The 108876-nt window shown below is 35.7% G+C and overlaps 1 protein-coding gene across 8 annotated transcripts; it reads right to left on the bottom strand.

The window, feature by feature from the left end:
- Positions 1–477: 477 nt before the first annotated feature.
- LOC145683247 (carboxypeptidase inhibitor SmCI-like) lies at positions 478–95192 on the bottom strand. 8 transcript variants are annotated; one of them, XM_081754611.1, is made up of 7 exons: positions 86116–86429; positions 81087–81155; positions 57010–57339; positions 45317–45490; positions 22726–22920; positions 11947–12123; positions 478–606 (listed from the first exon to the last, which is right to left on the bottom strand). In XM_081754611.1, the coding sequence occupies exons 1-7, from the start codon at positions 86171–86173 to the stop codon at positions 602–604; spliced, it is 1008 nt and encodes a 335-aa protein (XP_081610737.1). In that variant the 5' UTR covers positions 86174–86429; the 3' UTR covers positions 478–601. The 8 variants fall into 8 exon arrangements, with proteins under 8 accessions (XP_081610737.1, XP_081610744.1, XP_081610740.1 ...); XM_081754618.1 differs by lacking the exons at positions 478–606; positions 86116–86429 and adding an exon at positions 95008–95192 and having other exon boundaries at positions 11450–12123; positions 57010–57347; positions 81087–81168; XM_081754614.1 differs by lacking the exons at positions 478–606; positions 86116–86429 and adding an exon at positions 95008–95192 and having other exon boundaries at positions 11450–12123; positions 81087–81168.
- Positions 95193–108876: the final 13684 nt, after the last annotated feature.

Genomic DNA, 108876 nt, shown 5'->3' with positions numbered 1-108876 from the left:
AAATGAGATGAAGTCTCTGTGACCACGAGTTTGATAAGTGCATAGTGAACCAGAGAGTGCGAACTCATATCGAGAGAGTGTGAATTTCAATACTTAGAACAGTAGTCAGAGTGGTACTTAGAGTAGTGAGTCTGAGTTCTCATTCAGCATGAGCTCAATGAGCTTAACGTAACTTTAAGCACCAAGAGTCTCATTAGATGGCATGCCAGAGTTCAAGAAACAAGAAGTCTAAGTTAGGTCATATTGAGCTTACTGAAGTCGAACCCGTTAAAGAAAGCGTAATAGCGGACAGGACCAAGAAGGCCTCAGTCACAAAATAGCCGTCTTTGGTTGCTTGTGGCATTCTCTGCGATTCATGATGGTCATTCTTGAAAGATTTACAATCCTGCTCGAGTTTATGACTATATTAAACAGCTATATATCAATCATATAACAGTTAGATTAGTTTGTCATTTGGTAGGAAATAATATAAGTTAATAGTTACGCAACATTTGTCATTTATTATACTATACAAAAATGTAGCTATATAAAATGAAGTCTAATTTGACATTTCTGCTCATGCAAGGTCCATTGTGAATATACGTTTTTCACTGTCCTTTGTTTATTCTGTAAGAAAAAAGAAAAATAATAAATATGAAACATTATAATGAAACTGAATAAGAAAATAAACAGTACTAATAGTTTTAAAAATTTAATATTACATTTGCAAATGAATGAGGTCTTTTAACAATTTATTTGTTTCTTGTTACAAATGGTTTAAATTATGATTTCTTGTTATCTGTATCCAGAGAGACGTAAAGTTATCCACGCTGAATTTCCGAAAACTCATGATACGCATGGTGCATGCTGTCCTACGGGAAATTTTGGTACCAACAGGCATGTTGACTGATAGAAAATTGTATAATATTTATAGCTTTAAACCTAGAGCAAATGTGCAATGATGATAGATATACCAATCATAAACCTTTATTGAGTTGGAAAATATGGAAAATGGTGAATCTCAAACTTCCTGCTTAATTTTCAAGAACTTTTACAAGAACACTATAATTTATTCAAGTAAAACTGATCTTGAAATATACTTTAATTAATTGCTCTATTACCATACTAGCAAGATGACACTATAAGTATTATGGTAAATGATTCATAGTTTAGAATTATCATCAACTATTAAGTATCAAAATCTTTTTAACTAAACTTTGGTCCATATTGTATAGAACCAATTCGGGTTTTATAAGTCAAATTGAACATACATTTATGATTTCAAAATAACATTATCGAACAATATAATCTCCATTTACTTCAGTAACTTCCCACCATTTCTCCAGTAACACCTTATTTTGACGTTATTTAACATCTCTGTGGTTTCTTGTCTAAACTTTTCGTTCTCAAAAGCCTACATTCTGAAACTAACATTATTCAGGGACTTAGGTAGAAACTGTAACAAATGGAGGGTGACTTTCTCAAGCAGCTTATATGGTGGATGGTTTAAAATTTCCCAGCCAAATTCTCTTCATTTGTAATCAGCTGATGAAGATACATGTGGTATTGCACTTCCAGATTTGTAACACAACACCCATTTTCTTCAACAATTACAACTGCTGATACTAAATTACTTCGCATACTCGTATCATTGTTGAAAGACAAGTCAGAATCCATTATTTCCAGTGACAACAAATCGTGATGATAGACTTCATTCTAATCCTGTCAAATGCACAGTACAACTTCCCTGGACGTGACAAACTGCGACTGTGCGGTTTGTCACGTAATATGAATTTCTCTTCGTTTTGATCCGACTTCTCTCGCACATTATTCCCATAGATGTTCTTCCAATCACTCATCATGAAGCTCCTTAGAAATGATTATTTTTTTTAATCAGATCAAATAGCACCGAACGTTGAGATTCTTCTTGTAGCCAACTTTCTTCGAATGGTCATTGGTGATGTTATGATTGATCATTGGCTCACCGCACGAATATCTTTTACATCGAAATAACCAAACCGAAAGTGGCTGAATCACATATTGGCTATTGCTGTCCATAACTTTTTTGTCCATAAATAGCACACATTTCTTCACAGGCTTCAGTGGTTAAGGTGTTTCTTGTAATACATGTGTAAAACGTAGCACTGTTGCCCAAAATTTCTTCACATTGATGCGCATTAGCTTATGTCTAATTATGATATTTATAACTACCAGGGAAGCAAGAAAGTTCGTGCGCTTTTATACTATGAAAGAAAACTGTCAATTACAGGGTTTTAACGGTTTATATATTCGGCAAAATAGCCTGCATTTGCTTCTACAACCTTCTCCCAGCGCTCAACAAGCTTGCAAATGCCAGTTTTGTAGAATATTTGTTCCCGAGACTCAAAAAACTCAGAAACTGCATTTTTGAAGTCTTGTTCAGTCTTGAACTGCCTGCCACGCATAAAGTTGTCCATGGCCAAGAATAAATGGTAATCCGAAGGGGCGACATCTGGGGAGAGGGAGGATGAGGTTGAAGCTCCCAACCAAGTTCTGAGATTACCTGCAGCGTCTGTTTTGCGGGGTGAGGGCGCGCGTTGTCCTGGTGATAGAGCACACCTCTTCTGTTCACTAGTGCTGGCTGTTTCTGGGTCAGTTTGGTGGATACCGTTCTCAGTTGTGATGAGTACACATCTTTCGTAGTTGTCTTATCACGTTCCAAGAATTCGCAGTGCACGATACCGTTAGTGCTCCACCAGACAGAGCAAAACCTTGCGTTCATGGATATTCAGTTTTGCAGACAAAGGCTTCGGATCATGCGGTGATAGCCAATGGTATGACGTTTTTTATTGTCATACATGACCCACTTCTTGTCACAAGTTAGTATACGGTCCAAAATTGGACAGATGTTGTGTCTCGTCAACAAAGATGAACAGATATTCAGTCTTAGAACTTGGCTCGTAGCGGTCAGTTGGTGAGGGACCCACTGACCCAGTTTCCAGGTCTTCCCCAACTGATGCACACTTACCCGAATGGTTTCCCTGCTTACCTCGAATCAGTGAGCAAGTTCCCCACATGTTGGACTAGAATCATGTTCAATAGCGGCCTTCAGGTGGTCCATATCCACTGATTTAGGCCTCCCAGAGCGAGGCTTATCTTGCAAGGTCTCGTTACCAGTTGTAAAGGTCTGGAACCGTTTTTGTTCTGTACGTTTACTTATTACACCCTCTCCAAACGCAACACATATTGTTCTAGCTGCTTCTGCACCATTTGTCCCCAATTTAAACTCGTAAAGCAAACAAGCTCTAAGAACTTCATTTGACACTGACATGATCACGAGCGCTTTTACATATCACACTAACAAATGCGTTGTTGTATTCACCGTGGCTGATGCGTCAATGAATAAGCTTTCCCAAACAGTCAAAACTTTTATGCTACGGCGACAGCAACCAAATGGACGCGGGAGTGGTTGAAAAGCGCACGAACATTCTTCCTTAGCTAGCAGCTTGAACTATTAGCTGTAAATTGAAGTTAGGGCTGGTCTAATGAGAATCATGTATCCTGAGATTCGGCGTACGAACACTGTACCATGCGGGAATGAATGAGTGTGTTTTAGATAACATTGGACAAATAAACATGCTTGAATTTAAAGTGGTAAGTAAATTTCGAGAAAGATCCATAAAGACAAACTCCTATACCGCTATGAAAAATGTTACCATTGCTAAAATTTTACTTTGTCAAAAGAAAGGCTCTGATTATGTATGTATTCTATACGTATCGAAATACTCTTATACAGGACCACAATTTTTTGGGAACAGGTTTGTCACTTTACAATAAGAAAAAAGTTTTGATGGACCTCTGCTCAAAAGTGTTTAAGAATATTTAAGTGCAATGTTTAAGAATGCTCCATGTAACGCCCCATTCCCCAGGGGTCAGAGGTTGATTCAACCAAAGAAAAGAAAATTATACTCACTTCGTCTCGGGCCCAGTTTGGTTGAAACTTAGTACTAGACCATTGGACAGAAGCTGTTCCAACCAGAGGGAAGTAATAATATCCGCAAAGGTAAAACATTACAGGAGCTAAATTGCGTTTCGTTTAAACCTGGTAAGTTCGGAGTTAATTAGTAGTTTGTACATATGGCTTTAGTTGGTTTGGTAGTGTCATTAATGAGCTGGAAATGGGTTAATATAACTTGCATTCAATCGCTGACATGTACTCGATTACTTTCCAGAGTATAAGCGTAATTTTTTTTAGAGTTTTTGCGAAAATTTGAACCCCCCCCCCCCCGGTTTTTCGACTCACCTCAGTAGACATGCTTAAATGGTGTTTTGAATGGAAATTCTTGGCATGATTGTCCAGTATTCATTGAGTTACCTTTATTTATGTGAGTGTGTTTGGTCAAAGCTGAGTGTTTAATGCAATATCTCTCTCACGTCATTATTAGACTCGGAATAAAAGTTGAGTTAGGTAAAATAAAACTGGTCTTCAGAAATGCAATTTTGATTGTTTTTAATAGACAGAATTGATGAGGCAATTAAGAGGGTAAGGACCACGTATTGCACTATAAGGAATTGCATTAAAGAAAAAAGTTTTTGTTTCGCGGACAACATTAAGAGGTAGAGTCCCGAAAACTGCAGAGCCATTGAGAAGTACTCAGAAAAAGACAAAAATATTTTTGTATGTACTTTCTTGCATTTTCATGCATATGAATACACTTAGATGGTTTGTATATCTGTAATTATTAATATTGAGCAATTAAGACATTTTGGCTTGTGTGAAAAATTTTTCTCCGATAAGGTGCGTAATGTTAAGCATTAAATTCTTATATGATTTGTTTGACTAGTAACTTGTTTGCTTTCGCGCGTGATTTCCTTAAATATTGAGATAAAAAAATTAAAATTAAAATCAGAAGAAGAAAAGGAAGAAAGATTAATGACACACTTTTGATCAATTTTTCCTAGGGTCTTTGCTAATTTAACGTGTTACTCTTAGCTTAAATATTTTGTGAGAAATCTATGAATTCGAAGTTTAGTCTGAAAACTACAGGATTTAAAAAATAAAAGAAAAATTTGTGTAATTGCTCTGAAATTTAATTACAGTGTTTGTATTTTTTCTGGATTTTCAATATGTGTTAGTGAATATCTGTTCTTCATACGTTTGAGCAAATATTCACCTCCCTCTTGGAATATCTGTGCATATTCATATGTTCAGATATTTATGGATTATTGTAATAAAATTTGTTATTTGAAATCTGATTCTGAGTTTGTTATTTTTGATATTATTGTTGTTTAACCTTGTCCCAGAGTGAATACTGGACAATCAGAGTCTAATCGCAGGTTAATCAGGTGATCTTGAGGCGCACGGATTCGCCTACCGTCGTCCCTTCTTCGGTGGGGTTGGTTTATATATATATATATATATATATATATATATATATATATATATATATATATATATATATATATATATATATATATTGTTGTTGAATCAACCTCTGACTCCTGGGGAATGGGGCGTTACAATGAGAAAACAGCAAGTCCAATTTAATTTTTATTTTGTTATTTTTCTGGTTACGTCGAACTTAGAAATTTTTCGCTTGTTAGTTATATGTACTGTGGTTCAAAAATTAAATAAAAAATATTTGTAACCTCCACCTCCCGTTAGTAATTGATGGTTGTGTTTTTGTAGTAATATTATTGGAAATTAAAACAGTGTTAATCATTATTGATATTTTAATAAATTTCTAGAATTAAATTTTGAAATTTCGATTGGATTAGTAGTTCTTGATTGGGTTGTTTCCATGTGGTCACTGGTAGCTTGTAGATTTTAGTGGTAATTTGGGGCTCTGCATCCAGTACTTGCAAAGCAATTTTTAGAGAAGTAGGTGAACAATGATTAAGTACTCCCAAATGTCTCCTCTAAAAATGATTGCGCAATTACCGGACGTTTTGACAGATTGATATTAGGATAGTTCACACACTAGTTCCTCAGTGATATCGTGACCCGACTACGGTAGATCCCATGGTAGTGGAGCTTTCAACTTTTAAAATTCACTTATTTCACAAATTTGCCACCATATAACTCCGAAACTATACACTTTTGAGCACAAGTTCATACCATCTTCTTTTCTTATTTTGATTGAGGAATCTTCTCAAAATATTAACACATTTTGTAACACCTTCTATAGCAAATTGTATTCATTGTGGTTTGACATATGCACTGTGACACATGTACATCTTTAAGTACGTAATTCTTGTAATGAAAGCATTTTAATATCATATATCTTTCTACTTCTCGAATTGGTGACTTTCAAATAGGCAGATGTGAAATGAAATGAATGAAATGAAATCCCTTGTTTTACGTCTCACGATTATGCCGGTTAGGCTATAGGAGACGATGATGAGAGATGAGTGAAATGGTGAAATGAAGAAAATGGGAGGAAACGGGAGAACCCCGAGAAAACCCACAAGCACGGTGTTTGTCCACCACATAGTCCACACGGCGTGAGCCCGGGACCCCAAAAACCAGAGGTGAACGCTCTACCACTGGGCCACCGCGCCCCCACGAAATAGGCAGATCTGTTTGCTTTTAGAGCCTATAGCGGACGTAGTATGTCTGCAGTAACTAGACTCAGATTCGCTTGGCTGCTTGATTGGAGTTAATTGGACGTCAGCATTTTGAGGATTAGCTCAGGAGAGTAATGCTCCCGGAAGTGGGAACGAAAAACACAGTTCTGAGTGGTTAGCGTTATCCATTTCTTGCCACATTGCATTCAAATAGCAGAAATCAAACGGTTTCTGCTGTCGGTCTTCGTAGCCAAGTGGGCTAGCGCTATATGCTAGTAACGAATATCGTTTTTGGTGTGAGTTCAAACCTGGGCCAGATTTTCTTTTACATTTTATAACACTTTTTAAATTAAAAAATAAAATAAGAGGAAAATAATACTCAAAAAAGTGATTTACATACTTTCGTGCAGATAATTAGTAGTAGTAGTAGCAACGTGTTAGAAGCTCCGCCGGAACTCATTTTGTTCCACTTGTACTCCATGATATAAATTTTGTGACTAACTTAAAACAGCTATAGCTCCATCGTGGCTAAGCAGTTAGCGTACGCGCCTTTGGCGTGGGAGACCCGGGTTCGACTCCCGGCGGGAGCTCATGTGGTTCGGATTCCACGTTAATCAATAGGTCCACGTCTCATATAGCCCCGCTGCTGCACGGAACGCTAAACCAAAATCAGCTCACCACCTCAAAACAGCTGGCTAGGATAGCGCGTAAAAGAGCTGGATAGAGTAGCGCGCGAGAAAACGTACTTCGTGGAGCATTACTCTCCCTAACGGGTCGTGCATCTTGGCTATTTGTCACCATCAATACGACTAAACTTTAAAAACAAACATATAAAAATATAATAAGAATTTTTACAAAACAGAAACAACTAAGTGAAAAGAAAATAATAAATACTTGAGAATAACATATATATATATATATATATATATATATATATATATATATATATATATATATATATATATATATATATATATATATATATATAACAATAAGTAGGATATATCAATAACTAATAATAATAATAGTAACAATAGAGAAAATATATAACAATACCAATGAATAGTAAAATACAATAAAAATTCAGAAATTACAGTTTGAGGGGAAGAAAACCTCTAAAAGAGATAAAATTGATTGATTGATTAATTGATTGATTGATTGATTGATTGATTGATTGATTGATTGATTGGTTGGTTGGTTGGTTGGTTGGTTGGTTGGTTGGTTGGGGATTAATCAGGACGTCTGCAATGAGGTTATTTGTACCCGTCACGATCTAAACACATGTCATAAATAACATCTAAAAAAAACAATATACCAAAATATAACAAAACACTGCAGCAAGAGAAGTAAAAATCTAAGAGGAGAGATAAAATAATAAATACATGAGAATAAGAAATATATATATAATAATATCAATAAGCATATATTAATAACTAATAATAATAATAATAATAATAATAATAATAATAATAATAATAAAGAAAATATATAACAACAGGAATATTATAAAAAAACAATATAGAACATCATAAATCAACGTTTAAAGCGAACTTTTACAAGTGGGCCAAGTATCGTAAACCCAATATCCATCAGGTTGTCTTCCACCATGTCAGATTTCAAAGAAACTGAAGGTAATTTACCAACCGCTTTTTTTCGAGGAGTGGACCGTATCATTAAGTTGGCCAATATACTGGCGAAATTTTAGGACGTCAATATAAAGTGAACGGCGAAGAACTAGAGCTCGCCGAAGATCAACACTGATCGAAATGCGTGGGATTTTGGTGGGTGCGATCTTGATATCTATTAAGGTTTTACGTCAATGAAATTTAGTACTAAAATTGAAAATAACAGTAAATCTGAATTATTTACGGTTTTAGTAAGTGTTGCTGGTGATAATACTACGTTTCCTTCAGACGCTGAATTGTATGCAAATTACTGCTTGTTTATATCTCTTACCGTTTTTGCCCTATGGCATTAAATGTTGAAACTAGATATGGCGAATTTGAAATACTTCCAATTTTGCTAGAACTTCACTAGAGAAGAAGCCTATTGTTGGAACGCTGAACCGATTTCTAAAAAGAACTTCTTCATATGTTTTACCGCGTTTACTCTACGAAATTTAGTATTGAAACGATATATAAATAGCAAATTTGAACCACATTCGTTTTCGGTATACTGCTTCCGATAGTCTGATTATGTTGTCTTCAGAAGGGGAATAATCTTAAAAGGAAATTGCTTTTCGGTATCTGTTACTATTTTCTTTCCATTGGGATAAACTTTGAACCCAGAAATTGTGATTTTATCCACGCCTGGTTTCAATAGGGAGCTAATATTGAAAGTAAAATCTATTCTTTGGACGCTGGATCGATTGCAGAAAACTGTTTCTAATATCTATTACCATATCTATTTTGATATCTACCAGGAAGAAGAACAAAATATTCAAAACCACTTCTGAATGTCCAATTTGGAAGTCTAAAATTTGGGTAGCACTTGAAGTAATCACACCATTTAAACTGGTTCAAACATAAAGTGTTTGAGAAAGAATATTGTGATTTGGTACTGCTAATGTGTAGAAGTGGTGACAGTCGGCTGATTCAATGTTACTGTGGAAAGTGAGATAGGAGAAGTGTTGGTTAAAGCTGCATTTAATAGAGTAGTTAAAAACATGAGATAGGAGAACGAAACCAGGAAAGTGTAGGTAACTAAAAGGCTAGGGCAAAGGAGGGAAATGCATGAAGTCGAAGAAGATAGATATAAAAGTGTGCTAGAGAAATGTACCAAAGCAGAGAAGGAATGATTTAGGATAATGGAACGAGAAAGAGTAACAGATAAGTAGGTTTAATGGACGAGGGAAAGTGAAATACACAAACTAATAAGCACGTAGAGAATTGGGTGGAAAAAGAAGGGGTAACGAGACTAAGTAGTTGAAGAATGTTTGGCAAATGTTACACATTATAAATAAAACAATGATAGAAAGTAATTATTTACAAGAATGCTATCGTGTAAGAGTTAGTAGATAAAAAAAATAATAAAGCAAGGAAAGAAACGATGTACAGAACGCAGGCAGATAATTAGGGAAGATATTGGATAAGAGGAAAGAAAGCAAGAGAATGTAGTAATGGAGATGGAGGAAATGTTTGGAAGTGCAGTAAGTTTAAACAAAGGCTATAGAACCAGAGAAAAGTTTGCAGATAAATGTTTAGTAAACGAGTTTATTAAATGTTTATTAATACCAAAATAGTAAGTGCGGAAATAGAATCGTCTAGAAAATAGAAAAAAGAGAATGAGGTAGAAATTGAAAGCATAAGAAGCATGGAAGAAGAAAAAAGGAGAAACAAATGGGAGAAATTGCTTTACTGGAGTGAAATCAAAAAAGGAAGTAAACAAACTGGTACAGGAAAGGAAAGAATACAAGGTGAAAGGAAATGAAGAAGAAGAACTCAAAGAGGCAAGTTCGGATACAGCATAAGAAGAGAGAGAGTGTGTGATGAGTAAGATGAAAGCTATGGAAATGTGGTAGAGGAAAAGCAGCAACTCTGGGGAGTAAATAATTTAGGAGGATGAGAACAGAAAACGGTTTGTAGAATAACAAGATTAATTAAAGAAGTTAAGAAAACGATATATAAAAGATACACATGTACGCATGAGTAGCGAAATGGCCAGATAAAGTGATGGGAGAGAATGGAGAAGAAGAAAGCTAGGGAAATAAGCTAGAAGACGAAAGAAGAAATGGATGGCAGGAAATGAAAAAATGAAATATGAAATATATCAGTTTTACGTCCCACATTTATGCGGGTTAGGCTAAAGGCGACGGTGGTTATGAGAAATGAATGAAAATGGCGAAATGAAGAAAGTGGGAGGAAACGGGAGAACCCCGAGAAAACTCACGAGCGCGGTGTTTGTCCACCACAAAGTCCACACGGTGCGAGCTGGGATCGAACCAGGGACCCCAAGCATCGGAGGTGAACATTGTACCACTGAGCCACCGCGGCCTTCGGCAGGAAATGATTTGTGATAAAGGAACCAGAGAAGAGTTGGTAGATAAACATCTTGTATAAATGAAAGATGCGAGTGACTTAGCTGAACGCAATTTGTAAAATTGTTAGTGAAGAAGATAAGGATGAAGTAGTTGTGAGAGCTCAGGAAGTGTGGTAGAAAGAGAAGAGCTATGAGAAAGAGGAAAATATTTAGAATAATGGATCCACAGAAAGGTTTGTAGGAAATTGGGTTTAAAAATGAAGAAAAGGAAACGAAGCAGAGGAATGCAACATGCAATTAAAGTGTGAAGTAAAGACATGTAGGAAATTTTGGGAAGATAAAAGGGTCGACAGAAATGATGTATAAGAATGAAATCTTGAAAGATCTTGCAATGTTCAGGTAGATTTAGAGATTCCCTTGTAGTCTATTTGCAAAACAATCAACGATGCTTGGTACTTGCAATTGCATTTATAAACAATCGGCTTACTGTTTGATTTTCGCTCTGTCCATTTAGTTTATTGATGATTGGGTAGAGGAGACAACTGTATTAGAAACGATAGCATTGTGTAAGAAATGATTAGGTTACTTCAAGAAGTATAGAAGTTAAACTCAACTCTCACAATAAGGTACATTCACCATCGTTGCAGTTATCGTCTCGTATCACAAAGGGAACTATTTATCTGATGGTGCAAGATATTAATGTGTAGCTACAATTTCACCTTTTACGTTTTTCCAAACATCTTGACTTGATCAACACAGAAATCTCAGAAATTTCGACGGAGATATGACCAAGACTTGTAGTTTCTCAAATTGACACTTATGCCCTGAATTGTATATCAACAAATTCTAAAACTGATCTGTATTACATCTCGAAAAAAAACTGATTAGAGCTGTTCACATAATATCTTAGAAATTCAGATGTCTCGACAAGTTGAACACAATGGCATATGATTACCTAATTAAGTTTAATCAGTGTCCAACATTTCACTTCCACAGAACTTACAAATAATGAAATAAAAGAAATCAAAAATTACTTTATTTTACATAGTGCTTTACATATCAACTAATAGAGGTCGCTACTGCAGCACTAGTACATTTTATGAGAAATAATAAAAAACAGCTGTTTACAACTTTCCCCTCAAATTAAAATTCCGTTTTCTGTTAATTAGTGAGTTCTGTGGTAATATAACTTCAGATACATATTGATCTTAATTAATTAGTCATAATCAAGTGCATCAAAGTGCATTGAGTAGATATTTGCATTCGTAAGACAGTATGAAAATTTGTCAGTCATCTCTTCCCTTATATTATATATTCTTTTAAACTTTACTATGATATTTACGACACGAAGTGCTATTTCCAAAACTAAGATGGTTGGTAAATTCTCCGTGAGTTTCCAGTGTAACTATTATATTTAATTTATACAACGGTGTATTCAAATACCAGTATCACATTTGTCCATACAAAACTCTTCACTGTAAAAATTGTTTGAATTCCCAGCACATCCTCCGTACATAAAACTCTCACATTTCTTCTTCGTTGAGTTGTAAAACCATCGGATGTGATTGGCTCGGCAAGCACCAGGATCTGGCTTCTGATTGCAGTACCACGCTGAATCCTCTGAAGAAAGGAGAAACAACAAATATATTTCTCACATGATTCGACTTCAAATTTAACCTCTAATATCATTAGGATATATGTACTATTTAAATAAGAGAAAATGAAACAATGAGGTTTACTGTTCATTACGGTTTAGTAGATATTTGAAAAATATTTTAATTGATATCACAAATTAATACTTAACCGACAATTTCTTCATACATAAGTGGTCTAACACCGGAGAGTAAAGTTGAGCAAGAGAAAATGTAGCAGTTTTTGGTCCAAAGTTATCTTTTAAGGGCCGAATTATTGATCATTTAATGGCAATGAGTGAGTATGATAAAATTTGGGGTTGAAAATGTAGGAAGAAAGAAGAGAATCCATATAAAACCAATAAGTACGGTGTAGTCCAACAGAAAATCATACGTTCTGGGATTGACCCAGAAACCCTCTGTACCAAATATGAGCACACTACTACTGTACTACTATGGCTTCTTCCAGTAATAATTTAGGACAAATATAAAAAGCATACATAATCAGTGTAGAGTAACAAAGATGTACTGTAACAAAAAGCCCAAAGAGTAGGCTCAGTGTATACGCCTTAATAGACTGTTAATACAAGAACAAACTAACATAGAGATAGAGAAGCAGGAGGACTATCCAACACAGAGGTCGCCACTTTATCAATATCTACATTCAGTTTTTAGTGGCAGTGACTAACAAGGTCTGATTCATGAACTGTTACTGCTTAACTTAAACTTGGTGTAACGCTCCTGTCCCCCTGGGCTAGAACCGGAAAGAATTCAGAATAAAAATAAAATATAAATAAATTAATTCTGAGCTGCACCCAGCAATTCCCTAGAAAACGGAACTAGTGTCAAAGGACCTCAACGCTTCTCCAGATTCAAGTTGACTAATACTCTTATCAAACAATCCAATACTCCTCTTAGAAAAAAAACCACAATAAATACATATATTCAAATATAAATGAAATAACAACACAAATTTCAATTTTGGATAACGATTTTTATTATAATAGTAACAAGTTCAGAATAGTGTGTATGCACCAATGCGTTAGAATGACGCATATACACTTTGTAAATCAACAACAACCAATAACTAATAAATGAGTATATCCGCAATTAATAAATTAAATAAAGCTGAACTCTGAATGTAATTATATATATATTATTAATTAAAATATTTGAATAAATGAATTTAATATTTATAAGAAAGACCGATCCTATTCTCTTTTAATATTAAAATTTCGGAATTAATTCCTAATCACAAAAATCTTTTTTTATCCAAAAATTTTATTATCAAGACTATATTCATTGAGTCTAATTCTAAATTGTCAAAAATATTTGTTTTATTTTTAATTAATACTTTCATTGCATTTCAATTAAACTCCAATCTAATTAAATTTCAAAATTGTCAAGTCTGTGCTCTGATTCAATTTTTAATACAACTCCAAAATTCTTCAATATCGAAATAATTTATTCAAAATTAATTTAATAGAAAACACATTTCAAATGCTAATAACATATCACGTCTAATTCTGAAACATGTATTATCAAAATACCTCTTCAATCGAATAATTCTCAATCCAGACAATAATCGGTATATTTCTTTCGGACACCCTATATATAGTAATTCTCAACAACTCAATGCGCATTAACTCACAATATTTCAATAGTTTAATCAATCCCGATTTCATACTCATGACTTAATTGATCTACCAACAGATGACAATAGTCAACCCACCTAGAATATGTCCTAATTCAACGAATACACGATTTCACGAATCGGTTAAACCATTCTGCCCCGTGCGCTCAGCCCACCTCAGCGCAGTGGGATGTGTAACTGACGATAAAATCCGTGACATGTTCGTTTCCTGAAACTGCTTGTCAGATCTAATGGAAAATATATCTTCTTTGTGCAATGTGGTTGAGCAATGGGGAGCAAGGGGAACCTTCCAGAGGAAGTTATCAAAGTAGGGTCATAGTCACTCTCCATGTGTGGTGGAAATAATACGTTCCGAGCATAAAGATATGTTCTATATGTGGTAGAAGTGTGAGAAAATAAATTACTTGAAATTCGTTCCTAGCAGTCACATTAATGCCGACCTTTATTCTCAACAGTTGAAGTTGATGTTATCTGCCCTACGCCTAGAGCATCCTGCTTTTGTAAGTCGAAAGCGCACTCAACTACAACAAAAAAAACGCAATACCACATCCGGCTCAAAATATGCAAAAAAAAAATCAGAAGCTTGATTACATCGAACTGATGCTACAGCCTGTACATAATCTGATCTTGCTCCTTTGGATATGCACTTGTTTCGGTCCATGGTGCTATTCCTGAAAATAAATTACGATGTTCCAGCAGATAAGACTATCGGTAACTGATTTCTTTATATTTAAGGACAAGATGTAACATCAATGCGGAATAAATGATCTGGGAACAAGTAAGTTTGCAGACAATCCAAAAGGAGGAGCTATACCTTGAATATTAACCTACTTTCGTTGTACTGTAACAAATACAGTTACAGGGTGACAATTAATCAACTAAATAAAATTAAACCGTTATAATTTCTGAACGGTTCGTGTGTTGACATCCAAACTGCGTGGCTGATACATGGCATGATGAGAATTCGTATGCGCATGCGCACGCAACGTATTGATGTCGGCCATTTGTGGGGACTGAGAATCTGCATCTCTCCACCCTGAACAGGTGGCGATGTGGTGTGCAATGTCCAGCCATGGAATAATCGGTGCGATATTCCTTGACAGCACGGTGACTACTGCACGATACGTGACGGTTTCGGAAAATGATTTCATACCCATTATCCAAAATGATCCTGATCTCGATAAGATATGTTTCATACAAGACAGAGTCCGAACCTATCGGGCCATGAGAATGTTTGACATCCTGGAGGAGTATTTTGGGAACCGTATTCTGGCTCTGGGGTACCCAGAGGCCACTGGAAGGGGACTTGCTTGGCCACCATATTCCCCAGATCTGAACCTAAGTGACTCATTTTTGTGGATTTATGTTAAGGACAAGGTGTGCAGCAATAACCCCAAACCCATTGCCGAGCTGAAAACTGCCATTCAGATTATAGAAGGTATCGATGTTCCGACACTTCAGCGGGTCATGCAGAATTTTGCTGTTCGTTTGCGCCAGAGATAGCAGACATATCGAATATGTCATAACCTAACTTCGAATTCTGTAGTGCCGTTTAAATGTACAATACAGTTTGTGTACTACGTACAGTGTCACTAATTTCCGTTTTATTTCATGTATTTCATAAACTGTCACCCTGTATGTTGTGTACTAGAATATTGGAGGACTTATGACTCATATAATTTTAAGGAAAGGAAAAAATGGAAAAGAAATTTTGATAATTTTAACCTGATATGTTTAAATTACCAATTATATAGAATGCAAGACCGGAAACATGAATTGAACAAAAAGTAAACTACACCAAAAAAAAGTCATATAAAATAATAATACGCTCTTCACAGTTAACAATATTTACTATCTTTAATATAAGTTAACTAAGTTAACATATATGATATGTTACATATATGGTAACAGACACTATTGTCTATGAAACCTGTGAGATAATTTGTCAGATTAGTGGAGAATTAAGTCAAACTATTGAAGGTGGCGTATTTAATTGGTTTTATATTGAATAAAGTGAAATATTAGTTGAAAATTGAATCACTGATTGGAAAAAGGGAATAAGTGCATCAGAGCTAAGTTTTCAAAAACGCTAAAAAAACCTTCCCGAGGCGTTGTTTGTACTTGTTGCAAAAAGTGTATAATTGATTACTTGTAGCAAAAGAACTAACAAACACTAAGACAAGAAGGAGAATCTTGTATTGCAGCACTGCAATGGGTTAAATAAGCTTAAAAATGGAAAAAATATTCCCTTTTTCCAATCAATTAGAGTTGGACGCAATTGTAATTGTGTGTAGGGCATGTAATGTGCAGTTTATGATAGAAAGCTATGAAAATATACATGCTAAATACAATGTTGTATGTTAATCTTGGATATATATATCCGAACTTCACTATGTTAGGCTTCTAACACTGTTATTCTCACCGTTCGGTTTTTTTTCTTTCTTTTTTTTTTTTTTTTTTTTTGGTAAAGCACGTGTTATTCGTACAGCAAGAAAAGTAATACAATAGACAGCTGAAAAAATACGTAGTAAAATACGTTGTCAAAATAGAATGACTTTACATGACTTTACATAGGGTCCTATCCGTCTGCATCTTCGTCTTCTGCAGTTTCTTGGTCAGTGGTTTTCCATGAACAAATCATCCTACAAAACTTTTTGTATTGGTCAGGTATGCATTTGATGATTTGTGAAGAATCGTTTATCTTTTTCTGATTGATCGGGACTTGCCAATCGTATGCCTTTGACGTTGGCAGTGGAACGTTTGTGACATTACTTTTGAGTAATCGAAAAATATCAGTTCTTACTTCATTGATAAACTTATGAGCTTGCACATAACCTAGAGATTCTGCTTTATAAACAATGTCTCTATTTGCTTACTTGGAATTTCACTGTTTTGTCCACAATGCTACCTGAAGATTTCTTGTAAAACGGTTACCACCAATGTTTAAAATCTAAGATTTCTTCATTGACAACTTCGTAAACCTGAAATGGAGTATCAGTATTTCTTGCATTCGTAATCATGTGGTTATACTGTGCTGGTAAATAAATGCGATTGTGTCGTTTGAGTTCTCGTTTGATTATAACAAAATTTCGGTCACATGGTAAAAACTGTGACCTCTGACAGGCAAATATTGCTGTACAGTGGTAAAGCGTTATGACACGATCAGACTGAAAAGCATTAATGTCGTTGTATGATTCCAGTTTTGGTACTGTATGATCACTACTTGTATCACTGAAAACACGTAAATCTGTAACTGATTGGGCCAAATATTTCTCTATAGATTGTGCAATGCGAAGACAATGCGAAGTATCGTAACGTCAGCAGAGGGCTCTAATGGTTGTCTACATACACACAGTCTCACAGTTGTGGTGGTATCCTATAGTGATTGGAAGAATGAAATAAGAAACGTAGTTATTCCCTTTTTCTAATCAGCGAGATATTTTGTCTTCTACATTGGTCATATAGAGTTGCCCAAACATTCCTATTTTCTACTCAACGATGTAACTATCTCAAAGGAACACATCTGCTATCTCAAGTTAAAATCGCAAAAAATTGTACTTATTCCCTTTTTCCAATCAGTGGTTCAATTACTTTTTCCATTCAATGAGTTTCAATTTTATGATACGAATATCGACGGCGAAAGTGCAAAACCTTGTAACTCATCAAAACCAAACATTTCAGGAGAGCAATAAAAAATTTTGCTCTCAGTTTTTTCTACCTCGAAATACTGTTAAATTCAAGATGATACTTTAAATGATTAATAAAGTAATGGTAATCGATTTTGGAATAGTTTCACTTTTTTATTGCTCATAAATTGAGATACGTGTTTTTGCTCTTTTTCATCTCCCAACTTACGTGGTTTTATACAAAGATAGTAAGAGGATGCCAAATATTAATTTGAGAAGTAAATTCTATAATATTTACTAAATATTTTATTTATTTCCATTATATTTTATCAATATTATACTAATTTATTGCAAATTTAATATAAGCTTCCCGATGATAATATGGTTAGCGTACTCGCCTTCGGCACGGGAGACTCAGGTTCTATTCCCGGTGGGAGTTCATGTGGTTCGGATCTCACGTTAAGCAGGATTCCCCGTATCATTTAAATTCGGTGCTGAAAAGGGACGAATACAATCAATCAATCGACAAATTTAATATATGTAATTTAAATAATATTTTCTACACTTGTTAGTGGTTTAATATTGAAACATATGCATGTTCTACAATGGAATTTCTTGGAACAATGTTAACAGTAAACAGTTACACAAATATGAACTAAATTGGAACAACCATGAAATTGCTCTGGTAACCATATTCAATGAGAAAGATTATCATAAAAAACCCAACATTCTTCAGGAAGCAGAAATTTCAACTCTTGCAAGTCATTATATTTCTGTTCCCGTATCTTCCTTTGTGATTTGTACAAAGGTTCAAGAGGAGGGAAAGGTCCGCTGCTTACCCGTTTGGGCAAAGGTATCAAACCATCACTAAAGTGCAATTTGTAGTGGATTTCTCCTGCTGTTGTATACAGAAGACTACAAATATCATTGACTGTTCGATCACCTGTTTTATATACTGGAGGTATCGATCTGTAATATGTCGTAGCAGAGTGGTCGTGGAAATCATTGTAGCTTAGATACTTATCTCTGTAAGGTTGTTTAGGACTGGATTCTCTGTAAACAGCGACATAGTCTGAGGGTAGATGAATCTCCCTATTTTTCAGTCTCTTTTTGATTGATGCATGGACAGAATCTACTTAAATTTGAGTATGACCTCTATCTAAGTAAATCTGTTCTATTTCTACATTTTTGCTCATAGCAAGCCAAAGCAAAGCATTTGAGAGCAACTCATTTTTGTTTTGATATCCGCAGTTATCACTGTACAGGATGATATTCTTCGTGGAGGGGGTGTGAATCAATATAGCAAGTTAAATGATAGTTTATTATAGACGTAAACACTGCTGCCTCTACTCCACCCTCCCCTTCATGCCAAAGATATCATGATACATCCTTTGAACTTAAAGAAAATATTGTGGTGTTATGGACACAGAGTTTTGTCTTATAATAAACAGCAGTTGCATTCAAAAATGGAGCCAGTCTTACAGCTTGTGCATCCATTTTAAATACAGCTACTTCCGTGGAGTGTTCTACTACATTAATTTTATCTTTATTTTTTTCTTCGCGTGCTTGTTCCTTACGTCTAATGTGTTCATTATACACTTCATCAGACACATTACCAAAATTATGCTTCACACAGATGTCACATTGATGCTTTTAATGTTTGAAAATGGAATTTTTTTTCAAATTCTGCTTTAAATATTGGTAAAGACAAAGTCTTAATATTGTGTTTAGTAAGGCACTGTTATAGTGCAAATATAGATCTAAAAAATTCTTGAAAGTAGGCTCAAGATATTGTTTGTGTGTAGTGGACCTAACGTGCAGGAACTTTTGCAAGTCATTTATATATGAACGCAGAAAAGTTTCCCATCTCGCATACTGCAAGTTACCCTACACCTCCTTGGGCATTCCATCACTTCGTTACTGACATGCATTCCAGTTCCCTTTACCACTGTGCCCACGCTCTGACGCTCCACTCTTTTACCCCTAACGTGTTCAGAAAGATCTTACCGACTTGCAACTTTTCTGAGTTTTTCTTTAAGAAGTACTTTAGGGTATTACTTCGCCGAGAACCTTCTTTCCCTTATTTGGTTGTTACATTATCTATTAATGACGCCACAAAAATTTTTTCTCATGTCCCAAGTCATTGAGTCCCAAAATGTACAGAAAATCTCTTTCCGTTCCTCTTCGCTGAGCATGTTAAATGACGAACTCTAGATTTAGCACATTGCTGAGACGAGCAAATCGGTCCTAGTTTTCTTGCTGGTTGTTCTTCACAAAGCATTAATTTTCTTCCTTCTTTCTTGTATCCTAGGTATGCTTTCCATTCCATCCAGAGACGTTTATTTTTCTCCCTGTCTCTGCGAATATTGTGTGAAGCTCGCTTCTTGGTCTTCTTTGCAATCTCTTCAACATCTCCAATTGTTTCTTCAATATCTTCAAAATCTCCAACATCTTCTGCAACATAAAACGCCATTCCTAGATCAGTAACCTCTATGTTAACAACCTTTCCTAAAACTATGCCGATCGATATCAAATCTTCATCAGTTACAATGGGAATATCGTCAAGGGAAAGGAAGGAAGCTTCCGATTTATGAAAGGAATTGTTCTCAAGAATTGTATTTTTGGTTACATTATTCAGATTACAATTGCCGTATATTTCTTGTAGCGTATCGTTTCCTCTATTTAACACATCTTGCACACTCCGATCTTCTATATAACACTTAGAACTTAGATAAAGTATTAATGCTGCTCTATTAGCAAAGGATTTCTTGCAGTTATCATTTCTTACAGTTATGGTATTGCGATTAACACAACTAAGACTTCACTCGCTGTACGTAGTCAGTGAACGCAAATATGGTAATACTTTGTTTTATTACAGTAAAACATAGCTCTTGTTATGCTTTCCTTTTAGCACGTCAACGCGCGAACTAAAACAGTGTTGCAAAGAACTGTACAGTGCGGACAGATTATCTGTTTAAATTACCGCAAATACACATTGGCAAAACTTCGTATCATTCATAATCATGAATTTACGAAATAAAATAAACGTGGGTAAAAGCTCGTATAATTTTATGAGGTTTTCCCACAAGAAATGACTTATGCGGTTTTGAAAAGTTGGTTTCTCACTTTTCTTATTAGGTTTTAGTTTACAAGCTTTTGCACACACGTAGATTCAGATATTGGGAATTGAATGCATTCAAAATGTAAAATTCCATAAAAAAAATTGAAGACGACATTTTGCACTTTCGTTGTCGATATATATATATATATATATATATATATATATATATATATATATATATATATATATATATATATATATATATATATTCGTTAGTTGGAAATATTAATTTTTTAGATTTGGTTCTTCAAAATATTTTTGAATGAATAAATGATTTTTTCTTCAAAGTAATAGCAAAGGTGTAGAAATAAATCAGTTTAAATTAGAGTTTTTAGGATTACTATACCTACAATGACTTATTTCGTAAACTAAATATATCAAAAACTTATGTACCCCAACTGTAATCTTCGTCCACAATTATGTGCTTATATACCACATCCATGCTGAAAGCAATGGCCAGTTGTTCGTTAAGTAGCGCTGTCGGCTTCAAGGGTTATCCTCTAATGACGGCTATTGGTCATTTTTCAGAAACACAAAATATGGATGCTTTTTAAATCATCTAAACTTTAGGACTTCCTAAACAATGTACAGCTGAATGAGGCTAATAAATGAAATACAATTTTGTGTGTTTATATTATATTCGCTCTGCAATGTACGATCGGCTGTGTGTTCATTCAGAACGTTCATCTCAGAATGTTTCTTTCTAAATATTACTATAGTGTATTCTAGTCGATTACTGATGTTATTATGAGACCAAACCGAGAACAAATTAAATTAAGGTTCTAGATTCTTTTAATATCAGGAATATTTGTATCTAAATTTAGTACACAGGAAGGAAGAGATTTATGAGGCAAAATACTGAGATTAAGGAAATTACCATATTGTGTAGCATTTTGTTTCGTGATCTAGTTTCGGTTCTATCGTCTATCAAGAAGAACAAAAGATTTAAATTATATTCAGTTACTTTTGTAATATTCTTTCTTCGAGATCATCATAAATGACCCTCCTGTTCCTGTCACTATGGAGAAAGATTACAGTATTAAGAAAGCAAATATATCACTTGGTGCTATGAATGCTCACACTGCTTTTCCAATAATATTTTTTTAACTGCTTCTGGACCCTAATAGCAGAAAAAGTAGCTAAAACATGATGGACAGCTGCAATGCATTCCCTATGGTGTAATATACAAATTTACTGAGCATATTTTCCATCGTAGAACCAGCACATTCTGCTACTGTGGTGCAAGAAGTTGCTGGTTCAACAGAAGGTACGCAAGTAAGTGGAGCTAAGTATCTTCTATGTGAATTTTATAGGAATTTTCCAGCTTTGTCTCATATTCTAATTTCGCAAATTATTTCATAACACGTCATTGAGCTGTATGGTTGTGGAATATGGTCGCTTACACTGAGGGAAGAACGCAGACTGAAAGAACTCGAGAATGAAATCCTGAGACTAATATTACGAATCAGAAGGAACGGGAACAGGGAATGGCGGAAATTTCATAACAAAGAACTGCATAATTTATACTGCATATTTACTGCATATTTACCAAACGTTGTTAGAACCATGAAGTCTAGAAAGCTCAGATGGGTAGGTCATGTAGCCAGATTTGAAGAAAATAAGAACGTTTTCAAACTTTTAAGTAGAAATCCAATCGGAAATCGTCCATTAGAAATACCTAAGCGCAGATGGGAGGACAATATTAAAATGGATCTCACAGAAATAGAAATAGAAACTGGATCCAGTTGTTTAAAGAGAGATATGAATAAAGAGCTTTTGTGAATGTGGCATTGACCCTTCGGGTTCCTTAGGCAACAGAGTTAGGTAATTAGTTACTTAGACATAATAATTCACACTCATTAAGCAATACTTCCCTTATCCCACATAAAATAACCATGAGACGTTAACCTAGAAACTTCATTTTTGAATCATTTCTCTAATCCAAGTTTTCAACATTTACTTACGCTGAGTCTAACGCATTTTAGGATTGGAGGAAGTCGAGGTATCTAAACCATTGAATAACCTTTGTACTTTGTTAATTGATAACTTGTACGAGAAAGTATGCTATATCAGAGTATTTTTTTTTAAAAAATAATATCGAAATTAATGCTGGTAATTATTCTAGATGGGACAAAATGTGCTGGTATTAAAATCATGTTAAATCAATTAAATCCTTAGATGTAGTCTAACCTGAGCACATTTGTTGACACTCGAATTCAGTTTCAAAGTTGTTTTCACTAGGGCTGCACTCTGGATCTGGGGAAAATGTTTCACAGGATTTTCTTTCAAAATCGTAATACCAGCGAATCAAATTTTTCTCACCGTTTTGTGGCTGACACTGGTCTTCCATTACTCGCATTGAGCATACCATTGGCATTAGTTCAGCTGCAAAGGAACAAAAAAATTTCAGTCATTACTTTATCAGTACAGTAATTTGAATTTCTTGTTATGTTCTATGCATAGAGAATAGTTTAAAAAAGAGAAGACAGTTTTGGGCGAACATAAAAGTACTTAGACGGTCATACAAAGAAACGGGAAGACTTTTTTTAGAAAGAAACAAAATAGTAATGAAATCAGATAAAAAGCACATATATATATTTCTCAGTTTCACGGACCACGATCTAAGGATTACGGAAGCAACTCTCAAAATCTAGACAAACCGATTCAGTTTGAAAGTATTGAATCAGGAGTTTTGCTTACATTAAGCCGCATGTTTTATGTTTGAGGAAATTACAATTTCGAGGACGAGATCAAACCGGCTTTGTAAACATTCATACGTCGTTGGTTCGGCAGCTTCTACTGCAAACCACTTACAAGGCACATTCGCGAAGTGTCCCCTCCGGATTCGTGCAAAATTGATTTAAATGCATAGTTCTCAGCAGGTCAATGTGTATTGTGCTAATTTTAGCGGCCCATGCTACTAATTTGCATATTCATGGTATGACCGGCCAGGTTCGATTTCCCATGTTCGGGCTGTTAAATTTTATATCCAAAAATGGATTTAGAGGTCAGTAAGAACAAGTACTTAACTCTGCAGGTGGCAGTGGTTAGAACAAAAGTTAAATGGAGCTCTTAATCAAATCATGAACCAAAATGAACTCATGCGGAGGTTGCTTTCGTACTTACCCACCATCCCTGACGCGTCAATCGTTGATGCTTACAGAGTATTTATGAATACCAACACAAAATGCTAAGAATTCCTGTACTGATTTAAGAAACGTGGAAAACCTAACTGAAAACAAAATAGGATAAATTTTACTTGATCAGTAGGTGATTTACATTTCACACTTACGTGTATCCTTCATTAATAAATTTCTATTGTTACATATATTTCAATATATTTTCAGAACCTTCTAGCCCATTTAATATAGAAGAAAAAATAAAAAAGACGAAGAATTAATTTAAAATGGAATTAAATTTTCATTGCCGGCCTATATTAAGATTAGTATTGCACGACCACTTAGCACACGTTAGTTCACTGAACACTTCGCCACTTTACACCTTGATCATAGGGGTTTTGGAAGGGATTTAGAGTAACTCAATAGAAAAGAAATCCTTTTAGTTTTGTCTTCTTATTCCAACGATGAATTTAAAGGCTCCATCCAGGTTACTTCAACTTGAATCTTCTTATTGAATAATTTACGGTGAAATTACTTAATATACGATAAATTGACAGTACGACAAATGAGTTTTTCTTTCTATATATCTTTTGCTATCTTACCATTAATATTGACGTGATTAACTGCAAAGATTGAATTTGCTGGTCAGTGGCGTATTTACGATTTTGCTTCGGGGAGGGCTTTGCTAAGTTTCGGGGGGCGGGCTTTGCCAGAAAATGTGAAACTTCTGCAAGATATTTCATATACTTTACTATAGTAAGTAAGATTTCGGGATGCTTAAGCCCGGAAGCTCCCCCTAAATAAGCCATTGTTGCTGGTTAACCAGACATGTACGCAATAGATTTTCACGATGTGCGTTCACTTGGTTTTAACTAAATTCTATTATTTCCGCATATATTAACTAACTTTCACTATAATATTTACGTCTTGAAACTGCGTTAACTATAGAAAATATTTATATAGTTAATTTCACAGCACCGTGGAAGATGACTGGTTTAATCACAGATTTTCTTTACACCCGAGTTTCATATTTGTTCATTTTTCTGGTGATTGCCTCGAAGTGTCAACCTTTCGCGCCTTCGACACAAAGTGGTCGTCTTCCTACGCCTATTAATGGCAGTGAGTAATATTAAAATATTATTAGAAAACGTTCATTTGTAGATAATATATATACTATTAAGTTTTATACATATTTACCATTTAAATAAAGTAATCAAAATATCAAAAACAATAGAAATAAATGTCGATGACAACAAGTCTTATGAAACTACTTTTTTTAAAAGATCATAGCCACTTCACATCCCTTTGTTTTCTGAGCACGTAAGGCAAGTCATCACGGTAAAGTGTTGCCAACACGTTAAAGAAAAGCACCATTATACAAAGTTTGCGTCAACGTATTGTGCATAGAGCCTTATTCCACTTCCGGTGGGGCTGACTGGAGATTTTAAACAAGTGGAATAGGAGTGAGGGAGGACACACGCTCACAATGGGCCTTCATATATACGAAATTCAATCATACTATTATAACGCTCAGGCACAGAATTGCTTTCAGTTCCTTAGATGGATCTAGATATGAATGTTGGCATATGCAAAACAAATTGGATCAAGTATTGCTTCTCTGACACGTTATCCATCCCGGCTACCATATTGAATTCAACTTTCGGTTTTTCAAATGGAATAGGTGGAAGTGATATAAGAAATTCATCTATAATTTTCTCGGAAATTTATTGGTGTAGTGACTTTTACCGTAACTTGTACGGTATGCAAGGTATTGCATATTAAATGTCAGGCACTTCACGAATATTGAATCAAATACTAAGTTAACAGATCCCCGTGTGTATATATAATCTTTTACGTGATTTATTGTTGAAGAAATGCACTTTGAATAGACACACTGATGTCAATACGGAAATGGTAGATCTTCACCCAAATCTGGTGTTATCTGGATTTACATTAGGCATTTTGACATAATACAATACTTTCTTGTTATAGTATAGCAAGAAATTAATAGTAATCACTCACAGAAATGTAATAAGATTACGACACCAATGTTGTAAAGAGTTTGTTTATACAGCACTTTTCCAGCTAAAATTTGTTTTAATTTGTCAAGATCAGAAACGTCAACTGAAATTACTCTGCAATATCTATTCGCTAAATGCCTGGAGGAATTTAACATGAAATACCTTCCGAACGGTACAAGCTATAGTAAAACTCACTACATCAGTGAATATCCGAGAAAATTGAACATGAATTTGTTGTATCATTTACACCTATTCTCATTTGAAGAATGGAAAGTTGAATCCAATTTGGTGGATCCAAGATGGCGGGCGGTGTGCGTAACGTATGTCAGAGAAGCAGTACTTGATCGAATTTGTTTTACATATGCCTACATTCATGTCAAGTTCCATCTAAAGAAACTAAACACAATTTCGTGTCCAAGCATTATAGTGGTGTATAATTGAATTTCGGATATATATGAAGAAACATAAATATGCCAATTAGCGGTATGGGCCGCTGAAACTACTACGACACATATTGTACCGTGGAGAACTTTGCATTTGAATCAATTTTACACGAAGCCCGAGGGAACAGTTCGTGAATGTACCTTGTTAGGGCAATTATTATTAGTATTAGTTTACCTGATTCTAGTTTCAGTAACGAAGTCCTGGTTTTAAATTAGCGTTTGTTGTCTTGAAATGTGTATTTAGAATATAGAGGTACGTTGAACTTGCAGATTTGACAATGTTTTAAGTGAAGGTGCAGTTTCCGTTTATTGTAAAAATTATCCACTGTAAATTTAGTGTCGAGACTCAGTGAGAACCGATAACATTGAACTGTTATTGCCCCATTTTGGTCCGTGAAAACGAAGGATAAGTGTATTGAGCAAAACTAAACCATTGCAGAATTTAATTTAAGATACAATACACGATATAAATTTTCTTGAAAATTGAATATTTAAATCGCGTCCTTTCCTAGTTCTGCATTCTTGTGACTTTATATTGAGGTCTCTCATTGGTCAATATTATTTGCAGTACGAGCACTTTTTTACCATCTTGTTGGTTTGTTTATACCCGATCCAATATCTTCAAAGTATTTTATCGTTTTTTTATCGTATGTTTCAAAAGGAAATTGCCATGACGTCGTTCACTGAAAGAACATTTCTTCTGTCTCTGTGCAACTTAGAAATTACCATTTGTTCTTATAAAACATTTCTGTGGCGGAAGCACGACACTGACCATTCCAATGACTCGTCATTACAAAACAAAGTTTCCTGTTGCATTATATACAGTTGTGCAGGGCTGTGGACAAGTAGGAAATCTTGCCAAATAAGTTATTCAAATCATATCGTTTTTGATGTAACTTTATATACAGGGTGTTTGAAAAAGAACTCCCTAGTTTTAAGTATAAATTTAATTGGGAAATGAATGAAAACTTACATCAATGAGTACATATCATAAAAGAGAATTCCTTCAAGTTTTGTTTAATGTTGGTAGACTTCAACGTGGGATCCATTTGTGGCCTTGCAGACGTCGAGGCGATATTCCACTTCTTGCCACGTATTCACCAACATTTCAGGTGTAACTTCCCAACCGCCGCGACGATTCTTTCCCGTAAATGACGATTAACTGTTCCACTGACATGAAATGTAGCCTCGTCAGAAAAAAGAATTTAAAAAAAAAATGACATCATCATCAATTCTGTGTAGAAAGTCAGCAGCAAACTCAACTTTCGATTTTATCAGTAGGTTTAATTTCATGTAACAGTTGCCATTCGTAGGCGCACAATTTAAGGCTTTTACGCACAACATCATACTGTACCTTTAGGCGCTCGTAATTGTAGACTACGTCTGTCCAATGACTTCTTCGGACTCCGAACACAAGAAACACCTATCTGTTCAACATCTTCAGAAGTTCTCGGTCTACCTGGTGATTTTGCTTTTAAAACATTACCGGTTTCCTTGAAAGACTTTAGCCAATGGCGGATAGTTTTTGCTGTAGGAGGTTCATCGCCATACTGACGTCTAAGATTACGTTGCACTGTTATAACTGACTCATCTTTCACAAGTCAAATAACTTTTCCCTGTGTAAAATGGCAAAGTTATGCTGTATCTGGGAATTTGTTCAATAAATAAATAAAAAGGAAGAGGCGCGAATTACAAATTTTAAATTATAATTACAATTGTAAATTATACTAATGGCACAATTTGAATGAAAGATTTTATTCTGATATAATATATATATATATATATATATATATATATATATATATATATATGTGTGTGTGTGTGTGTGTGTGTGTGTGTGTGTGTGTGTGTGTGTAGAGAGGAGAGAGAGAGAGAGAGAGAGTGGGAGGTAAGAGATAGAAGTATATACAAAACAAGGCTCCAAAATCAGAAAGTTTCAGGGAGTATACTCCAGCCGGTATCTAAACTAGTACATAAACACGGACAACCTGGTTGATTGATTGGTTGAGTTTTAACTTTGACGTCAGAATCCAGGCTATTTGTTCCCTTCACGATCAACACGACTATTCAAAACACGGACAATCCTACATAACTTTTAAAAATGCATGTATTAAAATATAAGAAAAAATTGCTGCAAAATAGATACAAAAACTAAAGAGAGACAAAATAGTAATTATATAAAAATAACAAACATATAACTATAACAATACTGTAAATGGCAATATATAAAAACAATAAACACTAATAATAGTAACAATAAACTAAACATTTAAAAATATTAATAGTAAAAATGCTATATAAGGTCAGAAATCATCATTTACGGTGCCTTTTCACGTAGACGATTATTGTCTACTCAGTATTCATCAGGTCATCTTCCACCATGTCAGATTTCAAAGGAACTGCAAGTGTCTTACGAACAGGTATTGAGTTTGCTCTTTTTGTGAAAGCCATATTATTGAGCTGGTGTATATACTGGCTAAATTATAAACCAACTATATAGGGTGAGTGACTATAAGCTGGAATTTGTCGAAGAACACAACAGAAAAACACTGTTGGAGTTTGGGGGGTTTCGTTAATAGATGGACCTTGGGTCTGAATTTTTTATTTTTGTAGAAAACAAGATCTGTTTAATGGAAACGTGGAGTGTCTTGGTTGCCACACATTTACAGAAAATAGCTGAAACAGTAGCAAGGGTGCACAAAAAGGGAGGAAATGAAATTTTCCTTTAAGTGACGTTTAGCAACGGAAGCAGATATATTCTCAAGAATAAATATTTCTCGAATAAATTTCTCACTTTGAAAGGCTGGACAGTCTGAGACCAAGCAGACTGATCGAGCGTACAATTGATACAAAAGGGCTTAATCGCTGCACAGAGCTCCACACCAAGATATCGTGGCCGCAATTCGCATAAAGAGCAGTGTTGGTACTTTGAGGGAAATTTCCCTAATCTAGGGAAATTTCGTAGGTGAATTTAGTAAAAAGGGAAAAAGGGAGTTTTTCGATAACACGTGAAGAATCCAGGGAAATTCTCCAGAGACTGATTAACCAATATAAATGCTTAATTTTTCTTTATTCTTCAGAAAGAAATCAGTGCAATAGTAATAGTTTATGTGTCTTCAAAGTAGCATAATTTGCACCCATTATTGGGTAGATGTATTTGTGTGTATTTTTTGATAAAATAGAAATCTTTCAGTTTTAGTCCCACGATTATGTCAATTAGGCTAAACGAGACAGTGATGATTAGAAATGAATGCAATTGTGGAATAAATAAAGTTGGAGGAAATGGGAGAACACCATGAAAACCCACGAACACTGTGTTTGTCCACCACAAAGCCCACTTAGCGCAAACTGAAATCGAACCAGGGATCCCACGCAGCACAGGTGAACGCTCTACCACTGAGCCACCGTGCCTCATGTTAAAAATAACTGAAGAAGAAAAAAACAAATGTGGTTGGAACTTCCTTTAATATAGCTAAATTAATCTTATCACATGTCTTCTGTCCTAGGAATTGGACACTCAATAAACTAGGGAAAATTTTATAAGAAAAGGTAAAATTTTGTGTCAGTCTAGGAAAATTTTCGTAAGGAAACCTGCGAACACCAATTAAGAGTAGCACTCGAATTACATGACGTACAGTTATTAACCGAATTGTTAATATTTGAAACAGCACATGAAACTGAAAATATAGGAATGGACTTTGAGTGCATAATAACCAGCGTCCACGTTGTCAAGAAATGTAGACAAAATGAAAGTAAGAATTAATGACTAAGCAGCAACGAGTTCATCTGACTTCTTACTTTCGAAGCAAGCTGGTGACTCTGATTGATTCTTCTCTTTGGTAGCGTTTACGAGGTCCCAGCATGATATCACACCGCGTGAGGCGTTCAGTAGACGATGGGGTTCTATAAATATACCACATTGACTTGATCCCTAGTCTTCCGTTCCAAGCGCTGCTATCGGCTGAAGGAATTCCACTCGCTTTCTCTCGCTTAGCAGCAGCTGAACCCTTATTGGCTCAACGCGTGGGTGTGTGAGGGTGTTAGTTCGCATTTTTGCCACGGTTCAAGACATTTTGGCAGCACAATACCAACACATGCACTGGTACAATAGTAGTCAATTTGAGTAGCTTCTTTGTTTGCCTCTCGCACCATTTCCACCAATAAGTACTTCCCTAATGTCTTGCAATCTTTAACCTGTGCGGCTTATAGGTAATAATTTTATTCATGAGAAAAGGAGACAAAATCTTAATACAACTTGGACGATTTGTTTCAGCATTGGCACTATCAGCATCTTTAATCACAAGATACCGGCTTACAGGAATTATGATACTTGTCTTTTCCGCACTATACACACCTTGAGAGTTGTTTCTCTCTCACTTGGTTTGAGGTTTTACGAGAAAGTGAGCTCGAAACCAATTTTATAGTTCTAGTACCCATAAACTTTGGTATTAAATATACATTTATAAAGAGAAAACTATGTGAAAGCCGCAATTTTACACAAATGCGCTTGTGTGGAAAACTTACGGTTTTTTCCCAGATTTCAAATATGTACGCCTTCATCATAGGATCAGTGTCGGGCCGGCGTGGTGAAGGGGAATGGGGGTGCAAGAGAACCAATACTGGAGACAGAAATGCATGGCCCCGAAAAAAAATGGAACTAAAAGAAACAACTTGTAGAATAAAAAGGTAGATCCATCAGCCTACAACAGAAACATTTGGGGGATCTTTTTCTTTTTGTTGTGTTTTATTATTATTTACTCTTTTATATTTTAACATTTTTTGTATACTTTCAAACCCTTGGACAACACCAACACTGGACGTTCAAAGTAGACGGAGACATGGGTTCACGTTGACCCCATGAAAAAAATAAACGTCAATGGATTATTCACTTTTAAGACTTCCACCAACCGTTTAGGCCACCAATCTACCCGGTTTTGTTGTGAGCCTCCTCGCTTCTCTCCTCCGTCCCATGGCTCCAGGTCCATGTGTCTTCCAAGTCACAAATCCAATTTCCAAAAGCATCCATAGCAAGGTCGGAGTACAAAGAAAGGAGTACACAAACGAGGCTTGTCTTTACACTTTGCTTGATCGCAGGTTTAATGCCGGGTGATCAGCCCGACACAAGCCCCGAACCTGGAGGAGTAGTGGCTTACTCTAAGCTGAAGGAACTACGCAATGGAGTCGCTAACTCCCGACGGCTAGGGTATAGATAACCATGTATAAAAAACAATAGATAAAACATTCGTTGGGGCCGCGGTGGCTCAGTGGTAGAGCGTTCACCTCTGGTGCTTGGGGTCCCGGCTTCGATCCCAGCCCCCGCCAAATGAACTTTGTAGTGAACAAACACCGTGTGCGTGGGTTTTCTCGGAGTTCTCCCACTTTCTTCATTCCACCATTTCATTCATTACTCATCCTCACCGTCTCCTTTAGTCTAACCGGCGTAACTGTGGGACGTAAAACTCAAAGATATCATTTCATTTTCATTTCAAAACATTCGTTATAAGGACATTAAATTTTCATTAAAGGCAATTTTTCATTAAATAATTAGCTACATACAAGATTTATATTAAAAAGTATTTTAACCACCTGAAACGTCATATATGATTTTCAAGTCCAAATATTATCAAGTTCAAATATTATGTATAAAAAATCGTATTATGAAGTTGTTATTGGTTGTTATTATATTTTGTCATATTAAAATTCGTGTATGTGATAAACATCATTTATGTATTTCTGTGAAATTAATTCTGGATATTAGATAATTTTTGAAAACGAAAATCTTTAATGGACAATTAGAGTGAAAAATTGTGTACCTGATCTCATTATTTTCATTATATGGTTGAGAAACATGATCTCTTATTTTGGGAAGTAACAGAAACGAGAAATAACAGTGAAGAACAAACTTCTGACGCGAATATTTGAACCCAAGTGAGATAGAAATACGAACTTTTAACTGAATACTGAATTGCGCAATTTTCATAATGAAAAAACTGCATATTTATACCGTTATATAAAGGTAACGAAGAAAGTTCTGTAATTTTTCCACCCACACTTTCGAACATCGATATGTCACCTAAACGTAAGTAGTAGGGGCCCCGTTATGCCCGAATGACTCATCCTCACTCTCTTTTATGACCGGGGTCAAAGGTCAATGACCTGGCCCAGGGTCAATGACCTAGGGGTACATAGGACCACCCCCTCTAAATTTTGGCAGGGGTACCATGGCCCACCCCCTAAATTTTGGCAGGGGTACATAGGACCACCCCCCTTAAATTTCGGAAATTGCCAAATCTAAAAATTTGGTATGGTAGCCTAGGACCATGGTATGTACCTCTATCAGTATTGGGTGTCTATGTCGTTCCCTTTCATGGGTAAAAAATTGCCAAAAAGTCAAATTTCGGGGGTTTTGGACCTAATTTATCCCCTTTGATGAGGTGTTATTACCCTATATGGTTATATGGGCGTATACAGGGGTCCATTCCATTTCATAAGACATGGGTATATTAATGCACCCCTTGAAAAATTTGGGAGGGGTACCTTGGCCCACCCCTTAAATTTTTAAAATTGACCAATTTAAACATTGGGTATTATAGTACCGGACCCTAATATGTATTATGATAAATTTGGGTGGTCCACCTCATTCCCTTCTAGGGGTACAAAATTGCCAAAAAATATAAACGTAAGCAATACGTTGTACCACGTGTTTGGTTTTTGGTCGATTTTATCCCCTTTGATGAGGTCCTATTACCTTATATAGTTATATGGTCATGTATAGGGGTCCATTCCCTTTCATAAGACATAGGTACATTTGTGCACCCCTTTAAAAAATTGGGAGGGGTACCTTGGCCCACCCTTTAAATTTTGGAAATTGCCCAATTTCAACATTGGGTATTATAGTATTGGACCCTAACATGTATTATGATAAATTTGGGTGGTCCACCTCGTTCCCTTTTAGGGGTACAAAATTGCCAAAATTTTAGTACAACCACGTGTTTGGTATTTGGTACATTTTACCCCCCCCCCCTTTGATGAGGTCCTATTACCTTATATGGTTATATGGTTATGTATAGGGGTCCATTATCTATCATAAGACATGGGTACATTGGTGCACCCCGGGAGGGGTACCTTGGCCCACCCCTTAAATTTTGGAAATTGCCCAATTTAAACATTTGGTATTATAGTACAGGACCTCAATATGTATCATGATAAATTTGGATGGTCCATATCGTTCCCTTTTAGGGGTACAAAATTGCCAAAATATAAACGTTGTACCACGTGTTTGGTTTTTGGTCCATTTTATCCCCTTTGATGTGATTCTATGATTACAGGGGTCCATTTCCTATCATAAGACATGGGTATATTGCTGCACCGTTCTTAAATTTTGGCAATGGGGGTCCACTGAAATTGTCCAATTGAAGCATAGTACAGGACCTCAATATGTTTCGGTGGTCCTATTTTCAATTTTTTTTTAAAGTACAACCACGTGTTCGGTTACTGACTCAATTTATCCTATTTGATAAGGTATGGACGGGTATCCCCTTTCAATTTGGTAGGACCCTTCGGGTGTAGTACAGTCACGTGATCGATGATTTGGTTTTGATGCGCGACGAGGTCCCTGGTCAATGTTCTCTAGGAAAGATTCTTGGCATTTAAAACTTTTTTTTCAACTTTTCAAACTAAAAAAATGAAAAAAATTGAAACGAAAAAATTTCGAAACAAAAATGTTCAAACAAAAAATTTTAAATAAAAAATTCGAACATTTTTTAAACTTAAATTTCAAACAAAAAGTTTTTTTAGTTTGAAACAAAAAAATTTTAAACAAAAAAATTGGAAACGAAAAATTTCAAAACAAAAATTTCGAACAAAAAAAATTTAAACAAAAAATTTTGCAACAAAAAAATTAAAAATTTTCAAACGAAAATATTTTCAAACAAAATTTTGAAAACAAAAATTTCAAAACAAAAATTTTCAACAAAAAAAACCGAAACGAAACATTTTCAAACAAAAAAATTTGAAACAATAAATTTACAAACAAAAATTTCAAACAAAAAATTTGAAAAAAAATGAAAACAAAAAATTTTTGAAACAATTTTCAAAACAAATTTGAAACGAAAAATTTTTCAAATAGAATTTAAATCAAACAGTGGTCAGCTTTCACGGTTAACCGTTAAACTTTATCCGGTTTTTAACTATTCGATTAACAAATAAACGGTTTTCAACTATTCGATTAACAAATAAACGGTTTTCAACTACTCGATAAACAGATGAACTGTTTCTTTCCTTTTCACACCAGTGAGTGCAGGAATTTACAAACTAAAACAAAAAAAATTGTACTCGCTTTAAATACGCATCATTTTTGAAACAAGGTGTTAGTGTTCATCATGGATACACAGTGGAAACATCCATTTACCTGTATTCTCGCAGGACCTAGTGGGTGTGGAAAAACGTATTTTGTGAAGCGATTACTGTCACATCTCCCAACCATGATCAATGCAAAATTTCGTAAGATATATTGGTATTATTCGGAATGGCAAGACGTGTATGCAACAATGCCTGTTCCAGTAGAATTTCACGAAGGACTTCCACGAATGAAAGATTTTCAGCCTCAAGATGGACCACATTTGATTATTATTGATGACCATATGCGAGAAGTGAATAGTGATATAGTTGATATGTTCACAAAAGGATCACATCATCGAAATATTAGTGTGATTTTTATAACACAAAATGTATTTCATCAAAGTAAAGCAAATAGAAATATGAGTTTAATTGTTCGTATTTGGTGTTGTTTAAAAATCCACGTGACAAGTCACAAATCAAGCATATGAGTTATCAAATCATGCCTGAGCATCCACTGTTTCTACAAGAAAGTTATGCAGACGCAACAAGAAATCCACATGGCTATTTACTGATGGATCTTAAACAAGATACACCCGATGAAATGCGATTTCGTACAAATATTTTTCCCGACGATTTGCATCATTATGTTTACGTACCGACAAAACATGTTTAAATTATTGTGCATGTGGAAAGAATGACTTAGTCTGTCACGATGTCTCCTACAGTGAAACACGCTGATCTGCTACGTGCTCTGCACAAAGCTAAACCAAGATTGCGTAAAGCTATTATTGCCAATGCAGACGCTTCATTAATTCATAGTATTTGTGAATGTTGTTATAATGTCTTAAAAGGCAATGTTCCACTGACAAGTGCGCAGAAGTCAAGATTAAAGCGTTACAAGAACACGCTCCGCTATCTCGTAGACAATACCAAATCATTGGATAAAAAGAAGAAACATTTAGCCGTACAACAAGGAGGATTCTTACCTGCATTACTTGCACCTATTGTAGGAAGTGTGTTATCCAGTATTTTGTTTAAACAATAAACTTCATGGAACATAGCAAGAAGATGGTTTTAGTGCCACCAGAAATGCTTCAACGAATGCATGCATCATCATCCCGTGTGAGTGAAAATCGAGAATCTAATCTCGATCGTGAAATGCAATCTATATTGAATACATCATATCCAAGTGATGAAGAAAAATGGAATCAGTACAATAGAATATTACAGAAATATCTTTATGTGATACGTAAACAAGAAGAACCAATACCACTTACAATTACATCAATGAAACCTAATGGTGACGTCCCGAATGTTGACGATAGCACGAAACATGAAATTTTAGCCGCAATACCACAAATGTGTCGTAAGAAAGCCGAACTACTATTCCGTCGTTTAAAACAAGATGACGCAATTACGTGGGATCATAAAGGAACAGTGTACATCAACGATAATAAACTACATGGATCCAATATTGTAGATTTAATGTGTGATGTGACTCGACCGAGGAAACATTCTAATCCTCAAGGCTGGGAATTGTTTTGCAACTACCTTGCATCGTCAAACACACCTCAAGAATTGATTGGTAATCCACGGAGATTAAACTATATTGTCAAGCATAATAGTACAACAGCATCTGAAGGATCTGCACCACCAAAACCGGCACCTGAATTATTTTCTTCCGGAGAAGAAGAAGAAGAAGAAGATGATGATGATGTTTTAGAAGTCCGACCAAAAAGAAAACGTATCATTCCACAATGGTCAACGTACAAACCATGAACAAAAAGTTGAAATCCATTTATTACAATCCAGCACATCCTGCATCGTTTTCTACTGCAAAGAAATTATGGCAAGCCACAGGAAAATCTATACCTCTAGCCAAAATAAAACTTTGGTTAAACAAAGAACCTACCTACACGTTACATCGTCCTGTACGTCGTCGTTTCCGTAGAGATTTTTATCTTGTCAACAATATTGATGATCAATGGGAATGTGATTTAAATGATTTACAATCACTTCGAAACTATAATGACAATTACCGCTATATTCTTACAGTGATTGATGTGTTTAGTCGGTACGGGTGGGCTGTACCACTAAAATCAAAAAGTGCCGAGGATATAGTGAATGCATTTGAAATGATTTTCCAGGAGAGGAAACCAATTGTACTACGTAGTGATCAAGGAACTGAATTTACCAACAAGACAGTACAAAAGTTTTTCAGGAAACACAACGTGCAACATGTTACAACAAAGGATCCAGATATTAAAGCCAGCATCGCAGAAAGATTTAATCAGACATTGAAACATCGTATGTGGAAATACTTTACCAAATATCAAACATACAATTACATCAAAGTATTGCCTTTACTTGTAAAAGCATACAATGAAAGTCGGCATTCCAGTATTAAAATGGCACCTGCAAACGTTTCTCAGGACAATTTACTGGAGGTGTGGCATAACTTATACGACAAAAAGCTACAACGTTCAAAACAAGATACGGATTTATCTGTTGGTGATACTGTTCGTATAAGTAAAACAAAACGTATCTTTGACAAGGGTTACCTCGAGAACTGGACTTGGGAAATATTCAGAGTAAAAGCCATTGTACCAAGAAACCCACCAGTGTATCGACTAGAGGATTTAAATCATCAACTCATCGATGGTGTTTTCTACAGAGAAGAATTACAACCAGTACCGCTCCCTTCGACGTTCCTCATCGATAAAATATTACGTACAAGAACAAAAGGTCGCAGAAAGGAGTATCTCGTCCAGTGGAAAGGATATCCTTTCTCATTCAATTCGTGGATCCCTGCAACTTCATTGAAGAAGAAGAAGAATGGAACCTGATCAAGATTTTTACGTTACACTTCCCAGTAATAGTTCCATGGATTATTTTCCACAAAATACATTGACTTCATATATTACGAAATTACAAAGACGTGTAGAGTTTCGCCAGAAATGGGATGTGGCAATTGTAGAGATTCATTATCCACATTCTTTGCTGAACATTAACAGTAAAAACAATAAAATATATTACAAATCATCAAGTAGTAATGATCAAGAACCGTGGAAGGTTGTAACGATCCCTGTACGCTATTATAACAATATACGGGATCTTATTCATGCAATTAATATACATCATAAAGAAACCAATTTATTTATATCTCATGACGCAACTAATAATATATGCCTCATAAGACATCCCAAAAAGGAAATCCATACTTCTGTACAAATTTCACCAAGTGTTAGTTTAATGCTTGGATTTGAACCAAAAAGTGATTTAAAAGATATGGAAAAGGGACAATATACACCGGATGTACGATTAGGCTTACCATCACAAATGTACGTCTATTGTGACATTATTGAATCTGTCATTGTTGGAGATACAATGGTACCCTTGCTACGAATTGTCAACATGGATCCTGTGAATCATACTTTTGGAAGTCATGCAGTACAAATCTTTAATCCTGCACATTATGTTCCGGTGGAAAAAATGAATTTTGAGCAAATACAAATCGATATAAGGGATAGCACAGGTCATCGGATGCCATTCACCTTTGGAACGGTGTGTACAAAACTACATTTCCGTCGTCGTCGTCATGACTGATCCGTATTTGCAATACTACCAAAAACAAGCGTTGTCCGGTATCGGCAACGTCTATGTGGGAAGTCCCTATCAAGCAGGACATGGTATTGGAAGTTTCCTTGGTGGCTTATTTCGTTCAGTGTTACCACTTGTGAAGCAAGGAGCTAAAACTGTGGGAAAAGAATTATTAAAATCAGGTGCCAATATGATTAATGATGTTGTGATCTCGAATCAACCGCTAGAAGAATCGTTTCATCAACGGATGCAAGAGGCAAAATCAAATTTACAAGAAAAAGCTAAAAATAAGTTGAAAACTATGCTGGGAAGTGGATATCATAAACGAAAATGGGATGACTGCTCTCAGTTTGAGGTTGACCTTCCAACGATCAACAACACCATCAATCCTACAAAGAGACGTAAATTATCACATAAGAAGAAGAAGAAATCATTGGCATCGTCACCAGATATTTTTGATTAATTCAACGATGGCTTTCTTACATCATCAATCCTGTGAATGTGTAAAAAGTGAATTGGACATTTTTTCAACGTTACCTACGCAAACCAGTGTTCTGGACAATCGTATTATAGGCTACAAATCAATTAGTTCAATAGCTGAAAATTCACCAATAGAATTTGTAGTGAGTGGTAGCAGTGATGAATACATTGATTTGCCACAAACCTTATTATACATCCAAGCACAAATTGTGAAACCAGATGGTTCCTCCTTCACCAATACGGATAAAGCAATTGCACCTGTCAATGATTTTCTAAATGCTATGTTTAGTGAAGTACAAATCTACTTGAACAATAAACTGATTTCATTTCCGTCACATAATCATCCATATCGTTCGTACATGGAAAAACTGCTCAATTATAGTGATGGAGCTAAAAATACACATTTACAAACAGCAATGTGCTTTCAAGATACGGCTGGTCATATGAACGCAACCACAAGTGAGAACAAAGGATTTCAACAACGCTATGAACTGACAAAACAAAGTATGAAATTCGATATGATTGGACATCTTCATTGTGACATTTTTAATCAAGATAAATTTTTAATTCATGGAGTGGAATTACGTGTGAAACTTATTCCTGCAAAACCAAACTTTTGTCTCATGGCCGGTGAAAGTGGTGTCAGTGCAAAAATCAATATTCTAGATGCATCGTTGCAGGTGAAAAAAGTTAGCATCAGCCCTAGTGTTAAATTGGCACACAATAAAATTTTACAATCTACACCGGCAAAGTATCCTCTGACAAGGGTTCAAATGAAATCATTTACCATCCCGAAGGATATACAATCCAAAACTATTGATAACCTGTTTATGGGAACATTGCCAAATCGTATTATTGTAGGATTTACATCGAATGAAGCATCCAGTGGAACTATTACCACCAATCCATTTGAATTTCAACATCTAAACATTAATTTCTTTACACTGTACGTGGATGGAAAAGCTGTACCTTCAAAACCATTGCAACCCAACTTTGAAGAAAATCTCTACATTTCATCGTACCACACATTGTTCTCAGGCTCTGGCATACATTTTACCAATACTGGAAATACAATTTCAAGAGCCGACTACAAGAATGGATATACACTGTTTGTATTTGACCTAACTCCCGATTCTTCTGCTGGAGATTGTCACTATTGGAATTTACAACGACATGGCGCCATCCGATTGGAAGTTCATTTCCAAGAGAAATTAGCAGCACCTGCAAACTGTATTGTGTATGGAGAGTTTTCCTCACTCCTAGAGATCGACCACCAGCGCAACATTATCCTGGACTTTTAAATTACAAGGTACGTATACGTTATGTATCATTTCCATTCACGATGTTGAATACATTACAATTAGCTATTGCTTTAAATGGTAGTCCATTATTCAGAAATCATTTTACCGGGGTATTTGCAAGCGATGAGTTGCCCTCACGGATTTCTCTTCCTCTGGCAATCATTGTAAATACAGATCCATCCACAAAACTAGGAAGCCATTGGATTGCAATTTATATTGATAATCGCGGTGTTGGAGAATATTTTGACAGCTATGGCCTTCCTCCTTATGTACCACAACATGTTGCATTCTTAAAACTTCATTGTATGTACTATAAATATAATAATAGCCAAATGCAAAGTCTTGGTTCATCCGTATGTGGCTATTATGCTTATTTTTATTTGTGCTGTAAAGCCCAAGGAAAATCTCTGCGTGAAATTCAATATTTGTTCACAACAGTACCCACGGTTAATGATCGTAGACTGCTGCAATATACCTTCCAGGTAATTTTATCATATTTATCATTGTAAGTGTATTTGTTTAATCATCATCTATTTCTATACTAATCATCTTTTTCCTCGTTCTTTTTACAGAATTCACAATACGAAGCTTTGCAAACGGGTGCTATGCTGCAAAACATGGAAACAAATCATTACAATCAAGAAGAGGGGGGGCGGTCTAATGAAGAAACCCAGCTCAATATACAAACATTGTCAATAAGAAAGAAAAAGAAGAAATCAAAAAATGAATAAAATACAATTTATGCTTATTTATGTGTTTTTATTGTTCATTCCACATACAACGTTATCAGATTCTCCTAAAGAACTGTGCGATATAAGACGAGAACCCTGGGCAAAGTTTCCGCCTAATTCCTAGAGAATATTGACCAGGGACCTCGTCGCGCATCAAAACCAAATCATCGATCACGTGACTGTACTACACCCGAAGGGTCCTACCAAATTGAAAGGGGATACCCGTCCATACCTTATCAAATAGGATAAATTGAGTCAGTAACCGAACACGTGGTTGTACTTTAAAAAAAAATTGAAAATAGGACCACCGAAACATATTGTGGTCCTGTACTATGCTTCAATTGGACAATTTCAGTGGACCCCCATTGCCAAAATTTAAGAACGGTGCAGCAATATACCCATGTCTTATGATAGGAAATGGACCCCTGTAATCATAGGATCACATCAAAGGGGATAAAATGGACCAAAAACCAAACACGTGGTACAACGTTTATATTTTGGCAATTTTGTACCCCTAAAAGGGAACGATATGGACCATCCAAATTTATCATGATACATATTGAGGACCTGTACTATAATACCAAATGTTTAAATTGGGCAATTTCCAAAATTTAAGGGGTGGGCCAAGGTACCCCTCCCGGGGTGCACCAATGTACCCATGTCTTATGATAGATAATGAACCCCTATACATAACCATATAACCATATAAGGTAATAGGACCTCATCAAAGGGGGGGGGGGTAAAATGTACCAAATACCAAACACGTGGTTGTACTAAAATTTTGGCAATTTTGTACCCCTAAAAGGGAACGAAGTGGACCACCCAAATTTATCATAATACATGTTAGGGTCCAATACTATAATACCCAATGTTGAAATTGGGCAATTTCCAAAAATTAAAGGGTGGGCCAAGGTACCCCTCCCAATTTTTTAAAGGGGTGCACAAATGTACCTATGTCTTATGAAAGGGAATGGACCCCTATACATGACCATATAACTATATAAGGTAATAGGACCTCATCAAAGGGGATAAAATCGACCAAAAACCAAACACGTGGTACAACGTATTGCTTACGTTTATATTTTTTGGCAATTTTGTACCCCTAGAAGGGAATGAGGTGGACCACCCAAATTTATCATAATACATATTAGGGTCCGGTACTATAATACCCAATGTTTAAATTGGTCAATTTTAAAAATTTAAGGGGTGGGCCAAGGTACCCCTCCCAAATTTTTCAAGGGGTACATTAATATACCCATGTCTTATAAAAGGGAATGGACCCCTGTATACGCCCATATAACCATATAGGGTAATAACACCTCATCAAAGGGGATAAATTAGGTCAAAAACCCCCGAAATTTGACTTTTTGGCAATTTTTTACCCATGAAAGGGAACGACATAGACACCCAATACTGATAGAGGTACATACTATGGTCCTAGGCTACCATACCAAATTTTTAGATTTGGCAATTTCCGAAATTTAAGGGGGGTGGTCCTATGTACCTCTGCCAAAATTTAGGGGGTGGGCCATGGTACCCCTGCCAAAATTTAGAGGGGGTGGTCCTATGTACCCCTAGGTCATTGACCCTGGGCCAGGTCATTGACCTTTGACCCCGGTCATAAAAGAGAGTGAGGATGAGTCATTCGGGCATAACGGGGCCCCTACTACTACGTACCAGGAAGATAAAAAATAGACCCCATCAGCATCGATAACCTTCTGGAAGACCATGGATTCCATCGAGGTAAAACTTGCTGGACCGTTAAGTGAAGAAGGTATCAAGTGCATTTCACACCTCTACTAGAGTTCTCAACTGGGGATAGTCCAAGGAACGTAACAGGTGATAATAGGACGGTGCAATGTCCGAGGAGTATGGCACATGCAATGGTATTTCCCATCCAATTCGTAGAATGGTGTCTCGGGTCATCCTAGCTATGTGGGGTTTAGCGTTGACCTGTAACAGGAGGACCTCTTTGTGATCCAGAAGTATTGGCTGCAGTGTTGAACTTAGGAATGTTCAAGAGATGTCTGAGCTCCTCTTACAATATATATGCGCCCCCTAGAATATCTATACACATACATTGAAATATTTACTTTTTTCTGTTTTTTTTTTCAGAAATGAAAGAGTCTTAAAAGCAAAGATATTTTTAAAGAAAATTAATCTATTCTTTTGCTCAAACTAACTGTTCTATAAACCGTGTCCTCGTATAAAGTCGAAGTTAAATAAAAAAAACTTGGAGATTAGATACAGACGCACACAAACGCTTTACACAGTTAGTTAGGGAAAAATGGCAATATGTTTGTTATTGCAACCTCCTAGACAATAGCAAGCCTTGAGTTTTGTCGAGACAGCCTTCTGCTACTCTACTGAAATCTAGAACAGAGCCCGCCTTGTACAAAAATTTTTATTGCCCCTTGTACAAAAGTCTGAATTCAACACTGGCTGGCTCCAGAGTTTTGAGTCTTTCTTGAACATGGCTTAACTGTTGAAAGTACACAGTTATATTGACGCTCTCTGACGAGCTGGTACAAGTTTCCGATGCACGATGCCTCGAACAGTCCACCAAACACACAGAAGGACCTTCTTCTAGTGCAGTGTTGGTTTCGGTTGTTTTGGATCCGGTTCGTGGGGCGCTAACCAATGATGACGGTGGCCTGGAGCTTCGTACAGGACCCACTTCTCATCACATGTCAACACTCTGCCCAGAAACGGATCCTTCCTCAGATGAGACAGCAAAGAAACATAGGTATCGGCTCGCGTTGCTTTCTGGCTTGAAGTCAAATCATTTGGGACACATCGACCCAACTTGCAGTTCTTCCCAAGTTGATGGAGGTGCTGCCGAATTGTTTCTGCACTCATAGTGAATTGTAGTCTCGGTTCCTCACATGTATGGCCACTGTTCACCTTAATTGCCGCCTTAAGATCTTCATTTTGTACATGTGTTGGTCTTCCGGCTCGTAATGCGTCTTTGAGTATCTCGTCACCGTCCTTAAACTTGTTAAACCACCGCTGCACTCTCTGCGTAGTCACGACATCCTCACCAAAGGCACGGCATATCTTCCGCCAGCTGTGTTTGATATAAGTTTGAACTCGTACAGCATACACGCCCTTATGACTCTCTGTGGAGGTCCCATGTTCACTCTGTATATTCACTCTCTCGTTTTCTCTGTTCACTCTGTCCTTACGCAAGTTCACGGTGCAACTGAACTGCCACAACTAGGTACTCTGTTGGATATACTAACGCCTAAAACTGAGCTTTGCCTTATCTTCTTCAGCGTTTAACTCACGGTGTGAAGGCCAATTGAACACAAATCTCCACAAAAAAAAGCGACGGAACCTTTTTGGTTACCTTTAACCGTCATACTATTGTAGAAGTCATTAGGTCTAGTAGAATCGTGCAAGCAAATAATGCAGTTGTGCTAGAAGAAAAGCAAACACTTCAAATTGTTAACTGTGAACTCAATAGGGAATAGAGTATTAGAAAGATCTGGATGCAGATAAGAGAGAAATATTAATATGGATTTCTCAGAAATAGAAACACAAAATAGAAACTGGATTCAGAAGGCAAAACTAGTAAGTAATTGGAAAATATTTTTGAATGTGGAAATGAGACTTTGGGATCAATATCCCAAAGAAGAGTAATGAAAGTTTATGGTCTTAAGTCCAATGGTTAGAACCTAGGAGCTAAATGAGACATGGTTACTATAATGAATCAAAATTGCGGTAAGTACAAAGTGAGAGAAAACGATAAAACATGTGAAAAACCTAAGCACACAGTTCTGTGCAGCTAGAGCAACTTGGTCTTGTAGATCATACAGTTCCTTTTTATAAGTTTTAGATCCCACACTAATGCCAGCTAGGCTAAAGGAGACGGTGATGATGAGAATGTATGAAATGGTGTAATGAAGAAAGTGGGAGGAAACGAGATAACCCCGAGAAAACCGACGCACGCTGTATTTCTCCACCACAACGATCACTTGGCGCAAGCTGGGACCGAACCAAGGTCCCCATGCACCAGAAATGAACGCTCCACCAGTGAGAAACCGCATCCTCTCATAGACCACAGAGTTAGGCAGTTAGTTTGTCTCATACATTTTTCACGAAATTTTGCAAAAATATGTTCAACATTCGATGCAAAATACAAACACGTACATAGAACATAAAATAGGTTGTGTAAACAGGACTCGGTAACAGTTTCTTCTATTGCCTTTCCATCTCAATTTGTAGATATTGTTTGTTGCTTTCGCTATTTATTAATTAACAATTTTAGATACAAACCGCAAAAAATTGTCATCCAAATGCGAATCAAATGCAAGATTATGTAAAGTACATCCTTATCACAAAATGAGCACATTTACTTTATCCTTGATTACTAGAAACTACATTTCACATACCCGTAGCTCTTCTTGCTGCAAGTAATACATTCCACCCATAAAATTGCCAAACCGTATACAAAATCATCTTACTCTTAAAGGAAATCTTAACGGTTTAGGTCCCACGGTTATGCTGATAAGGCTAATGGAGACGGTGATGATGAGAAATGAAGAAAGTAGGAGGGAACGGGACAACCCCGAGAAAACCCAAGCACAGGTTGTTTGTTGATCACAAAATTCACTTGGTGCGAGCTGGGATCGAATCGAGAACCCTATACAGCAGAGGTGAACGCTCTACCACTGAGCCAACACAGCCCCTAAAATTATCTAAATCTGTTCAAAATCAGCAATTAACAAAAAAATAATTACTTACGTGAGCAATATTGTATACATCTGGTTTTAGTCTCAAAATTATTGGGATTTCCTTCACAGCCATTGTAAGTAAAATTCAAGCATTGTTTTGTCGGTTTGTCGAAATACCATCGAATCTCTGTCTCATTACATATCCCCTGATCCACTGGTAAACTGCAGACCTCCACTTTCCGTTCTATTAAAAAAATAATATTTTAATATGAATTAATCATGAGTTCGAGGAATATTTTTAGACTGCACATTGATTTTATAAAATCTCAAATCTGTGTTTAGTGAACTACTTTAAGAATTTACTTTGTCCAAAAGTGAAGCTTTTAATAAACAAAATTGAAGCTGTTATAATGGAAAGGAATTTGAAGAGCTCCAATACTAGTATTGTTATTTTTCTTTGATAAATAATATATCTGTATAGATTAAGATTGCGAAATCAAATTTAAACAAAAGTTAAACTCATTTCTCAGCGAATATGCTATCTTAATTCTATGTTCTTTTTTTACGCAATCATAATAACTCGTTTGGTGCAGATAAATTTGAGGCAAGTTACTAATGATAGTAACTCAAAAATTAAAATGATTTTCTTACTTATACGATAATGCTATCCAACTCTATTCTGCTAGACCCTGTCTACAAATTAAGTACCTATTTGTAATGTACCTCCAAAAATACATTTCACAAACTAAATGTCTTCATACATACATGTTACAAGTAAGATGTTTGTCAACTTATATATATATACAAATGTCACTACATTCATGTTTACATATATATATATATATATATATATATATATATATATATATATATATATATATATATATAAACATGAATGTAGTGACGTTTGTCTGTATACACATTCTACACTGTTGCCCTGATTTGATGAAATTCGGTGCATGAGTGAAATGTGGCCAACCTTAGGTTGCGTTTACTTTGTAGGCACGCTTTGCCAAGTAAAATGGAAGCTTGCCCCGCCGCCATCGGGAAACAAAACAATTTGTTTTTACAGGCAAGCGTGCTCCTTTAAAGTTGGGCTCTTTCAAGTGACTGTGACTTTCAAGCAATTATTTCGTCTTCACTGTCCGATGACTCCATCTTGACTGATGAAATGGAAGCGCGATCAGTTGCTGTTGCTTGCCTGTACTATAAACACACCCCCATCGCAGCAAGCTTGCGCAAGCGTGCGCTTCCATTTTACTTGGCCTAGCGTGCCTCCAAAGTAAACGCAGCCTTAGGTTTTTGTCATGTTACTTTAATTAATATGGCAACAAATTAGAAATAATCATGCATAAAATCTATCTCGCCATCCTTTCCTAAAAGATGAAACTCATAATCTTATATTAAAATTAACTCATAGATTTGTGTTAAAATAAAGGGCAATTGATGCATTTTTTTTCTAAATGCCCGTTTTAATAAAGCAACACGTCATTTTCTATAACATATAAATATGTGTATGCATGTTCAAGGATAATTGTACACAACGCCATCTCACAACAAAATTGGAAAATCATATTAATTATAAGTTTAAAAAATATTGTAGACTAATACTTCTAATAGTAGGTTTGAATTTATCACAATTACACCATGAATAAAACTTGAAACTGAAAACACCATAACGCAATCAATTCTTGGAATGTGAAATGTTTGATATACTGCAGATAAACACTATGATTCAGTAAATTCAACATTTTTAGTTTAAAACTATCTTGAAATGTGACTTGGTTGCAAACGGAAAATATACTTATGAAAAATGTTGGAGTCTCTTCTCCTCCTCCCTTACAATACGTAATTCAATGCAAATGTAGTTATATAAACTCATGAAACTATTTATTTTTCGCATAAGTATTCTATCTCTGAAGTATTTAGAAGAAGTCGTTAATCAAAATTGGCATCATAAACATCAAGTCTTAGGTAAATACCAGCTACAAAACTCATTTTGCATAAGTTAGCCGTTTTCTTGTGAAGTGATCATTGTTAAAATGTATAGAAAGTGCTAATTTTTCTCTTAAGAGTGTTAACTTCAAAACCAAGTTTAAACGTATCTGATTATCTTTTATGAAGAGCTTGTATGAGGCGTGTAGTATCAAAATCTGCCATATCAATTTAGCTTAGTTTCGAGTAATCTTGCAAAACGTGCAGTGAATCGCCATATGTAAGCGTACAAAGTCCCATACTTGAACTAATTTTTGGTATGATATATTAAGCTTTCAAACAAAATATTGTTTCCATGGAATTCCTTTAGATCAAACATGCAGGATGGACCCACAAACATTTGCTTAGGTTAAATGCTTTGAATAAAAATCAGGAAACGAAATAAGCATGTCATACCTTGTTCATGAGGAAATAAAGGTGAATCAGAAAAGGTACTGTAAGTGACCGCCCTCGACTTAAACATAGTTGAACACGATGTTGCAGATTCTCAAATGTTGCTATCAGAACCTCTGGTTCACTGTTTGGATTTCAAGGATGGTATGCTTTCATAAATCTTCCAAGTTGTGAGATTTCTTCCTATTGACCTTGCCTTTTAGACAATCCCAGAGGAAAAAGTCAGGTGGTGTTAAGTCAGGTGACTTTGGGGGCCACAGCCGTTTCAAAACCATTCTGCCGGTAAAAAATAATGATGACGACCTCAACCATGGTCATTCTAGACGTGAGGCATGTGTCGCCATCATGTTGGTACTAGCCGAGGGTTAGTTCATCGTAGTAGTAATCGCGTCACTTTGCCTCACTTTTTGGCCCCTGGGTCCCTGCCTCAGGACCCATGGTCCCTGGCCGGGGTCAATGACCTAAGGGTACATAGGACCACCCCCTCTAAATTTTGGCAGGGGTACCTTGGCCCACCCCCTAAATTTTGGCAGGGGTACATAGGACCACCCCCCTTAAATTTTGGAAATTGCCAAATCTAAAAATTTGGTATAGTAGCCTAGGACCATAGTATGTACCTCTATTAGTATTGGGTGTGTATGTCGTTCCCTTTCATGAGTAAAAAATTACCAAAAATTCAAATTTCGGAGGTTTTTGACCTAATTTATCCCCTTTGATGAGGTGTTATTACCCTATATAGTTATATGGGCGTATACAGGGGTCCATTACCTTTCATAAGACATGGGTATATTAATGCACCCCTTTAAATTTTTGGGAGGGGTACCTTGGCCCACCCCTTCAATTTTGGAAATTGCCCAATTTAAACATTTGGTATAATAGTATAGAGCCCTAGTATGTATCACTATAAATTTGGGTGGTCCACCTCGTTCCCTTTCATGGGTACACAATTGCCAAATTTTAGTACAACCACGTGTTTGGTCTTTTGACCTAATTTATCACCTTTGATGAGGTGTTATTATCCTATATCGTTATATGGGCGTATACAGGGGTTCATTACCTTTCATAAGACAAGGGTATATTAATGCACCCCCAGGAGGGGTACCTTGTACACCCTTTAATTTTGGAAATTGCCCAATTTAAACATTTGGTATAATAGTATAGGATCCTAATATATATTACTGTTACTTCGTTCCCTTTTAGGGGTACAAAATTGCCAAAATATAAACGTAAGCAATACGTTGTACCACGTGTTTCGTTTTTTACCTAATCTATTCCATTGGATGAGGTCCTATTACCTTATACGTTATATGGTCACGTATGGGGATTCATTTCCTATCATAAGACATAGGTACATTTGTGCACCCGGGAGGGGTACTTTGACCCACCCCTTTAATTTTGGAAATTGTCCCTTTTATATGTTTGGTATTATAGTATAGGACCCTAATATAAATTACTATAAATTTTGGTGGTTCACCTCGTTTCCTTTCATGGGTACGAAATTGCCAAATTTTAGTACAACAACGTGTTTGGTTTTGGCTCAATTTATCCCCTTGGATGAGGTCCTATTACCTTATATGGTTATATGGTCATGTATATATTGGTCCATTTCCTATTATAAGACATGGGTACATTGATGCACCCTTTAAATTTTTGGAAGGGGTACCATGGCCAACCCCCTTAAATTTTGGAAATTTTCCAATTTGAGCATTCGGTATCATAGTACATGCCTCAACATGTATCATGATAAATTTGGGTGGTCCATCTTGTTCCCTTTCATGGGTAAAAATTGCTAAAATATAAACATAAGCAATATGTTGTACCATGTGTTTGGTTTTTGGCCCAATTTCTCCCCTTTGATGAGGTTCTATTACCTTATATGGTTATATGGTCATGTATATGGGTTCATTTCCTATCATAAGACATGGGTACATTGACGCACCCTTTAAAAATTTGGGAGGGGTATCTTGGCTCATCCACTCGGTTTTAGAAATTGTTTAATATAAGCATTTGGTATCATAGTACAGGACTTCAATATGTACCACTATAAATTTGGATGGTCCACATCGTTCCCTTTCATGGGTAAAGAACTACCAAAAAATCAAATTTCGGAGGTTATTGACATCTATTTAGCACGTTATATGGGTATGTACAGAGGTTTATTACCTTTATATGTTTATGTTCCCTTTTAAATTTGGGAATTCTCAAATAACAAAATTCGGTAAACGTTTTCTAGGACCCATTGGTGTTCCTCTTATGACCAAATATTCAAAATTTAAAGGTTATTGACCGGCTTTATTATTGAATAAGTACAGGATTTATTACTTTTTCATAAGACACATGTGTATTTGTGTACCAATCTTAAATTTTGGGAGGGGTACATTTCTTATTGTCATATCAATAATTGGTAATTGGATAGTATCTCATTCATTGGGTAAATCATTGTCAAATATGAGTATGATCACGTGATCAGTTATTAACCTATGATGGGATTAGGAGTCCAGAACAATGGTACATTGAAACTTTGTAGGATAATTTGAGAATGCGTCATTGGTTTTGATTATTCCCGCCAAATATAAACGTAAGCAAGACGTTGTACCACGTGATTGTCCTTGATGAGGTAGTGTACAGGGATTCATTTCCTTTGTTGTGGTACTTCTTAAGTTTGAGTACACACACTTCTAGAAAACAGTTGGTTCTACTCAGGTAAACAATTGACGGACATTATTGACCTTATTGAACATATAATGATATGATTAACTCTAAGACTTAGGTATATCAAGAGAAGTATTCTTTAAATTTGGGAATGGTGATAAACAGAATTTTAACATAAGGTGCGAAATTTGAAACAATACATTGAACTTTAGTCACAGCTCATAGTCTAAGATCATTGGTGGTGATTGATTTGACCTTGAGCTTTAGAAATCTGATAGCTAACCTTATTGAATCTTATGACTCACAGACGAAAGGCAATACATGCTACAACAGTTTGAAATTTAATCATAAGGTGATGTAATCTGACACTAGCAAAGTTATTGTTAATGCAATTTGATTGGCTGATCACTATCTTTCGTACAATCTGATTGGCTGATCACTATCTTTCGTGCAATCTGATTGGTTGATGATTTTCAAATCTTTGCTGTATTCAGTTTTAAGTTTTGTTTAACATTTAAGAAGCTTTAAAATTTTTCGTTTGAAAATTTTTGTTTGAAACTTTGGTTTGAATTTTCTTTTAGTTTAAAAATTTTTGTTTCGAAATTTTTGTTTGAAATTTTTTTCGTTTGAAATTTTTTGTTTGCAAATTTTTGTTCGAAAATTTTGTTTAAAATTTTTTGTTTAAAATTTTTCGTTTCCAAATTTTTTGTTTGAAATTTTTTGTTTCAAAATTTTGTTTGAATTTTTTTTCGCTTCAAAATTTTGTTTGAATTTTTTTGGTTTGAAATTTTTTGTTTGAATTTTTTTTTCGTTTCAAAATTTTGTTTCAAAGATTTTTGTTTGAAATTTATTTTCAAAGTTTGAGTTGACATTTTTAAAAGTTTGTGCACTTATTAGTAAAGAACTGGAACTGTTTAGAACAAAAACCTTTGACAACATTGTGGTGCAATAGTACACGTCAGAACCTGGGGTTGTACTTGAAATGAAAAAACACAATTCATTGAAATGGATCATTTTATTACACTCCACATACATCCATACCAGATAGTGGTTCTGGATATTGGCGATACAATGTATTTTGAACTTCTTGCACTAGTTTGTCTTTAGCATATAATTTTAATTCCAATTGAAGTCTTTTTAGGTCTAATGCAATATCAATTGGTGGAAACTCAATGTCCATTTGATCACAAATAAACTGTTTATCAATACAGTTATGCACCCACGAACGATGTTGACAACCATCACAATATCTAGATACATGTTGTACAATATGCATAACACATTTTTCAAAATAGTACTTTTTCAGGAATATACTAGTTTTGTTGCACACTTCCACTGCATGTTTAACACACTGGAATACGTTGATAAATTTGTTCCATTCTGTTTCCGTTAGATACACCATGTTGCGAGGGACATGGAATGTACTCTTTTTACGTAACAGCACCATATTCTCTTCGAGGACTGTACGCATCACCACTTCATGATTTGAGCCTAATGATTTGACTATGGTCACATTTAGCTCATCATGAAAATAATCGTTCATTTGGTCGATTCGTGAACATAATATTTGCCATTCTTCACAGGTCAGTTGTACACCAAATTGTTCTGCTTTGCCCAATCGAATCACTGGCTCAAATAGGGATCGTTTGGCTAGCTAAGATTCTATAAGGTACATTCTGTTGTAAATCAGTAATCTTGGTAAATGATTTCATCACATCACGTGTGTTTAGAAACTGCAGACAAGTAGCCATGATGATGTTATCATGAATACTAACTCGAACGATACTTATATATGATTCAAAACTGATGACGTTGCATCATCATGTTCTGACGTGTACTATTGCACAATGATAAACAATGTTGCCAGAGGTTTTTGTTCTAAACAGTTCCGGTTCTTTACTAATGAGTGCACAAACTTTTAAAAATGTCAACTCAAACTTTGAAACAAAAATTTCAAACAAAAAACTTTGAAACAAAATTTTGAAACGAAAAATTTTTTCAAACAAAAAATTTCAAACCAAAAAAATTCAAACAAAATTTTGAAGCGAAAAAAATTTCAAACAAAATTTTGAAACAAAAAATTTCAAACAAAAAATTTGGAAACGAAAAATTTTAAACGAAAAAAAATTCAAACAAAAAGTTTCAAACAAAAAAATTTTTCAAACAAAAATTTCGAAACAAAAATTTTTAAACTAAAAGAAAATTCAAACCAAAGTTTCAAACAAAAATTTTCAAACGAAAAATTTTAAAGCTTCTTAAATGTTAAACAAAACTTAAAACTGAATACAGCAAAGATTTGAAAATCATCAACCAATCAGATTGCACGAAAGATAGTGATCAGCCAATCAGATTGTACGAAAGATAGTGATCAGCCAATCAAATTGCATTAACAATAACTTTGCTAGTGTCAGATTACATCACCTTATGATTAAATTTCAAACTGTTGTAGCATGTATTGCCTTTCGTCTGTGAGTCATAAGATTCAATAAGGTTAGCTATCAGATTTCTAAAGCTCAAGGTCAAATCAATCACCACCAATGATCTTAGACTATGAGCTGTGACTAAAGTTCAATGTATTGTTTCAAATTTCGCACCTTATGTTAAAATTCTGTTTATCACCATTCCCAAATTTAAAGAATACTTCTCTTGATATACCTAAGTCTTAGAGTTAATCATATCATTATATGTTCAATAAGGTCAATAATGTCCGTCAATTGTTTACCTGAGTAGAACCAACTGTTTTCTAGAAGTGTGTGTACTCAAACTTAAGAAGTACCACAACAAAGGAAATGAATCCCTGTACACTACCTCATCAAGGACAATCACGTGGTACAACGTCTTGCTTACGTTTATATTTGGCGGGAATAATCAAAACCAATGACGCATTCTCAAATTATCCTACAAAGTTTCAATGTACCATTGTTCTGGACTCCTAATCCCATCATAGGTTAATAACTGATCACGTGATCATACTCATATTTGACAATGATTTACCCAATGAATGAGATACTATCCAATTACCAATTATTGATATGACAATAAGAAATGTACCCCTCCCAAAATTTAAGATTGGTACACAAATACACATGTGTCTTATGAAAAAGTAATAAATCCTGTACTTATTCAATAATAAAGCCGGTCAATAACCTTTAAATTTTGAATATTTGGTCATAAGAGGAACACCAATGGGTCCTAGAAAACGTTTACCGAATTTTGTTATTTGAGAATTCCCAAATTTAAAAGGGAACATAAACATATAAAGGTAATAAACCTCTGTACATACCCATATAACGTGCTAAATAGATGTCAATAACCTCCGAAATTTGATTTTTTGGTAGTTCTTTACCCATGAAAGGGAACGATGTGGACCATCCAAATTTATAGTGGTACATATTGAAGTCCTGTACTATGATACCAAATGCTTATATTAAACAATTTCTAAAACCGAGTGGATGAGCCAAGATACCCCTCCCAAATTTTTAAAGGGTGCGTCAATGTACCCATGTCTTATGATAGGAAATGAACCCATATACATGACCATATAACCATATAAGGTAATAGAACCTCATCAAAGGGGAGAAATTGGGCCAAAAACCAAACACATGGTACAACATATTGCTTATGTTTATATTTTAGCAATTTTTACCCATGAAAGGGAACAAGATGGACCACCCAAATTTATCATGATACATGTTGAGGCATGTACTATGATACCGAATGCTCAAATTGGAAAATTTCCAAAATTTAAGGGGGTTGGCCATGGTACCCCTTCCAAAAATTTAAAGGGTGCATCAATGTACCCATGTCTTATAATAGGAAATGGACCAATATATACATGACCATATAACCATATAAGGTAATAGGACCTCATCCAAGGGGATAAATTGAGCCAAAACCAAACACGTTGTTGTACTAAAATTTGGCAATTTCGTACCCATGAAAGGAAACGAGGTGAACCACCAAAATTTATAGTAATTTATATTAGGGTCCTATACTATAATACCAAACATATAAAAGGGACAATTTCCAAAATTAAAGGGGTGGGTCAAAGTACCCCTCCCGGGTGCACAAATGTACCTATGTCTTATGATAGGAAATGAATCCCCATACGTGACCATATAACGTATAAGGTAATAGGACCTCATCCAATGGAATAGATTAGGTAAAAAACGAAACACGTGGTACAACGTATTGCTTACGTTTATATTTTGGCAATTTTGTACCCCTAAAAGGGAACGAAGTAACAGTAATATATATTAGGATCCTATACTATTATACCAAATGTTTAAATTGGGCAATTTCCAAAATTAAAGGGTGTACAAGGTACCCCTCCTGGGGGTGCATTAATATACCCTTGTCTTATGAAAGGTAATGAACCCCTGTATACGCCCATATAACGATATAGGATAATAACACCTCATCAAAGGTGATAAATTAGGTCAAAAGACCAAACACGTGGTTGTACTAAAATTTGGCAATTGTGTACCCATGAAAGGGAACGAGGTGGACCACCCAAATTTATAGTGGTACATACTAGGGCTCTATACTATTATACCAAATGTTTAAATTGGGCAATTTCCAAAATTGAAGGGGTGGGCCAAGGTACCCCTCCCAAAAATTTAAAGGGGTGCATTAATATACCCATGTCTTATGAAAGGTAATGGACCCCTGTATACGCCCATATAACTATATAGGGTAATAACACCTCATCAAAGGGGATAAATTAGGTCAAAAACCTCCGAAATTTGAATTTTTGGCAATTTTTTACTCATGAAAGGGAACGACATACACACCCAATACTAATAGAGGTACATACTATGGTCCTAGGCTACTATACCAAATTTTTAGATTTGGCAATTTCCAAAATTTAAGGGGGGTGGTCCTATGTACCCCTGCCAAAATTTAGGGGGTGGGCCAAGGTACCCCTGCCAAAATTTAGAGGGGGTGGTCCTATGTACCCTTAGGTCATTGACCCCGGCCAGGGACCATGGGTCCTGAGGCAGGGACCCAGGGGCCAAAAAGTGAGGCAAAGTGACGCGATTACTACTATCGTCCAAGAGGTTCACAAATTCTCGAAACATTTATTTCAGCGGAATTGCTACACATGTTTGTGGGGCCTCTTTCGAGTGGTACACCCTATATAACAAACGATATATAACTCAATTTCGGTAAGTATATATATATATATATATATATATATATATATATATATATATGGCTGCTTTTGATACTACGTATCTGATATATCGAATTTTATGCTTCTGGCTACAAAGGTTCAGCAAATACTCATTTTCTTGTCAAAGCTTATGGAATTTTGCATATTCATCTAAGGATATATTCAAAAATCAAGGTAACATAACAAAAATCTAGTCCCTGATATGTACTAACTACTTTTCAGAATTTATTTTAAATTGACCAGCCACTTCCCCGTTGGATCCGATCACAAATATCAGGCCGTGTATCTCAAAGTGACGGAAAGAATATAATGCTCTCTTCCTCTTTAAGACAAATACTTTTAGTATCAATTATGGTTACTCTACATATTCAATAAGAATATGCATTTCAACCAAATTTGCATTACAAAACCTAAGTTAGACCGCGGTCCGCTTATACGCAAAACATTATCAAAATCGATGCAGCATTGAAGCAGAAATTGACTGTCAACTTCGTTATATTTCGTTCTACTTAGATAGATCAGGAGTTTCAGACTGAATCCTCTGTTTCAGATTGTGTGCGTTACTTCCGAAGCCCATCAAATCAAGGTTCTTAATATCGTAGAATTAGCGTAAATTATTCCTGGTTAATAATAACAGGTTACATGGCCAGCTTTCAGCACATTAAAGTTTGCTGATGACATTGCACTGGTAGTTGAGAACTGAAACAGCTTGCAGGAAGCACTTTCAAACATTAACAACCATCTGGAAAACACATGCAAAATGAAGATAAATAAAACGAAACCCAAAGTGATAAACCGCACAAGAGCAGAGCAGAAAGGGGCAAACTACTCTTCAGTTCCAGAATACCACAGGCTAAACACGCAATCAATAGGAAAAGAGGTGCTACTAACTGTGTCGCTGGACTTTTAAAAACTATCTATTGAGAGTCTGGTATGAAGCGTGGCGCTTTACGGATCAGAGACGTGGACATTGAAAAAGGCAGAAACATCCAAGCTAGAAGCATTTGAAATGTGGTGTTGGTGCAGAATGCTGCGCATATCATTGACCGTAAGGAAAAGGAATGAAAACGTACTAAAGGAAGCTAATGAAGGACGACAGATCATGAAGATAATAGGAAAAAAAGAAACAGCATGATTTTTTTATCTTATTCGGCACTCCAATTGGATCACCGTGTTAATAGAGAGAAAAGCAGAAGGGAAACCACGAAGGGGAAGACCAAGGATAGAATATCTAAAAGCAGTTACGAAGAAAAGACCCTATCAAAGTATAAAACAGTTCTCCCAAGGGAAAGAAAACTTTTAAAGTTTCCTTGTTGCCTACCAACCTATGGTCGAGGTGAGAAATAAGAAGAAGGCATACCAAATCTATCATGAATGGGATTGTAACAGTATCAAAAGCCAGTACATAGAACATTGCGGTTAATGAGATATAAACCTAAAAAAGATGAAAAACTATTTAAATATACTGAAGCTAATGTTATCAAACTTGTACATACTACTTTAAATTAATGGTTTTAAAGGAAGTATTATATAGATGAAAAGAATACCTTTCGTTTCCTTTATATCCTCGGCTATTTGGTCTTCCAAACCGTGGTCAGTATTACTCGAATCATGAACGATTTCATCTTCATATCTATTGATTAATGGAGATTTTGCATAATTTAGTGGAGGAGTGGAGTTGTACCAGTTTCTAAGACCCATCCGTCCTCTTCGCATCAAAATCCGTTTCAATTTTCTTCTTCTTGGAAACATCCCATTAGCTAAATAATTAATTCTTCGATAATTTTCCGGAATACGAAGGTTTACATATGGTATCAAATATTTGTCCGGGTTGAAGACGTTTAACATTGAATTTTCCCTTTGTGATTCAAGGATACCTGTTATTCTCAAGAAATTGAGATTTAATTAATTTATTAGAACGTATTGAAAATTAAAATACGGTCCTTATCAATAATTTAATAATACAATTTATCGTAAACCTAACCTAAAAACTATGTGCCCTTATACACACATACACACAAGAGATGATAAGGATACAATTTGTTGAAATAAACCAAATTGAAAACGATTCTTTTTTTTTTTTTTTTTTTTACCTCTTAAACTTCGTATTTCTGTCAATGTATACTATCAATGAGTTTTTTAAGTACTCTTGCACTGAAGAATTGACGGGTGTAGACACAAAAGTGGCAATCTCCATTCGGCCGAACTTTTCAGGACGAGCGATTAATTGATATCCCGTAAAGCCCATAAGATTTTAACGTACAGATTTTTTGGCATAGTAGATCGTAGCAATATTAGAGGGTTGAACATAAATTTTCCCCAGAGAGAGTCTCTCATTTTTTGAAATCACTGTTTCAAAATTGGAGATTGCAAGTTTTGAAAATGAACGTGGACTAGTGAATTAGTAGAGACTTGTTGACTCATTACAAACTAGTGAGGAAGTTTGGAACGATTCCAGGCAGGCGACACGGTCGCCATGACAACGTCTGACGCCAGCGGGCCTCTGATTGGCTGAAGTGAAGATTGTCACTTTTGAACCGCACCGGGTAGTGGATATTGCAAGTTTTGCAAAAATTGTGATATCCGCCTTCAGTTTTTACTGGTATGATGTAGGTTGTAATCCAAACAGACTTCACCGTTCGGATGGGGACACTTAAAACACAGTCCCACCTCTAACTCAATTTCTCAAAAAATTGGAGATTGCCACTTTTGCATCTACACTCCTCAGTTATTTTAATGTGATACGTTTTGGAAATGGAATATTTGTGTGCCTCCATAGCTCAACATTTACTTTACATTCAAGGACGAATTCTTCCCATACGCATAAAGCGCGTTTCAATAACTTCCTTAAGCTGCCTTCAAATACATGTTCCCAAGTCCAATGTTATTTTAAAGTAAAACCACCTGCATGGACTGTAATGTAATTTGAAACACATCAATGTACATTCAAAACTTTTGAAATTAAAAATAAAAATATACAAGCTGAGCTTCCATAAACATAAAAACAAAAACAAGGAACTCATACAGGTGGAAAGCCAAAACCAAAAGTATTTAAACTAAACAATAAGTAAACATAGGGTCAAAACGAGCAGCGTTGTCAATAGCTTCGTCATAATCAAGTTAGTCAACCATTAGATTTGACAACTTGTCAGGATGGACCTCAGCTTGTACAAACCAACTATTCTGTAAGTAACCTTGATTTAATTATGCTAAGAAACGACACACAAAAAGTAACGTGCATGGAGGCCTTCTTCCATGACAGACTTAATTTGTTTTAACCTCATAATTTCAGTATTTAGTAAATTTGTAACTTTATTTTCGTTCAATGTAACTTCTGTTAATAATAATAATTAAAATGCATCTAAATTAGTATTTATTTTTCTAAAAAAAATACTAAAGAAAGTTCCACTTGCTCAGTTACTTCCATAAACTATATTATTAAAATTCTCTAATTCAAAAATAACAATAATTCACATCTAAATATAAGCAGTATCCTAGAATCATTTATTCAAATTAGTAAACAAATCTTTCTATTTTAAAGTTACCAAACAGAACTTCATGTTCTGTAACTAACTATATTAACTTCAGGTGAGAATTTCTGAGGCTCGAAGAAGCGAGAAACTTCATATGAGCATACCTGTTTCAAACCCTGAGGACGGAGATATTGAAAGAAAACAAACAAAAAAAATAAATAAATAAAAATCAAGGATCTTAGGAATTACCCAAACCATGAATAAAAAGATATCTTATTAGAATCTTAGAAATGATAACAATATACATAATAAATTGCGATCTTGTCCAATATTTAGTTATTGGATCAGGGGCCACAAAATTTTTGAACGGCAGCTAAATCGAGTTTTCGTGTTTTCTACGGAATAATCACATCATATTGAGTTAAGTGATGGTTTTCGTTTGGCTACACTATATGTAGTTCTGCAGATACAAGGCATACAACAACATTTTTTTTAATTAAAATATATGGGCTGTTTTGATCCAATAATTCCAGAACCAGATTAGATAAATGAAATACATGAAGTTAAAATGTTAGTTAAGGTTACAAAAAAGACGTTTAAAAAATGTTAGTTACAGTTTTCAATTGGTTGTCTATTAGCTCGCTTGCACGCTGTGATACGCGTCTCAGTGGACACATATTCATTATGGAAGGTGTCCGGAATTTAAAAAGTATTGTTTCAACTATCAATGATCACTGCCTAAGAACATCGTATAAGGAATGAGTTCTATATATAGTAGGTGCTATCTGTTTATTGAGAAACGTATAAGCCTACGTTCTTCCTGAAGTACTTTAGTACAAAGTCACCATCTTGCCAGTCGTACCAACATGATTTTTTTCTGTGCTAACACTAGAGTTCATGTTCTTTCCACCAGGAGAACTTTCTGTCCTGCTGAAGTACGCAAAGTACTCTAATTTATAGATAAACATGGTAGGACTTTTAGGACGTTACGTCCTGACGGAAGGACGTTGTACATGCTATCATTAAGATGTAATCATAGATAAAAATCCATCCGATTTATGTTGCGTGATAGTAGGGAGCTTGGTGTTGGGTCTTAACAACCTATCTACCGTCTAGGGTAATACAAGTAAATGAAATGTCTGACTGCATGAGAGTAGTGAGATTGGCCACCATCCTGCGTAAAGTACATGCTGGCTTTTATTGCAATTTGATTGATTGTCTTTCTTTTGTTTGAGTTTTAATGGGAACGTCAGCATCGAGGCTGTTTGCCTCAGTCATGATCAACAAAATTGCTCAAAAGCATGGACTGCCCTAATTAAAATTTAAAATTGAATATATTAAAATATCAGAAAAAAACTACTCCAAAGTAGGTATAATAACCAAAAAGAGCAATTAATAAATATATGAGAACAAATATATAACAACACCAATTAATACTAAATATATAACAGGGGGCGCGTTGGCTCAGTGATTGAGCGTTCACTTCCGGTGCTTGGCGTCCCTAGTTTGATCCCAGCTCGTACCATGTGTACTTTGTGGTGAACAAACAGTGTGCTCGAGGGTTTTCTCGGGATTCTCCCGTTTCCTCCCACTTTCTTCGTTCCACTATTTCATTCATTTCTCATAATTGCCGTTTCCTTTACCCTAACTGACATAACTGTAGGGCGTAAACATCAAAGATTTCATTTCATTTTTCTCATTTTTTATTATATAACATTAAATATTAATAATAGTAACGAGAAAAATTATATACCAATAACAATAAATAGTAACAACGTTCACAATAGATAAAAATAAAAATAAGAACAATACAATGTCAAACATCAATGTTTAATGTCTACTTATCCACGTGGGCAGACCACAGTCCACTCAGTATCCATCAAAAAATGAAATGAAATCCTTCAAATTTTACGTCCCGCGTTTATGCCGCTTAAACTAAAGGAGACGGTGATTATGAGAAATGATTCAAACGGTGGAATGAAGAAAGTGGGAGGAAACGGAAAAAAACGAGAAAACCCACGAGGACGATGTTTGCCCACCACAAGTCTACACGGCGCGAGCTGGGATCGAACCAGGGACCCTAAGCACCGGGGGTGAACGCTCTACCACTGAGCCACCCCGCCTCCCTTTGTATCTATCAAGTCGTCCTCCACCGTATCAGATTTCAAAAAAAAAACTACAGGTGACATACGAACAGGCGCAGATTATGCTCTTCTCGGGGAAAGAAGCGAATCACTGAGCGGGCGTTTATATGAGCTAAATTTTAAGAAAGTTACATAAGGTGAGAGGTTATAAGCTGGAGTTTGCTGATGACCACACTAAAATAAACACGTGGGGTTTTGGGGCTTTGCTAGGAGATTCAACTGGGGCTGAATTTCTGAACTTTTGTTCGGAACAGGATCAGCTTCGGTATCACTAATAGAAACACACGACATTATGAAAGGATTTGCTCGTCAATGCGATTGAGCTAAGAATTTCTGAACTTTGGTTAGGAACAAGGTCTCTTTGGATGCAAAGATCAGATGTTTGGGTTGCTACAGATTTACAAGAAGTAACAAAGGGCACAGAGACCGAGGAAGTCAGGCTTTGTTTTAAGGGATGCTTAGGATCAGCTGCAGAGATCTTTCATCAATTATTAGCTCTCGTACAAGTTTCTCATGTTCAAAGGCGGGACGCTCCCGAAGACAAACCAGAATTCTTCCTCTTACAGTTGATGCCAAAGGGATTTCAGCTATACAAGGTTCCACATCATGACTACCCTGGCCACACAATCCGCACAAAGAGCAGCACTCACATTATACGACGACGTGCTGGCGTGCACGAAGCGATGACATTTGAAGAAAACCGCAAGGGACTAGGAATACATGGACGCACCTTAAGTCGATAATAACCAGCCTTCACGTAGTCCGGAAATGCAAACAAACTGAAAGAAGAAATTAGTAATGGAATAAAAACGAGTGTAAGAATTACTAATGGTGTAGTCCGAACTTTTATTCCAATCTAGCATTCTTTATAACTTTTAACAACAATTCCCAATTCACAAAGAAGCCTTTTCCTGATCAATAAATATCACATATACCTCTTTCCATTTTTCTATAAACTTTTCACCGAGCACCCTTTAGTATTCTATTGCATATCTTCTGCAGCTTGAACCCGAACTGTTCCTCGTCAATTTCTTCATTTGTTGTTCCATACAACCTTCTCATCAGAATTCGAAGAATATTTTTTTTCTGCATTGGTATGAGGCTAATAGTTCTACAATAGGTTCGATTTCTTAACCATCAGTATCATGATCGTCTTAAGAACCTCTTTTGGCCACTCTCCTGTTTCATACATGTCATTTCAGAGTTGAAATAATTTCCTTGTCCTTGTGGCCCCTTGTCTTTGCCATTCTTATCTATCCCGGTTGCCTTTCCATTCCTAAACTCGGAATATAGCTTTCTGAAACGCATTCCGAAGAACACTAAACCCTTTATCATCCTCGCCTACTTCATTTTCTACTTCAACATTTCGGCCAAACGGTCCACTTCTATTTTCATATAAGTACTCAGCATATTCTTTCCATCTTCCTAAGACTTCATTTTCTCGCTGACTACCTTCCCATTCATATTTTCTACTGCCATTGTAATATCAAACTGCTTCCTCCAATCTTCTTTGGATTCCACCTCCCTATACATTTCCTTATATTTCCAAACTCTCTCTAATTAATATGTTCCCCCTCTCTCTTTCGTAAAACTCTTCCCTTGCTCTGTTTGTTGCAATTCGCCACTCGTTGTTTAACTTCCTGTAATTTTCCTGCTCTCTTCTGTATTAACCTTCATTTAATACATCAGTTATATCTATATAATTAAACACTGTGAGATGTACAGCCACCTACATAAGTACCTGAACACCTCACTGATATAATTCCATTACTTGAGGTCCAGATCATTGGCAGTTGTGAAAACGCCTAGACAGATGCAACCCAAATTACACATGATTTTCTCGGCACTGATAGCAGTTGGTAGCACTGAGTCAAGTCTTAATGCAAGTAAAATTGTGAGTAAATGACGCACGAAACATTTCTCCATTGTGAGATCAATCTCTCTGGTTCAGAGCGTGTTGTACAATGAACATCATGTGTTAATCTCAATATTGCTGTGCATGTAATATATTTTTTATTATATACTTTATATTCAAAGAAATAAAATCACTGATCACACATAAATCACAAAATGCTTGAAAGTAGACGAAAATATCAAATCTAGAACAACTGCTGGAAATAAGTTTGTAAATCACTCTCTCCATTGACAGACCTTCTACAATTCTCCTTATTCCAACCTCTTTCTCTTTCTAGGAAAGACAAAATCTTGCTTGTCGCGTTGAGTATCCACTGAAATTGAAACTAAAACAGAAATACTTAAAAAAGTGTCAGCCTAGCCAGAATGCTTGTGTGAGTTTCTTAATGACTTACTCTATATTATCTTGTTTAACTCAAAAACAAGTTATATAGAAGTTCCTCAATAAGAAAAATATCACGGAACGTTCTTCAAGTTGTGGCTACGTCATCGGTTGCAGGGATAGTCCCGATTTACATTACATTTCGTCTTTACCATAACTTCCAACTTCCAAAGAAGAAAAGACGACAGAAATACTTTCATATCCTTTGAATTGTATCCACTCGTGTAGAAATAGACAGTTCTATGTTTATGTTCCATAACTATTGGTTTATTTTCTTATAATCATATGAGCAATTTGTGGCAAATTGAGAAGGTGGCACTAGCCGAGTCATTTTGGACGTTCGGCTTCTGACCATGAGGCGCAATTCACTAGGGGTCGAATTCTTCTGAAGAGCAAGGTCGGAATTTTAACTGTCCTCAGTATTTCTGTATTCGTGTCCCTGTAGCGTTTGGAATACTTCAAAAGGACATGAGGTGCCAATGGCGAACTATACTCCGGTTGGGGCGATTTGTTTAAAAAAATTGTGAAAGAAGGAAACTACCATTGCAGCTACCTGGGTTCAAATCCCGTCGTGACAGTTATTATTTTTTCTGAATGGGAAGATAATGTTTATGTAAAGGGTATTGTAATTATGTTATTCCTTTATTATTATTATTATTATTATTATTATTATTATTATTATTATTATTATTATTATTATTATTATTATTATTATTATTACCTCAGAAGGAAAGAAAAAGTAACATAGTCGAAGGTATTCATGGGAACAGAAAAGATATACAATATGTCTGATGTTTCTTAGTTTTACACATAAAAGCAATAATATTATTACGTTTATAGATTTACAGATAGAATTATCATTTTATGACAACAAGAAATGGAGTATAAATATTTGTTCGCTGAAAGCAATAATGCATTTTGTTTCGCCCTTCTTCTAGGTAGAAAGTTGAGGTGACATCTTAAATAGGATCATTCCCGTGACTAGCGTTGGAAGTTCGATCACTCTTTGCAATTTGTGCACAGCTACGAACAATTCCTTGGAACTCATTTATGGCCCATACTACAGCGGTAAAGACCTTTTTAGCCTTTATGTATTCATCAATTCTTATCCAAACACGTTACTTGCCAGGGAGTTACGAATGAAGGTTGATACGGATGACGTAATTTTGTGTTGTTGGCATTTCACTTGTGAAGGAAGTCATCTCAACTCTTACACCCAGAGAAATTGAATATTTTTCATGTTAGTATACATCAGGAGTATCAACATTGCAAATTATAAACATTTCTGCAATTGCCACAGCCGGAATCAAATCTGCGTCCCCAATACTATGAAACTAACGCTTAAGCCACTACTCTAAGACATCACTGATCTGGAAGAAGGAAAGAACTGGATGTGCACTGAATTCAGTAATTACACACTTTTACGATTCCAGTGTAATAATGCTGAAACTTTCTGATTTCGGTAATGATAAAATAGTAAAGTATTATGCAGAAAGAATAGTCCAGAGATTTCAACTTTAAATTGGCAACTCATATGTAGGGAGGCGCTGCGTATGCTCTCGCCTCGGGCCCTGATTTTTCACGGCACGGCATTGGACATATACTCATATTGATTGGAATCTGGTGTTTCAGGGCACTGGATTATTTTTTTAAGTTAACTAATTTAACGAACCTTCCTCAGTACCTTGTTTCCTATTTTACGCGTTTTACTCACTTTTACAGTTTTTCCACTAACTCTTTAAGAATAGGGACAGAAACACAGAAAGATTGAGGACAGTAAAAATCACAAACACTATTCGCGCGTTCTTCCCTTGCCTGAAGTAAAACAATAAAATATGGTGAACATGCAACTTTTGATCTTCCATCTTCTGTGTTGTCAAATCCAGAGTTGGAGTGGGTCATTGGTTCGAATGGATGGAGTTTTCTGACTAGGTCAATGGGTCGTGGGTCAACAGCATGTGATCCACTGCGACCTATCACCCACCGTGACTCACTGCGACCCACCACCCACTATGACCTACTCTGACCCACCAACCCACTCTGCTCACTGCATTGTAGACAGCATCTTCTGAACATCATATTTTTTCACCCTTGACCCTAGCTATAGGAACTACAAGCACGTTTCTGATTAGTTGCAGCTTGCGATTGTCCAAACCTTCTGGTGTATGTATTGTGTATTATAGTGGTAACAAAATAAAATTGACACTTTGTTGGAGTTGAAGAAGAAGAAAATTGAAGAGGCAGTTGAGGGGCAGTCAATGTGGAACAAAACGAGCCTTGCAAGTCTTCTAACCCGCTTCTCCTCCTCCTCCTCCTACTACTACTACTACTACTACTTATACTGTAGATTCGTATAGGAAAACTGTATACGTAACTTAATCATTTTTGGGGTATTCTTTTCATCTTATTTTAATTAAAAAAGTGCTTTGAAAATTTTAAAAATAGAATATAAAAATAAAAAAAACATTCCTTGGCTCTGGTTCGAACCCACACCAAAAGAAATTATTAATTACTAGTCAATTGCGCTAGCATACTCAGGCACGAAGACCGCCAGTATCAGACAATTGATTTTTGCTATATTTATTCTACATTCTACATTCTACATTCTACGAGAAACAGATAACACCAACTTACTAGAACCGCGTATCTAACTCCTATGACTAGAGTCGAGCGTGTTTTTAAAATATGCTTCTGAACATTGGTTAATTAGTCTGCGTTTTACTTTCAAGTCCTCCATTTCCCTTTTTCATTTGTTTATGTTTACTTACCTCAGATAAGCATCTCTAAGTGAAAAAAGAACTTGAAGCATTTTTGGATATTGATATTTGTAATTGAAATAATAGCAATAGGACGTATGCTACTACTTGGCTTTCGAAACACATAGCCTGTGAGTTTTAGAGAAGCTAACTACTGGAAAAAATACATTTTTGAATCACTGTAATATATAAATTATTATATAAATAATTGAATATAACTATGTGTGCCTAATCATCATGGCAGAATTGCAGTCAAATAAAATGTCCTTTGGTATATAGTTAGGCCTTAATCCAAACTGTGATATTATCATATTGCGTTCATTATAATAATATCCCAGGAAATAATGGGGATCTAAACATTTGCGAAAAATGAGTATCTCACAAGCCGTTAAACTTACGGAGCTGAAATTCAGTATATTAACTCTAATACACAATAACACACTAAGCAAGGTTATGTGATAATATGTAAAAAAAAAAAACATTAGTGTTTTTACATATTATCACATAGCCTTGCTGAGTGTGTTATTATGTATTAGTACAGAATGGAAACAAGGCCTGATAGAATATATATTAACTCTTTATTGAAAATGAACAGTGCGTCTACAAGCATTTTTTAATATTCTCCTTTATGGGAAGGGGTGCACTTTCTACATATGGTAAATAGATAGTGGGTTAGTTTGTAAAAATAATCGAAAACGATCGATGTTAGTTGAGAAACAAGTTAGGAAAGAAGAAATACAGCCGGATTCGATTCCCGGCAGGAGCTCGTGTGCTTCGGATTCACGTTAATCCGTAGGTCCATGTTTCATATAGCCTTGCTGCTGAAAGGGACGTTAAACTGAAAATCAACTCAACTCAACGAAAAATACAGAGCTTCGCATCATATTTCCATATATGCTTACTATGTGCTTAGAGCACAAAGCAATCAACCCATAACGTTGTGAGAATGGCATGTGAATTTCGGGGTTGTGCATGCTCAGAGAAAGTCAATATTCCAAAAGCCAGAAAGATGGGGATTGACTGTTGTTGACGGGGTGGATACCAGTCTGGTATTCTCTTCCCCCTATTATGGAAGTCTGCAGAGAATTCGTTAAATGCGGTTGCTCTGGATGTGTTGCACGATGCTCTTGTTCAAAACCCAAAGTTTTATGCCCGCTTCTTTGCACAAAATACATTGGTGGCAGACAGTGCAACAATAAATGCAAGGTTGAAAGAAAGTGAACAACAACCATGAGAGCTCTACAGAAGCAGTTAATAGTTAAGTTGTTTGTAAATATTTATCACATTGATGTAGTATATCTTATAAAAATAATTAAAACCACTGTTGTTTATAAAAATGAGTATTAGTTACTTATCAGTGAAATTTATGAGTAAAGTGAAAAATTCTGGTTTTGAAAAATGTGCAGAACCCGTAAGGTATAGCGTTGAATGTGTAAGGTCAGAAAAGTTCTCTCTTAACAACAGTTTTCAATGTGTTTGACGACATCACTAAATAAGATATTGGAATGGTGTTTGGACAAAGCATTAACAATACTCCTTCACGTTTCTGTGGTATGTTAGGGTTGTGTACTTTCACCTGCAGCTGCTCTAACATCTAAATCGGACAGTTAGTAGATAAGATACAGAAGAATTCAGTGAAATTCTTGAATGTCCTGAATAAATCCATAAAATTTACCTGTCATTAAATTTGGAGCCATAAACTTAGACTTTTTCGTACGTCATGCGTTCATAGAGAATTTTCATTTGAACCATTCCATCATTCTAAAGAAAATAACGTACTAACCACAAAATTTGAGTGGTCAGAACTCTATCCAAAAATGTTATATTGTAATTTTCCCTACTTCAGGTTAGTGAAGTCAACTGACAAACAGGTTAGTGAGATATTTTTTTCACGACGTCACTAAATATGATATCGGAATGGCATTTGATGGAAGCATGAATAATACTCCGGCGTATTTTTGTGGTATGTTATAGTTGCGTACTTTCACGTAAAGAAGTCTCAAAGACGATTCTAAGAAGACTCAAACGTGTTTTAAAAGTAATTATTTAGAGAAATTTCGCACTTTTCCCAAAACTTTCCCTTTCTCGTACTTTATCTTGACATAAACAATAGTGCATTTAAAAGATTGCATCATTCTGAAGAGAACTGCATAAGAATCATAAAATTTAAATGTATTGTATTCGCTCAAAGAATTTTTATTCGTAATGTTCCCTATTGAGATATATATTTTCTAATTTCAAATAAAATTGGGAAATATTTTTCCCACGTCACTATATTTAAGATATCAAACTCATATTTGGCAAAAAATATTAACAATAAATAAATGCATTTTTCAGGGTACAATGTGGTTGCGTACTCTTAACTGGGGTCGCTTTAGGGGTTCCCGAACTTCAAAAGATTTATTTTTTCTGAGAAATTTCTCGATTTCCCCCAAATTTCTCTTTTCTCATAAGTCATGCGGATATACGCAATTATACAATTGAAAGACTGTTTTATTGGTAAGAGAATGCGGTACTAATCATTCAATTCGAATGACTAGTGTTGAAGCAATAGCTATATAAATGGCAATAACGTGGCTCATCTGGGCCATCTTGAATTGTAGTGGATATTCGGTTCAAATGTTACATATATTTGTAACAAAGGAATATTATTTTTTTTATAACTAATCTGAACATCCATATTCTAAGTTATTAACATCCATATAAACACCTCATTTTTGTCTCTGCCTTTTCACTTGGAAACTCCTAAAACTAGACTTTTTTTGTGAGTAGTTCGTGAATCTTCATGTACCAACGTCCAACAATAACCAGCAAGCATTGCTGTACTCCAACGTCCCTGATAACAGCATTCAATTGCTTTGATGTCCTGGTGAAATCTTTCACCATGTTCTTCACTTGAATCACTCAATTTAGAAAGAAAGCAGTCTAAATGTGAATACAGAAAATTAATCTTAAGACTCATTTTGCATCCTAATACTTTAAATTTCTGGAGCATATAAGACACAATGTGGTTATAATTTTCGTGTTTGTTGTTCCCGAAGAATTGTGAGACACGTCTATGAATGCACTCCATGCTTCCCTTTCAATACTTATCGTACAGTGTTCAAAGTCTGAGTTCTTAAACAACTTTCTGATCTGAGGCTCAATGAAAATTCTTTCTTTTAATATAGCACTTGAGAGTTCTGAACATTTTTTCACTAAATACTGGAAGCACTGCCCATCTTTATTCAGAGCTTTGACAAATTGTTTTATTAGACCTAGTTTAATATGCAAATGTGGTAATATGACTTTTGAAAGATCTACAACGCAGACGTTTTCACATTTTTACTTCCTATATTGCAGCTTTCCCTGACAGTCCGATCACTTTGAGCCCCGCGTTTATTGCGTTCCCCCTATCCCATTCGCAAATGTGGCATGTATATTTGGTGTACCCGGTTTGGGTACAAAACCTTGCGGCCAGAACCTCGCGGGGACAACCTCGCGGGGCCAAAACCTCGCCATCCAAAACCTCGCGGGCCAAACTCTCGCCGGGCCAAAACCTCACCTTGCCAAAACCTGGTCTTCCAAAACCTCGCGCCCCAAAATATCGCCATACCCAAAATCTCGCCTGACCAAAACCTCGTTGTAATGATCTCGCGACACAGAATCTCGCCTGGTCTAAATTAAGCGAGACGTAGTGTCGCCTGGGAAGAAATGTCGTCAGGATAAAACCTCTTCACGACAATTTCTTCAATGTAGAATGTTCTATATATTACTATATGTATATATTTAGTAATAACACATAATTACATTAAAATAATGACAATAAAAATTCTAATGCACGCTTTGGAAATCTATATATATAAAAATTAAATGACTATGTTTGTTACATTATACCTCTTGAGCCATCCTACCGATCTCAATTAAATTTTCAAAATAGATGAGGTTCGAGCCTAGGATGTCTTTTATAATTTCACTTTATCGGCACAACAAAAGGGAGGGGTATATATATATATAGCAGTAGCTAGAGATTTCGGCGCCTGGGCGAAGTAGAATTCGTCGACCCTACTCTCACCACAGCAAGCTCTTCCTTCCTTTTTTCTTTTTACTTATAAGAAAAGCAGCAGATATTGTTATACTACACTGAATTTTTATTAAGCTGCAGGCGAGATTTTGGCCCGGCGAGATTTTGTCCCGCGAGGTTTTGGGCGGCAAGGTTTTTGGAGGCGAGGTTTTGGTCACGCGAGGTTTTGGCCCTGCGAGATTTTGTCCCGCGAGGTTTTGGGTGGCAAGGTTTTGGCCACGCGACATTTTGGGTGGCGAGGTTTTGGCCGGCGAGATTTTGGGCGGCGAGGTTTTGGCCGGCGAGATTTTGGGCGGCGATGTTTCGGCCGCGAGATTTTGTCCGTATTCCGATGTACCCTTACTGCTGTCCAAGAAGCATACATATCATTCCTAGGGGGTACTTACGCGAGAATATCTATCGGTAAGACGTGTGTTCTGGTGCTCTGCAGCTAAGTGCGGAAAAAGTGGGAAAACTGCGCGCGTCGGGTCGCGAGTGGTATCGTTCGACGCGGTGCGTTACAGCGAACACGGCAAAGAAAACGCCAACAAAAACGGGCCAACGGTTCAAAATTTATAGGCAAAAAACTGGCTAAAATAACCCCATATAAATACATAGAAACCTGAAAATGGAAGGAAAAAATTTCTAAAAAGTAATTAGTGCAACGTGTGCATCCGGCTTGAGGGAAAAGTATCTGCTTTACACGGCAAGGTCAATGTAAGTACTTTCAACATCTTACTGCATGCAAGAACATTGCTTTCAACTTTTATTGAAAGCAACATAAACTTACTAAATACAACTTTAAAAAAAATTGTCCATAGTGTGTAAAATGGACCAAAGTGCCAATTTCAGGACCTCGTAGCGCCCAAAATTAAAGGACCAGGGGATTGATTTTTTTTGGAGGTGGGTCCTCAACCCCCTTCACTCTCCTCCCAAAGTGCCCCCCCATCCGAATTCAGGAAATTCTACCAAGGTTGTCGTCTGGGCCAACTTGGTTTGACCTTTGACTTCATTTTTGGGAGAATATCGGTGACCCCCCCTCCCCCGAGACATTTTATATTATTTCATTTCTGTTTTTTTTAGTTATTTTCCCCTTACCCCCTTGAACTTACCCCTCGCAATCCCCCCTGATAGTTTAGGGTGTCTACAACTAACATACAAAGTTTCACAAAAATTGGTCGGTAAATAAAAAACTTTTGCCCATCGAGTTTCTGGGGTATTGTAAAAACTGGCTAATTTAACATCAAAAAAGGTTAATATAAGGGGAACAAAATGTTTCCGAGGTCGCCGCCAAGTAGTGCAAGAGGTACACCAACTAGGGACCAATCACCTACAAACCCAGTAGTAAGGGTCCAGAAACCGGAAGAGAGCGAAGCTCGGAAAAGAGAAAGGGAAGATACCTCTCCACAGGACAAACCATCAAAAAGAACAACTGAAGGAGAAACTACGGAAATGGAAACTATAACACTATACGAGAAAGAAATGGTATTCCTAGAAGAACTACTAGATTGGAAAAAGATCGGTAGGAATAATCTTAACAAACTAAAAAAGAGAGTAGTGATTTGGGTTAAAGATAGGTCGGTACTAGAAGGTAAATTAGAACAACTAGAAAAAGAAAATGAAAGACTAAATGCATCAAATCAAGATCTACTACAAGAAAAATTACAGCTGGAAATGGATATGATGAAAGGGAAAAAAGGTAATAAAGAAGAGGAATTGAGAATCATTGAAAAACAAAAACAAGACATAAATAGAATGGAAAAAGAAATAAATCACCTTAAGGAAGAAAACAATGATATAAAACAGGCGAGAGACCATCAAATAAGACATATGGAGGAGGAAATAAGAAAGCTAGATGAAGACAAAAAAGAACTGAAACAAGAAGTACAAGAAAAAGCCAAAAAAATAAGGAAACTAGAAGACGAAATGAGACAACTAGAAAAGGTACAAAATAAAACAAAAGAAGAATTAATTGAAACACAACAGTTATTCGGAAAAGCGGAAATAGCAAGAGAAAGTGACGGCCACCGTTTTAGAATGAAAATACAAGACCTAAAACAGGAGCTGTTCCAACAAGATGCTATGATGAAGGATTACATAAATAAATTAGGGGAGAAAATTGAAAAAATCACCGTTGAAAAAATGGAAACGGATGAAAAGCCGTCTTGGACAGAGATAGTCAAAAGAAGAAGGCCCACAGAGAGGGAACTAACAATCCAAGAAGTAACAGCCAAAACCAAACCAGCACTGATAATAAAACCAAACCAAGGAGAAACAACCAGACAGACAGTTGAGAGATTAGCAGGTACAATTGACCCACGAAAAGAAAAACTAAAGATTACAGGACTAAGGACAACCAGGGACAGAGTAGTAATAGAAACAGCAACAAAAGACGACATCAAAAAGATTATGGCTAAAGATGAAATTAAAAGAAACTTTCAATGCGAAGAAACCAAAAAACGAAATCCAATGATGATAATTTATGGTATACTTTCTGACTTAAAAGATGAGGAGCTTATACAAGCTCTTATTGAGCAAAATTTCGAGCAAGAAGACATGGAAGAGGCAAAAAAGATAAAAGCCAGGTTTAGAGCTGGCAAAAAACAACAAAAAAGATGCCATCTCGTCATAGAAGTAGAACCAAAAATAAGAAAAATCTTAGTAGAGAAAGAAAAAGTGTACATTGATTATGAAGCACATCGCATCAAAGACTTCCTGGTAGTACCACAATGCTTCATCTGCCAAGAATTCGGACATGTAACAAAGTATTGTGATAATAAAGAGAAATCAAGATGTCGATACTGCGGCGATCTAAGACACAAAAGTGAAGAGTGTGATGAGAAAGGGAAAAAAATCTGCGTACCTTGCAAATTACGTCACAAAAATTGTGAGAGCCCTCAGACCGAAGAATGTGTTTCATACAAGGTAGCACGAGAGAGAATAATCTCAAAAATCAACTATGGAGAGTGAAAAAACTACAAACAAGGAAAAGAAAAAGAGTCCAAGTAAAAGAAGAAGGGACAAATTAAGATTAGAACAATTTATTGAAAGAAAACACAAACAACAAATACTTAAATCCGATAAAGCGACGCAAACGGAAATTATAAATATAGAAATAGAGAAAAACATCAAAATAAACTCGATAACACAAACTGAAATGCACAGATTTATAAACAGAGAAACAAGGAAAAATATAGAAGACTCCAAAATCCAAATTGAACCAAATAGGAGAAAAATTAATGATAGTATTACAAAAAAGGGTGAACTAGCAACACTGCTAGAAAACAGGAAAAGGAACAGTAAAAAGACTTTTAAAGAAGAAGATTATAAGTGCATGGAAGAGGTACCAAATATTTATACTTCCTTTGTAAATGGAGAAGAAAAATATCTCTTCCCAGTACAGGAAGAAAGAAAGGAGCAAATACAAGAGAACACAATATCTAGTACAACGTGTGGAAGCGAAGACACTGTAGAAAAGCTAGAAGACGAAAATAAAAGTAAAATGCAGGGAACAAATCAAGAGCTATATGAAGAAATAAATCAGACATATAGGCTAGCAAAACTAGAAGAAAAACAAATATTGGCTACAGCACTGAGGCAAATAGTAAGAGATTTGCATGTAAATGGTAGATCAATAACTTATCCAACTCTGGAAGAGACAGATAGAATTGAGCTAAGAATCTATAATTTACCAGCAAATGGATTTGAACTTCTAGATCTGGTGGATCAAGTTTTTGAAAGACGAGGAATATACTGGTTCTTAGAAAATGTTTATAAACAACTAGTTAGAGCACACGGTAGAGTATATTATGATCCTACGAAATCAGGTGCGGATGCTTACGTTTTTACGAGATATGGATGAAAACTATCCCACATTAAAAATAATGCAAAATAACGCACAGGGAAGCAAGGTGGCAACAATGGAATTAAGGAGATTAGCGGAAATAAAAAGAATAGATATTGTGGCAATACAGGAGCCATATCTTCTAAATAGCAAATTAACAACCTTTCCTGTGGCAAGTAGGATCATCTATGGAGGAGAAGAGTCAAAAGCTGTGACTGTAATCATGAATAAGGAAATTGAAATACTGAAGCTAACTCAGTATGCAGATAATTGGATAACAACAGTGGAAATTAAATGGAAAAAAATTAAATTTTGGATAATTAATGCGTACTTTCAATACCGCCTACCAACTCAAGATTTTGTAAACAAAATACAAGACATAATAGGACAAAGAGGTAATAATAGTATTCTGCTGTTGGCAGACACAAATGCAAAGTCGACAATGTGGGGAGCACAAGAAAACGATGACAATGGTGACTTAGTAGAAGATTTAATTATTCAAAATGGACTGCAAATCTTGAACGTGGGAAATAGACCAACCTTTATAGGAAACAGAGGAAAATCACACATAGATGTATCATGTGCAACCACTGAGTTAGCAAACAGAGTAAAAAATTGGCAGCTGGGAGACAGTAACACGCTAAGTGATCACGAAATTATAACCATAGAGATTCAGGCAAACCAAACAACCAAAGTAGCAGAGACATATAATATAAAGAAAACAAACTGGAATAAGTTTAAAGATAATTTAAAGTTACCACAAATAGCAGAAGATAGTAATATTACACAAATAATACAGGAAATAGTGTCAGTAACCAAAGAAGCACTAAAAGATGCTACCCCAACAAATAAGGAAATTAAGAAATACGAAGACTTTTGGAACCCCAAACTCCAGAGGTTGAAACGAATAGCAACATCAGCAAGAAAAAGCTACCAATCAACACTTCATCCCATTCTGAAGGAAAGGAGATTGGAAAAATACAGAATTGCTAAAAGGGAATACAAAGAAGAACTATTAGAGGCAAAAAAGAAAAGTTGGGATTTATTCCTAAAAAAGAATATAGAATCAGATCCATGGGGAACACCCTACAAACTAATTACACAAAAAGTCAACCCTCTAATATTGAGCACAGTTAAAAAACCTGATGGAATGCTAACTACGAACAGAGAGGAAACATTAACGGCATTAGCAAATAAGTTCTTCCCAAAGGATATAAAGGAGACAGATATGGAAAGTAACATCGAGTTAAGAAACAAAATGATGGAGGAAACTATTGATACTGTACCCGAAGAAGATCTGGTAACAAATGAGGAGATGGAAAAGATAATGAAGAAACTTAAAAACAAAAAAGCACCAGGAATAGATGGACTAAAGAATGAAATATACAAAAAGGCAAAAGATATTTGGACACCATATCTAGCTAGACTATTTAACTGGTTACTTAAGAAGCAACTTTTCCCAGATTCCTGGAAAGTTTCAAAGTTAAGTATCCTATCTAAAGGAGCAGAAAAGGACGCCTCAGAAGTTGGATCTTATAGACCCATTTGCTTGCTTAAAAACATTTCCAAAATTTTTGAAAGAATAATCCTAAACAGGTTACAAAAATATAGAGACGTTAAGGATGATCAATTACAATATGGTTTTAGAACTGAAAAATCAACAGAAGACGCCATAAATAGATTAGTAGATAATATAAAGGAAAAAAGGTACGAACGAAAATATGTCTTAGCACTCTTTATAGATATTGAAGGAGCTTTTGACAATCTTTGGTTTCCCTCTCTTCTAGAAAATATCAGAAAATTAAATTTGCCTAAATACATAATAAACTTAATAAGAAATTACTTATTAAACAGGAAAATCATAATACCGAACGAAGAAGGAGACATAGAAATTGAGACCCACAAGGTTCTATCCTGGGACCAACTTTATGGGACATTGAGCTACAACCATGCTTGGAAGTATTAAACAAGATGCAGGAAGTGGACATAGTTGTTGCATTTGCCGACGATATTGCAATAACAGCAAGTGGAAATAGCAGAAGAGAATTAGAAATTAAAACTGCAAAAATAATAGAACAATTAGACAAGTGGAGCAAAGATAGTAAACTAAAACTATCAACGAGCAAAACTAAATACCTAATTTTTGGAACAAAGTTACAACGAAACCCAATAATAAAGCTAAATAATATAAACATAAAAAGAGAACAAAAGATAAGATATCTGGGAATAATATTAGATGAAAATCTAAATTTTGATGCACATTTTAAATATATAACAACTAGAGGGAACAGCATAGCAAATAAATTAATTACGATAGCTAGAAACAAATACAAACTACCATTGAAAATAATAAATTTGTACCAAGAAACCATTTTAGCAGCTGCAATAACATATGCATCAAATGTTTGGATTGGGAGAACATTAGAAAATAAAACATATAAGAATAGATTAAATAGACCACAAAGAAACATACTCATAAGATTAAGTGGAGCTTTTTCATCAACATCACATAGCTCATTAAGTATAATATTAGGAGTAAAACCCATGAATATTGTAGCTCTGCAGAGGGCAGCGAACTATTGGTTAAGAAAAGGAAATCTAGACAAAATCAGGAATACATTTGATAAAGAACTAAATACCGAAAAAGAAATTGAAGATCATATGATAGCAATTTAGAATGAAGATTGGCAACGGTATGAAGGAGCTCACAGAGTACATCAGATATTTCCAAACATAAAAGATAGACTACAAATAAAACATTTAAATCCCACTTACGGAATAATTCATTTCCTAACAGGACATGGACCGTATGAAGATTACTTGTATAAAATAAAATCCAAACGAACACCAAGCTGTGAATGTGGAGAGATTGGCACACCAGAACACCACATTATGTGGTGCCCAACAATGGAAGAGGACGTGATACTAAGAAGGGATATTCGAAACAAGACTTTACAAGAAATATTAACTAGTAAGGAAGATTGTGAGAAATTGAAAAAAATAACTAATGAATACTCAGATATAAGAAGAAATATGTACAGAAGAAATTTAAACAATGGAGAGAATTAAAGTGATGAGTGAAAGAAAATGAACGAATGTGAGACTTGTTCCTGGACCGGAGAAAAGACTCCAGGAGAGGAAACACAGGAAATCCGTGTCTCCCACCGGGAACAAATTGAATGAATGTATGCACCTCCAGCCAAGGGACTGGAAGAGGAATTCCGGTGCAAGAGTGTGTGAAGAAGAGTGCGTGAAGTGGAGAGTGGTGGTGGGTTCACGGGAGGGAATAGGGTAATGGCAAGAAAGGACAAAATGGAAAACACCGCATTTACCGTTTCGGGCGCCAGGTGAAGTTGGTGAGGATAGCACTGGGATACAACGGACCGGGGTCCACACTAAGTGCTCCGAGTGGACCCCGGACTCAGTCTATAAGAACCAGCCAAGATACCAAGGAACGCAAAATGAGCGGTTAAAAGAAATAAATAAATAATGAATACAGTATTAGAGTTAAATGAAAAGATAAATTTTTAGTATGTGGAAGAGAGAAAGTAGACAATAAATGGAAAAACATACAGGCTGAAAAACTAAAAGCTTAAGTTAAGCCAGAAATTCGTGTGGTGCAAGGTGAAGTTAAATATATATATATACGAGTATATATAAATAGAAAGTCATATAGGTGAAAAATAAGTGTCAGTGATTATTAGTGTTAGTGACAGCAAAAGCATACAGTGTAGTGTAGTGTTAAGAATATTAGTTTTGGTGCACAAGTGTTAGTGTGGAAACACAGGTGAAAACCATTAGTGCAGTGAAAGAAATAGGTGAATACCAAAGAAATATATGTATATATATGTATGTATATATGTGTGTATGTGTGTATGTATATATATATATATGTATATATGTATATATATATATGTATATATATATATATATATATATATATATATATATATATATATATATATATATATATATATATATATATATAAAACATATGGGTGAAAAAACCTAATCATACAGGGAAAACCTGCAAGAAACAAGAAGCCTAAGGTAAAAACAAGAAGCAGCCAATAGGTAAAAACATAAATACGCATAGAACATAGATACCAAACACACACACAGAAATACACAAAAAACAAGCAATCTAGATTCAAACTTATTTGTTAAATTCTTAGTTTTTTTGTTTGTTTTTTGTTTGTTTTTCGTTTTTGTAAATTTTCCCTTTTTTTGGTCTCTTTTCCTTCCCTATCCTTTCCCTCCCAAATTTTCCTATTTTTTTCTTTTTTCACTTATGGAAATAAAGAAAAAAACAAAACTACTATAAAAATCATTCGCAATGATGATAACTCGTCGGTTTTCGAATGCTCTAGGTAACCGACTAAGAGTAACGCGACTGAGCGAATGCAAAATATATATATATATATATATATCATTCCTAGATCGACGCACAATAACCACTGATGATCCTCGTATTTGATTTTTTCAAAATCATTTTTATATTTTCGTACGTCTCCATTAAATGTACAGAATGAGCAATGGGTACAGAGGGTTGTTGGTTGTTGTTGCGGAGCACACCCTTCAACCTTCTCTTGTTGGAATAAATTAAAAGCCTCCATTCCTCTGCATTATATTCATTCCCTGTGGGTTTTATCATGAGATTTCTGACGTCGTTGCAAAAAGAAGACTGTTTCCGTTAGCAAAAAGGTATTGTACAAATTCTTTCTCGCGATGTCTAAATTATGAACATGATGTCCCTAAAGCCAATAAATTCTTTTCACTAAGCCTTGAGCCTAAGAATTCCGCTGCTTGCTTGGACAGATTTAAGTCTTGCACTAAATCATTTAACCCTGGAATTACAGACACAATTTTATACCTTTGAATAAAAACTGGGTCTAATGGACCCACGGTGTTTCTTTTGCCTTTTCCTAGTCAATAATGTACACTTTTTGGAGAGAAGAGCAATTAAACAGTAAATTTCTACCATCCTATGTTTTATTAACTTGAACATCAATCAAAGCAATCAAGATTGGTCCGCAATCAACCAGAAATATTTACATATCTTGTATTTCCATTTTACACTACAGTTAATGTCCACATGTAGCTTAAAGGACAGTATATTCTCTTCATCACTTACGATATGAAACCCTTCCTCACCCACCATATATTAATGACACTTCCCCTCCCACTACCACAATTTTACACATCTCCATCACTTCTTATAAGGAAATATCCTCCTTGTGTTTTGAGCAACGGAACGTACGTTTGGAGAATTCTTTGTTTCTCAGACTCCACACATTTTTTTGTTTTCACAAACGTAACCTATCGTTAGATGAGAGATGTCCAAAGCGTCCGCTTCCAGATAGTAACTATCTAGAACAGAAATTGATTCTGTTTCTGTCAAGGAACAGATATTGCTTTCCTGAAAATAATACTGTATATTCTGGTTCATGAACCAAAATCGATTATATAAAAATGGTATTTTGCAAGTTGCTACCAAAATTACAGACAAGAGTAATATATTTAGTAACAAAATCACTGCATCTGCTTCTCTTGAGTTGTCATTTTAGAAATGGTCAACATAGTTTTCAGCTTGTAACGTCATTCGACCAACAATATTTACAAATTGCGTAAATATATATTTTTGTTTCTCTTTTCGAAAAACATTGATTATTGCTATCTGTTTTGTGGACCGCATATAGATAGTGAAACATATTTCTGTTTCTCTCCCGAAGCGCACTTAATAAAATGTTTATCTACACTCCAGAGCCTAAATCGAAAATACTTTTGGGTGTGTTACTATTAGCAATCGTACATCTAGTTCAACCGCAAATGATAATCAGGTTTTTCCGAAACCAAAAGCCTTGTATTAGAGTCCACATGTATGTATGATTGATTACAGATGCGAAGTAAAATTGTGTCTCTCGGCAGGGCTATTTTTCGCCCATTAGCTACCTCGACAAACTACAGATACAAGCTTATTTCTACTTCCGTTGATATTCTTTAGTATTAGCACACATCTCGTTCTGCCTGGAACGATCTCTATTTGGAAACTCACTTCCTTCTGTCCTGCTGGTTTTCAGTCGTGACAGTATTTTAAACCATTGCTTGTGTGGTCTATTCTTTTTACAGCATTCTACAATATTATGCTTATATACGTACTTTAAATTTAACAGTTACGTATGTGATCCTAGTTTATAGTACACTAGAATGTTCTTAGGAAAAATGAAATCTTTATGTCCCACGGTTATGCCGGTTAGGCTAAAGGAGACGGTGATCATGAGTAATGAATGAAATGGTGAGAATGTTGTTAGAGTACACAGTGTTGTGACCCACGCTGGTGGCCAACCCAAAACTGTAGGGTCGGGCCGGCTGAAGTGTGGTGGGGCCCGATCCAACCTTATTATAATTCATTTGCAAGCCTACCGTGAAAATTTTAGGAGGGGACAGCAAAAATTTCATAGGGGACCGGCTCCTCCCAGACCTCCCTGGATACTGGCCTGTTGTGACCTACAGTTCGTGTATAATACTTGGTCCTAAGATGCATGTTACTCCTCTAACCATCGTTACTGGCACCGAACAAATAAGAATTATTCTTATTTAACCCGTAAGTGCTCGCGTGTAGGGTCTCCTGGACCCCCAGCAAGTTTCCTTAATGATTTTCTTGAAAATGGAGTTGGTTATACTGCTGCCACTTACAGTAACTTCCTAAAATAGAACAAGCATTCTATCAAGGCCCGAAAAGAAAGGTTATAAAAAATGTCACTAGCAATTCTCACCGCAATATTTCAATTAACAGCTAAAAAAACAACAAAAAAAATATGGGGGTCTGTGGCACCCCCACGCGAGTACTTACGTTACAAAAAATGGCGCGACTACTTACGGGTTAAGTTACATGCTTACTAACGGCAGAATGATAAAAAGAAATCTGCAACACATTCTTCTTTGTGTGACTCATATCTCAAGACAATATCCGGTTTTCGAATAGTAAAAATACGCTAATACTACGCCTGTTTCTGCTTTAAAATTAATTTTGAATCAAATGAGTTCCAATGATATAAGATCTACTTACGCATATAGTTCTCCCACAGAGTGTCAGATAACGGTCCAATCCTCTGTAAGTTTACGTTCCTCCCTCGTACTGCAAGAAACATCTTAAGAAGAAGTAATTATTCGGGTTATAGTATTTCATAGTCAGCTAACGTTATTTTAAAGAATCATGAATGTTAAGACTTAAAACCTAGAATATTATTTGATTTACCGTCAAAAGTTCTAGTTTTCGTTCATGATTTACAACTCCAGTAACAAAACACGAATTTTGAACCTAAACTAACATTATTTACAACAGTCCACATGTCTTACCTGTTTTAAAATGTCAAATTGTTACTTTTAATATGGTTTTTCACGTTATGCCATTTTATGCTTTGTCCATACTGTTAATATTTGAGACGTATCAATTTTATAATAACAAATGAAACAAAAGATTTCAGATATTAACTAACTGTGATTGCCTACAATAAAATAAAAATTAAAACTAACTCGTCTCAGGAAGTATATAGTAGAAAAATTATGTTAATGATATAATATGTATCCGAAAAAGTTATGTAAATTACCTATTTTGTGATGCAAAGTTTATCATTGATACATGTTCATAATAAGATATTGTATTTGAGACACAAATTTCTGAGAGTATAATTGCAATATCTTGTTTGCGATAAAGCTTCCATTAGCATAACACATTCCTCAGAATGTTTTATATGGAAGTGACACACTATGCCATCATTATATACCTTTGCGTGGGAAACCTTTCGGGAGCTCATGGTGATTCAGATTCCCTGTTAATCATTAGGTAAACGTCTCATATAGCCTCGCTGCTGAACGGGACGTTAAACTCAAAATCAACTATAGTCAAGAGCTCCTCCGTGGCTAAGCGGTTAGCATACGCGCCTTTGGCGTGGGATACCCGGGTTTGGTTCCCGGCGGAAGCCCATGTGATTCGGATTCCACGTTAATCAATAGGTCCATGTCTCATATAGCCTCGCTGCTGAAAGGGACGTTAATCTCAAAAATCAATCAATCAATGAACTATTCTCAAGCCATCATTATACGCATAGGCCTATATTGAATACTTCATTCTGTATTGAAGATCGCATATTTAATAAAATGTAAAATTTGCATACTAATGTTCTTCCTTATCCATAATAACATATAACATTCTTATTTCAGGTATTTTTCCATAGTTGTAACTTTATGCCTGTTGAATGAGATGACAGTACTGGGCAGTGTAATGTTGTAGACCATGTCGTGGATAAACTCCCTCGCTTCTATTTGGTTAGTACACGCATATTCTGTGTAGGAGACTCAGATTGACAAACTACAAGTACCAGTGTTTCAAATTCAGACATTAAACATATAGCTTCTGCACTGAAAGGACACCAAACTTGAAAATGAAATGAAATCTTTAAGTTTTACGTCCCATGGTTATGCCGGTTAGGCTAAAGGAGACGGTGATGATGAGAAATGAATGAAATGGTGGAATGAAGGAAGTGGGAGCAAAAGGGAGAACCCCGATAAAACCCACGAGCACAGTTTGTCCACCACAAAGTCCACACGGAGCGAGCTGGGATAGAACAAGGGACCCCAAGCACCGGAGGTGAACGCTCTACCACTGAGCCATCGCGCCCCCGTCACCAAACTAGAATACAGGCAACTAATCTAACCGTGAATGCTAACTAAAGAGTATCCAGTATAGCTAAAAATTCTGAAAATCTCCATAGACTTTTACTAAAACGGAATACTCAGTACTCAGCAATCAGTATGCGGTGTGTTATGCTTGAAACACCACTCTGGTCTTTTGATTCAAAATCTCCGAACATACCTAATACGTAGTTCTACTTACATCAATGTAAGATAATATTGGAAAAGTGACATTTAAATGGAAAACATTTTAAATCCATCTTCTTCCAAAAAAAATTTTTGGTCACCTACCTTGCTTTCAAAAGCCTATAATGGCAACGGTATATTAGACATTTTAATATTTTGCATTGCAATAAAGTTCTCAATTGGCTAATGAAAATCTATATTGGTTCACTTTATTATCAACTATAGCTAAAATTACACGGCTATTCAAAAAGAATTGAATAGTCAATATCTTGAACAAGTCACTACAGATATAAAATTAAAAACATTCACAAAGAAAGAAAGAAAATATAAATTTTGAATTTCCTCATGTCTGATTTATTTTGCAATATCAGATCAAATTTAACAGGTAGTTTTATAATAATAGCAGAAAAATCAAATGTAAAGGCGGAATGAACAATGCCCAATAAATAAAAAATAAGTAAATACTTCAACACAAAAATATCCTATAATGAAACCCACTCCTTTTTTAGAAACTGAAAACCATATATATATATATATATATATATATATATATATATATATATATATATATATATATATATATATATATATATATATATAGGGTGACCCATTTTAATCTTTCCACTCGAAAGACTATCTCGAAAACTTTTCAACAAAAATGAACCAAACAAAAACTCAAATAGAAAATGCTATGAGGCACATCGAAGGGTGTTATCATAGTGCTCCCCAGAGCCATCCTTCATAAGGACCCAGGGCCCACCTTTAAAATTTTAAATGGAAAAATGGGACGAGTTGTACCTCGTTCGATAGATCTTTAAAAACTAAAAAACGTAATGCCAAAAGATTTTTCATATCGGTCACCGTATTCAAAATGGCGGCGAAGACATGGCGCCTATATCAAATAAAACGTCCAGTACAATTAGTATGAAAACGATTGGAGATAAATGAACTGAATAAAACTCGTATAGGAAATCACAGAGGGTATTTATTATTCGGCGGCTCGAGAACGATGCAGCAAATAAAAAGATGATTAAAAATAAAAGTGACTTAATGCAAAGGAGGAAATCTAATTCCTAGAAAAATTTCGCTGCAAACTCCCTTCTCTGAAGTGGGAAGGAATGGTGAAATTGCAAATTAGAGCCTTAGATTTTGGAAATTGAATCTACGCAACAAAATTATCTGAAATGTGTTTTTATAAGAGATAGATGTATCTGTAATGAGAGAAAGTAGGTAAAATTCCTGTTGAATGGTATCTTCCATTTTATTGCATGCAATGATTTCATGCAAAAATCAATCAACTGAAATGCAAAACAGTTTTTGCAATGTGCGCGAGGTATCTCTCACCTCATGTTTCCATTTAACATTTTGAATTTGGCTCTGGGGCCCCCGGGGCGTAGTGCGACAATACAATTCAATGTGCCCAATGACCTTTCCTATTTGAGCTTTTGTACGGTTCATTTATCATATTAATGGTACTGGACGTTTTATCTGATACAAAGACCATGTTTTGGCGGCCAATTTTAAAACGGTGATCCTAATGAAAAATGTTTTGTCACAACGCTGTTTAGTGTTTAAAGAAATATCGCTCGACCCACGTTTCCATTTAAAATTTCAAAGTTGGGCCCTGGGCTCCCATGAAGGGCGGTCCTGGAGTCACCACAACATCATCATTCGACGTATCTCTTACCATTTTCCTGTTTCACTTTTTATTCTGTACATTTATCTCCAACCGTTTTCTCACTAATGGCACTGGTCGTTTTATATGATATAGGCACCATGTCTTGGCCACCATTTTGAATACGGTGACCGATGTGTAAAATCTTTTGGCACTACGCTCTTTAGTTTTTAAAGATCTATCGGACGAGATATGACTCGCAAAATTCTCGTGCATCATTTGTACAGCAACAGCTTATTTCAGTGCTACATAAACTTATAGACTAGTGCCTCCTGTTTGCTACGTCATGAGTATGTTGTGTTTCATTTCCCCAGTAGTTTGTGATACCAACAAAAGTATTGAACCTCGAGAAATGCAGTTCTATTAATTAAGGAGAGTGCATTTTCTATTGATTGTTCGGTTCGATCCCAGTTCGCGTCAAGTGAGCTTTGTGGTGGACAAAAAACGTATATGTGAGTTTTCTTAGGATTCTCTCCGTTTCCTCCCAGTTTCTTCATTCCACCATTTCATTCATTTCTCACCTTCACCGTCTCTTTTAGCATAGCCAGCATAATCGTGGGACGAAAAACTTGAAGATTTCATTTCATTTTGTATTGGTTGTTCAAGAGGCTAAGAACAAAAATAGCAAGAAACATTTTGAACGTTACTGCTTCAAATTAACGCAACTTAATACTGAGTGATAGATTGTTTGAAATGTGTAGTGCAACACCATAACTGATCCACGACGGAAGTTTATTTTCGACTCATTCTGTTGAGCTGAGGTTCACATGAGCACCCCCAATTGAGTCGTTAATGGCCGTTCTTTTATTTGTAAAAGTAAAGTTAAACCTTTAGTTTAAACTTATACTAATTCAAATAAATAATCTATTACAATGGAATAAACATAATAAATTGCATCAAATTGGCAATGTATGACATACCGTGTAACGTCATTTAATTATTTTTGTGTCAATTTTCAAGACTTGTACAGAAGCGACTTTCCCGAAAAGCCAAACGGTCTGTTTTGCTTGATGCAATCAATTGATTAATTTGTGGTTTATGTCTAGATAATAGCATAGTTGAACAAAGTTTCACAGTTTATCATAATTTGTGTCTCCTAACTAACCAGGTGCTATGCTATGATCTTGCTAATGTAACAATAGAACACTTGATGCGTGTATACATAAGTTTCAGTTTTTACCTTAATATGTAGTTACGATACAACAGTCATATTATATTTATAAAGACAATACATTTCTACAGCACTACGCATGTGGTTGTACTCTTAAAGTTAGTTAAACTCAATGGTGTATATCGAGTATTATAAATTGTATCTTTGGAATTTTGTTAAACGGCAATAAAATTGTAGAATTTACACTTAAACATTTTGATGTCAACATAGTTAGCATATTGAAATGTTAACTCATATAACGTGGAATATAATCAATCTATTTATCTACAACCAATAATCCAAGGCTATAATCAGAGGAAATTACTCTCTCCAGATAATTTTTCTCTTATACATAATATATAACGTTATAACACATTCACGTTCATACATTACCTGAAACGAAATAGCGTATGTGATCCAAGAAACATGCATCGTTGTTAAATTGGCACATAATCCACTGACTGGTATGCTTTTGGGCAAAAAGTTAGAGTCAGTAAATCGGATTGATTAACACTAACACCGAGAGTTAGTAGATTATTCTTCTGTAATTGAAGCGTGAATTTCCGTAATTGCTGAGGTCATAAAAATCCATGCAGCGTTTATGAATTCGTAATAAACTTTTATTGACATCATACTATTGTATAAATTCCTCGTTTTAGATTATGTTGTGCAATTAGATTTATTAAAGTTTACACTTAATTAAATAAAGTATACATTAAAATACCAACGCAATACAGTGTTACCAATACTTATGATGAAAAATCTTCTGAATAGTTCTGATAAGTACTAATTAAAAAAAAACACTCTCGTAATGATAAAAATCAGAGAGTATCACTCTGTACAGAAGGATGTTAGTTTTTACTTTAAATGCTGGCTCTCTCTGGGTTGAACTCCAATTGAAAACCGATTTAGATAGACACAAGATCATGTTTTTGCATGAAAATAATATGCTAATGCCTGGTACATTTCTAATTCGTTGGCGTATGTCTACTACCTGCATACTTAAACTGCTAATTTGTGTGAATAAAAACGAATATATCTTCCAGCATTATAGGCAGTAAGTATGTATTCGAAGAAAGACAATTGCGAAAAAAACGTACGAATCTATGTTAGGCGGCAACTACAATTCAACTTTTCATCTATTCCGGTTCTTGTCAGGGCGAATCTGATGGAAAGTGCGCAGATACGTCTAGAAATGTAGGTGCTGTGCCCACGCTAGGTATGCAATTTAAGAAACACAAGTACTCAAAACACGTACCACCTGAGGAGCACTAAAAGTTACATAGAGTTTGTTAGTTAGAATAAATTCTCATTTATTAGAACCAGGCAAGTGGGATTTATAATATTGTAATATTAGTGTATTGGTACGTCCGTTAAACTATGCCATAGTTTATCAAAGTATGATATGCATGCCACCAGTGGTACACGAACTGCTGCTAGATGGACATACAATTAATGCAAAGTTGCACTAAAATATTCTATTACTTCGGGGAAAAAATGTCAATTGTGGGCTAGTATTAAATCCAGTCTAATATTTTCACAATATTCTCTTTCATAAATTTGCATATAAAATTAAACGTGCAAAGTGACTTGAGATTTTTTAGTCAAACTCTATCATTTTATATTACCGTCCAACTCTTATCAAAATGAAAACAATTCTAGAGATTGATGAATAGATTGTGCTCACCAAATTTGAAGAGTATAGTTGAAAAGATTTTGAAGTTATCGTAGGCGAGAAAATGAAAGACGTAATTATTTGTACATTGTGTTAAAGAAAAACAAAACATAAACGTATTGAGGACACATCAAAACATGAAGATCTACTAAAATTAATAATTTAATGACATTATCTTATTCAAATTGTTTTTTCTTGACTTTGTAGGGAAAGTTGAAAATGTTCGAAGCTTTAAGCAAACAAAAACACGGGAGTGATGACGCTCATACTAGCAGTGATGATTTTTTTTCTTCATTAATTTATATCATTATTTTTAAAATTTCTGTATAAGAATATCGACGGCGAAAGTGTAAAACCTCGTAACTCATCAAAACCAAACTTTTCAAAAGAGCAATAAAACCGTTTCGTTTTCAATTTTTCTACTTGAAAAGACAATTTTAATTGTTTAAATGGTTAATACTTTAAATGGATACTATAAATGGTTAATACTTTAAATGGATAATACTTTAAATGGTTAATACTTTAAATGGTTAATACTTTAAATGGATAATACTTTAAATGGTTAATACATTAAATGGTTAATACTTTAAATGGATAATACTTTAAATGGTTAATACATTAAATAGTTAATACTTTAAATGGATAATACTTTAAATGGTTAACAAAATATCATCACGAATTATAACAGTGTTCCCATGTAGAAAACTTGAAAGCAAAACGCTTTTATTGAAAAGTTTGGTTTTGTTGAGTTACGAGGTTTTGCACCGTCGATATACTAAAAAAATTGGAAAGTTGAATTTAAATGTAAGAAAATGTTAGTATCAAGACGCTTTCATGGATAGCAGGAGGCAATATTTCAATTAAATCAAAGACAGTTGCTGCGTCATCAGGCCACCTTTTTCGACTTGTTACTAAAATGAAAATGAACTATTAAAACAATGTTGATGTATAGAAATAACTTCGGTAGGCGTAATATTTGTTATTATTCTCAGCCACTGCGCTATCTCGATAAAAAGTCGAATGATAATAATGACGGAAAAATATTGTTTATTTATAGATTTCAATAATGCACAACTAGTTAACTTATTTAGCCATAATTAGCAAATTGTGTTATATGTTTGAAAGTAGTGTAAAGTTATACATCTGAGAGAAGACACATCGCAACAATATGTAAGAACCTACGTAAAATACGTAATTTTATAGGTTTATTTCGCTTTACACTACTGTCAAGTATGTAATACAAATTGTTAATTATAGCTAAATAAGTAATCTAGTTCTGTATTATTGAAATCTATAAATAAACATTCTCCCTTAAATCCAATTTAAACTACCCGCTGGGCACAAAAAAACATTTATTATAAAAATTGTTAACGTGTAACAGTTTCGACAACTATCCACTTGGCTTCATCAGAGGCTATGAATAAACAGGTAATGACAGATTATATATGTAAGACACAGTGAAAGAATTCCTGTTTGCTGATTGGCTACCACAGTCTACTTCAGCCAATCGCATTAATCACTAAACCAGAACAGAAAACAGAAACAAATGTTGCTAATTTCCTTTCTCCCCTTGTTGACACCATATACATACACAGAAATTAGATAATTTACGAAAGTTTGTAAATTATAGCTTGGCTCAGAAGTGCAGGTATTTTTTAGGTACACCATCAAATTTGATCTATATCCGTGATTAACTCTGGCCAGCCCAGTTGACTTATTTGGCAGATTTATTTAATCGCTTCAACCAGCTGAATAAGTTATGATTGTGTACGTTCTACTTCTCGAGAATAACATTGAGGTTCTTAGGTATAAACTTCGCTTTATGACTCAAGGAATCAGCACTGGCAGCACAAATTGCTTTATTATTCGATGCTTTCTTACCTGAAATTGTAATACCTGTATAACTCCTACTGACCTGGCATTGAATATCTCTAGTCAAATATTTCAAAGAACACATCTTTAAATCCTTTAATGGGCAAGCATTGATAGGATTACCATTAAAATATTTAGTTTGCTTTTATGGTTGAACCATGTCTTTCTGATCATAAATTCGTAATTTTTAAAGTAATTTTGTACTTTGGTTACAAAATACAGGGTGTTTATTTCAAAGCAGCATTGCCATAAAACAGATCTTATCCTTAAGTTTGCTCTGTAGTGTTGTCAATCTTGATTAACAAGACAACGTAAATTAGAGCCAGCATAAATGAAAATAGGTGCATAGTTGTTTTTTCAGACATCCTGTGCCCAGGAATGATAACTCGATTCGTCTGTCACTCCGTCATAAAAATGACAGGTAGCTCGATGCGAGCCTATCCTTTTCTTAGTTTTTGGGTGTTTGTAAATATACTGCAGAGGGCAAAGAAGAGTTAGTTGACCGTCAATTCAAATAGATGCAACATTGTGGTTTCTACAGTTAGTTTAAAAGAGTAGATCTAATTAGTAAAAATGAAATCTTCGATTAATCTCAAGCGTATGTTTGTTAGTTATTGTAGTGATATTTAATTGCATATTTCCACGAAATACTTCAACGATCTAATACCGGAGAAAAACTCTTTGTAGAGATTTTAAAAGGTTTCGAGTGGTTAAAATTTAAACACATAATGTGGACAGTCTAATTAGCTGATGGCTCTCAGAATCGAACTGTTTGGTATTATACCCCCATCAGGAAGTCGCGGTCGGAAAGAGGGATTGCCGCCGTCGACGGTGGTGGGCCGCCGGAGGCAGCCGGCACCCGTCCGCGGCGGCACAACGATCTACTTGTTCAAAGATGCCGACCCATTTGCCGAGGCGGCAAGCGGTCGAAAATCGTAAAATAAAATGCCCTTTGCCAACTCTTTGCCGACCGTCAGAGTCGGCAAAACAGTCGGAAAGGCCTCTTTCCGACCCTCTGCCAACTCCTTATGCCGTCCTGTTTTCGACGGCGGCGCCGACGCATTTAATGCTCATTTCCGGCTGTTTGCCGACTGCTCGGCAGGCAACTATTCATCGCTGTCGAAAATCGCGCGAAAAGACGCGCCGGTGTCCGGCGCTGGTAATCCGACCGCGGCATCTGGTCGGCATGGACAAATTGTCCGACAGTAGGTGGCAGGATCCTGATAGGGACCGTAAACGAAAAAGACGTAAACTGGATATTCTTGAACTTCCAATATTATCCGAGTATAGTGATAAGTGAATTTAAAAGTTATCAGCAAAGCAGTTTAAAAAAAATAAAGATAATCTTTACAAGTCGTTACTATCAGTGGCCAGCTGTGAATGATTCTATGAACAATGATATAAAAGCATTTTAACAGCTGTTTAAGTTGAAACTTCAGAAAAAATTCCAGAGCTATGCCTTCAGAATAGAGTTTAATATTAAATTTAGCAGACATAAAATAAACTTTGTGAATTCGCCAGAATATTAATTTACTCCACATTTAGTCAAGTGCAGATAGAGTACCTGCAGTTTTATTCCAAAAGTCAATTACTAATACTTATCGAAGCTGATCTATTAACGGTAATTAACAGAATCGTTACCAGCATTCTTGTGTGTTAGCCAGTCCTTGAATCCAGCAAAAAGGATATTAAATAAGGTTATTAAAGAAGACTATGAGTTGGCTTGCCAATGGGCAGAGGCAAGTTCTTCAATAGACAGGATCGTGGTAGCCTTGTTTGGGAAGACCAAGACCTTCGAGGGAGTAACAAGAAATTAAGAATTATAAGGTGATGCAAAACTAATTAGTAATTAAAGTTTCCGGAAACGTAAGTCAAAATTTAGTTTTATTATTATTTTATTATTATTTTGCGAGAGTATATTCAGTGAACCTGTTCTATAAAAGTCAGTGCTTGTGAAACTGTATTTTTTTTTTTTTTTTTTGGTGCTTCATTAAAATTTTATCAAAACGGATTTGGATTGCACATCTGTCTACCCTGAGGAGACAACAAGGTATGTGCAGTGGCATGCCGTGGAAAATCAGCGCCCGGGGCGAGAGTATACGACGGCGCCTCCATACATATATTCCAAGCAATTTTTCCTTTCCTTTGCCCCTTTTTCTCCCGATTTTTCCGTCCCCTTACTTCGGCGACCGGGCCGTCGCCTCGCTCTCCCCCCGCACCGCATGGCCATGGGTATGGGATACATTATTTAAACATATTCTTTTCTTTTCAGGCAGGTAGGCGTGCAGAAGTATTAGCAGTTTATGAGTTTGTCCTTATCTTTTCTGATACCTTGTGTGTGAGATGTTCGGCATTTCTTTCCAAGAAGTGAAACCACAGGAAAAGACCCTGAGACTAAAATTTAATTCAATTAATTTTGTTCCGCTTAATGAGATTAGTCAAAATTGTACGCCATCAGAGTTCTGTCAGTTTAACTATTAAATTATTCAATATTAATATGTATTTGGAAATCAGAAGTCTTATTCTTTGCTCTAGCGACATTAAATTAAAATACTAAATATTAATTGAAGCGCTTGGAGGATAAAGGTGGTATGTAACAAATTGAATATGATGGGAAAATTTACTTTCACAACTTTGTCCGTTAACATACCACCTTCATCGTTTCTAAATATGTGCACTAGGACGAGGACTCATCAAATAATGTGTTAGGTAGCATGAGTAGCATATAACACGTGCATGAACAGCCAGAATGCAACATTTCGAAAAATGTAACATAACACCTTTAACCTCGAAGCGCTTCAATTAGTAATTATACTGTCTCATTTGCATAACTTGGGAGTACCAACATCCTTTCACACTGCCTCTCCACAATATCTATGGATTATCATACTGTGCTCATGTCTCTATAACATACATTTGTGCTTTTGATCTTCTGTTATGACTTCAATGTTATCTTCTATAATAACACCCTCAAGCCAAGCCGCGGAAGGTTTGTGAGAAAAAAAAAAGTTTGTCACTTTGTGTGTGGGATTCTGGAAAGAATGCCAATATTTTTCGTTATACTACCGCAGTGCTTAGTAACATACCATTTGTTGAAAACCTAATTTTCCCTCATATTCGCAAAATTTCCCTTTTTCCCTTCTTAAAAAATTCTTTGCTAAATTTCCCTACGCCGCGGAAAACTTCCCTCAAACTAGCATCACTGAAATAAGGACGTAGTTGCAAGCTCTTCTTAAAATTTTCAACATAGACGGTTGCACCGTAACTACAGATTCAATCTTTGCAAAATTAAAACACAAAACGCTTTCTCCTTTCTAGCCGCCATATTTGATACTAGCTCTTCCTAACGGCAGATAGAGGAAACAATACGTGTACATGCGTGTGTACAAAACTGTTTGAATTCCTCATTCGTTTGATACTCCAAAGTTTGAAAATGCAAATATTCATTTTGAAACACCCTGCATTGCTTCAAATTATTTCATCCTATATTCATGTCCTGTATGTACACTTCGAAGCATAGAAAATATTACAAAAAGTTTGTCCAACTTAGGAACAAAGTCTTACACCGTGTGCTTATGCATTCCGAAATTTCTCATCGACTAGTTACTTCAGGTATTCAACAGAACTCACCCTCCCCTCCACCTCTCCCTGTATAAAGCGTTGTGTGACGTAATGTACTCTTTACATTCAGACGGAAAAAAACAGCAACCAGTTTACAAGGTTTATCGCTCTAAACCGTCTTTCTTTCGTTTGTTCTGAAATGCCTTTCTAGAGCCTGAATAAAACAAAACGTCACAAAATGTTCCCATAGCTTCATAAACACCCTTATTTGCATTTCTTTCCCTCTTCAAAGGATACATATCACATCAACTTAGGAAGATGCTCCTTGTGAATTCTATAATTGTTAATCATGCCAGTAGGTTTTGTGCATCACAAAGTATGTAATGCGGACGCAGAGCTCTAAAAACTACCGACTGCAATGAGTGTTATTTATTTCTTGTCAGTAATTACAAGCAAATGTTCCAGTTGGTGCCATTTGGACAGAAAAGAAAACTTACCCCCTCCCTTGAACTTGAGAAATACATATTGATTAATCAAATGTGTAGTAATGTGATAAAATAAAGTTCGATCCCAGCTCACGCTAAGTAAACTTTGGGGTGGAGAAACACCGTGAGCGTGGTTCTACCCTTTCCTCCAAATTTCTCATTCCGCAATTTCCTTCATTGCTTATCGTCACCTTCTCCTTTATCCTCCCTGCATAATCGTGGGACGGAAAACTAGATTTCATTTCATTGTTTTATTAATAAAAAACGAAACTATTATGTCGGCGGAGAATATCCGCCTCCCTCCCACGGACCCGGGCAAAATCTAAAATGACGCTGCTTTTAGCAACAAACCTATTTAGTTACGATAGGATATTGCTAGAGTGCTTACATTTGGTTTCAAGAGTCGAACGTTTGATTCCAAGCCATAACAGTTCATAGGCGACATTGAGAGAGAGAAAGATTCAAATATAAAGACAGAAAGGAATGATTTACATATACTACTTTAGAATTAGAGAAAAAATGATCGGACATTATCCGTATTATGATGAAAATTGTGACTTTGTGAAACAGAAGAAGGAAAGATTCCGAACTGCGAGGATCACATTAGGCAGTTGTTGAATTAAGATTGAGATTTCTTTCTAGAGCATCAGATGATTACGAAGGGAGAGAAAGATCTTAAGATCTTGAAAATTAAGAATTTAAAAAATCTGTAGCTTCCTAGCCAGGTTACGAACCACTAACCTTTTAGTTATCGATCCACGATTTTATCCACTCAGCCACGGAGAACTCTCAAGCTTTACAAAAATTGCAGAAGTGCACAACAGGCGAAACCAATAAACATCATCTATACTAAGAAAGTTAATTCTCTGGAAGATAAACACTCCATTTAGGTGGAAAGTTCCTTTTAAAAACAGCAGGTAGGCAGCAGGTGAAGCTGGTAGACATGATCTAGAAGCATGGCTGGACATACGTTTTGGTACAGAGTTCCATTTCAGGGCGGCGCACAGCAGGTGAAGCGGCAAAGATAAATCCATGTAAAGGAGTAGCTGATCATCCATAAAAAGACGGGGCGGAACATAGCCAGAACAGCCGGTGGGCCTTAAATCCATAAGTTCGTAAACTCTCTAATATCCAGTCCAGATGAAGTCACAGTTGCAGACAGGAGAAGCTATCTGCAAACTTTGGGACTGCATTCATAAGCTGGACGCATAAAAATATTTACTCTCCAATGGCATTTCAAAATCAGAAACGAAATGTGCTGAATGAAAGACAGTTAAACATATGAGCTGATTTGATATTTTGCACACAACAAAAACAAAGGATAGAACGTGATGCTGTCTGTCAAACATACTTTTAGTTAAGTTATATTGCTTGAGAAATAATGCCAAACTAGATTTAAAAATATTAGAAATAAATTGACTGACTTCTTGGAATTGGATAAGATATCAACTGGATAAGGGCTCCACGACGAAATTTACGCAGACATTATTATGTTATTAAAGACGCTGAAGAAAAGGTCCAAAAATAGTTTCCAAATCATAGTAAACGACACTTCTTAGACGTAACACTACACTAAATAGGACAGATCTTCATTGCCTAGATTCCAGGAAAAATGTAAATGCATTGAAAAGTTAAACACTACAGTCAAGCTCACGTGTGCGAAGCTAATAAGAATACTGAAACTCAACTTACTTCACTTTTAACATCATAAGCCACATTAAATTAACTAGTACGAGAGTCCTTGTGTTGCTCTTCAATTCATATTGTAATTTGTGATCAACAGTTTTAGATGATTGAGTTATTAAAGGATTTTTTCTTTCAAGCTGAAATTGAGCTTCCTGATCACAGCATTATGTATGTTTTTAGTACCCAGCGTTACTTCCTTTTCGCGCCAGCGGAAGATGGAAACTTTAGAGTTGCCAGATTTATAAAAAGAAAATTGATATACAAAATCTCAAAAATATTACCAATAAAATAACTAGAATAAAGAGGGGCATTACACCACATCTCAAAACACATTTCAAAGGCAAACGTCTTTCATCCGATGAGGCACTCATTGCTTAGGTGGAGGGCTGGTTTGCACAGCAGGACAAGACCTATTTGCAAGAGTTAGAAATGTTGCAATATCGTTGTGAAAAGTATATTGATCTTTGGGGGAATACGTTGAATGGGAGGACCTTAATGCAAGAAAAATGTTTGTCTTTGATTTTGGTAAGAAACGGTTAATTAAGGAGAACTAATTACAGGCAGAAACGCGAGGTTTTAGCCAGCCCACATAGCAAGCGGACTGATCCTCAATGGACAACAGGACATTCCAGAATCATCCAAATTTGCTCCCGGAACATCCATAGGAAGTCCGCGGGATAACCAGGTGTCCCCTACTATCTTGAAAAACGGGATATTGAACAAGATTTCAAAGAGATATCCACTGGTAAATCGTGGGATAATGTGGTCCTAGGTGAGTCCGGCGTGGGATTTCCCTGGGATCTTCTATCCATCCCGGATGTCCCGTGGATATCCCACGAGGAAATCCTTTAGGACGTTCCATGCAGGATGTAAATGGGATGTTTTCTCATTGTCCGATAATCCCGGGAACTATATGGGATAACTGGGATCAAAATAGGACGTCCTAGGGCCGTCGTGTGCTATGTGGGAGGCGAAATTGTGAGTATGGTGAGATTTTGAACGGCGAGGTTTTGGTCAGGAGAGATTTAGGAACACGAGATTTCTAGCGGCGATATTTTAAGCAGGAGAAATATTTGCCGGTTAAACTTTGGCCCGTGAGGCTTTGGTCAGGCTAGGTTTTGGGTCAAGAGATCTTGGCCACGCGAAGTGTTGGTCTGCGAGGTTTTGTACCCAAACCGACTCTCCACACAGTTCACAGGTCTCTCTATTCACAGTTTTCATTAGTATATTGTTATATTACTAATTAAAATGTATATACGTATCTAACTCAGGGGCAATTGGAGTTGACACTTCATCATCGACTGCCACGTTAAGTTATATAGCAGTTGAGGTGCCGGTTTTGTTGATGCATTCCAGTATAATATTTCGATAATCTCTATCAAGAATGAGGAAAATCTACAGGCGCAAGTGTAGGATATATACGTGGTGTCTCAAAAGTCCCCTGACACAGGGTAACTCTGTTATCAGTTACAATAAAATCTGAGAAGGGAAACCGTCTCCTAATATGTTTTCAATCTAAAGTGAAGGATTTTTTTTTTAATCGGACGAGCCGTTTGGGCTATACACTCTTTACGATTCCAATGTTAAATGAAAATGGAATGTTGCCATTTTCCTGGATCCAGAATATAAGTGAATGAAGTTACTGTCTGTTATGGTCTACTTGGAATTGGTTGCATGTCTAATACAGGCTCAGCTCTTGTGGCTAACGTATCGATGGCCAGTCCCATTTCACACAAGCGACACAAAATGACTCCACAGTACTAGCTCTTTTCTAGTAGACCAAGGACGCGAGACTCTTCCTCATCAGCAACGGACATGAATGTGTCATCCGGACCTCGAATCAAACCTAGTCCATTCGATAAACACATCTGCACAAAAAATAAGTGCCATGGACAACCTAGTGAGCCCATGGGGCCAATTAACTCTGTTAGAGCCTGTCTATTCCACCTGTGCCCATGGAAGCTATACGAACTATACTTCAGACCCACCCTCTGGCGGTTGAAATCCTCCCTTTGCTTAGAGAAAAGAAGTGAATGACGTCAGCTGTGTTGCCAATTTGTCATTCAGTCACTTGGTTTTGACGAGTGAAGATCGTTGGCTTAGCAAGACAGAGCACAGAGAAAGTCCGTGAAATAATTCATTGTAGCAACGCTTCCGAAATTCAACATTTGAAAGATGTCGGTCGCAGCAACTTGTCCCTTCTCTTTCGAGGAAGGTACGGGAAATTCCATGTCGACAGCAGCGCCACAACGGGCACAGTTGAAATAGAAAGATTCTAGAATATACAAAATCGTGTCCTGCAGTGAAATAGGTATTGCACAAACACTGTTCATTGAAAAGTCATGGTGTACACTCTTCAGCATGAAACAAGCTTTCCAGGAGTGCTATGTATTAGTGCTCATAACGTACCTGAATAGGGAAAATTTAGAGAATGTCGGTAAATTTCCTTCAAAAATCCTTCCCATCAATTCCCACCCCTGGAGTGGCCCAGGTAAAAACAAACCCATATATATCTTACTACAGGGGATAGGAAATGGGTGTACCAAGTTTCGTTTTGATACACTGAATAAGTATGAAAGGAAAGATTATATACCAATACGCTCTGTACATACCGAACCGAGCCTATGACCTGACCTATAAAGAGAAGATAATATTAAAAATATGAACGTGGTACTATTTATCCCGATATCAAGATTTGTACCGCATTCCCTGTAGAATGAAGCAAGCGTTTCCATAGTTATCATTATAGAGCGGATTTTAAGGTGCAGCATCTTTTCTAAAAATGTAGTTGTTATAACAGCCAAAGGTCAAAATATATATTTCCGGGCATAAAACGAACTGAATGAACGGACTTTGTTGCACCTTTTTCGTGACTGTTGCACCTTTTTTGCTACATTAATAACATTCCCCCTTTTTTCACTTCTTTTAGCCTTCAGCACCTTTATGGTCCCTTTTTTCTTCGTTTTTTTAAAAAACAAAAATGTAAACAGAAGGATCTGTTTTATTTTCAATCTGGTTTATATATTCCGTAAATTTAGAAGCAATCTTGACAGATTTACTAGGGACAAATTTGAACTGAATTTGCGAAGCATTTCGGACGTAAGAACCTTTGCAATGTTAACTAAACTTCCCGGCAGTAGTAGTCCCCCCGTTATATCTAGTCGAGTCAGCAAAAATTTTTTTACGTCATAGGTCAAAGGTCAATGACCTTGGCCCGGGGTCAATGACCTAGGGGTACCTAGGACCACCCCCTCTAAATTTTGGCAGGGGTACCATGGCCCACCCCCTAAATTTTGGCAGGGGTACATAGGACCACCCCGCTTAAATTTTGGAAATTGTCAAATCTAAAAATTTGGTATGGTAGCCTAGGACCATAGTATGTACCTCTATCAGTATTGGGTGTCTATGTCGTTCGCTTTCATGGGTAAAAAATTGCCAAAAATTCAAATTTCGGGGGTTTTTGACCTAATTTATCCCCTTTGATGAGGTGTTATTACCCTATATAGTTATATGGGCGTATACAGGGGTCCATTACCTTTCATAAGACATGTGAATATTAATGCACCCCTTTAAAAATTTGGGAGGGGTACCTAGGCCCACCCCTTCATTTTTAGAAATTGCCCAATTTAAACATTTGGTATTATAGTATAGGACGCTAATATGGATCACTATAAATTTGGGTGGTCCACCTCGTTCCCTTTTAGGGGTACAAAATTGCCAAAATATAAACGTAAGCAATACGTTGTACCACGTGTTTGGTTTTCGACCTAATTTATCTCCTTGGATGAGGTCCTATTACCTTATATGATTATATGGTCATGTATAGGGGTCCATTCCTTTCATAAGACAAAGGTACATTAATGCACCCCTTGAAAATTATGGCAGGGGTACATAGGACCCCCCCCCACCCCCTTAAATTTTGGAAATTGCCAAATCTAAAAATTTGGTATGGTAGCCTAGGACCTTAGTATGTACCTCTATCAGTATTGGGTGTCTATGTCGTTCCCTTTCATGGGTAAAAAATTGCCAAAAATTCAAATTTCGGGGTTTTTTGACCTAATTTATCCCCTTGGATGAGGTGTTATTACCTTATATAGTTATATGGGCGTATACAGGGGTCCATTACCTTTCATAAGATATGGGTATATTTGTGCACTCCTTTAAAAATTTGGGAGGGGTACTTTGGCCCACCCCTTAAATTTTGGAAATTGACCAATTTAAACATTGGGTATTATAGCACAGGACCCTAATATGTATCTTGATAAATTTGGGCGGTCCACCTCATTCCCTTCTAGGGGTACAAAATTGCCAAAATATAAACGTAAGCAATACGTTATACCACGTGTTTGGTTTTTGGTCGATTTTATTCCCTTTGATGATGTGTTATTATCCTATATAGTTATATGGTCATGTATAGGGGTCCATTACCTTTCATAAGATATGGGAATATTCGTGCACTCCTTTAAAAATTTGGGAGGGGTACTTTGGCCCACCCCTTAAATTTTGGAAATTGCCCAATTTAAACATTTGGTATTATAGTACCGGATCCTAACATGTATTATGATAAATTTGGATGGTCCACCTCGTTTCCTTCTAGGGGTACAAAATTGTCAAAATATAAACGTAAGCAATACGTTGTACCACGTGTTTGGTCTTTTGGCCCAATTTATCCTCTTGGATGAGGTTCTATTACCTTATATGGTTATATGGTTATGTATAGGGGTCTATTCCCTATCATAAGACATAGGTACATTTGTGCACTCCTTTAAAAATTTGGGAGGGGTACTTTGGCCCACCCCTTTAATTTTGGAAATTGCCCAATTTAAACATTGGGTATTATAGCACAGGACCCTAATATGTATCGTGATAAATTTGGGTGGTCCACCTCGTTCCCTTTTAGGGGTACAAATTGTCAAAATATAAACGTAAGCAATACGTTGTACCACGTGTTTGGTTTTACCTAAGTTATCCCCTTGGATGAGGTTCTATTACCTTATATGGTTATATGGTTATGTATAGGGGTCTATTCCCTATCATAAGACATAGGTACATTTGTGCACTCCTTTAAAAATTTGGGAGGGGTACTTTGGCCCACCCCTTTAATTTTGGAAATTGCCCCTTTTTACATGTTTGGTATTATAGTATAGAACCCTAATATATATTACTATAAATTTGGGTGGTTTACCACGTTTCCTTTGATGGGTACGAAATTGCCAAATTTTAGTACAACCACGTGTTTGGTTTTGGCTCAATTTATCCCCTTGGATGAGGTCCTATTACCTTATATGGTTATATGATCATGTATAGGGGTCCATTCCATATCCCCTTAAATTTTGGAAATTTTCCAATTTAAGCATTCGGTATCATAGTACATGACCTCAACATGTACCACTATAAATTGGGATGGTCCACATCGTTCCCTTTCATGGGTAAAGAACTACCAAAAATCGAATTTCGGAGGTTATTGACACCTATTTAGCACGTTATATGGTTTATTACCTTTATATGTTTATGTTCCCTTTTAAATTTGGGAATTATCAAATAACAAAATTCGGTAAACGTTTTCTAGGACCCATTGGTGTTCCTCTTATGGCCAAATATTCAAAATTTAAATGTTATTGACCGGCTTTATTATTGAATAAGTACAGGATTTATTACTTTTTCATAAGACACAGGTGTATTTGTGTACCAATCTTTAATTTTGGGAGGGGTACATTTCTTATTGTCATATCAATAATTGGTAATTGTTCTTTGGGTAAATCATTATGATCACGTGATCAGTTATTGACCTATGATGGGATTAGGAGTCCAGGACATTGTTACATTGAAACTTTGTAGGATAATTTGAGAATGCGTCATTGGTATTGATTATTACAGCCAAATATAAACGTAAGCAATACGATGTACCACGTGATTGACCTTGATGAGGTAGTGTACAGGGATACATAGCTAACCTTATTGAATCTTATGACTCATAGTCTTAAGGGAATACATGCTACAACACTGGCAAAGTTATTGTTAATGCAATTTGATTGGTCGATCACTATCTTTCGTGCAATCTGATTGGCTGATCACTATCTTTCGTGCAATCTGATTGGTTGCTGATTTTCAAATCTTTGCTGCATTCAGTTTTTAAGTTTTGTTTAACATTTAAAAATCTTGGTTTCGTTCAACATTTTGGACTCACTGATAAATATGATCAAAACAGTTTATTTGTTAATCGAATAGTTAAAAACCGGATAAAGTTTGACGGTTAACCGTGAAACGTAAAATTTTTTTAGTTTGAAATTTTTTGTTTTAATTTTTTTGTTTCAGAATTTTGTTTGAAATTTGTTTCAAAATTTTTTGTTTGAAAATTTTTTGTTTGAAATTTTTTGTTGCAAAATTTTGTTTGAAACTTTTTGTTTAAAATTTTTTGTTCGAAATTTTTGTTTTGAAATTTTTCGTTTCAGAATTTTGTTTGAAATTTTTTTTTTGTAAATTTTTTGTTTGAAATTTTTTTCGTTTCAAATTTTTGTTTAAAATTTTTGTTTGAAATTTTTCGTTTCAAAATTTTGTTTCAAAGATTTTTGTTTGAAATTTTTTGTTTCAAAGTTTGGTTTGACATTTTTAAAGTTTGTGCACTCATTAGTAAAGAACCGGAACTGTTTAGAACTAAAACCTCTGGCAACATTGTGGTGCAATAGTACACGTTAGAACATGGTGCAATAGTACACGTCAGAACATGATAATGAAACGTCATCAGTTTTGCATCATATATAAGTATCGTTCGCGTTAGTATTCATGATAACATCATCATGGCTACTTGTCTGCAGTTTCTAAACACGCGTGATGTGATGAAATCATTTACCAAGATTACTGATTTACAACAGAATGTACCTTATAGAATCTTAGCTAGCCAAATGATCCCTACAGAGTTTGGATTAAGAATCGTAGTTAAGCTTGAAAATGATAAGAATATAATTTTACCAGCAAGATATTTACCCATGGAAGCATCAAAACAAGAAGAACTGCTGCGTTTCTTAAATACTGGATCTGTATCTTTATGCTATAAAAGACTCTTGGGTCGAAGTCATCAGTTTGAATTTAGTACACAGCCAGATTCGTCAGCAATTGTGATGAAATCATGAATTCAAACGTCAGCACATCAGACATAGTTGTATGAATGTGGTTGGTCAGCATGACGTCAGCAACTGTGATGAAACCATGAATTCAAACGTCAGCACATGACGTCAGCCGTAGTTCTATAAATCAACCAATACCGTGATGGCCAAATATTCAAAATTTAAATGTTATTGACCGGCTTTATTATTGAATAAGTACAGGATTTATTACTTTTTCATAAGACACAGGTGTATTTGTGTACCAATCTTTAATTTTGGGAGGGGTACATTTCTTATTGTCATATCAATAATTGGTAATTGTTCTTTGGGTAAATCATTATGATCACGTGATCAGTTATTGACCTATGATGGGATTAGGAGTCCAGGACATTGGTACATTGAAACTTTGTAGGATAATTTGAGAATGCGTCATTGGTATTGATTATTACAGCCAAATATAAACGTAAGCAATACGATGTACCATGTGATTGACCTTGATGAGGTAGTGTACAGGGATACATAGCTAACCTTATTGAATCTTATGACTCATAGTCTTAAGGGAATACATGCTACAACACTGGCAAAGTTATTGTTAATGCAATTTGATTGGTTGATCACTATCTTTCGTGCAATCTGATTGGCTGATCACTATCTTTCGTGCAATCTGATTGGTTGCTGATTTTCAAATCTTTGCTGCATTCAGTTTTTAAGTTTTGTTTAACATTTAAAAATCTTGGTTTCGTTCAACATTTTGGACTCACTGATAAATATGATCAAAACCGTTTATTTGTTAATCGAATAGTTAAAAACCGGATAAAGTTTGACGGTTAACCGTGAAACGTAAAATTTTTTTAGTTTGAAATTTTTTGTTTTAATTTTTTTGTTTCAGAATTTTGTTTGAAATTTGTTTCAAAATTTTTTGTTTGAAAATTTTTTTTGTTTGAAATTTTTTGTTGCAAAATTTTGTTTGAAATTTTTTTGTTTAAAATTTTTTGTTCGAAATTTTTGTTTTGAAATTTTTCGTTTCAGAATTTTGTTTGAAATTTTTTTTTGTAAATTTTTTGTTTGAAATTTTTTTCGTTTCAAATTTTTGTTTAAAATTTTTGTTTGAAATTTTTCGTTTCAAAATTTTGTTTCAAAGATTTTTGTTTGAAATTTTTTGTTTCAAAGTTTGGTTTGACATTTTTAAAGTTTGTGCACTCATTAGTAAAGAACCGGAACTGTTTAGAACTAAAACCTCTGGCAACATTGTGGTGCAATAGTACACGTTAGAACATGATGCAATAGTACACGTTAGAACATGATGCAATAGTACACGTCAGAATATGGGGTTGTACTTGAAATGAAAAAAACACAATTTATTGAAATGGATCATTTTATTACACTCCACATACATCCATACCAGATAGTGGTTCTGGATATTGTCGATACAATGTATTTTGAACTTCTTGCACTAGTTTGTCTTTAGCGTATAATTTTAATTCCAATTGAAGTCTTTTAAGGTCTATTGCGATATCAATTGGTGGAAACTCAATGTTCATTTGATCACAAATAAACTGTTTATCAATACAGGTATGCACCCACGAACGATGTTGACAACCATCACAATATCTAGATACATGTTGTACAATATGCATGACACATTTTTCAAAATAGTACTTTTTCAGGAATATACTAGTTTTGTTGCACACTTCCACTGCATGTTTCGCACACTGAAATACGCTGATGAATTTGTTCCATTCTGTTTCCGTTAGATACACCATGTTGCGAGGGACATGAAATGTACTCTTTTTACGTAACAGCACCATCTTCTCTTCGAGGACTGTACGCAGCACCACTTCATGATTTGAGCCTAATGATTTGACTATGGTCACATTTAGCTCATCGTTCATTTGGTCGATTCGTGCCATTCTTCACAGGTCAGTTGTACACCAAATTGTTCTGCTTTGCCCAATCGAATCACTGGTTCAAATGTTCTAGCACTGATACCAATCATCACATGTTTTGTTTATTGGATAATAGCTTGCGAAGATGAATTCTTTATCGTTAGAAGTACACATCTTTCCTCCTGAAAACCACTTGCTCAAATGATTTCACGGTATTGGTTGATTTATAGAACTACGGCTGACGTCATGTGCTGACATTTGAATTCATGGTTTCATCACAGTTGTTGACGTCATGCTGACCAACCAAATTCATACAACTATGTTTGACGTGCTGACGTTTGAATCACAATGGCTGACGAATCTGGCTGTGTACTAAATTCAAACTGATGACTTCGACCCAAGAATCCTTTGTAACATAAAGATACAGATCTAGTATTTAAGAAACGCAGCAGTTCTTCTTGTTTTGATGCTTCCATGGGTAAATATCTTGCTGGTAAAATTATATTCTTATCATTTTCAAGCTTAACTACGATTCTTAATCCAAACTCTGTAGGGATCATTTGGCTAGCTAAGATTCTATAAGGTACATTCTGTTGTAAATCAGTAATCTTGGTAAATGATTTCATCACATCACGCGTGTTTAGAAACTGCAGACAAGTAGCCATGATGATGTTATCATGAATACTAACGCGAACGATACTTATATATGATGCAAAACTGATGACGTTTCATTATCATGTTCTGACATGTACTATTGCACCATGTTCTAACGTGTACTATTGCACCACAATGTTGCCAGAGGTTTTAGTTCTAAACAGTTCCGGTTCTTTACTAATGAGTGCACAAACTTTAAAAATGTCAAACCAAACTTTGAAACAAAAAATTTCAAACAAAAATCTTTGAAACAAAATTTTGAAACGAAAAATTTCAAACAAAAATTTTAAACAAAAATTTGAAACGAAAAAAATTTCAAACAAAAAATTTACAAAAAAAAATTTTCAAACAAAATTCTGAAACGAAAAATTTCAAAACAAAAATTTCGAACAAAAAATTTTAAACAAAAAAAATTCAAACAAAATTTTGCAACAAAAAATTTCAAACAAAAAAATTTTCAAACAAAAAATTTTGAAACAAATTTCAAACAAAATTCTGAAACAAAAAAATTAAAACAAAAAATTTCAAACTAAAAAAATTTTACGTTTCACGGTTAACCGTCAAACTTTATCCGGTTTTTAACTATTCGATTAACAAATAAACGGTTTTGATCATATTTATCAGTGAGTCCAAAATGTTGAACGAAACCAAGATTTTTAAATGTTAAACAAAACTTAAAAACTGAATGCAGCAAAGATTTGAAAATCAGCAACCAATCAGATTGCACGAAAGATAGTGATCAGCCAATCAGATTGCACGAAAGATAGTGATCGACCAATCAAATTGCATTAACAATAACTTTGCCAGTGTTGTAGCATGTATTCCCTTAAGACTATGAGTCATAAGATTCAATAAGGTTAGCTATGTATCCCTGTACACTACCTCATCAAGGTCAATCACGTGGTACATCGTATTGCTTACGTTTATATTTGGCTGTAATAATCAATACCAATGACGCATTCTCAAATTATCCTACAAAGTTTCAATGTACCAATGTCCTGGACTCCTAATCCCATCATAGGTCAATAACTGATCACGTGATCATAATGATTTACCCAAAGAACAATTACCAATTATTGATATGACAATAAGAAATGTACCCCTCCCAAAATTAAAGATTGGTACACAAATACACCTGTGTCTTATGAAAAAGTAATAAATCCTGTACTTATTCAATAATAAAGCCGGTCAATAACATTTAAATTTTGAATATTTGGCCATCACGGTATTGGTTGATTTATAGAACTACGGCTGACGTCATGTGCTGACGTTTGAATTCATGGTTTCATCACAGTTGCTGACGTCATGCTGACCAACCACATTCATACAACTATGTCTGATGTGCTGACGTTTGAATTCATGATTTCATCACAATTGCTGACGAATCTGGCTGTGTACTAAATTCAAACTGATGACTTCGACCCAAGAGTCTTTTATAGCATAAAGATACAGATCCAGTATTTAAGAAACGCAGCAGTTCTTCTTGTTTTGATGCTTCCATGGGTAAATATCTTGCTGGTAAAATTATATTCTTATCATTTTTAAGCTTAACTACGATTCTTAATCCAAACTCTGTAGGGATCATTTGGCTACCTTTTACGGGTAAGATGAATCCTTTGGTACCACGATGATGATTGGCTGATAGAGGTCACGTGATCTTAGGCCCTGGGATTTTTAAAATTCGTTCCCTTTTATGGGTAAGATGAGTCCTTTGGTACCACCATGCTGATTGGTTGATAGAGGTCACGTGATCTTAAGCCCTGTGACTTTTGAAATTCGTTCCCTTTTTATGAGTAAGATGAGTGCTTTGGTACCTCGATTCTGATTGGCCGACAGAGGTCACATGATCTTAGACCCGCCACACGGTGAACAGAATACGTGGGAAAACCCCTCACTCATTTGTTTTCATGTTACGGGTAAGATGATTGCTTTGGTACCACGATGTTGATTGGTTGATAGAAATCGCATAATCTTACACACCCACCACAATGCTAGACATTCAGAGTGCTATGACGACGATCCTGGATTTTAGAATTTTGTTCCCTTTTTATGGTTATGCGTAAAGTTCCCATGAAGGGTTCAACCTCCTCCTTAAATAACCCTTTTTGGTATCATGATATTGTACTGAAGTTTACCTTAAATATTATCATTCTCTTTGGAAGGTAATAACATCTCATCAAAGGGGATAAAATCGACCAAAAATCAAACACGTGGTACTACGTATTGCTTACGTTTATATTTTGGCAATTTTGTACCCCTAGAAGGGAACGAGGTGGACCGCCCAAATTTAACCTAATACATATTAGGGTCCTGTACTATAATACCCAATGTTTAAATTGGTCAATTTCCAAAATTTAAGGGGTGGGCCAAGGTACCCCTCCCAAAATTTTCAAGAGGTGCATTAATATACCCATGTCTTATGAAAGGGAATGGACCCCTGTATATGCCCATATAACTATATAGGGTAATAACACCTCATCCAAAGGGATAAATTAGGTCAAAAACCCCCGAAATTTGAATTTTTGGCAATTTTTTACCCATGAAAGGGAACGACATAGACACCCAATACTGATAGAGGTACATACTGTGGTCCTAGGCTACCATACCAAATTTTTAGATTTGGCAATTTCCAAAATTTAAGGGGGGTGGTCCTATGTACCCCTGCCAAAATTTAGGGGGTGGGCCATGGTACCCCTGCCAAAATTTAGAGGGGGTGGTCCTATGTACCCCTAGGTCATTGACCCCGGGCCAAGGTCATTGACCTTTGACCTATGACGTCACAAAAATTTTTGCTGACTCGGCGCAATATACGCGGGCCACTACTACTCCGGCCATGTGCTTACAAGATACGGTTTCCGTTGATGTCGAATGAAGTTTCCCCACATACAAGGATCTCCTGAGCTCCATGCGACAGAAACTAGCATTCGAAAATATGGAAATGTTGGGCATAATCAAGTATAATGAGTTTGTGAAAACCTAGTAGTATGTACCGGTTTCTCAAGCCACAATATTGCTAAATTACTGTTTTCTTTTTTATAAGTATCGAGATGGTTTTAACCACTATTTTATTACAAGAATGTTGAATGTTGTACAAATTTACGAGATTATATAAAACAATTTTGCAATTTATGTCAAATGTTAAGACTTTAACAATATTCGCTGGTGTAATAAATAATGTTCATGTAAATATATATTATTTATATATTTACATGAACATTATTTGCACCTTTTTTTGAACCTTTTTGAATGATTTTTCAGCACATTTAATTCCTTTTTTTCTACCACATTTTTACACCTTAAAATCCGGTCCCTTATCACACATATTGTTACGTGACATGTGAAGAAAATTGGGGATAAGTCGGATAAATGTCTTCCAAAATAGCCCTATTGTGAGGTTGTGCGTCCTCTAAAGCGACACCGGAGTCGGTAGGAGTCACTGTGCGAATTAAATACATTTTACAGGGGAGGTAAAGTGCACATCCGAGAAAATTAACATGGCGAAGTTCGAAACTTATAAGAGGCATCCAATTCGTCAGAGGCGGACTTTGGTATACAACATTTCTCATACTTATGCCGTCTATCAAAACGAAACTTTGTACACCCATTTCCTATCCCCTATAGTACTTTCTGAGATACATTTGGATTGTGTGATTTTACCCGGGACCACTCCAGAGGGGGCCAAAACTGATGACAGGGATTTTTAGAAGGAATTTCCCGATGTTCTTCCAATTTCCCCTGTTCAGGTATATAATGGACGCAGTCCTGGAAACCTCGTTTCATGCTGAAGAGAATGAACTATACGCCACGATTTCCAATGAACAGTGTTGATGTAATAGCTATTTACAGCGAGTCTACCATTTCGTTTATACTAATACGGTTAATGGGCCCTAGAGGCTTACTCGGTTCTCCATGGCTTCTAATTTTTTGTGCATGAACATATCTTTATGTTTATCGAATAGACTAGTTTTGATTCGGAACTCCTGATGAGATGTTCATGTCCGTCCCTTGTTAATTTGTTTCTTTTACTATTTTGTTGCCCAAGTAGTATATCACTTTTTGAATTATTTTTTTTGCCCTAGTAGTATATCACTTTTTGAATTATTTTTAGCCATACTCTATGTTTTCTACATGATCGGTGAATATTGTCTTAGAAGCACTGTCTCTTTAGTCTATTTCTGTTTCAGAATATGCATCTTGGTCTGACACGGAATGTAGAGAAAAGGTATGTAAAT

The sequence above is a fragment of the Thermobia domestica genome, chromosome 4, assembly GCF_964235325.1.
Source record: "Thermobia domestica chromosome 4, izTheDome1.hap1.1, whole genome shotgun sequence".
Classification (NCBI taxonomy): Eukaryota; Metazoa; Arthropoda; class Insecta; order Zygentoma; family Lepismatidae; genus Thermobia; species Thermobia domestica.
Note: the sequence above shows the minus strand (reverse complement) of the source record. Positions and strands in the feature narration are given on the sequence as shown.

Excerpts from the sequence above, each read along its gene's own strand:
- LOC145683247 (XM_081754610.1), bottom strand. The coding sequence starts at position 86,173 with ATGTGCCAATTTAACAACGATGCATGTTTCTTGGATCACATACGCTAT. Across the intron at positions 57,340-81,086 it reads TCTGTGGGAGAACTATATGC|GTATCCTTGAATCACAAAGG; the intron begins GTAAGTAGATCT and ends TGAGAATAACAG. Across the intron at positions 22,921-45,316 it reads ATGTATACAATATTGCTCAC|CTGAACTAATGCCAATGGTA; the intron begins GTAAGTAATTAT and ends GTTCCTTTGCAG.